Below are 121,896 nucleotides of genomic sequence, written 5' to 3'. Positions count from 1 at the left end.
ATGAGCCCAAACATTTGACGTTTTGAATACAGATAAATAAGTCAAATTTTTGGAGAGAAAATCTTATAGAATCTTTCTGTTTGTACTGCCCAGTGTGTTACTGATTATTTCCCCTATTGACCAATTGTACTTTGCTGTCCAAGATTCACAGAAGTGAATCTTGCAGTGTTAAAATGCAAAGAGAACAATAAACAGTATACAGAAGCAGTTAAATATTTCTTATAAAACTTATCCTAGAGAAAATTTGCCAAAGTAAAAGCAATTACACTTTAGAAGATCCCACTTGATGGTGAATGTGTCAAACACCTAAAATTTTGTACAGTTATTAGGAGAAGGCTGAAAATGTGTCCTTGCAGCTTTACTTACCACTCAGCTTCCTTTACCTGCCCTCCCTGAGGATCCCGACCGGAAGGGATCTGTTTCTCTTTGTCTGAAAGTGCCTTGCATTATAGTCAACTGTAGGCGTAGTTCCTTCACTAGACCACAAGTTCCTTTAGGATATGAGTGATGTCTTATACATACTTGCCTCCTCCAAAGTACCGAACATGGCAGTGCTGGGGCTCAGGACAGGCTGCCTCAAGATACGCCACGGTGGCACAGTGATTATTTTGAATTAAAGTTACTTGAGAAACAGCTGGTGGAAACAAAAGCCATTAAAAAAACACTCTGACTTACCCCTTCCCCATGAAAGCGAGAAATAAATCTCCCAGGTGAAGGTATCCTCCCTATACCAGGAGGCTACAAAGCGTCCTTATCACCCGAGTTAGGGAACTCAAGGCTTAAAAAGCTGTACTATAAACAAATGTTGTTACTTCTTCATCAGTTTGCTCCCTAGCATAAGTTAAATCTTCACAAATCTTTCTTTGTCTAAAAATGATATATGAACAGCTTGCTTTGGTCACTTCGGGGGTCCCATTTCTATGAGAATTCTACACATGCAAATTAAGTTGTTTTGTTTTGCTTCTTTCTCCCGTTAATATGTCTTGGGTCAATTTAATTATTAGACCAGCCAAAAAGAACTCAAGAGGGATGGGGGGAAATTTCCCCCTCCCTGATAGTAGTTATTCAATTATTTATGGAAATGAGTAAGTCAAAATACAGATTAAAAAAATTCTCCTAATGAACTCCAAGTAGAAACCAAAAACTCTTCTGCCTCTACATTTAGTGGCTGTATTGTATTTGCAAAATATATTTAGTGTAAATGAAGTGACTATTTCCCTCTAACACAGTCCCTTTTTGTGGATAAGTTTATTCTTTATTCCAATACATTTTTTGGGTGTGATGATGAAACTGATTTTGGGGTCATCCATAGGTGTCAAATGTCAAAGCATATTTCTTTGTCCTTTCTGGCAATAGTATTAGCATACCACATATTCATCCAGAGCCTTTCCAAGGAAGAGCTCTCTAAACAAGCTATTTTAAACTTTATAACGTCCTCAGTTATGCGTTAAATAAGCTAAATTCAAAGAAACTAAGATTAACCACATCAGAGCAAAAAGTGAAAGAAATTTAATTAGAAAATTCAAAGAGATGACAGCAGAGAAAGTCTAAAATTAATTGTAATATGATCAGAATGAGATCTCATCTCATCATTCTAATTTGTGAGCCAGGACACATGTACACAAAGAGTTTTCCGACCAAGCTAATTAATAGGCCAAAGGAGCTGGTTTTGTGAAGAAAAACCTAAGGAGGCAAAGTCATTCAGCATTCAGCATAAGTCTAACATAGGATTTTGGAAATTCTAAATCAGCAAGTCTCTTAAAGAAAACAAAAAGCAAATATCACGTTGCTTTTTAGTTTAATCAATAATGCATTCATTTTCATATTCACTTTGATTATTAAATGTGCAAAAATATACCAAATCACTTTTCTATGTGTTAAAACATTCAAGTATATCATTGAAAAAAGGCAATGCAACTTTGTCTCTGAAGTTTTTAAAGACAAGGGAGGCAACTAGAGATAAACAAGGATTAAGCCTGGAAGATCTCTCAAGGTCTGGCTTTTGATTCCTATGTCTCTAACTGAACAAAACTCTCAAATCATAAAGATGCAGAGGCACAGAGACACATTTTCTCCACGCCTTATATTCCTGTTCTAAGAGAGGTTAACACAGGGATCCAGACACGTAATGCAGAATTTTCTAATTACCTAACTTCTACCAGCAGTTTCTGCTAACAACAACAACAAAAAACTTCAGAGAGACTGTCTCCCTCAATAAACGTAACTAAGTTCAAGTACATATTAAGGTTTGTAGAGATGAAATGACATAACTTGAAGATTGACTTTAAAATGTTTCAGTGGAAGAGAAAAAAAGGGGGATAGGTGAGCAATGCGGCAAAGTCTTATAATTACTAAATGTAGGGGATGGGTATGGGGGGATTTATCATATTATTTTTTTCTACTTTTGTGTATGCTTGAGAATTTTCATAATGAGACTTTTTAAAAAAGAGCTTTAGACAGTATAGTTCATCAGTATAGGTATGGGTCTATGGACTAGATAGAAAGCTCTGCTAAAAGGAAGAACGGCTGGTCTTGAATCTGGGGCTCTTTACCAGGTTTAAAAAACCATTTCACCTGTCTTTCTCAAAGGAAGGAAAATAACACAAATCTACACATTATCTTGGGATGTGTATTAACACAATACACTGTTTAATGGTATCATAAAATTAGAGAAATCTAACTTTTCCAGCTGAACATGGAGGCTATATTACATGAAAGACATGGATTTAGATTTTGGTTTAGTTTTTAGTTTGAAAGAAAAAGAGGAGAGTGCCAATCAAAGAATTCAGATTCCCTAATCCTTTTCTCAGATCCAAGTAGTTTTTCTTTTGGGGATTTAACCTCTACCCTGACAGTTACAGAAGTAAGTTGAGGGGGTCTCCTTCTGGAGGTCATACTTTGAACAAAAGTAATCCTTTCCTGTGTTGAAGAAATCACTTTCACCCCCAGCAGAGAATACACTTTTAAGGAGGCCTCACTCTTTCTGGCCCCTCTCTATTCCCTTAACGCCTCATATATCCCTCTCTTCCATGCTTCCTATATTCTTCCTCACTGGTCCTGACATCACATCCTATGCAATCCTCAGGGGTCCAAAAAGCCAAAGAGCCCCCTGGGTCTATGAGGACAATCATACTTGTTCCTATGCAAAATGTGGCTTGGGGAACTGGAACTGGATTAGAAACAAAAGAGGAGTCAGATAGCAACAAACTCTCTCCTAGTTCCTTTATTTTACATAAGTTTCATGACCATGGGGCCTGTGCTGACATTGCTTTTTTTTTTTTCCCTTCTTTCTTTTTTAAAACAGAGATTAAGGGCTCACGTAAGAATTCACTCTACTAACACTGATGTCATGGACACTTCTTTTTTAAAATGAGGTATTTGGTTTACTGTCCAAAACAGTAAAGGTTTGGGCAAACTGCAGAAATGATATAGCAAGTAATTAAATAAAAGTGAATCACTGAAACATAAAACAGAAATGGGATCTGGCAATATAGTTGCTCTGACACTCTGAGAATCATTATTGTAGCCAGAATAAACCCACCCACCCTACATCTCTAAAAGCAAAACCCAGCATGATTTTTCCTAGGGGCATACATTTCTACTCAGAAAAGACAGTGAGAATGAAGAGATGAGTGAATACGAAAAAGGTAAAGAGATTAAGACCACTCTTACTGCCCTTTTCCCCATTCTAACAAGAATTACTTATTAATGGACCACTATTTCCCTTGGTTTCAAATTACCTTAGGAAAACATTAATAATTACGGCAACAACAGCATTTACAAGTGAGTTTATGTGGGACTGTTGTCAGAGTTCAGAACACCATGAAAGATCTGGAGAAGACAGTTGACTATTTCACATAAAAAACTGAACAATTAGGTTAGCCAGGCCCAAAATAATGATGAAAATGTGAAAGATTAACTTAGGCCATGTTAGACGCTCTTCTTGGTACAGGGAAATTATATAGATGAGAGATGGATATATGAATACAAAGGCCAGGCCACATGCTGCTCCTGAATATCTGCAAAATAAAAGCTTTTGGGTTAATATTCATCCTGCGTTTTTCTGATTTACAATTATGGTAAATATAGTACAATTTAAATCCTCCTCAGTCTGATATTACAATAAAATTGTTTTTGATTCATTTGTTGTTGACATAAAGCATTTGAGTTTAAAACTTATTTTACTTGCTAAGTTAATATAAAATATTATTTCCTGTTCATCTTTATAGCATCTGCTTGACAAAGAGTTTTTTATTCATCTCTCAAATCTCCCTAGTTCCTCTGTATCTCAGTGATTATGGCTACTTCCTCAGAAACATCTGGAGATAGGCTTCCTACCTTTGATCTTTTATAAACTAATTATAAATTCTGAGTTGTTGAAGGACTGCTAGCATCTGCTTAAGACTGAGAGTGCCTCCTTGGCATTCAGCATAATTATCAAAGATAGTAACAAAAATACCTAAACACATGACAGAGGAACCCATACTTTCTTCTCTCCTTCCCTATACTTAGTTTTCTTGAAAACAGGTTAATGGGAACTTGTAAATCCATTATATTCAATAAGCATCAGGCTAAAAGTCTCCCCTTTTGTTTCTTGCTACTTTCTTAGGTAAGGGTCTTCCAAAAAGTGACTCAGTCCTGCTCTCTACAGGTCAAGGAAATCAGATTATTCTAAATTTCAGTTTTCCATGAGAATCTGAGGTCACAAATATATTCCCAATCTACTCAACCTATCACAATGTATTTGGAGAAAGGATATTAAGGAAAGAGCCATCTGGGATCTAAACTCTTACTTTATGACTACAATTGACACTGAAATATGTTCTTGAGTAGAAAGGGATTAAGAAAGTTAGGACATAGCCTTGACATATTAGAGACATTTGAGGTACCCCAAGAAGTTATATATTATATATTAAAAACAACTTTATTTTGGATAAAGAAAAAGGAATACAGTGGAAAATTATGAGAAAAAGAAAAAGAGAAGGGGAGAGGTACATAAGGCTAAGGGATAATGGGACTTCTAGAGTCAGGAATAAGCAGAAATGGAAGATAACGAGCACCTTAACTGATACCAGGGAACTACATTTGGATGTTACCGGTTTTAAATACTCACAGGAATTTTATACAATTATATCAAAACAACAACTACAACAACAACAGGAAAAGCATAAAAATAAAGACCAATATATGAAGGGGCAAAGTTCCCTTACAGGCAGTACCTTATGATTCCTCCTATGTTTGGGTAGAAACAGGCCATGAGCACGCCAGCTCCCACAATAACTAGATTAAGAATCAACACGTGGAAAATGCTAAAAGTTGAGAAGAGAGTTTGGAGGAAGAAAAAATATAAAAACAGGCAAATTATAACAATTAATATGAGAATAAAATTCATTATTATCATCTTTAAAATGAGAATGTCTTAAACTTGACAGTAAAATTACAGCATAAATAGAAGGCAACAATAGTACTCAATACTAGTGATGGGACAGTGATACTGGCCCTTTTGTGCAATTATATAAATAGGTTAAATTTTGTAGGAGCAAACTGGTAGTGTGTATCAGGGTTCGCATTCTTTGACACATAATTCCATTTGGGTGGAAAATCATAAGAAAATAATTGAAAAAGCTATTAACATAAAGATATTTGTGAAAAGACAGAAGCATCCTAGATATATGGCAGGGTAACAATTTACTTGATGGAATATATTAAAAAACATTAAAAATAAGTAATCACTGTTACCTAGATGGTAAAAATCCATCTAGGCAACTTGAGGAAAAGTTAGTTAGATTTTTACTACACAAGAAAGTCTGAAAACACTTGAAAAAATATCAGAAGGAAATACACTGAAACGGGTGTAGTGACTGTGTTATAATTTGGGATTTGGGGTAATTTTTCTTTGTTTCTATATTTAACAAATTTTATGTTTTACAATATTTCTTTGTAAAGTGTTTACTTTTATAATTAGAAAAATAAATTTTATTAAGGGGTAAGGCAAAATGGGCAGGTTTTTATTTTTCAGATTTAGTCATTTAAAGCTATTCAGTATTTACCATGAACAGAATATCTGCTAAATAACTTGAACTAGATGTTAACAATTCAAGGTTTGGGAATCACTTCTGGACACAAATAAACATAATGTGGATGGAATATGATGCTCAAGAAATAACTCCATTTCCCCCAAAAATGATCCTTAAAAGCCAAATTTACACATCAAAGCAACATTTTGAGCCCAAGTTATCAGAGGTTAATTAATCCTAGGTATAGATTACAGAAAGAATTAAAAATAAGGAAAATTATTTACACAAATAAGTGGTTAGTCATCCATCTTGATGAATTACAAAGATATTCAGGCTTCCAGATCTTACTATTTATCCAGAAACTCCAACCTTAAAATTGTTTCAGAGCTTTGAGAGAGACATTGGTTGGACCTTTGTTATTTCTATATTGTAAAAGGAATCAACTTTGTGTATTTTCCAAAGTAGTGGTTCTCAAAGTGTAACCACGAACCCCAGGGAAGTTCCTAATTCCCTTTCAGGAAGCCCTGAGGTAAAAATTATTTTCCAATCAGACAAAACATTACTTGCTTTGCAAAAGCATTGGTGGGTAAACTGCTGCCCCCTTAGCATGGATAGAGGCAGCTGCACCTGTCTGTATTCTATACTGTATTCTTTACTGCCAAACACTCTCAAAAAAAAAAAAAAAAGTTTTATTAAAAATTGTCCTTGATAAAGGAGTAAAAATTATGTTTTATTAAATCTCATGCTTCGAACATACATCTTTTTAGTATTCTGTATGATCAAATAGGAAGTATATAATAAAGCACATCTGCTGCATACTGAAGTAAAAAGGTTGTCTTGAGGAAAAGTACTTGTGCAACTGAGCTGGGGGACAACCCCGCCGTTTTATCCGAAGACCGCTATTTTTACTTGAAAGGCAGACAAACTATGGTTCTTCAGACTTGGGTATTTGACAGACATTTTCTTGAAAATGAATGATATGATCTTGTCATTTCAAGGAAAGCAACTGGTAGTTTGTGTTGCCAATGATAACATTTGAGCTTTCGAGTAAAAACTAGAATTTTGGAGAGCTTGTATTTGCCACCATGAGAGCTCGACAGTTTTCCAATAAATATCTAAAGACTTTTGATATTAATGAATGTGGGTTTTGAAGTGTGCATAATGAAGTGTGTCAACATTTGGAAGATCTACAGAACTCACTGAACCAATATTTTCCAAAGGACTAACCCTGATGTTATAAAATCATGCATGGGTAAAAGATCCAAAGCGTAAGATAGACCAATGGATTTTAATGTAACTGAGTTTCAGATTCAACTAACTTTTAAAAAACTACCACTTGTCAAGGTATGGCATAATATCAAAGAAGAATATCCATAATGATCTGAAAAGGCTATTAAAAGTACTCCTTCTTGTTCCAACTATGTGTCTATGGGAGGGTGTATTTTCTTCATATATTTAAACAAAAATTACACATTACAACAGAATGAATGCAGAAGAAGCTAGGAGAATCCAATAATCTACTAGCAAATCAGACAGTAAATCAGTTTTAATGTCATTAATCAGTTTTGAAATGTAAAAGAAAAGTTTTTTGAAAATCATTATTTTTCAAAAATGATATTTATGTTAACAAGTAATGGTTTTATTATTGCTTTTTAAATAAATTAATAAACATTTTAAAAATTCTGTTCTAATTTTTCATATGTTAAATATTGATGGATATAACCCACATAAGCTAAAGTTCCTGGGGGTCCTCAAACCTTAAAGGTGTAAAGGGGTCCTGAAATCAAAAAGTATGCTCCAAAGTATGCAGTCTGTAGAGTACTTGTAACTGTAGGATAAATGATAATATGTTCTTGGTGGCAGGGGAAGAAAAGTAATGTGAACACAAAAGGGAATTCCAGACTTTTTCCAAGAAGAAAAAACATTCTAACAGCCAACATTACGCAAAATAATGGCAGAAAACAGGAATAAGGCATTTACCTAGAATGTTTTTCATCTATTACTTCTTCGTATTTATTTTATTTTGGTGAATGTAAATATAGCAGGATGTATAAACACAATAGGAATAATATTTACTGAAATCCAATGTGAAAACTGTAGCTGCTGCTATTGTCAATGCTAGAAGCCTGGTAACTCTTGATTTCTGCTTTTAAAAGCTTTTGTGTTTTTAAACCTACATATTTATAACTAATTATTTATTAAATGAGGGGAAAGACTGCATTAGTTCACTTCAAATAAACTGGTTAAGACCACTTGTTTAGCTGGTTACCGTAAATGTAATTTTGTTCAAATTTTATCCAAAAGTTTTCTTCATTTAAGATCATTTATTCCCAATAAAATAGGTCAGGGTTAGGTACTTTTTACTAGAATGAATCTATAATAAAACTTAATTAAGAGTAGGAGTTAACCAGGGGTCCACAAGGAAGTTTCAGGGAAACCTGAAGCAGCATATAGAAACTTCTCTTGGATGAGGGTGACTAGCTTTGAACAGATTTTCAAAAGGACTCACAACTCCTCCATTACCAATAAGAGATTAAAAATTACAGCAGTAGTTACAGAAGCAAATAAGAAATTAAACTTGTTATGTATCTCACCTTCAATCCTAAACAATGATCATTTATGTAAAAATGCATGAATGTAAAATATACAAGTAAATATCAATAACCAATAATTAAAAGAGTTGCTTCTCATTAGCCATACAGGTCCTACATACTATTAACTTCTTGGCAAAGAGTAGATTAATAGCGACTAAATCATAAGATAAATATAACTGGTATCAGAGCTAACATAAATACACTGGAAGGAATTAACTTTAAATCATTCTGGACAAGGGAGAGGCTTCTATTTTTAAAGCTCTTCTGGGACAAGAACACCAATGATCTATCCTTGGTGTTAGGCAAATTTTTCACTGTTCATTAGGCAAATTTTTATAGCAAAAGGATCAGTCACATTTTAAACTGACCTGTTTGCACAGTCATTTGTTGCTTGGCACATCTTGCTGGTCAAGAGAAGAGCCCTTACCTAGGATAAACGTCACCGAAGATATGGCCCAACAGCTGGACACGAGCCAAGTAGCCTAGGAGTGGATATACAGTCATCATCTGGAACAGCAGGAATATCCTTGCAATGAAGGACAGGATGTCACTGCTAGGGAAGTTGTCTAAAAAATTCTAATCCAAGAAAGATAATAATGTTACAAATCAAATTCAGTATATACAAATTTATAAAATGGAATTTTTTCGCTTCGTTTGAACATGGGTGCCACTCAAATTGTGGTTTGTGGACGGGCGTCCATCCACAAACTGTTTGTTAACTATTATTCTTCAATGAGCTAAGTACAGAAATTGAAAGTAAGTGTTTGGAAACTTAAAGACATTTGACATTAGAATAAAAATGTGGCATTTTACAAAAGTATCAGTCTGCAAATGATTTGATATTGAAACAACAACAACAAAGAAGACCTTGTCCACCACTGATAGTCTGAGAAGTACTGCTCTATAAGGTTCAAGCATAAATTTGTTTGAATAAATTTAAATAGCTAATTCAATGCTACTTCATCCTTAATAGTTCTCTTGCTTTTCCTCCTCTGAAACACTGTAGCACTTTCAAAGTAAGATTACAGAATAAGGTGAGAGTGTATCTATCACCTACTATCATTATTATGTACAGTCTATCAATAAATAGAAAAGAATTTATTTCTCCTTCCTTTCATGATTCTTTTCTCCATTTTCGTTAGGCATCTAAGAAAAAAAAAAGCTAACCACTCAGATTTTTTTTTCCTTGCAAATACAAATACCACAGATATTCTCATTCCCAAGGGAGTGGGCTTTATATGGGATTGTTCACATCAGGGGAATTTTCAGCAAACATTTGGCTGCCAAGCCAAAGAACTTCTGGAATCAAGGAAATCAAGAGAACATTTCAAGCTATCAAAACAGCAATAACTCAAACCTATTTATCTTATAAAGATGAGAACATTATTACCACTATTATGCTGAAATAATCTTTATAATTCATCTGTAATAAATCATATTATATACTCCACTACACTCTATTAGAGGAATTTCTTCTGCCTAAAAAGAAAATCACCTGTGCATGCTATTTCTTGTGAGAAATTCTTCAGTTACATAAAACTAGAGATTACACTAATCCCAGGTTTATGACAGGCCAAAGCAAAGAAAATATTATTTATGGCAACCTTTTAGCAAAAGAATGTTTCTTTTATTCTTTCTGTCTCTCCCTCTGTCTTTTTAACAGTCAAATAGTCTTTCTTTGCTTTGATACTTGACACATAGTACCAAAATGGGTGTCAGACCTATTATTATGGACTGATGAACTAAGACACCAGTTTATTCAAGACATTTCCAGATCTGGACTTTGGAAAATAAGGGAATTGAATATAGTCTCTGTGGAGGGTTTATAAATTCAAGACTACTACTAGTACAATTCCCCCCACACACAAAAATACTATGCATATAATAGGAATCATTTATTTGAGTACCACAAGGTGCCAGCATGCAGTAGGTCTTCTCAGAGAGTCCATCTAAAAATCTATGGAGTATCTATTATAATATTTAATGGAAGAGGAAACCGAAGCTCACAAAGGAGGGGGAAGGTGCTTAAATTCCCACATGCACGGTAAATAGTAGAGATTGTATTCAAACTCAGGCCTGTCTGGTATTATATTTTGCTACTGTATCACACTGCTTGCTCTGCAGATATGAAGGTGTAAACAATCACACAGAGAGGGTACACAGTGCCTTACCTGCTCTATACAATCTTTGGATAATGGTGGTGAAGGAAATGAAACAAAAACCAGGACTCCAATATAGAGATAAGTTAATGTCACCAGCATATAAGCAATGGACAAGTCCCTCACCTGTAAAGAGAGAATAAAATTTCCACAACGTTGAATAAATTTTTAGTAAGTAAGTATACCTGAATAGGCTAAATAATAAGACTGACAAATAAACATAAGATTTATCTTTTTGCTCTGTGTGTCTGTGTATACCTCCTGGGTATCCAGTTTGTTCAGAGAAAGTAGTTAAAACAAGATTCATGTACTTTACAATTAGTCTGACAACTTTTTAAAAACTATTCTGGAGTATGTAGAATAAGCTACCTGTTGGCAGACTTAGAAAGTTAACATAAATGGTGATTTAACATGACTGAAATTCTGACTTAATTTCAAAATGTAATTCATTTGCCAAAATATAAAATATTTAACTAAAATAATAAAGCTAAGGGACAACAAGAATAGGCTACTTTCTGTATGACTTATGGAATTAAAATTTTTTTTTCTTTTAGTGAATTAACTTGTTAAATCATCAAAGCATGCCTAGACCAAAAGAGACTGGTATATATTAAAATATATTTAATAAAGAAGGAAAGCTAAAGCAGACAATAAGCAGGTATTAAAGACACGCTTAATAAACCTAAACAGTAAACAAAAGGAAATCAAAAGGCAGCTGTTCAAACAGCTGCACAATGTTATGATTGGAACCAGTAAACAAATGCAGAACATTAAATAAAGTGGATTGCTTTCTTCGACTGCTGTTCCCACCCTCCCAACCATCCCCATGCAAAGTAAAAAGCTCCAAGATATTTAATGAAGCCAGCTGTCAGATCCAAACAGAACAGATCCCACAGCTTATAAATCTGGTCTCCATCACCACTAAAGTTATGGCCAAATAATTCAGCACAACTAAATTATGGCTATAAGCCTATTCACTTTTCATTTTAAACACACATTACTTTGAAAGCTAAAAAAACAGGTAAGAAAAAAAATTATATACAATTTTGCTTTAGTTTGATACCACAGTAAGAAAACTGGACATTTGGTATTAGAGAACATTTCTGATTTTTGGGAAAACGTTCCTCCTTAAATGGGCTAAAGCAACAGTAGAGAGTTATAAACTTAAATGTTGATAAATTCACTTAAAAAGCAAGTAACTAACTATGAGAAATCCAAAGTTAGGTCTAAGATGACAATCAGCTTGAAAACAAAACAGGGATTTCAAACCCTAAATTAGACAGTGGATAGGCTATGGAACTACAGGAACCTGGATTATGGAGATTGCTTCCAGCCTTTTCAGAGTTTCTAATTGTGTAGGGTTGAAGAAGGAGAGGCTGACCAAACCTCCAGGGAAGTTCCAAAGTCTTTCCTCTAGTTCTTGAAGCTCTAGGGCCCATCTCAGGCTAGACTTCAGCCACCCCTTGGGTTGCCTGTTGGTCTTGTGTAGTATAAACAGAAATGAACCAGGCAACTCTTATTTTCATATCAAAGGGTAGTAGTCTCCCATTATGACGTTTGAAAGTCATTCTACCCTCAACCTACTCAACGTCACTCAAGAACAAAGAAGTTTTGCAAAACGCAAAATCTTGGAAGGCCAAGAAGGCTGTGTCAGAGAGAGCTATATATAAAAAAGGACAGCTACCATTTCATGGAGTCTTTAGCCAGTACACCACGTGATCAACACATTATTTGGGGCAGGTTTCCTGCAAAGATGTGTACCTTAGCAAACTTTGGGGAAAATCTGATGAAGATAAAAAGGCAAAGATGCAAGGGCTTCCTGATAAGATAGTTTCCCCCTTCTGCTTCCCTGTTCTTATAGCACTGCACACATATCTGAAATATAGCATCTACTACCCTATACTGTAATTGTCATTAATTTTTATTATAAAAGAATCTATATATATGATATGAGGATATCAACTGGAAAGAAAATGTTCTCTGACACCCAAAAAGTAGTCAAGGTTAATAGTTCTTCTATCATGCTGGTATTTTAATTTTTCCACATCTAAGTTGGTCCATACTACTAGACTATGAGACCCCTGAGGACAAGGACTGTGTCTTCTTCATCTTTGTATCCCCAGTCCCCAGGACAATACCTGGTACATAGTAGGAACTCAGTAAATGTAGGTAAAAATAATCATGCTGTCTACAATTATTAAGTGCTTCTAGGTACTAGGCTCTGTGCAAAGCACAGTACATATATTATCTCACTTAATGTAGGTACAATCCTTTTCTTCATTTTATAGATAAGTAAATTAGTGCAGCTAGGTTACAACACTTTTCTTCTTTTTTTTTTGGTGGCGTTGGGTATTCGTTGCCGCACGCGGGCTTTCTCTAGTTGAGGTGAGCGGGGGCTACTCTTCACTGCAGTGCGTGGGCTTCTCACTGCGGTGGCTTCTCTTGTTGTGGAGCACGGGCTCCAGTAGTTGTGGTGCACACGTGGGATCCTCTCGGACCAGGGCTTGAGCCCATGTCCCCTGCATTGGCAGGCGGATTCTTAACCACTGCGCCACCAGGGAAGTCCCTACAACATTTTTCATGGTTACACAGTGAACAGTTGGTGAAGTCAATATTCAAACCAAAGACTTTCTGGCTCCAAATTGCATGCCCTTAGCTACTACAATGGAGAGCTAACCAGTTTCTAATACATTTGTGTCATAGTTAATAAACAATAGTAAAGAAAAAGGTGAAAGAGAGGTAACAAGTTTTGAGTAACAAATGATACAATAAAGCACACATATAGATGCAAGAGAAATACTATAATCAGAAAAGTTCTATTTCACAGTAGTATAAATGTACATTCAGTAGAACTAGGTCAAGAGTTACACATCTGGGGACTTACCTGGTGGCGCAGTGGTTAAGAATCCGCCTGCCAATGCAGGGGACACGGGTTCGAGCCCTGGTCTGGGAAGGTCCCACATGCCACGGAGCAACTAAGCCCGTGTGCCACAACTACTGAGCCTGCGCTCTAGAGCCGGTGCTCCACAAGAGAAGCCACCACAAGGAGAAGCCCGTGCACCACAATGAAGAGTATCTCCTGCTCATCACAACTAGAGAAAGCCCACGCATAGCAATGAAGACCAACGCAGTCAAAAATAAACAAATAAATAAATTTATATATTAAAAAAAGAGTTACATATCCGTTTTCATCTGAAAATACTCTAAGGAACAGAAATGATATTTTAATATAAAAAGCAGCTGAGGTTTAGCACAATTCTGGGAAACATGCCACCTATGAAGAGCATGCACACATGTGGGCTTTGCTATTCTCTGGCTTGAACGCAAGCCATTACTATTCTAGGCCTCTTAAAAGCCTGTTTAATGGAAAATGGTGGAAAAAAACCATCTTTTAGAAAATGAGGCTCAAAGTAAAAAAATATTTAAAAACAGGCACAAGTGACCATATGAACTGGTAATGTGTCAAGAATCCTACACATTAATAAGGTAACTTATTCTGCCTCACAAATAAGCAGTGGCTAGCAGGGCTGGCAGTAGAGAACTAATGACAGGAAGAATGACAACTGGGACACAAGTGGGTCTGGGAGCACATTCTGTTTCTCAAATACGTTTTATAATCTATCTGTTCCACGTACTGTTCATAGTGAAAATACTATCCAGTGGAGCATTTACTAAGAAAATGACAGACCTACCCCAAACATTTACATAAAAACTTCTGCTGATGTATATAGTTAAGTAAACTACACAGATTCATAAGAAGCAAGAAGTGAATAATAAATTAAGATATAAGGCATCTCAAATAGTTTTTAAAGAAGTAAGCAGGGCATAAAACTAAACAAAGATAGGCAAAACAAAACAAAAAAAGCACGATATAGGTTCTGATTCAAACATGATGAGGAAATTCCAACAAGATGAGGAAATACCATATCCAGGATGGTTATAAAGAATATATATTCTGATGATAAGAAATGAGTTGGATGATCTTCAACTCTACAACTTTTTTTTGGTAAGGTATGCCTTGCTAAAAATAGAAATTATATCTCATTTAGTTATACATATAAAAAATTATGTTTGGTGGAAAAAAACCCATGAAATTAAGTCAAATTTGGAAAACCTGGAAGATCTGAGCACTACACCTGTTTAGGCGCCTCACTGTTCTCCTTCACAAATGTCTTTAGATCCACGTCCAACTATAGTCTATATAGAAGAGAATGAGGCCTTTTTTATTCTTATATCTTCTTTTCTATTTTCAAGCTTTTTTTTTTTTACTGATCTGTGAATGACTAACTCAACATCAACATTAAGAATTCAGAGTTCCTGACAAACTTCATATTTTCTGACTTAAATCTCAAGAAAATATTGTATCATGATATTAACAAAACATCTGTGAGTCAAATTACTTACTGAAACCTGATTAAAAGTACAATCATTAAATAAATCAAATGACAAAGTTTTTCTCAGAATACAGTACCCATTTAGCTTAATTTATGCAATATATAAGTATAGTCAAAAGGAGAGTGTTTATATTTACAAGTATTTAAAATGTTTAGAATTTTGCTGGCACACAGTGCTTCATAAATATTAGCTTTATCACTAGTAATTATTAATATTTTAAGAAGTTAACATGAAGTATAACTGATTTTTTGAAAGCTGGGCCACATTTCATATACTAGTTTCAATCAATTAAGACAGTAAGAAGACATCATCCATTTCAACTTTTATTTTTAAGCCTTTAAAAAAATATTTTCCACAAGTGACCAAAGTTGAGTTACATTTCATTAGCTGAACCTCACATACTAGTTCTACAAAATGCTAGTCCCAAAACTCAACAGAAACAAGAACTCATTTTATGGTATTTACATATGGAATACGGATTTCAAGGCCCATTGAGTGTTTCTGTAGGAAAGGCAGGCAGGACTCTTCCTATGTCCTTCGGGGACTATGAACAGGAACATTCATCTCTCTACCCAGTCCGGAGCTTCTCACACTGAGGAACGCACACCTTCAGGTAAACTGGTGTAAATTTCCAGCAAAGCTCTTCCTCTTAAGAATTTCCAGAAGCAAAGCTAAGTATGGACAGTCCTCTCTTTTCATGGTACTATGAGACTGTGAAGGCGCCTGGACACCTTTTTTGAGGAAGATGCCTTCGCAGCTGCAGCACAGCTGGGGTCGGTCTGCTCCTGCTCCTGCCTCACCGCTGTTTGCTCTCACCCAGGAACAGGTCAGTCAGGAAGCTGCGCTGCAGCAAAGGCTTGCAGATACTGGGAAGACTCCTTTAACACCTCACCAAGGGAGAATTACTCCATCCAGCCACAACATAAAACCTCTGGAGAAGGGATGTGCTGACTCGATCAGAGGCACAAAGGAAAAAAATCTAAAAGCGAAAGGACCAGTTCAGACGCCAACCAAGACTCTGGGAGTCACTACAAGAAAAAGTCTTAGAGATGAAGGTTCTAAGACTCTAAGATTTTTCAAAGTTGGTTCCAGATGAAGATCCGTAAGTGATTCATTGACTTGTACAGTCTTTCAGAGATTGTTAAGCAGATTACTTCCACCAGTATTGAGCAGTTGAAGTCACCACTGCAGATGCTTATATCAACTATTTTAATAGATTAATGGTTGTTAAAAAAAATGACCATGCAGTGCGATCATAATAATCAATGGGAAAAATTATGATTGTTCCATGATGCTTCCTCTTTCTCACGGTATAATTGTAAGAGCAAACTTCTTTTCTATGCTTTGGTGAACTGTCATATTCCTTTCTTCTAAGTTTTCGTCAGCTTCCAACATTTCATTTTTTGTGCTTTCAATGTTGTGAAGTATTGCTAAGAATTCTTTCAATGTGAAGTTTTTTGATAGTGTCACTTCCTCTGGGACATCTTCATCCTTTTCATCACAACCACTTTCCTCATTCATGTTGATAAGTTCACTTTCCCTAAGTTCCTCTGGCTGCATACCTAGAGCCTCTCGAATGGCAGCAGTGTCAACATTTCCACAGTCAAATATGTTTGATTCAAATTTCATTTCCAGCATTATTACTTTTTGTTTCATTTCTGCACTTTTGTGTTTGTTTGCCAATTTCCTCGATTCTCCATTTTTGTAAAATATAATGTGGGTTTACCACCTGGTGACAAGGAGGCAACTGAACTATCTGCTTTGTCCTCTGGGTGTAACGTGAGTAATAGATGGGCAGTGACCAACCTCTGACAGATTTTGAAAGAAGTGGTGTGACTGATAACTAATCATGTTGTGCATCTGTAATTTATGGAGTGATTTATGAACTGAAGGGCTAGCAGTTACTACTTTATGCAAGTACTCATAGTTCAAATCCTGTGGCAACCTAAATTTGAACCATGTGGTTAGGGGGTACTGACATAATTTAACTAAGTCATAGTAACTGAAATTCATGCATATGGGAGCTGTGCAAAGTGAAGTCTGCCTGTAATTTAACTCATTATTTTCAGACTGTTTTCTAGTAAGACAAACTAATTATGAGCACAATAAAAATATGCATGAGTGTTTAAGATAAAACATGAGAGTTCACTGAAATTGTGTTCTTCACCCCTAGATACCCAGGGTATACAAGGTGTTCTTCTCTGTCATTAAGGGGACTTTGGTGGTAAAGTTTGAGAAACACAGCCTTATGGATAGAATGACCCAATATACATGAGAATCCAACTTCACAAAATGTGTTTCTGTGGTACTTGGTCTAAGCTGGCATAGTTGATAAGGATAGATAGGTGACTTGGCTGACACCAAGGTATACACTGTTAATGACATACACTATTTCCTGTAAAGATAAAATAGATATTTTCCATGTATCTCTAAACTTCCTAAACTTGTGGTAGGCAGCTTAGTTCAAGTGGCAATGAGTCAGGAAATTTGTGAAGGAGAGGAATTTAAGAGTAAAGGCCATAAAGTATATCCTCAATTTTCCCTCTACACCCCAAAGTTCCAAATGATTATTTAGGATAAGTAACATTTTCTTCCTATTCCCTCAAAAGATTTAAAACTGTTTATGACAAAAATACAATAAGACTAAACATTTCCAAAATAAAAACCCTATCTAAAGTGTGAGGGATACAGGGAAAGATAAAAGCTCTAAAAATACATTTGCCTAAGAAACGTTATAGAAAAGGATAAGAGGACTTAATACTTTAAGTTTTCTAAAAGTCAAAGCAAAAATAGAAACAAGAATAGTTATATGACCCTTATTGTCAAACAATGAGTTTATTAAGAGAAACTTTTTCCTAGCCTTGAACACAGAAAATTTTCTCTCCACAGTCTTTGTATAAAGGATGTTGAGCAATTTAACAAAGACTATCCCAATTACAGTTCTTAATAAACAGTGAAGCAACATTCTGCATATGGCTTTCTTGTATTACCCTGAAACCTTGGTAAAAAGCCACTTTTAACATTAAAATCTAGTGCAGTGATGAGAGAAGAGAGAAAGAAATAACTGATGTGGTTCAGTTATATATTTTTCTGAGACTCTAACATTAATATCATAGGAAGAAATCTTGGAGAAGACTTAATATGTTCTCATTGCAAAACAAATTTAAAGGCACTAGAAAAAATCTGCGGGATACTCTCTCCTGTTAACAGAAAGATCCACAGTTTGTAAACGTCAGGAAAGCAAGGGTAAGAGAGGTAGAAAAGCTAAAAACTTCTAGCCCCTACTAAACACCAGGTCATGTTAAACGCTTTTCCTATTTTATAATATTTGATTATGATTAAAAACTTGAGAGGTAGGTATCAAATTAGGCTACTTTTATATACAAAGAAAATGAAATTTGAAGATCACCAAGTTAGGAAGTTGGGAAAGATCAAGATTTACTCAATTCCAACACCACTCACAGGTAATATGTCAGTTGTATGTAACCAGGTAACAATAAAGATGAAAATGGAAGAGCTTGACTTATATTCTTGCCCTAATTTGAGACCTAACTTCCTTCTACTTAGAAAGGCCCTCATAATGACTCTGCCAAAGATTACTTGAAGCCTTCTCAGAATCCCCAGGCACAGTGAACTCTTCTTTCATTTGTATTTCAGTAACAATTGTATAGACTCGTATTAGAACTTCATCATTTTTGTTTACATGGTTAGAAGCTATCAAATTGAATTCAAATTGTACAAATAAGGCCACAGGTAACTGGTTAAATTTTGCTTCCTTTGGGTTTAGTTTGCTCTTCTTTTTTCCAGTGTCTTAACATAGAAGGTTAGGTTATTGATTTGAGATATTCTTTTCTAATGTAGGTGCTTACAGCTATAAATTTCCCTCTAAACATTGTTTTAGCTACATCCCATATATTTCAGTATGTTGTGTCTTCATTTTCAGTAATCTCAAAGTACTTTTCTAATTTTTCTTGTGATTTCTTTCTTGACTCATTAGTTATTTAGGAGTATGTTGTTTAATTTCCACATATTTGTCAATTTCCCAAATTTCTTTCTGTTATTGATTTCTAACTTCACTGTGGTCAAAGAACATACTTGGTATGATTGCAGTCCTTTCAAATTTATTGACTTGTTCAGTGACTCAGCCTATGGTCTATCTTGGTAAATGTTTCATGTGCATTTGAAAAGAATGTGCATTCTGCTGTTGTTTGAGAGAAGACTTTTATAAATGTCAATTAGATCAAGTAGGTTGATAATGTTTTTCATGTTTTCTATATCCTTATTTATTTTCTATTTGTTCTATCAATTATTAAGGGAGGGGTGATGAAATCTCTAATTATAATTGTGGATTTGTTTACTTCTTGCAGTTTTGACAGTTGCTGTTTCATTTACTTGGAAACTCAGTCACTTGGTGCATACATGTTTAGGATTATTATGTCTTCTTGATGAATTGATCCTTAAAGATCATCATATAATGTTCCTCGTTATCTCTGGCAGTACTCCTTGTTCTGAAGTCTACTTTGATATTAAAACAGCCTCTCTTGGGGCTTCCCTCATGGCACAGTGGTTAAGAATCCGCCTGCCAATGCAGGGGACATGGGTTTGATCCCTGGTCGGGGAAGACCCCACATGCTGTGGAGCAATTAAGCTGGTGCGCCACACTACTGAGCCTGTGCTCTAGAGCCCACGAGCCACAACTACTGAAGCCTGTGCGCCTAGAGCCTGTGCTCTGCAACAAGAGAAGCCGCTGCAATGAGAAGCCCACGCACCACAACAAAGAGTAGCCCCCGCTCGCCACAACTAGAGAAAGCCAGTGCGCAGCAATGAAGACCCAACACAGCCAAAAATAAACAAATACAAAACAAACAAACAAACAAAAAAACCCCCAGCCTCTCCACCTTTCTTATGTTTAGTGTCTGCATGGTATATCTTTAAAGTAAATTTCTTGTAGACAGCACATAATTACGTTTTGTTTTTTAATCAGACTGACAATCTCTGTCTTTTAGTTGTAGTCTTTAGACCATTTTTAATGTAATTATCTATACTACTCGGTTTGAATCTATTATCTTTCTGTTTGTTATCTATTTGTCCCATATATTCTCGTTTCCTTTTTCCTGTCTTCTTTTAGATTACTTGGGTATTTTTAAAGATCTTATCACCACTATTTGCTATTATCTATACATCTTTTTTTTTTTTTTAGTGACTGCTCTACAGTAAACTATGGCCCATGGGTAAAATCTAGACCACTGTCTGTTTTTGTAAATAAAATTTTCTTGCAACACAGTCACCGCCCACTTGTTTACATATTATCGTTACTTTCATGCTACAATAGCAGAGCTGGGTCATTGTAACCACATGGCCCTCAAGGCCTAAAATATTTACCACCTGAACCTTTACAGAAAAGTTTGCAGACCACTGTTTTGTAGTTTAAATTTAAAAATTAATATCTGGTAACAAAAGTCAATTCCTCAGGTAATTACTCACATTGTTTTCTTGGTTCTTGTTGTTCTTCAAGAGGGTGATAATACAATTATGAATAAAGAAAGCAAGGGTAAGCACCCCAGTCAGCTGTGGAAACTGAAATCTTATCTCTAGGAGAAAAAGAGGGGGAAAAAAAACACATTAAAACTGACAGTTGGAAAATGAATATTAGTAGCTGAAAGTTGATTACTAAAAATCAGTTGTCTCTGTTTTGTCCAGGGAATAAGAATATTAAAATGTCTTTACAAAGTTCCTCAAGGCTAACATTATACTAACAAATACTCGAAAAGGGAAAGAAAAGGAATCAAGAAATGACTACTCTGTGAAGGTACTTTATATCAGTTATTTCTGTTTGAGGTCATACAACTAGTATGTGGCAGAGCAAGATCAAATTCAGGGTCTGTCTGATTAAAAAATGGGCAGAACACTATGGAGAACAGTATGGAGGTCCCTTAAAAAACTAAAAATAGAACTACCATATGATCCAGCAATCCCACTACTGGGCATATACCCTGAGAAAACCATAATTCAAACAGAGTCATGTACCACAATGTTCATTGCAGCTCTATTTACAATAGCCAGGACATGGAAGCAACCTAAGTGTCCATCGACAGATGAATGGATAAAGAAGATGTGGCACATATATACAATGGAATATTACTCAGCCATAAAAAGAAACGAAATTGAGTTATTTGCAGGGAGGTGGATGGACCTAGAGTCTGTCATACAGAGTGAAGTAAGTCAGAAAGAGAAAAATAAATACCATATGCTAACACATATATATGGAATCCAAAAAAAAAAAAAAAGTGGTTCTGAAGAACCTAGGGGCAGGACAGGAATAAAGATGCAGACGTAGAGAATGGACTTGAGGACATGGGAGTGGGAAGGGTAAACTGGGATGAAGTGAGAGAGTGTCATGGACATATATACACTACCAAATGTAAAATAGACAGCTAGTGGGAAGCAGCCACATAGCACGGGGAGATCAGGTTGGTGCTTTGTGACCACCTAGAGGGGTGGGGTAGGGAGGGTGGGAGGGAGATGCAAGAGGGAGGAGATACGGGGATATATGTATATGTATAGCTGACTCACTTTGTTATACAGCAGAAACTAACAAACCATTGTAAAGCAATTATACTCTAATAAAGATGTTAAAAAAACTAAAAAAAAAATGGGCAGAAGACCTGAATACACATTTTTCCAAAGAAGATACAAAGATGGCCAACAGGCACATGAAAAAATAATCCACATTGCTAATCATCAGAAAAGTCCAAATCAAAACCACAATGAGATACCACCTCACATCTCACACAAAATGGCTATCATCAAAAAATCTATAAATAACAAATGTTGGCGAGGATGTGGAGAAAAGAGAACCCTAGTACACTGTTGGTGGGAATGTAAATTTGTGCAGTCAATGGAAAACTAAAAAATAGAACTACCATATGATGCAGCAATTCCACTGCTGGGTATTTATCTGTAGAAAATGAAAACACTAATTTGAAAAGGTAATGCACCCCAATGTTCATAGCAGCATTATTTACAATAGCTAAGATATGGAAACAATCTAAGTGTCCATCAACAGATGAATGGATAAAGACGATATGGTATATATATGTATAATGGAACATTACTCAGCCATAAAAAAAAGAATGAAATTCTGCCATTTGAAGCAACGTGGATGAACCTAGAGAGTATTATGCTTAGTGAAATAAGTCAGATAGGGAAAGACAAATAGTATATGTTATCACTTATACATGGACTCTAAAAGATAAAACGAATGAATAGAACAAAACAGAAACAGACTCACAGATATAAAGAACAAACTAGTGGTGAACCAGTGGGTAGAAGAAAGGGAGGAAGGGCTAGATAGGGGTATGGGATTGAGAGATACAAAGTACTATGTATAAAATAAATAAGCAATGAGGATATATTGTACAACACAGGGAAATATAATCATTATTTTGTAATGGAGTACAAATATATGGAATCACTACACTGTACACCTGAAACTAATATAATATTGTAAATCAACTATACCTCAATAAAAAAAAATTCAGGTGTCTGACTGAATTTGTCTGACTCTAAAGTCCTTCCTCTTCTATTACTTGAATTTGCCAGAAAAATACTCAGAAAAGTAATCAGGGAAGGGAGAATTTGTCATTTAACATTCTTCAATGGCTAATCTAAAATGCATTGCTTAAAAATACTGGAAATAATTTAAATGTCTACATAGAGGGGAATGGCTAAACTATGATGCAGTTGCTCAGTGGTATATATTATGCAAGAATCATGTTCCAGAGAAAGATTTTATGCTACAGCAAATGTTCATAAGTCAAATAGTATGTATAATACAATTTTACTTTTATTTTAAAAAGTGTGTGTATATGAAAAAAAAAAAAAAAAGACTGTAGAGATAGCCACAAAGTGTAAATAGTGGTTATCTCTGGTTAATGGAATTTATTGTAAAGTAATCACTTACCTATATTCTCTAAATTTTCTACAATAAACACAATAAACATAAAGTTACTTTGAAATAAGAATAATAAAATAACATTTTAAAAGCACTGCCGAGTCAGCTCTACCCACCACCAGAGCCTCCCATCAAGCCTCTTAGATAGCTTCAACCACCAGAGGGCAGACAGCAGAAGCAAGAAAAACTACAATCCTGCAGCCTGTGGACGAAAAACCACAGTTACAGAAAGATAGAGAAGATGAAAAGGCAGAGGGCTATGTACCAGATGAAGGAACAAGAAAAAACCCCAGAAAAACAACTAAATGAAGTGGAGATAGGCAACCTTCCAGAGAAAGAATTCAGAACAATGATAGTGAAGATGATCCAGGACCTCAGAATAAGAATGGAGGCAAAGATGGAGAAGATGCAAGAAATGATTAACAAAGACCTAGAAGAATTAAAGAACAAACAAACAGAGATGAACAATACAATAACTGAAATGAAAACTACACTAGAAGGAATCAATAGCAGAATAACTGAGGCAGAAGAACGGATAAGTGACATGGAAGACAGAATGGTGGAATTCACTGCTGCGGAACAGACTAAAGAAAAAAGAATGAAAAGAAATGAAGACAGCCTAAGAGACCTCTGGGACAACATTAAACGCAACAACATTCACATTATAGGGGTCCCAGAAGGAGAAGAGAGAGAGAAAGGACCAGAGAAAATATTTGAAGAGATTATAGTCGAAAACTTCCCTAACATGGGAAAGGAAATAGCCACCCAAGTCCAGGAAGCACAGAGAGTCCCATACAGGATAAACCCAAGGAGAAACACGCCGAGACACATAGTAATCAAAGTGGCAAAAATTAAAGACAAAGAAAAATTATTGAAAGCAGCAAGGGAAAAACGACAAATAACATACAAGGGAACTCCCATAAGGTTAACAGCTGATTTCTCAGCAGAAACTCTGCAAGCCAGAAGGGAGTGGCATGATATACTTAAAGTGATGAAAGGGAAGAACCTACAACCAAGATTACTCTACCCGGCAAGGATCTCATTTAGATTTGATGGAGAAATCAAAAGCTTTAGGGACAAGCAAAAGCTAAGAGAATTCAGCACCACCAAACCAGCTCTACAACAAATGCTAAAGGAACTTCTCTAAGTGGGAAACACAAGAGAAGAAAAGGACCTACAAAAACAAACCCAAAACAATTAAGAAAATGGTCACAGGAACATACATATCGATAATTACCTTAAACGTGAATGGATTAAATGACCCAACCAAAAGACATAGACTGGCTGAATGGATACAAAAACAAGACCCATATATATGCTGTCTACAAGAGACCCACTTCAGACCTAGGGACACATACAGACTGAAAGTGAGCCCGCGAGCCACAACTACTGAAGCCCGTGTGCCTAGAGCCCGTGCTCTGCAACAAGAGAAGCCACTGCAATGAGAAGCCCGCGCACCGCAATGAAGAGTAGCCCCCACTCACAGCAACTAGAGAAAGCCCGCACCCAGCAACAAAGACCCAACACAGCCAAAAATAAATTAATTAATTAAAAAAAAATCTCTGACCTAAATTAAGGAAAGTTCAATACAGACATCCAATCACCACATTTTTACTGAATTTGAGGCAGCATGGGGCAGGTTTCTCTCTTCTCCAATAGAATCATGGAAAGCAAGCCATTCCCATTTCCAAACAAGGAGGGCTTGTGCAAACAATACTGCAGGTGTCAGATTCTCTCCTGATCCCATGAAAAATGAAGTGTCATGACTCCATGATGTCAGAGACCTCCGCAGGGCCTCCCATAGCACAGAGGGAATAGTAAGAAATAAAGTGAGTGGGACAGACAGGAGCTTGAGGCCAGCGAGGTGCCCAGGGCACACAGCACAGCATTCAGTGCACATGCTCAACCCTGGGGGTGAACCCCACCCTGCTTGGTGACCATGTATCCAGCTGGGAGCCAGGTTTCCTGTCATCATATGAGGTTGCAAGTTGTCCAGGTTCTCCAATTGGGCAAGTGGGATGACTGAGAGGATTATTCTAGCACTTGAGTGACGAATGGACAAGAGAGAGTAAAGCCTGGAATGAGAAACTGTTAAGGAGAGTTTCTCTGATGCTGGTGAAAACTAAAGGGGGCTTAGACTAGGAGGAAAACAGGAAGGCAAAAGCAGCTCACAAGACATTTAAGATGCCACATAGCCAGTCAGGAAAGAGAGAAAGGAGATATATCTGGATAAATGAGCCAGAGAGGCAAAGGAAAATCTACTCTACTTTTGATGCTGTCTCCAAAGAGAGACATCCTGCAGACAATTAGGGAAGCCTGAGGTCCCAGGTGCCTGTCATATGACACCAGGTTCCATCCTCCCTCTTTAGGACTGGCAGACTTCTGTCCTGGGGAGGCCAATTTGTTGGTTTCAGGGGCTCATGTTCATGCCATGTCTCTGGCTGTACCTATGAGCTGGGGAGGGTTGGGCCGACAGCAAGGGAGGACTTCCAGGGTATGACTAGACAGGGAACTTCACAAGGGTGTCTCCAGGCAACTGCTAATGGCAACGAGCTGAGAAATACCTCAATTCCACTTTCAAGACAATTGTAGTCAATACCACTGCCCAATTAATATCTTCCTTTATCCCTCCTTCCTATATTCCAGCACCAACTACCTAAACTCCCCAGGACGCTGCCCTGTGACTTCAGGCCTCACCTGAGGTTCTGTCTGTGAAGAGCATCGAGCACGATGGCACTGATAGGGGGTAGGAAAATGTGGGACTTCTGCCCCAGACCCTCTCCAGGTTCTCAGTAAAGCCAGGTTTATACCCCACCCAAGTTCAACTCTTCCCAATTACACAGATAGACCCACACAGAAATGAACGAACAATGCAAGGTTACCCATTAGAAAAAGCATGGGCTTTGGGGGCAGAAAAAACTGGCACAATTTCTGTGACCCTCATTTACCTCATCTGTAACAATAACAACAATAAGCATAACACCAACAAATTGGACAACCTACAAGAAACTGATAAATTCCTGGAAACACACAACCTACCAAGACTAAATCATGAAGAAACAGAAAATCTGAACAAACTGATTACTAGTAAGGTTATTGACTCAGTAAACAAAAGCCACCCAACAAACAAAAGCCCAGGACCAGATGGCTGCACTGGTGAATTTTATTAAACATTGAAAGAATTAATACCAATTCTTCTGAAACTCTTCCAAAAAAATAGAAGAGAAGGGGATATTTCCAGACTCATTTTACAAGGCCAGTATTACCCTGATACAAAAATAAGACAAGGACACAAGAAAAGAATATTACAGGCCAATATCCCTGATAAACATAGATGCAAAAATCCTCAAAAAAATATTAGCAAACCAAATCCAATAACACATAAAAAGGATCATACACCATGATCAAGTTGGATTCATTCCAGAATGCAAAGACAGTTCAACATACATAAATCAATGTGATACACATGAACAAAATGAAGGATAAAAAATCATATGATTATTTCAATAGTGGTAGAAAAAGCATTTGACAAAATTCAACATCCATTTATGATTAAAAACTCTCAACAAAGTAGGTATAGAGGGAAGGTACCTCAACATAATAAATGCCATACATTGCCAGTCCACTGCTAACATTATATCCAACAGTGAAAAGCCGAAAGCTTTTTCTACAAGATCAGGGACAAGACAAGGATGCCCACTCTTGAAGCTTTTACTCAACATAGTATTGGAAGTATTAGCCAGAGCAATTAGTCAAGAAAAAGAAAAACAAGGCATCCAAGTTGGAAAAGAAGTAAAACTGTCACTATTTGCAGATGACATGATATTACATGGAGAAAGCCCTAAAGACTCCACACACAGAAAAACTCTTAGAACTAATCAACAAATTCTGTAAAGTTGCAGGATACAAAATCAATATACAAAAAATCAGATGTGTTTCTATGCAGTAATAACACTATCAGAAAGAGAAATTAAGAACACAATTGCATTTACAATTACATCAAAAAGAATAAAAAACCTAGAACATTGCTCCCCAGCTGCAGTGTCAGGGCAGCCTTTTGGCACTAGGAACTCTGGTCTGAAGGGCTAGTGCAAGGCCTCTGCATGCAGTCCCCTGTGAGCAACTGAAACTAGACAAAGCATGAAGGAAAAAAAGAAAAAGATGGGAAAAAAGAATATCAGAAGAGAATGAGCAGCCTGCCCAAGGTCACACAAAACTAATCAGAAAGAGAAAATTTCCAACCCAGATCTCCCCCCAATTTTTTAGAACATATATTAATGAAATAAAATAGAAGAGAGTTAAATTTGAATAAAAGTTCAAGGTAAAGAGAGGAGCAAGGACAAGAACCCAGACCTGGACCCTCCTAGGCAGCCTTAGCAGTAGTATATTAGTATAGTGTATAAAAATCAAAACAGTTAACATTTGCCCTCCTCTAACAAAAACACCAAAATCACAACTAACTGCTGAACAACCATCGACAAAAAGACTGGAACCTACCAAAAAAGATATTCCACATCCAAAGACAAAGAAGAAGTCACGATGAGATGGAAGGAGAGGAGCTATTACGATATAATCAAATCTCATACCCACCAGGTGGGCAACCCACAAACTGGAAAATAATTACATTGCAGAGGTTCTCCCACAGGAGTGAGAGTTCTGAGCCCCACATCAGACTCCCCAGCCTGAAGGTCTGCCATCAGAAGGAGGAGCCCCCAGAGCATTTGGCTTTGAAGGCCAATGGGGCTTGAGTGCAGGACTGGGGGAAACAGAGATTCCCCTCTTGGAGGACACACAACTTGTTCTGTGCACTGAGACCCAGAGCAAAGCAATGACTCTATAGAAGCCTGGACCAGACCTACCCGCAGATCTTGGAGGGTCTCCTGGGGAGGTGGTGGTCAGCTGTGGTTCACTGTGGGGACAAGGACAGTGGTGGCAGAGGCCCCAGGGAATAGTCATTGATGTGAGCTCTACCAGAGGTCGCCACTTTGGAACAGAGACCTGGCCCCACTCAACAGCCTGCAGGCTCCAGTGCAGGGACACTTCAGGCCAAACAATCAACAGGGTGGGAACACAGCCACGCCCATCAAAAGACAGGCTGCCTAAAGTCATCCTGAGCTCACAGACACCTCCAAACACACTAGAGGGACAAGACCCAGCTCCATCCACCAGTGGATGGGCACCAGTCCCTCCCACCAGGAAGCTGAACAAGCTCCAGGACCAACCTCACCCACCAGGGGGCAGACACCAGAAGCAAGAGGAACTATGATCCTGCAGCCTGCAGAATGGAGACCACAAACACAGAAAGTTAGACAAAATGAGACAGCAGAGAAATATGATCCAGATGAAGAAACAAGATAAAACCCCAGAAGAACAACTAAATGAAGGGGTGATATGCAATCTACCAGAAAGAAAATTCAGAGTAATGATAGTAAAGATGATCCAAGATCTCAGAAAAAGAATGGAGGCACAGACCATGAAGATACAAGAAATGTTTAAGAAAGAGCTACAAGATTTAAAGAACAAAGAGGGATGAATAATAAAATAACTGAAATGAAAAACACACTAGAATGTATCAGTAACAGAATTAATGAGGCAGAAGAATGAATAAGTGAGCTGGAAGGCAGACTGGTGGAAATCATTGCCAAGGAACAGAATAAAGAGAAAAGAATGAATAGAAATGAGGACAATCTCAGAGACCTCTGGGACAACATTAAATGCATCAACATTCACATTATAGGGGTGCCGAAGGAGACGAGAGAGAGAAAGAGATGGAAAAAATATTTGAAGAGATAATAGCAGAAAACTTCCCTAACACGGGAAAGGAATCACTCAAGTCCAGGAAACACAGAGAGTCCCATACAGGATAAACCCAAGGAGGAACACGCCTATACACATATTAATCAAACTGACAAAAATTAAAGACAAAGAGAAATATTAAAAGCAACAAGGAAAAAGCAACAAATAACATACAAGGAAACCCCCATAAGGTTATCAGCTGATTTTTCAGCAGAAACTCTGCTGGCCAGAAGGGAGTGGCACAATATATTTAAAGTGATGAAAGGGAAAAACCTACAACCAAGAATACTCTACCCACCAAGGCTCTCATTCAGACTCGACAGAGAAATCGAAAACTTTACATACAAGCAAAATGTAAAAGAATTCAGTGCCACCAAACCAGCTTTACAACAAATGCTAAAGGAACTTCTCTAGGCAGAAAAGGCCACAACAAGAAACAAGAAAATTACAAACGGGAAAGCTCACCGGTAAAAGCAAACATACAGTAAAGGTAGGAAATCATCCACACGCAAGTACGATATCAAAGCCAGCAATAGTGAGAAGAGGAGAGGACAAATGCAGGACATTGGAAATCCCTTTGAAATTAAGAGACCAGAAACTTTAAAACAATCTTGTACACATATAGACTGCTATATCAAAACCTCATGGTAACCACAAACCAAAAATCTACAATAGATACATACACAAAAAAGAAAAAGAAATCCAAAACAATGCTAACGATAGTCACCAAATCACAGGAGAAGAGAACAAAAGAGGAAGGAAGAAAAAAGACCTACAAAAACAAATCCAAAATAATTAACAAAATGGCAATATGAACATACACATCAATAATTACCTTAAATGTAAATGTATTAAATGCTGCAACCAAAAGACACAGACTGGCTGAATGGATACAAAAACAAGACCCGTATATATGCTGTCTACAAGAGACCCACTTCAGATCTAGGGACACATACAGGCTGAAAGTGAGGGGGTGGAAAAAGATATTCCATGCAAATGGAAATTAAAAGAAAGCTGGAGTAGCAATACTCATATCAGACAAAATAGACTTTAAAATAAAGACTGTTACAAGAGACAAAGAAGGACACTACATAATGATCAAGGGATCAATCCAAGTAGAAAATATAACAATTGCAAATATATATGCACCCAACATAGGAGCACCTCAATATATAAGGCAAATGCTAAGAATCATAAAAGGAGAAATCAACAGTAACACAGTCAGCTCTACCCACCACCAGAGCCTCCCATCAAGCCTCTTAGATAGCCTCAACCACCAGAGGGCAGACAGCAGAAGCAAGAAAAACTACAATCCTGCAGCCTGTGGACCAAAAACCACAGTTACAGAAAGATAGAGAAGATGAAAAGGCAGAGGGCTATGTACCAGATGAAGGAACAAGAAAAAACCCCAGAAAAACAACTAAATGAAGTGGAGATAGGCAACCTTCCAGAAAAAGAATTCAGAATAATGATAGTGAAGATGATCCAGGACCTCGGAATAAGAATGGAGGCAAAGATTGAGAAGATGCAAGAAATGATTAACAAAGACCTAGAAGAATTAAAGAACAAACAAACAGAGATGACCAATACAATAACTGAAATGAAAACTACACTAGAAGGAATCAATAGCAGAATAACTGAGGCAGAAGAACGGATAAGTGACCTGGAAGACAGAATGGTGGAATTCACTGCTGCGGAACAGACTAAAGAAAAAAGAATGAAAAGAAATGAAGACAGCCTAAGAGACCTCTGGGACAACATTAAACGCAACAACATTCGCATTATAGGGGTCCCAGAAGGAGAAGAGAGAGAGAAAGGACCTGAGAAAATATTTGAAGAGATTATAGTCGAAAACTTCCCTAACATGGGAAAGGAAATAGCCACCCAAGTCCAGGAAGCGCAGAGAGTCCCATACAGAATAAACCCAAGGAGAAACACGCCGAGACACATAGTAATCAAAGTGGCAAAAATTAAAGACAAAGAAAAATTATTGAAAGCAGCAAGGGAAAAACGACAAATAACATACAAGGGAACTCCCATAAGGTTAACAGCTGATTTCTCAGCAGAAACTCCGCAAGCCAGAAGGGAGTGGCATGATATACTTAAAGTGATGAAAGGGAAGAACCTACAACCAAGATTACTCTACCCGGCAAGGATCTCATTTAGATTTGATGGAGAAATCAAAAGCTTTACAGACAAGCAAAAGCTAAGAGAATTCAGCACCACCAAACCAGCTCTACAACAAATGCTAAAGGAACTTCTCTAATTGGGAAACACAAGAGAAGAAAAGGACCTACAAAAACAAACCCAAAACAATTAGGAAAATGGTCATAGGAACATACATATCGATAATTACCTTAAACGTGAATGGATTAAATGCCCCAACCAAAAGACATAGACTGGCTGAATGGATACAAAAACAAGACCCATCTATATGCTGTCTACAAGAGACCCACTTCAGACCTAGGGACACATACAGACTGAAAGTGAGGGGATGGAAAAAGATATTCCATGCAAATGGAAATCAAAAGAAAGCTGGAGTAGCTATACTCATATCAGATAAAATAGACTTTAAAATAAAGAATGTTACAAGAGACAAGGAAAGACACTACATAATGATCAAGGGATCAATCCAAGAAGAAGATATAACAATTATAAATATATATGCACCCAACATAGGAGCACCTCAATACATAAGGCAACTGCTAACAGCTATAAAAGAGGAAATTGACAGTAACACAATCATAGTGGGGGACTTTAACACCTCACTTACACCAATGGACAGATCATCCCAAATGAAAATAAATAAGGAAACAGAAGCTTTAAATGACACAACAGACCAGATAGATTTAATTGATATATATAGGACATTCCATCCAAAAACAGCAGATTACACGTTCTTCTCAAGTGCGCACGGAACATTCTCCAGGATAGATCACATCTTGAGTCACAAATCAAGCCTCAGTAAATTTAAGAAAATTGAAATCACATCAAGCATCTTTTCTGACCACAACGCTATGAGATTAGAAATGAATTACAGAGAAAAAAACGTAAAAAACACAAACACATGGAGGCTAAACAATACGTTACTAAATAACCAAGAGATCACTGAAGAAATCAAAGAGGAAATAAAAAAATACCTAGAGACAAATGACAATGAAAACACGACGACCCAAAACCTATGGGATGCAGTGAAAGCAGTTCTAAGAGGGAAGTTTATAGCTATACAAGCCTACCTAAAGAAATAAGAAAAATCTCAAGTAAACAATCTAACCTTACACCTAAAGAAACTAGAGAAAGAAGAACAAACAAAACCCAAAGTTAGCAGAAGGAAAGAAATCATAAAGATCAGAGCAGAAATAAATGAAATAGAAACAAAGAAAACAATAGCAAAGATCAATAAAACTAAAAGCTGGTTCTTTGAGAAGATAAACAAAATTGATAAGCCATTAGCCAGACTCATCAAGAAAAAGAGGGAGAGGACTCAAATCAATAAAATCAGAAATGAAAAAGGAGAAGTTACAACAGACACCGCAGAAATACAAAGCATCCTAAGAGACTACTACAAGCAACTTTATGCCAATAAAATGGACAACCTGGAAGAAATGGACAAATTTTTAGAAAGGTATAACCTTCCCAGACTGAACCAGGAAGAAACAGAAAATATGAACAGACCAATCACAAGTAATGAAATTGAAACTCTGATTAAAAATCTTCCAACAAAAAAAAAAAAAATCTTCCAACAAACAAAAGTCCAGGACCAGATGGCTTCACAGGTGAATTCTATCAAACATTTAGACAAGAGCTAACACCTATCCTTCTCAAACTCTTCCAAAAAATTTCAGAGGAAGGAACACTCCCAAACTCGTTCTATGAGGCCACCATCACCCTGATACCAAAACCAGACAAAGACACTACAAAGAAAGAAAATTACAGACCGATATCACTGATGAATATAGATGCAAAAATCCTCAACAAAATACTAGCAAACAGAATCCAACAACACATTAAAAGGATCATACACCACGATCAAGTGGGATTTATCCCAGGGATGCAAGGATTCTTCAATATACGCAAATCAATCAATGTGATACACCATATTAACAAATTGAAGAATAAAAACCATATGATCATCTCAATAGATGCAGAAAAAGCTTTTGACAAAATTCAACACCCATTTATGATAAAAACTCTCCAGAAAGTGGGCATAGAGGGAACCTACCTCAACATAATAAAGGCCATATATGACAAACCCACAGCAAACATCATTCTCAATGGTGAAAAACTGAAAGCATTTCCTCTAAGATCAGGAATGAGACAAGGATGTCCACTCTCAGCACTATTATTCAACATAGTTCTGGAAGTCCTAGCCACGGCAATCAGAGAAGAAAAAGAAATAAAAGGAATACAAATTGGAAAAGAAGAAGTAAAACTGTCACTGTTTGCGGATGACATGATACTATACATAGAGAATCCTAAAACTGCCACCAGAAAACTGCTAGAGCTAATTAATGAATATGGTAAAGTTGCAGGATACAAAATTAATGCACAGAAATCTCTTGCATTCCTATACACTAATGATGAAAAATCTGAAAGAGAAATTATGGAAACACTCCCATTTACCATTGCAACAAAAAGAATAAAATACCTAGGAATAAACCTACCTAGGGAGACAAAAGACCTGTATGCAGAAAACTGTAAGACACTGATGAAAGAAATTAAAGATGATACCAACAGATGGAGAGATATACCATGTTCTTGGATTGGAAGAATCAACATTGTGAAAATGAGTATACTACCCAAAGCAATCTACAGATTCAATGCAATCCCTATCAAATTACCAATGGCATTTTTTACTGAGCTAGAACAAATCATCTTAAAATTTGTATGGAGACACAAAAGACCCCAAATAGCCAAAGCAGTCTTGAGGCAAAAAAATGGAGCTGGAGGAATCAGACTTCCTGACTTCAGACTATACTACAAAGCTACAGTAATCAAGACAATATGGTACTGGCACAAAAACAGAAACATAGATCAATGGAACAAGATAGAAAGCCCAGAGATTAACCCACGCACCTATGGTCAACTAATCTATGACAAAGGAGGCAAAGATATACAATGGAGAAAAGACAGTCTCTTCAATAAGTGGTGCTGGGAAAACTGGACAGCTACATGTAAAAGAATGAAATTAGAATACTCCCTAACACCATACACAAAAATAAACTCAAAATGGATTAGAGACCTAAATAAAAAAAAAAAAAAAAAAAAAAGAGAAAATTTCTTTTATGTAGAAAAAGACCATGATTTACTCAAAAACAGTGCTGCATCTAGGCAAAAGAGGTGGCAAAGTGGAGGACAACCCATCACAAGTGATTCCTTAGTGGAAAAAGTAGGAATGAAATAAAAGCCCTCTGGCTTTTTACCATAATATTTTAGGAAAGGAAGTGAGAACAACTAAGAATCAAGCAGTAGCTCTAAAAGAAATCAGGAAGTAAGATAAAAAAATATTACATACTTTTGTTTTATATCAAGTTTTTTGTCTGCTAGCTTTCATCTGAATTTTTATCTGTGGAAGCAATTCAAAATGTATTTTTCTTAGGAAAAGTCTCTCCTTCTTCTGTCTATAATCTTTTAAAATTTTACATGTCAGCAACAAAGTAAAATGTAGGGGCAGTTCCCACTTCTGTTTTTTAAAAAACTCTTAAATTGGGAATAGAAGCATACTTTTTTTTTTTTTGACATTCTGCACAAAGTTAAAGGGTCTTTTTTTTATTATGTGTTACATAGGCAAAATTATTTAAATCAATAAATTTTTAAGGAATTTCACATGTTCTGATTCTTTCCACTGCCAATCACCTTAGTTCCTCCAAAGTCATAATCTTCAAGATAAGATAGCCCTTTCAAAAAGAAGTTTTACTCAATCCACAGTTATCATGTCAGTCAATCCACAATTCTTTCAGTTGGGCTTCTTTGATCCAGTGGAATATGGATACACTTCAAAATTCCCCACCTGTAATCTCTGGGATCCAATTTCCTCAAGCAATTTACTTTAGGACCATGTTTAGGGTCAGGAGATGGATCTGCCTGGTTCTGAATTTTAGACACCCTCTAAACATGCATTAAGTTCAAATCATATTCACTCCTAAGCTATCACACCCTAGAACAGTACAGATCGTTGGGATATGCCAATACCTAAGATAAGAAAGAGTTTGACTGTTAGGTTTTTCAGTTTATTTAGCAGCTCTGTCTTGTAGTTCTTTCCCACGGATCTAACACATAGTTCTATGAGTAAAGGAAACCACATAGTTACTCTATGAAGTGCTTCCAATGATATAGGTTTATAGAAAAAGCCCCATAGGGATAGACCTCAACAGAAGGATACTTTCTCAACAAGAAAAAGAATGATCATTTCAGATCAACAGTTAGCACTATATTTATATAATTATATAGAGCCCCAAATTTTGGGGAAGATGATAAAATTATTATTTATACATGACAGGCCTAACTCAAGAAATAAGAAAAATCTCAAATAAATGGTCTAACTTTACACTTAAAGAAACTAGAAAAAGAAGAACAAATGAATCCCAAAGTTAATAGAAGGAAGAGAAATAAAGATCAGAGTGGAAATAAATGAAATAGAGACTAAAAAGACAATAGAAAAGATCAATGAAACTAAGAGCTGGCTTTTTTGAAAGATAAAACAGACAAACCTTTAGTTAGATTAAAAGAAAAAAAGAGAGGACTAAAATAAATAAAACTATAAATGAAAGAGGAGACATCACAACTGATAAAACAGAAATATTACAAAGGATCATGAGGCTACTGTGAACAATTATATACCAACAAATTGGACAATCTAGAAGAGCTGGATAAATTCCTAGAAACATACAACCTACCAAGACTGAATCATGAAAAAACAGAAAATCTGAACAGACCAGAGATTGAATCAGTAATCAGAAACCTCCCAACAAACAAAAGCCCAGGACCAGATGGCTTCACTGTGAATTCCACCAAACATTCAAAGAAGAATTAATACCAATCCTTCTCAAACTCTTCCAAAAAATAAAAGAGAAATGAACACTTCCAAACTCATTTTACAAAGCCAGAATTACTCTGATACCAAAGCCAAAGACACACAAGAAAAGAAAATTATAGGCCAATGTCCCTGATGAACACAGATACAAAAATCCTCAACAAAGTATCAGCAACCCAAATTAAACAATACATTAGGACTTCCCTGGTGGCACAGTGGTTAAGAATCCACCTGCCAAAGCAGGGGACACAGGTCCAAGCCCTGGTCCGGGAAGATCCCACATTCCACGGAGCAACAAAGCCCATGCACCACCACTACTGAGCCTGCACTCTACAGCCTGCCAGCCACAACTACTGAAGCCCATGTGCCTAGAGCCCATGCTCTGCAACAAGAGAAGCCACCGCAATGAGAAGCCCACACACCACAACGAAGAGTAGCTCCTGCTCACCACAACTAGAGAAAGCCTGTGTGCAGCAACAAAGACCCAATGCAGCCAAAAATAAATAAATAAAATAAATAAATTAAAAAAATACATTAAAAGGATTACATACCATTATCAAGTGAGATTTATTGCAGGGATGCAAGTATGGTTCAACGTGTACAAATCAATCAATGTGATACACCACATTAACAAAATGAAGACTAAAAATCATATGATCATCTCAATGATGCAGAAAAAGCATTTTACAATATTCAACATCAATTTATAATAAAAACTCTCAACAAACTGGGTATGGAGGGAATGTATCTCAACATAATAAAGGCCATATATGACAAACCCAGAGCTAACATCATATTCAATGGTGAAAAGCTGAAAACTTTTCCTCCAAGATCAGGAACAAGACAAGGATGCCCACTCCTGCCATTTTTATTCAACACAGTATTGTAAGTCCTAGCCAGAGCAATTAGGCAAGAAAAGAAATAAAAGCCATCCAAATTTGAAAGGAAGAAATAAAACTGCCTCTATCCATGGAGGATATAATACTATATATGGAAAACCCTAAGGATGCCACCAAAAAACTGTTAGAACTAATAGTCAAATTCAGAAAACTTGTGGGGTACAATTTCAACATACAAAAATCTGTTGTGTTTCTATACACTAATAACAAGCTATGAGAAAGAGAAATTAAGAAAACAATCCCATTACAGTTGCATCAAAAAGAATAAAATACCTAGAAATAAATTTAACCAAGGAGTTGAAAGACCTATAAACTAAAATCTATAAGACAATGATGAAAGAAAGTCACAAATGTAAAGTTATTCCATGCTCATGAACTGGAAGAATCAATATTGTTAAAATGTCCATACTATGCAAAGCAATCTATAGGTTCAATGCAATCCGTTATCAAAATTCCAATGGCATTTTTCACAGAAATAGAACAAACATTCCTAAAATGTGTATTGAAACATAAAAGACCCCAAACAGCCAAAGCAATCTTGGGAAAGAAGTACAAAGCTGGAGGCATCACACTTCCTGATTTTAAATTATAATACAAGATAGAGTAATCAAAACAGTATGGTACTGGCAAAGAACAGACATATAGATCAATGGAACAGAGTGCCCAGAAATAAACCCACACATATACAGTCAATTAATTTATGACAAAGGAGTCAAGAATACACAATGGGGAAAGGACAGTTTCTTCAATAAATGGTGTTGGAAAAATTGGGAGACATGCAAAAGAATGAAACTGGACAAGTCTGGAGCTAAAAAAAAAAAAAAAAAGAATGAAACTGGGCCCCTATATTAAACCATATACAAAAATCAACTCTAAATGGATTAAAGACTTGAATGTAAGACCTGAAACCATAAAACTCCTAGAAGGAAACATGGGGGGGAGGGTAAGCTCCTTGACATTGGTCTTGGCAGCGATTTTTTGATTTGACACCAAAAGCAAAGGCAACAAAAGCAAAAATAAACAAATGGGACTACATCAAACTAAAAGGCTTCTGCACAGTAAAGGAAACCATTAATGAAATGAACAGGCAACCTACAAAATGGGAGAAAATGTTTGCAAATCATATATTGGATAAGGAGTTAATAACCAAAATATATAAACAACTCATATAACTCAACAGCAAGAAAACAAACAATTCAATTAAAAATTGGGCAGAGGACTAAATACAGGCATACCCTGGAGATATTTTGCATTTGGTTACAGACCACTGCAATAAAGTGAATATTACAATAAAGGAAGTCACACGAATTTTTTGGTTTCCCAGTGCATATAAAAGTTACGTTTACAATATATTTAGTATATTAAGTGTGTAATAGCATTATGTCTAAAAAAATGCATACCTTAATTAAAAATACTTTATTGCTAAAAAATGTCAAAAATCATAGATCACCATAACAAATATAATAATAATGAAAAAGTTTGAAAATTGTGAGAACTTCTAAAATGTGACACAGAGATAGGAAGTGAGCAAATGCTATTGGAAAAATGGTGCTGAAAGACTTGCTCAATGCAGGGTTGCCAGAAACCTTCAATTTGCAAGAAAACGCAATATCTGCGAAGTGCAATAAATCGAAGTGCAATAAAATGAGGTATGCCTATAGGCTGTTATCCAAAGAAGACATACAAATGGCCAACAGGTACATGTAGAGGTGATCAATATCACTAATTATCAGGGGAGCACAAATCAAAACAAATGATAGTGCTTGCTCTGACAGCACATATACTAAAATTGGAACAATACAGGGGCTTCCCCAGTGGTGCAGTGGTTAAGAATCCACCTGCCAATGCAGGGGACAGGGGTTCGATCCCTAGTCCGGGAAGATCCCACATGCCGCAGAGCAACTAAGCCCGTGTGCCACAACTACTGAGCCTGCGTTCTAGAGCCCGTGAGCCACAACTACTGAGCCTGCGTGCTGCAACTACTGAAGCCCGCATGCCTAGAGCCTGTGCTCCACAACAAGAGAAGCCACTGCAACGAGAAGGCTGCACACCGCAACGAAGAGTCACCCCCGCTCGCCGCAACTAGAGAAAGCCCATGCGCAGCAACGAAGACCCAACACAGCCAAAAAAAAAAAGAAAAAGAAAATTGGAACAATACAGAAAATATTAGCATGGCCCCTGCACAAGAATGACACACAATTCGTGAAGCATTCCATATTTTTTCAGCATCCTGTAATAAGCCATAATGGAAAAGAATATGAAAAAGAATAAATGTGTGTGTGTGTATAACTGAATCACTTTACTATACACCAGAAACTAACACAGCACTGTAAATCAACTATACTACAATAAAAAATTAAAAACAAAAACAAAACACAATGATATATCACACCTGTTAGAATGGCTATCATCAAAAAGATAAGAGATAACAAGTGTTCTTAAGGATGTGGAGAAAAGGGAACCCTGGTGTATTGTTGGTGGGAACGGAAATTGGTGCAGCCACTATGGAGAATGGGATGGTGGTTGCTCAAAAATTTTTAAATAGAACTACCATATGACCCAGCAATCCCACTTCTGGGTATATATCCAAAGGACTATCTTGAAGAGACATCTGCACTATGTTCACAGCAGCATTGCTTACAATAGCCAGGATATAGAAACAACCTATAAGTCCATCAACAGATGAAGGAATTAAGATGTGGTAAACATATACAATGAAATATTATTCAGCCATGAGAAAGAAGGAAATCTTGCCATTTGTGACATGGATGCACCTTGAGGGCATTATGCTAAGTGAAATAAGACAGAAAAAGACAAATAGTGTATGATATCATTTATATGTGGAATCTAAAAAAGCTAAATTCATAGAAACAGAAACCAGAATCCTGGTTATCAGAGGCTGGGGAGGTGGGGGAAATGGGGAGATGTTGGTCAAAGAGTACCAACTTCCAGTTATAAAATGAATAAGTTCTGGGGATCCAATGTATAGCATCATGATTATAGTTAATAATACTGCATTACTTGAAAGTTGCTAAGAAAGTAAATCTTAAATGTTCTCACCACAAGAAAGAAATGGAAATTATGTGATGGACATGTTATCTAGTGCTATGGTGGTAATCGTTTTGCAATATATAAGTGCATCAAATAAACATGTTGTACACCTTAAACTTACACAGTGTTATATGTTAATTATATCTCAATAAAGCTGGGGGAAAAAAGAGTTCAAAGTAAGGGAGCTAGAAAGAAAATATTATATAAATAAATAAATATATATATGAAATCAACATCTTTCTTATATACCTATAATTGCTTAGAAGACATAAAGAGAAATTAAAGCATTCCATTCATAATAATAAAATAAGCATACATATTGTTAAATATTGTTAAAGGTATTCCTAGGCCATAACTAGGAATAACATTAATATTAACATGACAAATTTATATTAAAATATTATAAAACTTCACTGTGGCAGCCATGTAAATGTACTACTCCGATATCCAAGTGAGAACCTGATGCAAGGTATGCAGTGAGCTGATAAACTCCAGCTGCAGCCTCTTTGGGCTGTGCTGACCTAATCAAGAAGTCACACTTTCCCTGGGCAGCTCCTAGCCAACGACTGAGCAAAGCAGAGTACTCGGGCCTGACCACTTTTGCCCAACCCTCGACTCCTCTGCAGGCAGTCTTTGACAGAGCTTCACATTGGGTTGGCTAAGACTTTCTTAATCTATTCCTACCCAATCCTCCTCCCTTCCTTTTCTCCTTTTGCAGACCTGAGCTACAATGTGGTCTGATGTAGCTACCTACTCCTGCTCGCCCTCCTCTATTTCATAAATGCTCCCCCGCAAAATTTCTTGTACTTCTAACTCCATTTTGATGGCTGCTTACTGATATTGGAAGTTGTCTAAGAAAGCAGACAGTGAGATGGGATTTGGGCATGGGATCAGTCATCACCCATCTCTGAACTACCATGTCAGCAATGCTTTAGTGATATCCCAAGGTTCTAACAGTGTTTTTCACTATCATTGCTTTTCTACAGATTCTGTTGATTCAAAGAGGCTACAGCACCTCTGACCTCAACTTACCTTTTATGAGGGTGGTATTTGACTGTAGCAGCTCCATTATGAATCCTATTTTTAGGCAGGGATTATAGGACTACTCTTCCTCTACCTTATTGACCTAGGGACACAGAAGCCTAACTCTTAGTTCAGCCAATCCCAAATAAGGGAGAAGGAGGGTCTCATAGCCAACCAGAGAGTTATTTTTAGCTTAAAATAGAAGACTCTTCATGATCTGGCCTTTGCGTCTTTATCCGTGTCTCCTATTACTTCACCAATAAGTATTCTTTCACTTCAGCCATCCAAATTCTTGTAATTTCCTAAATGGGTCATGGTATCTCAGGCCTTAACCGTTTCTTAAACATATTGATCCCTTGACCTAGCATAAACCCATTCCTCCAATTCTTCATTTAAAGAACTCCTTTTGGCCTTAAAATACTCTTATTAAGAACACTTCTCTGATTCTTAATTCTTATTTACATGCAATTCCTCTATACTACTATGTCTCTTGTGTATCTTCATACTGTGATCATTAATTCGCAAAGCAGTCTTACAGCTCAACTGCAAGCTCCCGGACGGCAGTGGGCCATGTCTTTTTGGACAATGCATGACACATAATCAAAGGCATTCATTTATTTTCATAATAAAGGACTCTTGGCCACGAAAGTGGTCAACATTCTACTTTAATCTGTTCTTCAGAATGATTTTGCTTTTTGCTAAGATTTACTAGTTTTCGATAAGCTCTTTTCAATTTAGCTGATCTTTCCTGTCTTTTGGAGCACTCAACGTCTATTACTTCTAAGATGCCTCCTGAAGCAACTTGTTAGTTGATTCTTCTCTAATTAAGCCAGGTGATACCACTGTTGTTTCTAACCTGTCAAATTAGAGTGAGTGAATATCCAGCTTTTTCCAATTAACCAACAAAAACTCTGAGTAAATTTCTTGAAAACCTAAGATTATCTTTAACAGCTCTATTGAGATATAATTTACATACCTTTCACCCGTTTAAAGTGTACAGTTAAAAGTTTTTAGAATATTCCCAGAGTTGTACAAGCATCACCACAATACCTTACTCCTTTCTATTGCCAAATAATATTCCATTGTATGGATATACCACATTTATTTATCTATTCATCAGTGATAGATATTTGGATTGTTTCCACCTTTTGACTACTCTGAATATTGCTGCTATGAACATTCATGTACAAGTTTTTGTATGAAAAATATGTCTTTTAAAGAACCCAGACATTTATACCATGATCAATGTGTAGTAAATTAAAGAAGACAGATTCCTTCACAAAGTGGTTTTAAAGAAGCCCCAAACCTCCAATCATTCTCAAACTGCCTACTTTATTCCTCTGAGAAGTCATATTAAGAAAGGAAGTAAGCAGAGGGGGAGAAGATAATTGAATACATAAGACAGGTACTTAGAAAGTAAAAAGAACTCCTATAAATCAATATGAAAAAAATAGAAAATGGGCAAAAGACTTGAAAAGGCACTAGACAAAAGAGGAAATCCAAATTGGCAATGAACATATAAAAAGGTGTTAACTTCATTAGCCATCAGGGAAATGCAAATTAAAAGCACAATACCACTACACACCCAACAGCAAGGCTAGATGAAAAAGAAAACAGAAGTGCTGATGAAGACGTGGAACAACTAGAACACTCAAACACTGCTGGTATGGACGTAAATTGGTACAACCATTTTGGAAAGCTGACTGGCAATATCTGCGAAAGTAGAATATATGCATACCCTTTGACCTACCAATTCCACTCCTAGGTTTATGCTCAAGAGAAAGCAGGCATTTATGTTCACCAAAAGATATGTAAGAGAATGAAGAGTGCTACAATAAACATAATGGTCGAAAATTGGAGACTACTCAAACGTCCCTTAATAGGAAAAAGATAAATTGTGGTATAGTTATAAAATGAAATACTAATGAGAATGAATAAACTACAAATACACACACAATATGGCTCAATATCACAATATAATGTTGACTGGAAGAAGCCAGACACAAAAGAATACATACTGTATATTCCAATTATAGTCAGTCAAAAAACAGACAAAATTAATCTTTGGGGTTAGAAGTTAGAACAGGTGGTTATCTCTGCAGGGAGACAGCAATTGGTCGGGAGAATGAGAGGGACTTCTGGGGTGCTAGTAATTTCTGGTTTTGATCTGGGTGCTGGTTATCTGGTTTGTTCAGTTTGTGAAAATTTTGTGAGACTTTACTTTCTGAAAATACCTTTATTGTACTCTAACAGTTGAATGAGAGTATGGTGGGATTTAGAATTTTAAGTTAAAATAATTTATTCTGAGACCTTTGATGACACTTCCATTGCCGTCTAACTTTCAGAGTTGTTGTTAAAACGTCTGATACTATTCTGATTCCAGACCTTTTGTACAGACTTGTTCTTTGTCCCTGAAAGCCCTTCTCTTTATCCCTGGTGTTGTAAAATTTCATAATGATGAGCTTTGGTGTGGGTCTTATTCACAATGCTCGGTATTTTGGGCCCTTACATCTAGAAACACATGCTCTTCAGTTCTGGGGAAATTTCTTAAATTATTTCTTTGATAATTTCCTCACCTTCATTTCCTTTCTTCTCTATGAAACTATTTTTAGCTGGATATTGGGCCACCTGAATTAATTATCTATTTTCTCATCTTTTCTGTCCTATTCATTTTTTTCCTTCCTCCCTCCCTCTCTTCCTCCTTCCCCCCCCTCACTTCCTCCCTCCCTCCCTCCCTCTTTCTCTCCCTCCCTTCCTTCCTTCTTTCTAACCATCCATCCATCTGTCCATCCATCCACCCATCCATAATTTCTAATCTTTTGGGGAAGTTAGCTTTATCTTCCAAATTTTCTTTGAATTCTTAATTTCTATTACGTATTTTATTTCCAAGATCAACTCCCCATTTTTCCTTCCTTCCTTGGCATCCAAATATTGTTTCATGGATATCACTGTCTTTTGTTACTTTGAGGATGTAATTTTTTGGAATTTTGCTTTTGTTCCTTCCTATTATTTTTCCCTTTAAACTCCTTTTTTATCTTTCTTTTTTTAAAAAATATTTATTTATTTATTTGGTTGTGCCAGGTCTTAGTTGCAGCAGGCAGGCTCCTTAGTTGTGGCATGTGAACTCTAGGTTGCGGCATGCATGTGGGATCTAGTTTCCTGACCAGGGATAGAACCCGGAACCCCTGCATTGGGAGCATGGAGTCTTAACCACTGCACCACCAGGGAGGTCCCCTTTTTTATCTTTCTTGTTTTATTTTTATGTAAGAGGTTTTCCACAAATATCTAGTGCTCTTTGTATGTTTGTTTATATTTAAAAGTGAAGCACTAAAAAAATGCATACTTAGTGGACATCTAAATGGTCTGATACAAGCAAGGTACCTGCCATTTCTTTGGTAGAACCCGAATATCTGAGACTCTAGGTCTTTCCTCTTGGGCTTATCAGTTTCTCCTGAGAAGAATCCTCTATTATCCTATGCTATCAGCATTCTGGGAACCAAGGAATAAAGAAAAGAGAATTGGAGGGGTAGATGGTGGGGTATGGCCTCATCATTCAGCATATATGCTTTCACTTAACCTGTTTTAAGACTAGAGGCTTATTCCTACCCTTTTGCTGTATTTGGCAAACCCGAGTCCAGAGAGTGTCTGATTTAGTTTCTTCCATCTCTTGCTAGGTTGAAGAGGGAAGGGGAATGGATTATAGCTAATTATTCCTGATATAAACCTTCAAGGAATTCTCCCATTTTAAGCCCTTCTCCTTACCCTTGCTTTCAGAGTTAACGAATTTTCTCCAAACACTCAGGCTTTCAAGAATTGTGTAGTTCAAACTGGCCTCCTCTCTACAGGTACTTACATTTCAGCTTTCTCTGCTTTGCTGTCAGTTACCAACCATGTATCAGTTTTTGAGCTTCTAAAAATCTGTTGCTCTCTCTCATTTGCTATTGTCTCTTCTATAGAGTCTCTTTGTGTTTGTTTTTTACATTTATTTTTTTAATGTAAATGTTTTAATGGGATTTAAAAAGGAGTGGATATAAACACATTTACTCTTAATAATTATTTATTGAGCACTCATTATATGCCAGAAGTATTATAGGCCTTGGGGACACAACAGTAATAGAGAAGTATAAAAAACAAACAAAAAAAACATTTCTTTTCTCAGAGAGCTAACATTCTAGTTAAGGGAGACAGATACACAGGTAAAAAAAATAATACAGGTATATCTTACCATCTGAAATTTCACTACTCGAATTCAAGAACCAAACAGATTCGGAAACAGTTCTAGGTAAGTCTCTTGTTATCTTAACGTCTGCTACTATTTATCTGAAACTCAGGAGCTAAGTTGATTAGAATAACAGATATGCCTCAATATTCCAACTAGTCAGAATCAAGAACTTAATAGATTTAGATGACCAGGGATACCTGCATATAAGATTTGGTAGTGATGAGGGCTCTAAAGAAAATAAGGATCAAGAAGGAGGTGTGAGAATGGGCAGGAAGTCAGGGAAGACCTCTCTAACAATACCAACTATGTAGATACCTGAGAAAAAGACAACAACATTTCATGTACAGGGAATCCTAAGTGCAAAGATTCTGAGCTAGGAGTGTGCTTGGCATTTTTGTGGAACAGCAAGGAAGACAGTGTGGCTGGAGTGGACTGAATGAGTGGGAAAGTAATAGGGGATGAAATAAAAGAGGAAGCCAGGAGTCAGCTCATATAGGGCCTACGGACTGTGACAAAGACTTGCCTTTATTCTGAATGAGTTGGGAAACCATTAGAGGCTTTTGAAGGTTGTGTTTCAAAAACACCACTCCATCTGCTAGGTGTAGAACAGATCACGGAGAAGGAGACAAAGTGGAAACAGTGAGACTAGTTATGAGGCTACTGCAATAATCTGGCTGAGAGATTAGAAGCTTAACATAATTCTTTTTGGTGGAAATGGTAAGAAGTAGTCAGATTCTCAATTTATTTTACAAGTAGAAAATAGATTGTGCAGATATGGGGGGTGGAAAGGAAGAACAGTCAAGTATGACTCCAAAGAGTTTGGCCTGATCTAGTGGTAAATTGGAGCTACCATTTTCTGAGAATGAGAAGCCTGGGAGAAGAGCAGGTTAAGCAGGCTGTTGGGAGGGGGTGGATGAGGAAGAAAACAAGTATTTGATTTGTGTAAATTAAATATACAAAATGGACATCCAAGTGGAGATGTAGAAGGGGCAGGTAGATATATGAGTACGGATTTCAGTGGAGAGATCTGGGCCAGAGATAAAAAAAATTGGGACTAGTCACCATATAGCGTGGTGGCTAGATGACATTATTTAGGGAATAAAGGTAGAGAGAAGAGGGGTTTGTGTACTAAACCCTGGATGACTCTATCATTTAGAGGTCAGAGATATGAGAAGGAACAGTTATGTAGAAGAATCAAGAGAGAATAGGGTTTTAGAAGTTAAATAAAGAAAGTATTTTAAGATGGAAGGAGTGAACAAATGTGCCCCATGCTGCTGACAGGTTGAGTAAGAAGAGGTGTGAGATTTGGTCATTGAGTTTGGAAGGATGCAGTCATTGGTCATCAGTCAGTGGAGTGATTGGAGCAAAAGTCTAACAGAAGTGAGTTCAAGGCAAAATGGAAGGAGAAGTGGAGACAGTGAGCACAGACAACTCTTACAAAGGTTTTTCTTTAAAGGGAAACAATAGCTAGAGGGGAATGCGGGGTCATATGAGTTTTTGTTTTTAGATTGGGACATAGGTTTGTATACTGGAAGAAATAGTTCAGTAGGAAAAATCTGATGATACATGATTAAAAAAGAAAGAATAACTGCAAAAGTGAAGTCCCTGAGGAGGCAGGAAAGGATAGGATGAAATACATGAGTAGGTTTTTCTCATTATTTTTCCAGTTACCTGGGAAGAAGGGTGATGGGATTTACCGAACTGAAAAATAACTTTTTAGAAACAAGAGTACATAAAGATTCAATTAGAACTAGAAGTTTATGAGAATTCTTCATCAGGACGGTAAAGATTCACACCCTCCAATTCTCTGATTTTTAATTAGCCTTTACTGAAAAGGATTTATGATATATTTTCTTTCTTAAGAAATTCTTCAATCACAATAAAGTAATTTCAGGACCACAGGTATTTACATGAACCTCTTTTAGTCCTCATGATTCTCCCCTCATATCATTTAGAAATGAAGTAAAGTGAAATAAATGGCTTGATATCTATTTAGGTATATTCCCTTTTCCATCTTTTAAATAACTATTTATACTCTCCGTTTCTCCCATATTTATCTCTAATGTCTTATCATTAGCAGAAATGTTCATCACTAAGCCTCAATATAAATCAATATGGATCTACTTTTAGAAAATAATATCCTAGACTATTTTTATTAACCAATGGAAGAACTAGTTTAAAGTTGCTATTTTCATCACTGTCCAATTTTAAATACAATCTGTGAGAGAAGATGCTTTGCAAGCCCCAGTACTTCCTTTATCCTGAATTTACACTGACTTTTTAGTCTTTGTGGGCTTCTAATAGATATTAAAAAAATCAAAGCTGATGCAGCCAGATGATCTGAAAACAAGTAACCATGGTAACATAAATAATACCTTCCAATGACCACCAACTCAGCACACCTGGAAAGCTCAGGAATGTTGTAACAAAAGAAACAAAAGGGGTGGTAGACAACTATATTTGCAGGCTTTAGAGACTAACACCAGAAACTGAATAGAGATTTGAATTCTAGACTGCCAGAATCAACAGTTGAAGATTGGAAAGAAAGCAGTCTTTCTAAACCAACAACAGAATTTTGTACTACGTTCCCCTTATTATTAGTTTTTAAGATACGAGCGTAATAGTTACTTCCATTTTTTAGTCTGTCTCCTCATTTAGCATTATCCATTCATTGCTTCATGGTGCTTCTATCATGTCCAAAATCCTCTAAATTTGGGTGAAACTTAAGAAATTGCCAAGTTATAGCCATGGGGGAAAAAAAAAAGGTGGGAAAGAATACTTAATAATCACCACCCTAATTAGCCTGAAAAACAGCAATATTAAAAGAAAAAAACCCATAAGGGGAACAATGATGTTAATTACCAGTATTATTCACATATATTTATCACTGACTGTGTTCTAAGTCTCTGAAATTCTAGGGGTATGTTTCCTCAGAGAAAGTCTAGAGAATGAGTTCTTGATTTTTCATTTGCATTGTGACTTTAACTCCCAAGCAGAAATGACAAAGGGTACTGGTTAGCCCTAACTGCAAGAAAACCACAGTAATTTCAACTGTACTCCTGTTTTTAGCTTAACAGCATTAATAAAAGTGTTCATCATAAAATCTACCAATACTTGTTTTATAGTAACAATAGTTAACTGAAGATCACATTATTGTAATTTATTAATTCTTTACTTGGGACAAATAGCTCACCTGGGACAAAAAATTCTGTTGGCATAAACCAATGAAACTCCAAATGAAATCCCAAGCGAATAGCCTTCAAGGTGACAAGAAAAATCAAGTAGAGAACGGACACTGTGCCTGTAAGGAAAAATTCAGAAACCATTTATCAAGTTTGTTTTACAGACTATTTCAAAATCAAGTTTTGTTTCTACATTCTCAGCATAGTTTGGAAAATTATTACCTTTGTTGTTTATGCCCACTAAAACCCAGGTAAGATCTAAAGAACAGAAACAAGCTATGTGAGATATCAAAAAACAAAGCAAAAAACTACGTAGTAGGCCTAAGAACTTAGGAGCTGAGTTTAGTGGAAGATACATGCAGAGAGTCCATTATAAACTTGTAAGGTTACATAGGAGAGAAAAAACAACCTGAAACTGACTCTTATTCTTTGTATTGAAAGTATTAGAGGGGAATTCCCTGGCGGTCCAGTGGTTAGGACTTCTCGCTTTCACTGCTGAGAGCCAGGTTCAATTGCTGGTCGGGGAACTTCAAGATCCTGCAAGCTGTGTGGCATGGCCAAAAAATAAAGAAATAAATAAAAAATTTAAAAATGAAAAGGAACGGGTAAAATTAACTTTAAAAAAAAGTATTAGAGACAGTCAATAAGTTGGAAAAGTCTGTCAAAATATTTAGTGTAAGAAAGAAAGTAAAGAAAGAAAAGTAGTAAATGTGAATCATAAACTTATTTGAGAAAGGCAATAAGCCACATAATCCATGAACAATCTGATCTACTATCTAGATGAAGTTTTGATTGAGCAGTACTACTTGCTAGATGGAAAGATTCCAGATTCCATTCACTGTGTAAAGTAAATGCCCGCTTTATGCAGGGTAAAGTGGCATTCAGAATTTCAGGATTTTTTAGTAGTCTAGATGTTAGAGGATTTAAGGAATTAAGTCCAGTCATTATGGAGTAGAGTCAAGAAATCCAGAAAGATTTCTAGAGGAATTAGATTCTAATTTCTCTAAAGAAGCTATATGTAGTTTTAAAAGGGAAAGTACCAAGGAAAAGGGCAAAAGAAAAATATCCTTAAGGAGGTAGAGAATAACTAACCTGGTTAGAAGCCTAGTGATTGTTTTGCCCAACTGAGCAAATCCTTCTATAAGTTTACATGCTAACTTTTAAAGATCTGTTCCATGGGAAAGTAGGCAAGCAAATCAGGAAACCACAAATGAGCTATATAAGCTCTTACTGTGGGTTTGGAGGTTAGCTGATTCAGAAAGGATGAATACAAGAGGCTAAAGCTTATATAACCACAATTCTTCATTTTCTGTGTGTGTCTGTGGTAGTCAGTCTTACAGTGAATCCTGTTGTGAGGCAGAGGTACAGAGAAATATCCTTACCTCCTCCTTTGGTCTTCTGAAAACCCAAAGCCACCTCCTTGATGTGATGAGTAATCTAATTATTTCATACTCCAGGCCGCCTACCAAGAGGTCAGAACTATAGGGAGGAGGTGAAATCCTATTATCTATTTAGGTTATCAATTCTTTATGAATGATATCCTTGTCTTTAGTTAACCAGATCTGAGCTTTCATAGGGGTTCCTTTTCTAAAACAGGTCTCACAAAAAGAAGTCTGTCTCTTTAAGGAGGCAATAGTGCTCTAAGAAAGAAAAAGCACAGAGGAAGAGAGCAGAAGCAGAATAAACCTTAGGAGCTTCAGCTAGAGAACAATATCCCAGGCTGAAAGTCAAGTGATAATTTTGTGCGATACTCTTAAATAGATACTGTAGGAAAAAAATATTCCATAACCTCCCTTAGTAAGTTATAATATTTCCAACCCTTAGACTTGAGAATTCCTAAAATATCCACTTTGGATCTCTCCTGCTGAAATCGTAGTCTACTTCCTCTAGCTGTTCTCTTAGAGGAAATGAGGGATAGTTGTTCAGTAAGGATAGAATGGAAACCCCAGCAACTCATCCTTTTTTTTCTTTATTTTAATTTGGTTGAACCGGGTCTTAGCTGTGGGAGTTGGGCTCCTTAGCTGTGCCTTGAGGGCACCTTAGTTGCAGCAGGCGGGATACTTAGTTGTGGCATGCAAACTCTCAGTTGCAGCATGCATGTGGGATCTAGTTCCCTGACCAGGGATCAAACCCAGGCCCCCTGCATTGGCAGCGCGGAGTCTTATCCACTGTGCCACCAGGTAAGTCCTTTTTTTTTTTTTTAATGCACCCAGCAACTCATCTTAAAAAGGGACTTGGACTTGAAATGATCATCTATATTTTTCTTTTTTTTTAAAAAGATTTTTTTTGATGTGGACCATTTTTAAAGTCTTTATTGAATTTGTTACAATACTGCTTCTGTTTTATGTTTTGGTTTTTTGGCTGCGAGGCATGTGGGATCTTAGCTCCCCCACCAGGGGTTGAACCTGCTCCCCCTGCACAGGAAGGTGAATTCTTAACCACTGGACTGCCAGGAAAGAGCCCATCTATATTTTTCTCTCTTCCAAACTCCATTAAGAAAACCAAAAAGCAGGGTAACATATGCATGAACAAATTAAACATAGATGAACAGGCCTGGAAGGTAACTATTGATATTTCCCCAGTCAGACCATATTTCCACAGAATCCAGCATGTATTCTACTACACAGAGGCTCTATAACACAGTGCCTTGGCTTACCTAGGATATTAAATTTTGAAAAAAATGAAGGAGATTTGAAATTAAGCAGTGGCAGGAGGAGCCCTATGAGGTAAAAGGGCACTGTCTTGGACTTATTCCACCACTTTTCAAACTGCTGGAGTCCCGAGTCATTGGTGTAGAAAATCATAGAGCCATTGTCAGGATGGTCACCACTCCTGGCACTTGGACAAATCACTGCAATAGGGAAGCAACAGATTAGAGAAGGCAACAAAGAACAGAAAATGACTACCCCCAAGACTGACACTTGTTCTGCCAACCTCAATTTTTACCATGAATGCTAAGTTTCTTTTTTCTGGAAAAAAATAGAGGGTTATATTTAGGTATATCATGAATCTTTTTTATTTATTTTTATTACTTATTTTAATTGAAGTATAGTTGATTTACAGTGTTGTGTTAGTTTCAGGTATACAACAATGTGATTCAGTTATTTATATATTTATATATTCTTTTTCAGATTCTTTTCCACAATAGGTTATTACAAGATACTGAATACAGTTCCCTGTGCTATACAGTATGTCCTTGTTATCTATTTTATATATAGTTATATTAGAAACCTTTTACCTATAAATAATTAAAGGTAGGAGAATGTTAGAAAACTTTGAGGTATAGCCTTAATTTCTACTGGAAATTATAAAATTATCCTACCAGATATCCTTTGGTCCCATTGCTAGAGAGAAAATACTGGGTTGGATGATATTTGATCCTATTTATATAATAATATAAGAAATATCATACAGGTAATTGTTCACTGTGTTAATAACCCACACAAAGGCCAAAGAACAGGTTTCTTCTAACAATAAACAAAATCTCTGGGTTTGGAATAAAAAGTGGACACCATCAAAACATCTGCCACGGTATTGCCAAAATCTAATTATTGCTTATAGCTTAAGAATCTTGAATTCCAGCAATCCAGAGTAATTGTCCTGGATGTTTATCACACCTTATAGCAGCTTAAGAGCCCAGATGATATCCAGAGAACTGGGAAGCGAGTAAAACGTATTTTTCCTAACACTGATCTTCTGTTAGCAGAGAGAATACAAATCATTCTCACTGTGTTTCTAGTTTCATAATAGTACTTTTTCTAATAATCAGCTCTTTGTAAAGAATGTTTAATGCTAGTGAAAAATGCTGACAAACAATTTTATTCTCTATCCGTTATTTTGCATACCACAAAGCCAAAAATTTTCTTTCACCTTCTTTCTTAGCACTTTAACATGCACATTTTTCTTCTATGCTCTGGAAAGAAGTAAATTAACTTGAATTTTTCTTGTGCTAATAATTACAGTGGTAAAGGGCACAGGCTGTGGAAGTATATTGACTGAATAAAGAATCTCGACCCTGTCACTTAATAGTTATGTAACCTTGGGCAAATCACTAACTTCTCTGTACCTTGGTTTCTGCACAGAAAATGAGAGAAAAGATCTACCTTATGGAGTTGCTGTAAAATATTTAGAACAATGCCTGCACACAGTAAGTATCCAATAAATGTCAGCTGTAATTTTTAATATTAACTGAGATGGATTGTTTCATACTCTATTTAATACACTGTTCAAAATAAACCAAAGAATCAAGAAGTGCTACTATCAACATATCACTATGCAAAGTAAACTGACTTTGCTGATGGTGCTCTCCAAATTATCACTGTAATTGTGATATTTATGGACTCAACAATGAACTCTCTAGTGAAGAAATCCTATTAGATATTAATGAACTAGTTTTATCAATTGATATCAGAATAGCTATAGTAAAATGAATTTCTCTTTTAAGACAAGTATGTTACTTGGTCTTCTGAAAATTCTGAGGTAAGGAACAGGGTGCAAGAGATATATGTTTAAATTATAAAATACTTCAGTAAAATACTTCAGTATAATTATTGAAAAGTGTGTATGTGTGTGTTCACAGAAATAAAAGCTGATACTTCACTCATTTTCTAGTGTTAACAGATGACAGGTTAATCAGTTTAATCAAGGGGTAAAATAAGACACTGAATAGAAAACATGGGAATGTACACTTTATGAGAGGAGAAACTCTTGTCTGTCCATTATATCCCAGAGCCTAGAACAGTTCCTCACAGGCAACAAGCTTAATAAATATGCATTGAATGAATTGTCCTCTTAGTGATCAATGTGTACCTCCATCAAAATGCTATGAATTCAGTATCTTTGAAACTTAAACACATAAAAGCTTTAGGTGATGTTAGTTACACTGTTAACCAGGTTATGTTAGCTTTTCTATTCACTTTTCCTATGATTGCCATATTGGATAAACCCATAGGCCACAAACGTTTATTTTTAATAAATTAATTAAAAGAAATTTTCTAAGAAATTAAGGGGTTTTTTTTGACAAATCTTTAATTTATTTTTCTGTATTTACTAACCTTGGTTCATTATTAGGAAATTTAGGGCACAGATTTGTATATCTTAAATATTACTAACTAAAACAATAAATGTCTAAAACTAAGTTAACAAACTGAGAACTATGGTTCTAGACTTCCAAAACAATTAGCAGTGATATACGTTCTTCAAAATATGTATTGATCATAGGCAAATATGGATACTATAGATGTGAGCTGTAACTGTGAATTGAATAATATGAACTAAATGTTGTTTAGCTCACATTAACACAAAATTTTGTGGAGTTTTTCTTTTCTTTTTTTTTTCAACATACTGACTGCCAACAATTTAATAGTGGCTTACTTAACATAATGATTTTATGCTGGTCATTTACCTAAAATAAAGTTATAGGTTAAATCATTTTTGAAGCGAGGTGACGAATAAAGAAACAAGCCAAACTTTCAATTCCAAACTACTTACCAGGGTTGCTATCGTTGGTACTCAGTATAGCATCTGTGTCATTAATGTGATGAATAAAGTCTAAAAATTAAGGGGAAAATATAGTTTAATACTGAATGAAAGATGCTAAATCAATCACCCTCTAAAGTCTTTTACCTATAAAAATCTTTTAAGATCTACTGTGTGGTAATATTACCTAGTACACCGAACAAAGGCTACTTCACTGTTAACATAGCTTTACCTTCTTCAGCTTTCTCTACTTATGGGAAAAATGTCATTGGTGTCACAGTCCCACTGTGTTTTACATGATTGAAGATTTTTTTTAAAAACTACCCACAAGGCTGAATTTAGTTAAAAGCCCTGGAATAAAGACAGTGTGCACAATTTTTTTTACATATACGGACACTAATTTATATAAGTATAGTTACATCTTATATAATAAAGTTCTAAAGTCTGCAAAAGGGGTAAAGCCAGTACTCATAACAGCTGAGCTTATCTGGAAAATCACTTAAAGTTTTTACAAAGTATAGGACGTGCTATTATAAACTGAAGGCTATATAGTAATTATTGCTCACAAGCACCATTAAGTAATACTAAAAGAAGTAGCAAAACAAAAAGCTAATGCAGATACCTGAGCATTCATGTCATTCTACAGTGAATGAGAGAATGGGTGAAGAATATGTTTTTACTTGCCTGAGGGAATTTACTTTATTCTGTTTGATGTTAACCTTTTATAACCTTAGTAAGCATTAATAAAAGTAATGTAAAACTTAAAAATAGGATGGTAAAAAATGTTGGATTAAATTTTAAGGTCATAAAGTAAGTTAAATATGTGAATTATTCATCTCCATTGTACGCCTCTCAAGACAGAATGAAAGAAGTAGTCTAGTGCTCTAGGTTTTTACAGTTATCTCCAGGGCTTACTACCGATTAAAGATCGGAAGTTATGACTCTTTAAGGAATTCCTGGTGCCAAAGACTTACATAACACTAGTAAAACCTTGATACCAAGTATACTGGGTTGAATAGTATTCTCCCCAAATCCATATCCACCAGGAAACTTAGAATGTGACCATATTTGGAAACAGACTCTATGTAGAGATAATCAAGTTAACATTAGGTTATACTGGATTAGGATAGGCCCTAAATTAAGTGACTGGTGTCTTTAATAAGAACAGGAAATTTTGGACACAGAGACACTGAGGGGAGATGGCCATGTGAAGGCAGAAGCCGAAATTGGAGTGATACAGCTACAACTCAAGGAATACCAAGGACTGCCAGCAGTCGATCATCAGAAACTAGAAAGAGGCAAGGAAGGCTTCTTCCCTAAAGGCTTCAGAGGGAGCAGAGAGCCCTACAGATACTTTGATTTTGGACTTCTAGTCTCCAGGACTGTGGGAGAGAACAAATTTCTCTTGTTTTAAGCCAGTTTATGGTAATTTGTTACAGCAGCCCTAATACATCAAGGCTCAATGAGGACAGTGTGAGAAAGAAAAACTCTAGGCCACTATCTCTTATGAAGAGACACAAAAGTTCTAAATAAAATATTACTCCCACTCCTCCCAAAAGTAAACTGAATCCAGTAAGAAAATTTTAAATATACATCATGACTTACAAACTAATTTAAGTTATCCCAGAATATAAGTATGATTTAAATATTATAAAATGTATTCCTTTAATTATCCATATTAACAATTTAAAGGAGAAAAGCTTTACAATCATTTCAAGAGATGTAGATTAAGTATTTAATAAAATCCAGCACACATTAATAAAAATGCATAAGAAAACAATAGGCTGGAACATCTCTGAATTACTAAAGGGTACAACCCTTTGATCCTACAACTAATGCAATATGTAATGGTGAAACATTAGAAAGATTTCCTCAGGAACAATATAAGGATGTCTACCAGCACTGCATCCATACAAATTTACAGTTTAAAAAAAGATAAATATACCTATATGTGTATATATGTAAACATATATACATGTGTGCATGTGCCTGTGTGTATATATGTATGTATGTACATATTAAATATAAATGAATGCATACAGATATGAATCATTCAAAAAATAATAACTAGAGGAAGAACTTTTCACTATTCATAGATGACATAACTACCTAAATAGAAAATCGAAAGTGAATCTACAAAATTATAAGCAATAAGAGTTCAACACATTTACTAGATTCAAGATAAATATTAAAAAATTAATTAGGTTATTTTATTATAACAGCAACAAATAATCTTAATTTTTTATAATTAAAAACTATATCACAAGAAGCAAGAAAAACTACAATTCTGCAGCCTGTGGAAGGAAAACCACATTCACAGAAAGACAGACGAACGAAAAGGCAGAGGACTATGTACCAGATGAAGGAACAAGAAAAACCCTCAGAAAAACAACTAAGTGAAGTGGAGCTAGGCAACCTTCCAGAAAAAGAATTCAGAATAATGATAGTGAAGATGATCCAGGAGCTTGGAAAAAGAATGGAGGCATAGATCGAGAAGATGCAAGAAATGTTTAACAAAGACCTAGAAGAACTGAAGAACAAACACCTAGAAGAATTAAAGAACAAACAGAGATGAACAATACAATAACTGAAATGAAAAATACACTAGAAGGAATCAATAGCAGAATAACTGAGGCAGAAGAATGGATAAGTGGCCTGGAAGACAGAATGGTGGAATTCACTGCCGTGGAAGAGAATAAAGAAAAAAGAATGAAAAGAAATGAAGACAGCCTAAGAAACCTCTGGGACAACATTAAACGCAACAACATTCACATTATAGGGGTCCCAGAAGAAGAAGAAAGAGAGAAAGGACCCAAGAAAATATTCGAAGAGATTACAGTCGAAAACTTCCCTAACATGGGAAAGGAAATAGCCCCCAAGTCCAGGAAGTGCAGAGAGTCCCAGACAGGATAACCCCAAGGAGAAAGACGCCAAGACACATAGTAATCAAATTGACAAAAATTAAAGACAAAGAAAAATTATTAAAAGCAACTAGGGAAAAACGACAAATAACATACAAGGGAACTCCCATAACGTTAACAGCTGATTTCTCAGTAGAAACTCTACCAGCTAGAATGGAGTGGCACATTGTATTTAAAGTGATGAAAGGGAAGAACCTACAACCAAGATTACTCTACCCAGCAAGGATCTCATTCAGATTGACAGAGAAATCAAAAGCTTTACAGAAAAGCAGAAGCTGAGATAATTCAGCACCACAAAATCAACTCTCCAACAAATGCTAAAGGAACTTCTCTAAGTGGGAAACATAAGACAAGACAGGGACCTACAAAAACAAACCCAAAACAATCGAGAAAATGGTAATAGGAACATACATATTTGATAATTACTATAAATGTGAATGGATTAAATGCTCCAACCGAAAACACAGGCTCGCTGAATGGATACAAAAACAAGACCCATATATACGGTATCTACAAGAGACCCACTTCAGACCTAGGGACACATACAGACTGAAGGTGACGGGATGCAAAAAGATATTCCATGCAAATGGAAATCAAAAGAAAGCTGGAGTAGCAATACTCATATTAGATAAAATAGACTTTAAAATAAAGAATGTTACAAGAGACAAGGAAGGACACTACATAATGATCAAGGGATCAATCCAAGAAGAAGATATAACAATTATAAATATATATGCACCCAACAGAGGAGGACCTCAATACATAAGGCAAATGCTAACCGCTATAAAAGATGAAATCGACAGCAACACAATCATAGTGGGGGACTTTAACACCTCACTTACACCAATGGACAGATCATCCAGACAGAAAATTAATAAGGAAACACAAGCTTTAAATGACACAATAGGCCAGACAGATTTAATTGACATTTATAGGACATTCCATCCGAAACCAGCAGATTACACTTTCTTCTCAAGTGCACACGGAACATTCTCCTGGATAGATCACATCTTGGGTCAGAGATCAAGCCTCAGTAAATTTAAGAAAATTGAAATTATATCAAGCATCTTTTCCGACCACAACGCTGTGAGATTAGAAATAAATTACAGGGAAAAAAATGTAAAAAACACAAACAGGACTTCCCTGGTGGTACAGTGGTTAACAATCCATCTGGCAATGCAGGAGACATGGGTTCGAGCCCTGGTCGGGGAAGATCCCATATGCCGTGGAGCAACTAACCCGTGAGCCACAACTACTGAGCCTGCGCTCTAGAGCCCATGAGCCACAACTACTGAGCCTGTGTGCCACAACTACTGAGTCTGCGCTCTAGAGCACATGCTATGCAACAAGAGAAGCCACTGCAATAAGAAGCCCACACACCACAACGAAGAGTAGTCCCTGCTCTCCGCAACTAGAGAAAGCCTGCACACAGCAACGAAGACCCAATGCTGCCAAAAATAAATAAAATAAATAAATTAAAAAGAAAAAACACAAACACATGGAGGCTAAACAATACGTTACTAAAAAAACAAGAGATCACTGAAGAAACCAAAGAGAAAATCAAAAAATACCTAGAGACAAATGACAATGAAAACACGATGGCCCAAAACCTATGGGATATAGCAAAAGCAGTTCTAAGAGGGAAGTTTATAGCACTACAATCCTACCTCAAGAAACAAGAAAAATCTCAAGTAAACAATCTAACCTTACACCTAAAAGAACTAGAGAAAGAAGAACAAACAAAATCCAAAATCAGTAGAAGAAAAGAAATCATAAAAATCAGAGCAGAAATAAATGAAATAGAAACAAAGAAAACAATAGCAAAGATAAATAAAACTAAAAGCTGATTCTTTGAGAAGATAAACAAAATTGAAAAACCTTTAGCCAGACTCATCAAGAAAAAGAGGGAGAGGACTCAAATCAATAAAATTAGAAATGAAAAGGGAGAAGTTACAAGGGACACCACAGAAATACAAAGCATCATAAGAGACTACTACAAACAAATCTATGCCAATAAAATGGACAACCTGGAAGAAATGGACAAATTCTTAGAAAAGTATAACCTTCCAAGACTGAACCAGGAAGAAATAGAAATATGACAGACCAAGCACAAGTAATGAAATTGAAACTGTGATTAAAAATCTTGCAACAAACAAACAAAACTCCAGGCTTCACAGATGAATTCTATGAAACATTTAGAGAAGAGCTAACACCCATCCTTCTCAAACTCTTCCAAAAAACTGCAGAGGAAGAACACTCCCAAACTCATTCTACGAAGCCACCATCACTCTGAGACCAAATCCAGAGAGAGATACTACAAAAAAGGAAAAGTACAGACCCATATCACTGATGAATATAGATGCAAAAATCCTCAACAAATTACTAGCAAACAGAATCCAACAACACATTAAAAGGATCATACACCATGATCAAGTGGGATTTATCCCAGGGATGCAAGGATTCTTCAGTATACGCAAATCAATCAATGTGATACACCATATTAACAAATTGAAGAATAAAAACCATATGATCATCTCAACAGATGCAGAAAAAGCTTTTGACAAAATTCAACACCCATTTATGATAAAAACTCTGCAGAAAGTGGGCATAGAGGGAACCTACCTCAACATAATAAAGGCCATATACGACAAACCCACAGCAAACATCATTCTCAATGGTGAAAAACTGAAAGCATTTCCTCTAAGATCAGGAACAAGACAAGGATGTCCACTCTCGCCACTATTATTCAACATAGTTTTGGATGTCCTAGCCATGACAATCAGAGAAGAAAAAGAAATAAAAGGAATACAAATTGGAAAAGAAGAAGTAAAACTGTCACTGTTTGCAGATGACATGATACTATACATAGAGAATCCTAAAGATGCCACCAGAAAACCACTAGAGCTAATCAATGAATTTGGTAAAGTTGCAGGATACAAAATTAATGCACAGAAATCTCTTGCATTCCTATACACTAATGATGAAAAATCTGAAAGAGAAATTAAGGAAACACTCCCATTTACCACTGCAACAAAAAGAACAAAATACCTAGGAATAAACCTACCTAAGGAGACAAAAGACCTGTATGCAGAAAACTAAAAGACATTGATGAAAGAAATGAAAGATGATACAAACAGATGGAGAGATATACCATGTTCTTGGATTGGAAGAATCAACATTGTGAAAATGACTATCCTACCCAAAGAAATCTACAGATTCAATGCAATCCCTATCAAACTACCAATGGCATTTTTCACAGAACTACAACAAAAAATTTCACAATTTGGGGGCTTCCCTGGTGGTGCAGTGGTTGAGAATCTTCCTGCTAATGCAGGGGACACGGGTTCGAGCCTTGGTCTGGGAGGATCCCACATGCCGCGGAGAGGCTGGGCCCGTGAGCCACAATTACTGAGCTTGCGCGTCTGGAGCCTGTGCTCCGCAACAAGAGAGGCCGTGGTAGTGAGAGGCCCGCGCACCGCGATGAAGAGTGGCCCCCGCTTGCCACAGCTAGAGAAAGCCCTCGCACAGAAACGAAGACCCAACACAACCAAAAAAAAAAAATAATAATAAATTAATTTAAAAAAGAAAAGAATAGCTCTTTAAAAAAAAAAAAATTTCACAATTTGTATGGAAACACAAAAGACCCCGAATAGCCAAAGCAATCTTGAGAATGAAAAACGGAGCTGGAGGAATCAGGTTCCCTGGCTTCAGACTATACTACAAAGCTACAGTAATCAAGATAGTATGGTACTGGCACAAAAACAGAAATACAGATCAATGGAACAGGATAGAAAGCCCAGAGATAAACCCACGCACATATGGTCACCTTATCTTTGATAAAGGAGGCAACAGTATACAATGGAGAAAAGACAGCCTCTTCAATAAGTGGTGCTGGGAAAACTGGACAGCTACATGTAAAAGAATGAAATTAGAACACTCTCTAACACTATACACAAAAATAAACTCAAAATGGAATAAAGACCTAAATGTAAGGCCAGACACTATAAAACTCTTAGAGGAAAACATAGGAAGAACACTCTTTGACATAAATCACAGCAAGATCCTTTTGACCCACCTCCTAGAGAAATGGAAATAAAAACAAAAATAAACAAATTGGACCTAATGAAACTTAAAAGCTTTTGCACAGCAAAGGAAACCATAAACAAGACGAAGAGACAACCCTCAGAATGGGAGAAAATATTTGCAAATGAAGCAAGTGACAAACGATTAATCTCCAAAATTTACAAGCAGCTCATGCAGCTCAATATCAAAAAAACAAACAACCCAATCCAAAAATGGGCAGAAGACCTAAATAGACATTTCTCCAGAGAAGATATGCAGATTGCCAACAAACACATGAAAGCATGCTGAACATCACTAATCATTAGAGAACTGCAAATCAAAACTACAATGAGATATCACCTCACACCAGTCAGAATGGCCATCATCAAAAAATCTACAAACAATTAATGCTGGAGAGGGTGTGGAGAAAGGGGAACCTTCTTGCACTGTTGGTGGGAATGTAAATTGATACAGCCACTATGGAGAACAGTTGGAGGTTCCTTAAAAAACTAAAAATAGAACTATCATATGACCCAGAATCCCACTACTGGGTATATACCCTGAGAAAACCATAATTCAAAACGAGTCATGTACCACAATGTTCACTGCAGCTCTATTTACAATAGCCAGGATATGGAAGCAACCTAAGTGTCCATCGACAGATGAATGGATAAAGAAGATGTGGCACATATATACAATGGAATATTACTCAGCCATAAAAAGAAACGAAATTGAGTTATTTGTAGTGAGGTGGATGGATCTAGAGTCTGTCATATGAGTGAAGTAAGTCAGAAAGAGAAAAACAAATACTGTATGCTAACACATATTCATGGAATCTAAAAAAAAAAAAAAAAAAGGTTATGTAGAAGCTAGGGGCAGGACAGGAATAAAGACGCAGATGTAGAGAATGGACTTGAGGACATAGGGAGGGGGAAGTGTAAGCTGGGACAAAGTGAGAGACCGGCATGGACTTATATATATTACTAAATGTAAAATAGATAGCTAGTGGGAAGCAGACACATAGCTAAGGGAGATCAGCTTGGTGCTTTGTGACCACCTAGAGGGCTGGGATACGGAGGGTGGGAGGGAGACACAAGAGGGAGGAGATATGGGGATATATGTATATGTATAGCTGATTCACTTTGATATACAGCAGAAACTAACACACCATTGTTAAGCAATTATACTCCAATAAAAATGTTAAAAAAAAAGACCCAATGCAGCCATAAACAAACAAACAAACAATTTTTTTTTAAGAAGGAAAGAAAACAGGTGAGGGGAACATGAAGGTTCCTTATGTTGTTCCATTTAATTTGTACATGTTTGAAATGTTCTATAATAAAAAGTATGTGTATTTGAATATTAAACTAAAACTGCTTTACCAAAGAAAAAATATTTTAGGGTCCTGAGAATAAAATAAGTCTAAAAATAAGATATGTAAGACCTTTATCAATAAAAATTTAAAAGATATTTAAAAAGACCTAAATAAATGGAGAACTATTCCATGCCATGATCATGGACAGTAAGACTCAGTATCCTAATGATATTATTCTCTCCACATTTATAAATTCAATGCAATGCCAATCAAATTCTAAACTCAGTACCCTAATGACATCAATTATGGTAGTGGTTGATACATTAAGTTACACTGACTGATAAATTCAATACAATTTCAATCAAATTCTGATAGGAATTTTTTGTGGAATTTGACAAAATGATTCTAAAATGTATGTGGAAGAGTTGTGGACCATAATGAAAAAGACTGAGTAATTTGAAAGTAAAAGAAAAACTTCTGAATCAGAGAGCCACCATAGACAAAGTGAAGATAAGTCACTAACTGGAAGATATTTGCAAACATTAATGAATAAATATTAGTATCCAAACTTTACAAAGAGTTCATATAAATAAATAAGAAAAAGACCAACAATCCAAAAGAAAAATTGGCAAAGGATATAACAAGCTATATAATGTCCAATTAAGAAAAGATGTCTCGGATCATTCCTTATGAGGAGAAATGCAAATTAAACAATATCCCGACTGGCAAAATTTAAGTCTGATAATATCAAGTGTGGATGAGGATGTGGAACAAGGGGAAGTTTCATAAACTGTTGGCAGGAGTATAACTGGTATAAGAATGATAAAGAAGAATTCCGTAATTTCTAGTGAAGTTGAAAATGTGAATATTCTAAGTTCCAGCAATTTGTCTTATAGGTACATAGTTTGAAGAAACTCTCCCACATATACACAAGGAGACAAACAATGATGTTTAACAAAATTTTGTAACAGGAAAGTACATAACTGAAAACAAATTAAATAGCAAGAGAATGGATAAAGAAGTCATGGTACATTCATATTACGGAATAAAGCAGTTAAATTGAACTAGAACAATGTATTATTGAAGATGATTACAGAAAAAAGCAAGTTGCAAAAGCATTTATACAGATTGAAAACATGCAAAATAATATGGTATGTTGCTTATATATTTATATAGTAATATAACAAAAACATGTAGGTACCATTATTTTGTACCAAAATTAGGGAAGAAGGAAAATGAGATTGAGAAGGAGTACACCTGGGGCTACATTTACAGGTCTGTAAGAATAGAGAACTAATGTAAATATGGCAAAATGTTAAGACATGAAAACTCATTTAGTGGGTACAGTGGTATTTCTATTACCCTCGGCATTTCCTTGGTAGTTTGAAACATTTCATAATTTCTCATACAATAAAAATGATTGTTAATAAAAAAAACTTAATTAAAATGCTAATTTTATGGTTTAAAATAAAAATAGAATTTATCTCCCTCACTCACCTGCCTCTCAAAAGCTCTTAGGAAAATTAGCTGTTGTAGTTATGTTAGAACTTATTTTGAAATTTGATTTTCATGTAAATCTAGATTTTAAATACATAGGGCTTATTTAATAATATATTTCCCACATAAATTCCACTATTCTATTGTTTCCTAATTTTAGATCCTAATATTTTGAAAATATGTGACTGACATTTGTTTCTTCAAGACTCTACACATTGAATTTTTTAGCAACAAACACCAAGGAACTTCGTAAGTTTTCCTGTTACACTAAAATTTTGTGGTAAAAATTGAACAATGCTTAAAACATCTGTTGGAACTTAGAAATATTTTATGTTAATTAGAGAATTTGAAGGAGTATTATTTATTCAAAAATTAATTGTTGGAAATTAACATACACATTATATTTGAGATCATAACCATAGAAAACAAACTGAATCAAGTATATCTTCTAGAATTACAAATATTACTTTTTACTTTATTAATCCCAAGTCCAGAATTTAAGGTTGAAACGAAAACATTATAGTAGTTATTGTATCTGAAAGTAACTGTGTTAAAGCATATGATATGGATACTTACTAAAAATAAACTTTCCAGTATTAAAAAGAAAATTAGACATAAGCACCCAATACACTATCATTGCTCCAATGAGAGACACCAAGGAGAAAAGGAGACTCGACCACTGCCCAAAGGAGCCAAAATAATATCTGCAGACATCTGGATATTCCCACGTAGTGGTATCTACTGATGCTAGATAAAATATAAAAGGGAAAGAATAAAATTAGATGTTAATCATATATTCCATATTCATAATTTGTGTTCTCCAAATTAAATCATTTAGCAAAAGATTATGGGTATTCCACCACCAGGTATTAGCCCATATTATGAAATAACAGTAACTAAAACATTATATACAGCAGACATTAACACAACATTGTAAATCAACTATACTTCAATTAAAAAAACAAAAACAAAACAAAAAATTATAGAACAAATACATAAAAAGAAATGTAGGTGAATGAAATAGTACAGGTAATCTGAGAAGTAGATTATAGTATCATAAAATTTTATAATTAATAAAAGCAAGTGATAAACCAAGGCTAGAAAAAATCATCAATAAGGGACAGAAGACATTATCCAATATTGGCATACTTAATAATAACATAGAGGAAAGTTTTCTTGAGTCATACTTCACACCACATGCCAATTTAAATTTCAGATAGTGAGGGAAGTGGGGAAGGGCAATAGAGTAGTAGAGGAATAAGAGGTACAAACTATGTATTATGTATAAAATAAGCTACAAGGATATATTGTGTAACATGAGGAATATGGCCAATATTTTATAATAACTATAAATGGAATATAAATTTTAAAAACTGTGAATCACTATATTGTACACCTGTAACTTATATAATATTGTACATCAACTATACTTCAATTTAAAAAAATTTCAGACAATTGAGTTAATTTAAAAATTAAATAACAGAAAATTTAGATGACAATGTAAAAATAGCACCTGAAAGGTTATCCTTTTCTATCAACTGAAGAAATAGAAATTACAGTGAAAAAGATAGGCAGATATAAACAAACTAGTACGATACAAAAGCCATTCAAATATTGAATAGGAAAGAAATTAACAAAAAATAACAGGTAAAGGGCTAACTGCCTACCTCATATAAAGAATTTAGCATATCTATAAGAGCACCAAGGGACTTGTGGATAAATGGGAAAGGGATACGACTAAATAATACAATTAAGAGAAAATATACCACTGCTTAGTAGAGATGGAATAAAACTGGAGGCAAAGCCTGGTCTGTTGATTCGTACTTGCTAAGATTCAATGAAATAATGTATGTCTATTTAGGTCCTAAACTAAAACAACCTAAAAAGGTATTTCCCTGATCTAAATTATAGAAATGAGTGGAGGTAACACGATGGTACAACTTTGAGAATTCATTACAAAGGACACGTTGCTCACATTTTCATACTTAAAATTTCTACTTTTAGGAGATTCCAACATTTAGATCTTTTGGTAGGGATAGGTCAAAACAAGTCACCATAAACTGATAAGAATCATAGAATTTTCAATTTAGTTCTAGCAAAGACCTTATTTTTAAAATACAACTTTTTAAATGATTCTTATGAGGAAATTAGCACCAAAGTAAATGCACTCTGCAAAGAACTAGACTCTCAGAATTTCAAAGGCAGCCACTAAATTCATTAACATATCAGTTCAGCCAAATGCTATGAATTAGAGAAGTAAATCTTTAGACAGAAAATAGTTAACACATTTGTGAAATGTACACATTAGTGATCTACCTCAACATAAATTCTTAATACCCATATCACTCATCTGTTTTTACAGTGGCAAGTTCTTACATATCATAGCTCGTGATTTCACAACTCTGTAGCAGCAATAAAGTGTTAAAAGGCCCATCAGCATGATGACACACATTCCAGTAGTAAACCCAGCCTGTTTAAAAAAATAAAAATACAGAACAACATATATCATCATTTTAGAATAAATTCATATATAATCATATTGTTACCCTAAACAATTATGATTAAAAACCGGACAACTAATGTAAAATTAAATATAATCATCTAGGGACCTCCCTGGTGGCGCAGTGGTTAGGAATCTGCCTGCCAATGCAGGGGACACGGGTTCGATCCCTGGTCCAGGAAGATCCCACATGCTGCGGAGCAACTAAGCCCGTGCACCACAGCTACTAAGCCTGCGCTCTAGAGCCCATGAGCCACAACTACTGAGCTCACGTGCCACAACTACTGAAGCCTGCGTGCTGCCACTACTGAAGTCTGCGCGCCTAGAGCCCGTGCTCCACAAGAGAAGCCACCGCAAATGAGAAGTCCGCGCACCGCAACGAAGAGCAGCCTCCACTCGCCGCAACTAAAGAAAGCCCACGTGCAGCAACGAAGACCCAACTCAGCCAAAAAATAAATAAATAAAATTAAAATAAATAAATGTAATCATCTATTTTCTTTAATAAATTTTATGTAGATTTATTAAAACCTCTATTGTAAAACTTAAAATACAAAGAGAAAAAAATTCTGGCAAAAAGTGTGCTGAAAATTATATTACCTGTTTTATGCCCCAAGGAATACTTAGTATAGATGTTCCCATCATGGTATTCCAAATCATAAAACTGAAAAGCAGAGTAATAGCAGTAAAAATATGACGTTTGACTCTTCAAACATTTTAATTACAACAAAAAGTTAAAATAATCAATAATTTCTGTTTACAAAAAGTTTGTTATGCTCCAAAAAGTAGTTTTGCTCACATGGTTACTAAACTGGTGTTTTTACCGTATCCTTCAGTGTAACTTTGAAGTTTATAAGCAGAACCTAATGGACTATACACATAGCACTCTTCTGGATCTGGAACTACATGATCTGGGGCAACCTGGTTAAAAAAAAAAAGTACAGAAATGTTAGAACCAGTAAATGTGCAACAGAGGATATTTTCTATGCAACAGAGTACCTGACTCTAGACACATTTCCAAATATCATGAACAATTAAATAGTGTGTATATCTGATTAATAAATATAAAAATTATTTTTCAAATATAGTAGAAGATCTAAAGGAGCAAGAGTTTAAATACTATAAACAATAAACTGTTCATCTCAAATGAGAATGAATTCCTAGAGTATGCAATTGCCAAAATATTCTTCTCTTCATTTTCATGAGATAGGAGGAAGAAGAGTCAGCAAGAGCTAGATTAAGTAATTCTAGATGGATGAGACTTGGGTCTTAAGTGAGGGAAATTTTAAGAATGAAGTGGTCACCAAACTCCTATGTGAAGGTGGTTTTAGCAAAGAGGCAGGTAGGGAACTCAAACTATAAAGAATTGAGGAGTCAACAGAAGGGAAAGAAAGGAATAATAAATATAGACTATTCTTCTAAATGCTTTGGTACCAGAAGAAAAAGGTGAGCTAAAGTGGCTTAAGGAAAAGGCAAGGCAAGGGTTCTTAAAGACAGAAGATGTAAGCAAAAGGGAAGGAGCCAACAGAGAGAGGTTGAAGACGTACACAGACAGAACAACTGAACAGATATACATTTTTATACACATAGCTCCCACCTTACCCTGACACATTTCTTTCTAATTCTACCTCCCTATTTTGGAGGGAAAAAAAATATGGTTTCCTGATGGAATTCTGACCATCTCCCTGAGAATTGTCCTTTGCGAATATGTAGTCCTTACACATAATATTAAAGACGTAGGAGCTGACTGGTATAAATCAACAATCTTTTTATATCAGTACTTACCACGTAAATCTACAACTCTGTGCTAGGTTTAGCATTCAAGTAAAAATAATATACAACCCCTAACTTCAAGAAGTTTAAATTCCAGTTGGAACATGTGTGAAACAATTAGAAAACGCTATAAGAATAAAAATTAAGCGTTCAACTCGAACACAGGAATGACAATAATAATGATAACAACAACAATGGGGACTAGAATAGTTGGGAAACGCCTCAAGAAAGTGATGGACTTTCCATCCATGTGATGAAAGTGATGGATTAGGATTCAGCAGGGAGACAGGATACGAACTGGTGCAAAAAGAAAAAATACCAAATCCTTCTCTCTTTATGCATATGATTGGTGGTGTCTTGTGGGCAAAGAATGTCTTGAATGCCATGCCTGGTGTGGCTTTGGAAACAACTATTTCCTATAGATACAAAAGCATATATGGAAATAGGTCTGCTGCCTTCTCTTTACCCTCAGTCCTCTTGGGTCTGAGTTCTGCTGTCTTCTACTATGGAGTAAAAAGAAAAAAGGGGCAGGACCATGTCTGTATCAGGCAGCAGATAAACCATGATATCTAGCAGAGCAAGTTCAGAAAAAGTGAAAATCAAAAGTTATCAGGGATAGGATTAGAAGCTAGAGGATAAGAAATTATTAGGAGAGACAGAAAAATTGGAAGATTGGATCCCACACTCTTGTCAGTGGTCTAGGACAGTGCTTTTCAAACTTGAATGTTCTTGTGATTCACACAGAGAATTTGTTAAAATACAGATTTTGATTCAGTAGATCTGGAGCAAGGACTGAGATTCTGCCCTTTTAACAAGTTCTCAGTGATGCTGATATTGCTGGCCTGTGCAGGCCACACTTTTCTTAGCAAGCATCTAGGAGATGTCAGCAGCCAAATAATTTACTACTCTTCCCCAATTTAGAGTAAAAATATTAACGTAAGTGGGGAAATTTTCAGAAATAAAAAGGTGTAACTGTGTAAAGACCTGACACCTGTGGTTTCATATTACTCTTCCCTAAAAGGTCTTTTAGGAAAAATAATTTTGGGATTCTCAGAAAATTAGCATGGATGTATACACACAATCATTAAAAATGGTCATAACATATTATTAATTTTAGATCACTGTTTATATACTTTGATTAACTAGACTCATCTCACTGTCAGTTAACAAAAGGGATTCAGTTTGGTGTACAATGCTGACTTAATTTCCAGGCAAACAACATACACTCAGACCTAGACTGGCCCAGCTGGTATCTCTGAAGTTTGCTTCCGCAAGTACAGTCTCCAGGAGGTCTGAACTAGACCCAGAGATATTAGATTACTTCTACTCCCCAGAAGGCTTAGATAATTCTGATATGGAACTAAGACTTTATCACAACTATTGATGTAAAGACCTAGGGGAAGAAAACGTGAAAAAATTGGGGAAAAAAATTATCCCATCCAGAATATTTTGGAAGTCCCTACTATGATTACACAGAAGGAGATCTTAATAATTCACAAGGCTTAAAATGAGATATCTGTGTTCAAGTGACTAGCCCAGTCCTTGCCCCTCAGTAAACATCTAGAGTGTTGAATTCCCTTCTCCCTTTTCATTATTACCTATAAAAAAATCATTATTTTTTTCTCAGAATGCTTCATTTTTCTTTCAACTTTCAAATTTCTGAATATCGGTAATTCTTATAAGAAATGAAATTACTTATATATTTTTGATCCTAAGATAATAACACAGATTTTATAAGATCAAGAGTCAACAAACCATAGCCCATGGGCCAAATCTAGCCTTCAACCTTATTTTAACAGCCCCTTTGGTAAGGGGCTGTTTAAATGATTATAAAACAGAAGTAGAGAAGAATATGCAACAGTAGGTGGCCCACAAAGCTTAAAATGTTTAGTATCTGCTCTTTGACCCTGGTTTTTGATCTATAAAAGGACATTACCAAATACGAAAAAATATATATATATGTATGTATATATTTCAGTTTCTCACTCCTGTAGAAAATTTCTAAAAACATTTTTCCCTTGTAGCTTCAAACTTAAAAATTGAATAGACTAACCAGAACTTATTATTTATGTTATTAATCAATGACCTAAACTACTTCAACAGCTTATCCTCCTCAAAGCTCTTAGGATTGTGGATTAGCAGAATTTAATCCAACAAATCTCTAGGCTGTTGTCAACCTAGAGAGATTGTTTCAAATCCGTCTATGCCAGGCTAATAAGAATGAACTAGCCTGAGATGGAAGACACATTAATTAATATCTTTGACTTTCCATGATGCTATCCTTGGAATATGGCCAGCAAAAAGTTCAACCACTGGGAGCTGCCGTGACTTACGTTGTTCAGTTCATTTCAACTTAACCTTAGACAATTAGCAATGCTTTGCCCCTTACCAGTGCCTTGTCTGCAGGAGCAGTGAGCCGGCTGTAGTAATGAATCCTCTTGTTCATTGCAGAGGCATGGTCACTAACCCTCTGAATGACATCATTCACACTGACGATGTTTGTGGGCTCTATATAGAAAGGCCTAGAGAAGGGAATATACACTTGACAAAGAACATTCAGGCAGAAATTCTGGAAGTCAGCCATTGAAGAAAATAACTTCTTGTCCTCCATTAGAAATGGGATGTACCAAGGCAAGGCATTCACTTCTCACTTTCGGTGGGAAAAGAAAATGTCACAAGAGAAGTATTATCCAATCCACAGAATAAAGCTTTTGTTTCATAATGCTATTACTTTAAACACACTTTTTTAAACTTAAGGAATTTTGCAATAGAGGAGACATAACAGAAAGACCTTCAATCAGTTATTAAAAAGAAATATAGCAGCTGGCAGTTTTCAACAATGAAACTCAGACAGACACGGCTTTGAATGTTCTCTCAAAAAGCATTTGGCACTGAATCAGAGAAATTACAAAAATGTTCCTCTAGTTAAGAGTCTCTACTCCTTCTTTACGGGCCAAAGTTACTTCTTATGATAAACACAATTCCTATTTGTTGGTTCATGTACTAAGGATTAGTGATCTCAACCATCTCCCTTATGAAACTTATCCAAAATACTATCAAATAGAACATCAAGATACTAGAGATATTTTGTCTCATTCTACTTTTCTTAGATTTCAGTAACATACCATTATGTTACTATTTATACGTATGCTTTCTCCTCATAACTATGTCCCAATCAACTGCAGATTCTGGTTTTCAATCATCATTTTCAGTCATTAACCCATTGAGTTCCTTACTGAAACTCCCTCCATTTGCTTTCTTTCCATTAATAAACTACCCAAAATGGAAAGATCTGGCACAAGCTCATGAAATGACTGCACTCCTCAGATCCCCTTAAGTCACAAATGACACTGTCTCCCAAATTGTATACAATTTGCTATTTCAGATTATACACAGATCCAAATAAGAAAGGGAAAAAAAGCCAGGGGGTTTATCACTGGTTCCACATAAGTCTTCTATATTTACAGTTCTGAAATAAGCTTAAAAGTTATTAAAGTATGGTAACCATTTTTGGAGACACTGTTAATCTAATCTTGTGGGAAGCACTTGAAAAACCAAGTGACTGGAATTTTAGTTTATGCTATTTTTCCAAATAACTCTGTGATATTAGAGAAATTAAATTTAGCCGTCTCTCTAGTTAGCATACAGAATCTTTGAATCTTTCTTTTATTATTTACTCTCCATCACAGCATCTAAATTTGGTGGGTACTTTCTAGTTCAATCCAACAAATATCTAAGAGCATTTACTAGAGCAAGTATGTGGATATAGAGATCAACATGACATACTACCTATAGTAAGCAATAACTGCTAAATGAATTCATTGGTATCAATAAATCTCAAGGGGATACAATGAAAACGAAAGGGTCGGAGGCCAAATAAACTATCCCTACTTATAAATTTGGTAGGCTGAGATAACTACCTCTCCTTCCAAAGCATTAAGGTGTTCTAAATAATTTACATCTCTACTGTGACACTCAGTAGTACTAAAAAGCAATGTAAAAATATTTATGTCTGGGAGACAGTGTGGGGTCACACTCTACAGGGCATTCTCTTCTTGTTTTGTAAGTATGATATCCGACAAAATTAAAGCTACAGCTTTAAGGCCAACATAAAGCAGAGATTTAAGCTAATCAAGGATTACTAGTACAGACTAATAAGTATGATATTGATAGAAAGAGTTGTAGATGTTCTACTTGTAGCTTATTATCTGAAAATTCAATGGTATTAATATCAAGCACTAAGTTGGCTTGAAGGCCTGTTGAAAAGCAGTCCAGGAAGAGCTACACTTCTTGGCTCCTGGCCTCTTACAGAAGTGTTAACTGTACCAGTTTAGTTGGCTTGGGTACTCAGAGAGCAGAATGACTCTGAAAGATTTTCTTTTCCAACAGTTTTCATCAAGATGCTGAGCGCCTGTTCAAACAAATATTTTGGAATCTTTTCAATGCAGATTCTCTTTAAAAATATACAACCCAGCATATTTTAACTGAATTATTAGAAACATATGCTTAAAGCTTCATCTGAGAAAGCAAAAAATATAAATTATATTTCTAAATTGAACTTTAGTTGGATCTGAAAACACTTTTAAAATTAAAACTATGCAGAGGATAATATTCAGAATAAAACATATTTTGAAACTTGGGCTTTTTCTTTTGAACACAGTTTCACATGAGTGCTCTCTATCAATGTTACTTCCCATTTGAAATGTAGCTCAACTGTGCCACACTGAAAATAAATCATAATATTTTATGTAGAAGTTATATCTGTCTCACCTTAAAAATATTTACGGTCATGCTACAGAAAAAAAATGCTTTTAACATTCAGCAAAATTTAAAAAATATTTTAAAATGTGACTCAAAACCCTTTATTTTCATTTAATACACCTATAAACAAAGAAACCTTATTTCTACCTAACACCTTTTCTAGGTTCCACTCCTTAAATTCCTTAAAAATTTTTGGCTTTTAAATCTGTCTCCACCCGTCTACTGACGAGTTATGCTTCTCTGAAGTTTAATAACAATTCCATGAATCTTAAGAAAGTTCATACTCAATGTGAAGACCCTTCATTTAAAACTATTCCTTTAGGGCTTCCCTGGTGGCGCAGTGGTTAAGAATCCGCCTGCCAATGCAGGGGACACGGGTTCGAGCCCTGGTCCGCGAAGATCCCACATGCGGCGGAGCAACTAAGCCCATGTGCCACAACTACTGAGCCTGCGCTCTAGAGCCTTTGAGCCACAACTGCTGAGCCCATGTGCCACAACTACTGAAGCCCACGCACCTAGAGCCCATGCTCCGCAACAAGAGAAGCCATCTTAATGAGGCCTGGGCACCACAACGAAGAGTAGCCCCTGCTCGCCGCAACTAAAAAGAAAGCCTGCACACGGCAACGAAGACCCAACACAGCCAAAAATAAATTATTTAATTAATAAATTAAAAAAGAAACAAACTATTGCTTTATTCACATCTCTATGGAAGCTGCAACTCTCAAACACCTGCCAGATTGGAGTAGTTTGTTAGAAAATGAAAAAGGAATCAAGTGTTCAAAAAATCTTATGCAAATAAACATTCAAAATAATGAACCCACTGTACTTGTTTCTACCTGCTTGGTAAAACACTATGTCTGCCAGGCAGCTTTTCAATAAAGAAGACCGAAAAGAAGTTAATCAAGCCATTGTACCTAGATATTTACTGCTACAAAAAAATATTGGTAACTTGTGGCTTGCTGACATGTTTCTTGCTTCCTCTGATGCCTAAATAACACCCTCTTTCACAAAAACCCTGCTTTACACTCCAACTTCACTCACTGTCTCCAAAGGCTGAGCCTGTATAAGCTCTTCTCTTTCTATTATGGCTAATTAATTTATTGGTTCTCTAGTTTATTAAATATTGTTTAAGTGCCAACCAAGTATTCAGCACTGTGCTAAATGTTAAATGATGAATAGGACATAGAACCTCAAGGATCATAATCTACTGGAGGAGATACATAAGTAAGCAATTCCAATCCAGAGAGAAAAATAGAAAAAGAGAGAAAATGCTTATGAGCAATAATGGGAGTAAGAAGATTGTGTGATGCTGGGTATGTATAGAGTACATAGAAGGGGAAACTAAACCACGTCTGGCAGACCACTGAGGAAGCTATTGTTGAGGTGAATTCTAAAAGATATAAAGGAGTTAATCAGGGACAGGGAACAGGAGGAAAGAAAGAGTGCTTCAAAGAATGGAAAAGCATGTAGAAAGAACCCAGAAAAAGAGCACAATATATTTTTTAAAACTATAAGTAGTGAGAAGAGAAGTAGTAAGAGATGAGGTAAACCTGGGTTAGTACATGGAGGACTTCACATGCCAACAAAGACATAATCCTAAAGGGAAGAACTCTCAGCCTCCTTTGCCGATTCCTTCTCAAACCCCCAACCCTTAAACGTCAGAGTAACCCAGAGTTTATGAATCCAGACATTTTTTCTTCTCTATCTACACTCAATCTCTCGGTGAATTCATCTAGTTACATAACTTTAAATATCATGTGTACGCTGATGGCACTCAAACTATTATCTTCAGCCTGAACTCCTGATTCATCTATCAAACTGCTCTCTGTTACCTCTCCCCCACCCCACCTCTAGGACTTCATTGTCTACCACACAAACCACAGTAGTTTCCTCACCATTCCCGACACACTGCAAGCATGTACCTACTTTAGGACCTTAGTTAATAATTCCAGGTATAAACAAAGGCTCTGAAGGCCTTTTCCCTAAATATGTTCATGGCTTGCTTTTTTACTTCTTTCAAGCCCTTCCTCAAGGTCCCCTTTCTCAATGAGGCATTTGGCTATCCTTGTCACCATACCTAAAATTTCAAACCCTCTTCTCTATCCTTGTCATTTCCTATACACCATCTCTGCTTTTCTGCCTTACATTTTCTCTTTAGCATTTATACTACCTAACATAATACATACTTTTTATTTATTATTCATTACCTCCAGTAAGTATAAGTTTCATGAGGGCAGGGATTTTTGTCAATTTGGCCACTACTATATTCCCAGGGCCTAGAATAGTACCCGGCATATCGTAGGAGCTCAATAAAATGTGGTGAAGAAATGTATTTTGAAATAATTTTAGACTCACATAGAAGTTGGAAAAATAGTACAAAGAGCTCCCATATATACTTCATGCAGGTTCCCCCCAATGATGACATCTTATATAACCATAGTATGATCATCAAAACTTGTACTGCTTTTATAATCAGAAAAAAAGTTAATAAAAAATTATAAGTGTAATGCTTTTAACTTTTCTTTAGTTTAAAAACTTTTTAAATAAATATCTGGGGGAGAAATGATGGAGGCAATAATCAAAAGTATCAAATGCTATAAAAAATGAGAAGTAGCAACCTATAAGAAAATCAATTTATTGTGGTATCCTCAAGCAAATTAAAGACTTTTTCAGGGTTAGAGAATGACTGCATCAAGTGCTACTGCTAAGTCAAATGAGATGAGGACTAGTTGATGAAATGACCACTGGTAACCTGCATGTGAGCAGTTTCAGTGGAGTGGGTAGAACAAAAGCTTGTCTGAACTGGGTTCAAGAGAAAAATGTGGTATGGTGAGCACAAATAATCCTTGCAAGGAGTTTTCCGTAAAGAGGAAAGAGAGCAATGAAATGGTAGCTGAAGAGGTAAGTGTAAATACTATAGGAAATATTTTAAAAGCATAAAAAATATAAAAATCACCTATAATCCCACAACCAGTAATCATTAGTAACATTTTACCAACCTCAATCTCTTGGAAAAAAAATAGAATGAGATACCACTATATGTTCATCAGAATGGTGAAAACTTAACAATCTCGCAATATCAAGCACGAGTAAGAGGTAGAGCAATGGAAACTCTAGTGGGAATGTAAGTTGGTATAATCCCTATGGAGAACAGTCTGGCACTATCCAGTGAAGTTGATTATACACATACACTACCACCAAGCAAATCCACTCCCAGGTATATATCACAGAGTTCTTGCATATGTATACCAGGAGACACATATATTAATGTCTACAGAAGCATTCTTTGTAAAAGCCCCACACTGGAAACATCCTATATGTTCTAAAGTAGAATGGATAAATAAACTGCAGATACTTACAGAATAAAATGCTAGAAACCACTGGCAATGAAAGTAGAGTCATATACAACTTGGATGAAAATTATAATGCTAAACAAAAGTCACAAAAGAATACATACAGTGTGATCTCATTTACATGAGATGCAAAAACAGGTAAAGCTGAATTCAGTATTTAGGGATACACAGACAAAAAATTATAAAGAAAAGTAGGAAAATGATCACACAAATGTCATGAGAGTGATTACCTGTAGGGAGAAAGAGGGATGTGCTTGGTGAAGGACACATGGGGAACTTCTGGGGTGCAGCTAATTTCTAGAACTTGTTGTTGTTTGGATGGGTGTTGGCTTTATTATTTTTTTAAATTGAACGTATGTATCATGCACTCTTCTGTGTATATGATATATCATGTGGTAAAAAGAACTTTAAAAACAAATCTTAAAGTAACATATTCTTTCAAAATTTAGTAATGAGACCAAGAGGGACTGAAAAAATCTTGTGTACCATACAGAAATTTGCTGGTTATCTTGTGGCAAAATATCTTTAAAATTTGTCAAACTTAAGTATGAATTATCTACTTTTCTTCTATAAAAAGACAACTGTTCCGAATTGGTTGACCTCTTCTGTGATGACTTGTGGCTATCGACAGTATGCTATATAAGTACACAGCAGGTATCAAAAACCAAAATAGCCGCCCACATATCTAATCTATCTCCCTTCAAGGTAAAGATATTTTAACAATGACTGAGAAAGCAGTTGCTCTTAAAAAAACTCACAATATACAGAGAATATTCTGATAATAGATGTTTAAAAATGTTTCCATTGTTACATGATTTTATTGTTGAAAATAATGTCTGTCACCAATAAAAACTCAAAACTGCAGTTTTATAGACATGGAATAATTGGTCGAGAAAAACAAGGACATTCCTGAAGTACTGTATTTAGCTCCCCTCCAATGGAGCTTTCAGACCAGCTAGGCAGCTCCTGCATTCTGGCCAGAAGCCACTGGGTTGTAACAGTTTTGATTTTAATCCCAGTTAACCTGGGAAGGATGATTCTATTAATTTCTCCCCTTCCCTGAGCAAAGAGGTCAGCTGCTTTCTGGAGGCTCTCTCTAAATCAATGCCTTTTTTTTTTTGAAGCAGAGGAGAGGTCGGAGGATAGACTGGAGAGAGAACCAAGAAAGGTGAACAAAGCTACTGGTTGTTTGCAAATTAACAGTATTAAGCCAGTAAAAATAGGAGTATTTTGAACTTTAAAAATAACATGGGATACCAGAATACACAAACTAGCACAGCAATCACTAAATGTAAGAACTGAGTCATATCAAGGAGGATAAATTTAACCAGGCAAATTTCAACAAAAACTTCCACATAATTGTAGGATGAGCAGAAATGAATTTCAAATCAGCTTGAATTACTATTGTGGCAAGGTGTTATAAGAGTTTCAAAATAATAAAGCATATTCTATTGTTACCGTTAATATCATAAAGTGAAAACAAAAGTTTTAATGTACTGTTAATAGATAAAATTTAAAGTTAATTTTATCAAGATCATTACATCTTATAATTAAAAATTTTCTATTTTTATGTTTTATAATATACATAATTTATAAGTACAGAAGTACATGTATATAATTTGCAAACGAACACACATACACACACATAAATAGACACAGTCCCAAAGTTTTAGGTTGTTATTATTTTTTTAACTGATGAGGATGATATGAAAAAAGTAAATGTTAATAAACACCTGGTTGAAGGTTATGGGTTCTTTATTTTAGAATTCTAAGCTTTTACTAAGCCATGAGTAGACATCTTCATTAATGACATATGGACAAAGAACTTGACCTGAATATTAATTCTCAGGGCTAATTAAACTATATGTTTAATTAAATGCAGATTCGGCTAAGAATGAATTTAAAAATTCTTTCAATGCAATTCATGCTTTCAAATTTTGGTTTTTAAAAACACATAAATTGTTTTAATTCTACTGTCCTGAAAACAAACAATCTCTTCTTTCATGGTTACAAAATGATCAGTAACAGAAATGCAAAGGTTTTTTTGTTTGTTTTGCTTTTAGTATCAGCACTGGAATGAGGCTAAAAGAATTATATAAACATCAGGAACTTTCAACAAAGTTAAGATGCTAAAGCACCTGTAAGTAAATACAAACGTATCAGTTCTTTAGTTTTTCACTAGGTTGATATAAAACAGTAACAACACCACCATCACCACATCCTATCTTCTATCTAGAAAAAGCAGTTCCAGTGGAACATACTGACTGACATTCCACAAAGGAAGATTAACAATACTTAATTATAAATTATAATTAAGATATACTTAATTATATACTTAGTTATAAATAATTATTTATATTAATTATAAACAAATAAATTACAGAGACACTGTAGGCTTCAACCTGTAATGTCATGCCAATTATTACTCTTCTTCTTACACAAATCTACCAAAAGAATTTCTGGAAAAGAAATGAAATTTCTAGTTTCAAAACCTAGTTATTCCCCATTAAAAAGAAAAAAAAAAAAGCAGGGAAGAAGAAAATTGCCAGGCCAGCATTTTAACTAAAATTTCCTCAAAAACTTGAAATGTAATGAAAGAAGGTAAATATTTCAGTAAGTATATATATTGAGATAAATCTTATTTTTAATATATACATGTGATTCTTCGGATGAACACTAAAATTGCTTTCTTCATTATCCTAATTCTGTTATCTAGAAATTGAAAACACAGAAAACAAAATTTATCTACTCTTTAAACAGACTACCAAAGAAAAAGAGCCTCTTTCTTATTCTTCTTCCATAACTTAAGAAAGGGATACTACTTATCACGCGTTAGAAGTCTTTATCGTGGCTCCCAAGAAAGGTAAATGGGCTAAGAGAACTTCTGCTTTGCCACTGGAAAGACAGCAACAAATCGTCTACACAAACTGGCCTTTCAGGTGACCATGGCTGTATTTTCAACCCAGATGGCAAATACTGTAGTAGTCTGACCAGAATCCATTGTTGGTTGTATGACATGTTACTCCGCAAACCAATCCCAAAATAAGAGAATAGACTGATAAAGGCCAAGAGTCCAACGTGAAACCTGTTGCCAACTGGCTCTTACCAACTTTTACATATAGGAAAGTTTTATAAACAAAATATAAGATGTTTTAGTAAAAAAGAAAATAAACAGTGCTAGAAAGGGGATTTTGAAACAGGAACTTTCACATATTGCTGGTAGGAGTATAAAGTGGCACAACCTTTCTAGAAAACAATTTGGCTATATATATCAAGAACCTTAATTGTGCTTTACATCCTTTTATTCTAATAATTATACTTTTGACACTCTATCAGAAGAAATCAAAATATGGTTTAAATACGATATGTAGAAAGAAAGCTGCTAATCAAAGCATCATTTAAAATAATTAAAATTGTAAACAGCTTAATAGTTAAACATTGTTAAATTATGATATATTTAAATAATACATATTTATTTAAAATGATATTCAGAAAGAATATGGAAAATTGCTTACAGTTTTTTGGGACATTTCAGTGATTCTTAAGAATAATTTTTATTGTAAAACTTTTTACTATTCCTTGAAACCTGGTACTTTCCCCTTATTTATCACTCTTAGCTTCAGTCACTATCTCTAGAGTTTATGGCAGTTAAACTCCTTGGATGACCTTGCCAAAGAACTCTAGGCTTGCTGCAGGGGCATGAGGTTCAGGGGGAGGCTAGAGATTGTTTTGTTGTCCAAAAGGCTATTTTGATTACAACAACTTCATTAAAAGCAACTGTGAGGGTGGAGTGAAATTAAGGTGAGTGGGCCTCACTTTTTTAACTTCTCTAAAAGCAAGGCAAGAGGTATCCCTAGGGGTCACAGCAGTAGGAAGTACCAGTCCCTATGGTTACTTACACCTGAGTCCAGAGTCTCTCCTTGCAGACTAGAGGTTGGTAGTCATGGACAGATAGGACAAATCTGGTCCGTGGCCTGTTTTCATAAATAAAGTTTTATTGGAACACAGCAAGGCCTGTGCGATTACGTGTTATCTATGGCTGCTTTCGCTCCACAATGGCAAAATTGAGTCCATATGCCCACAAAGCCTAAAATATTTACTATCTGGCTCTTTACAGAAAAAAAAGTTTGCTGACTCCTGCCCTAGACCACTGAATGTTCTTACACAGAGCAATGCCTGCACCGAAACCCCCAAAACACCTAGCCATCAGTACCACAAATGACCTCATTCTACTCCTGGCTGGGCTTGGCCAGACCCTACAGCATAGTTACTCGCTGGGATATGATCCCATGGGTTCTTTGTAATGCTGGATCAGGATGGGTTAAATCAGTATTTTTTTCCTAATGAAAATTGAGTACTGACTTAAAAAGAAAAAAAAATATGTGTGTGCGTTTGTATATATAAATAAAAAGTCAAATATTTATAACCCTTCATCATAGTGATTCCCTCCCCCCCCCTTTTTTTCTGCTGAGTGTCCATCTCCTTCCCCAAAGTGTCTGGCACCAAAAAGAGCTTAGTGAATGTTTACTGACAAAAGGAAGGAATAGAAGAACGAAAGGAAGGGAGGAAGGAAGTAGAGAGGGAAGGACAGAAGCAGAGAACGAGAGAAACAGGTAGGCAGGCAGGCCGGCAACTAGGGAATAGCTTACAGAAGTAACAACAGCACGCAACAGAAATTTAAACTGAAAAAGTAGCACGTTGAATTGTATATAGTATATGAGCTCATAAAATATCATAGAAAAGGATAGAAAAAAATATACTAAAATGTTTTAACAACACTTGCCTCTATGTGATGGGAATATATTTCCTTATGCTTTTTTTTCCAGAACATTCTCTATACAAGAACAAAACAAAATAACAAAACAAAACATCCCCTAAGTAGAGAAAAAAGATAATTTGTATCATCCTATAGAAGCACAGGTGATTTAAACTTTATTTTTAATAAAATGGGTTTTTCATTTTGTATATACTATTTTTATCCTAAATTATAGGAATGCTTTATTTTCTGAATAACTTTTTTTCTCATTATAAAAGTAGTACATTGTTTATGTTGAGGATAATATAGAAGTTATAGAAGAAAATAAAAACCACCCACTAGAAATAATCAGTTAGGGCTTCCCTGGTGGCGCGGTGGTTGAGAATCTGCCTGCCAATGCAGGGGACACGGGTTCGAGCCCTGGTCTGGGAAGATCCCACATGCCGCGGAGCAACTAGGCCCGTGAGCCACAACTACTAAGCCTGCATGTCTGGAGCCTGTGCTCCTCAACAAGAGAGGCCGCGACAGTGACAGGCCTGCGCACTGCAATGAAGAGTGGCCCCCGCTTGCCGCAACTAGAGAAAGCCCTCACACAGAAACGAAGACCCAACACAGCCAAAAATTAATTAATTAATTAATTTAAAAAAAAAAAAGGACTTCCCTGGTGGCACAGTGGTTAAGAATCTGCCTGCGAATGCAGGGGCCACAGGTTCGAGCCCTGGTCCAGGAAGATCCCACATGCCGTGGAGCAACTAAGCCCATGCGCCACAACTACTGAGCCTGCGCTCTAGAGCCCGCAAGCCACGACCACTGAGCCCACATGCCACAACTACTGAAGCCCGCGCACCTAGAGCCCATGTTCCTCAACAAGAGAAGCCACCGCAATGAGAAACCCACGCACCGCAACAAAGAGTAGCCCCCCCTCACCACAACTAGGGAAAGCCCGTGCACAGCAACCAAAACCCAACACAGCCATAAATAAATAAATAAATAAATTTATAAAAAAGGAAATAATCAGTTAACATTCTAGTATATTTTCAAATGAGTGTAGACCCACATACGTTCATACAGGTGCACACACACACAAAATTAGTTTTACTTGTTTTTGAACTTTACATAAAGTGGAATCACACAATATGTATTTTTCTGTCTAGCTTCCTTTGCCAACATTATCTTTCTGAGATTCATCCATATTCTTGCATGCAGCTGTAGACTGTTAATTTTCATAGCTGTGTAATATTCCATTACATGAAAATACAATTTATTCAACCATTCCTAGTTGGTGGGTATCTGGGTTGTTTCCAGTTTGGCACTCCTATGAATAACTCATAATCTATATTTTTGTACATGGCTCTTGGTGAAATGTGCACACATTTCTATTGATTATAAACAGCGTATACTCAATGTTAGCAGATAATTACAAACCCTTTTCTAAACTGATTATGCTAATTTACACTTACTCTAGTACTGCATAATCATTCCCATTGTTCTACATCCTTGCCTTGATTTGTTTTCATCATTGATTGATTTACCTTAGGTTACTGTTTTTTTGTTTTTGTTTTTTTTATATATTTATTTATTTATTAGTTTTGGCTGTGTTGGGTCTTCGTTGCTGTGTGTGGGCTTTCTCTAGTTGCAGCGAGCGGGGGCTACTCTTCATTGCGGTGCGCGGGCTTCTCACTGTGGTGGCTTCTCTTGTTGCAGAGCACGGGCTCTAGAGCACACGGGCTCTAGAGTGCACGGGCTTCAGTAGATGCGGCGCGTGGGCTCAGTAGTTGTGGCTCGCGGGCTCTAGAGTGCAGGCTCAGTAGTTGTGGTGCACAGGCTTAGTTGCTCCGCAGCATGTGGGATCTTCCTGGACCAGGGCTTGAACCCGTGTCTCCTGCATTGGTAGGTGGATTCTTAACCACTGCGCCACCAGGGAAGCCCAGGTTACTGTTTTTTGATTTTTAGTTTTTAGTTTCAGATTTTCCATTTGGTTATTTTTTTATTCAATAAATATTTTCCATGAATTTGGTTCTTTTTTACATTTCTAGCCAGTGCCAAAATTCTCAACCTTATTTCAATTTCCCTGAACATACTAAACATAGTCTTTAAAAAGTCTGTTTCTCAATAAATGCTGGAGAGGGTGTGTAGAAAAGGGAACACTCTTGCACTGTTGGTGGGAATGTAAATTGATACAGCCACTATGGAGAACAGTATGGAGGTTACTTAAAAAACTAAAAATAGAACGACCATATGACCCAGCAATCCCACTACTGGGCATATACCCTGAGAAAACCATAATTCAAAAAGAGTCATGTACCAAAATGTTCATTGCAGCTCTATTTACAATAGCCAGGGGCTTCCCTGGTGGCGCAGTGGTTGAGAATCTGCCTGCCAATGCAGGCGACACGGGTTTCGAGCCCTGGTCTGGGAAGATCCCACATGCCGCGGAGCAACTAGGCCCGTGAGCCACAACTACTGAGCCTGCGCATCTGGAGCCTGTGCTCCGCAACGAGAGAGGCCGCGATAGTGAGAGGCCCGCGCACCACGATGAAGAGTGGCCCCCGCTTGCCGCAACTAGAGAAAGCCCTCGCACAGAAACGAAGACCCAACACAGCCAAAAATAAATAAATTAATTAAATTAAATTAAAAAAAAAAAAAGCCTTTATTACAATAGCCAGGACATGGAAGCAACCTAAATGTCCATCATTGGATGAATGGATAAAGAAGATGTGGCACATATATACAATGGAATATTACTCAGCCATAAAAAGAAATGAAATTGAGTTATTTGTAGTGAGGTGGATGGAGTTAGAGTCTGTCATACAGAGTGAAGTAAGTCAGAAAGAGAAGAACAAATACAGTATGCTAACATATATATATGGAATCTAAGGAAAAAAAAAAAAAGTAATGAAGAACCTAGTGGTAAGACGGGAATAAAGACACAGACCTACTAGAGAATGGACTTGAGGATATGGGGAGGGGGATGGGTAAGCTGTGACAAAGTGAGAGAGTGGCATGGACATATATACACTACCAAACGTAAAACAGATAGCTAGTGGGAGGCAGCCGCGTAGTGCAGGGAGATCAGCTCAGTGCTTTGTGACCACTTGGAGGAGTGGGATAGGGAGGGAGATGCAAGAGGGAAGAGATATGGGAACATATGTATATGTATAACTGATTAACTTTGTTATAAAGCAGAAACTAACACACCATTGTTAAGCAATTATACTTCAGTAAAGATGTTTAAAAAAAAAAAAAGTCTGTTTCTGATAACTCCATTATCTGGATCATCTGTCAGTCTTCATTGTGTATCAAGTCTCTTAATTTCTAATCACGTCATCTCATCCTCTCTTATGCCTAGCTATTTTTGATTACGTACCTGGCATAATACTTAATAGAATTCTAGTATACAGAAAACAGTATAAATAAGTTGAAGCCTAGAATGATATTATTTTCTTTAGAAAGGGTTTACATTTGCTTTTGGGAGCCAATTTGAGACATTTAGCAGTCCTAGATTACCTTAATCCAGTTTTAGGGATTGAGATGAGTTAAAGTTGAGCTACAGTCCCTGAAAGAAGGCCATTCTATTTCCAGTTCACTCATATTTCTAGGCTTATAGACCTTAGGGCTTCCAACCTAAAGTTTGCATGGGGCCTACCCACTATTAGTGAACCCTGGATTCCGGTTTTTCTCCCTCTAGCCTTGTAAAGCTGTTGAAAGCTCTGTCAATTTAATAGCCACCCAGCTAATAAACTGGAATTGGCAGATACCCTTGAGGAAATGCTGGACTCCCCTTTCTTGGTTTCCTCCTTCTTCTTGATCTAGACCCCATTATTCTTCATTGTTTTATCAGTTCTCCCATGTCTTTAGGCAAATTAAAAACATTTTTTTTGGTCAGTTTTTCTAGTTATTCTCAGCAAGATGGTTGGTCCAAATTCCTTAATCTGCGCTTGTCATAAGCAGAAATCCCCCATGCCCTCTTTAATTAAAAAAAAATTAAGATATTAATTCACATACCATAAAATTTACCCATTTAAAACGTACAATTCAATAGTTTTTAGAACATTTATGGAGTTGTGCCTCCATCACCATAATCAATTTTTGTTTTTTGTTTTTTTTTTTTAACTCTGCCATGAGGCATACAGGATCTTAGTTCCCTGACCAGGGATCGAACCCATGCCCCGTGCATTGGAAGCAGGGAGTCTTAACCATTGGACTGTCAGGGAAGTCCCACCATAACCAATTTTAGAACATTTTCATCAACCCCAAAAGAAATCCTGGACTCCATTATCCCCTCTCTTCAGCCCCTGGCAGCCATTAATCTGCTTTCGGTCTCTATGACTTTATCTAATTTAGATAGTTCGTATAGATTGAATCAGACAATATGTGTCTTTTGTTGTGTGGTCTCTTTCACATAGAATGGTTTCAAGGTTCATACATGTTGTAGCATATATTGATATTTTAATTCTTTTTTACAGTCAAATAATATTCTGTTGTATGGATATATCACATTTGGTTTATACATATATCAACTGAAGGACATTTGGATTGTTTCCACTTTTGGCTATTATAAATGTTATGGACATTTCTTTATATTTGTGTGGACATGTTTTCAATTCTCTTGGGTATATACCTAGGGGTGGAATTGTTAGGTCAAATGATAATTCTATATTTAACATTTTTAAGAATTATCAAACTGTTTTTCAAAAGTGGCTACACCAAAAGAAAAAAAAAAGTGGCTATACCAGTTGCAAAAGGAGTCACGGGTATGAAATGAATAGTATGGGGAATATAGTCAGTGTAATAGCTTTGTATGGTGACAGATGGTAACTAAACTTATCGTGGTGATCATTTTAAAATGTACAGAAATACCAAATCACTATGTTGTGTAACAGGAACTAACATAGTGCTGTATGTCAATTATACTTCAAAAACAAACAAATTCATAGAAAAAGAGACCGGATTTGTGGTTACCAGAGGCAGAATGAGGGTGGGGAATGCATGAAGGCAGTGAAAAGCTACAAACTTTCAGTTACAAGATAAATAACTACTAGTGATGTAATGTACAACATGATAAATATAGTTAACAATTCTGTGTGTTACAGATGAAAGTTAAGAGAGTAAATCCTAAGAGTTCTCATCATAAGGAAAAATATTTTTTTCTATTTTTTAAAGTTTGTATCTATATGAGATGGTGGATGTACACTAAACTTATTGTGATAATCATTTCATAATGTATGTAACTCAAATCATTATGGTGTATACCTTAAACTTATACAGTGCTGGATGTCAATTATATCTCAAAAAAACTGTAAGGAAAAGAGAGTGGCCATACCATGTTTCAATCCCACTAGCAACGTTTAAGGACCATGCCCTCTTTTTAAGCAATTATTTTTAACACCCAAATTTACTAGCCTTAATAAAATAGACCAATTATTCCTCAATAAAGCTGAAATAAATAAAATAGAAAATATTTATAAAAACAGGGACTTCCCTGGTGGCCCAGTGCTTAAGAATCTGCCTGCCAATGCAGGGGACACAGGTTCGAGCCCTGGTCCGGGAAGATCCCACATGCCGTGGAGCAACTAAGCCCGTGTGCCACAACTACTGAGCCTGCGCGTCTGGAGCCTGTGCTCCGCAACAAGAGAGGCCGCGACAGTGAGAGGCCCGCGCACCGTGATAAAGCATGGCCCCCGCTCACCGCAACTAGAGAAAGCCCTCGCGCAGAGACGAAGACCCGACACAGCCAAAAATAAATAAATAAATAAATAAATAATAGTAAATATATATTAATATTAAAAAAAAAAAAGATCTTGGAAACCATACCTTGTGACAAAGGAATATAGAACAGATTGCAAGAAGAAATCTTAAAAAAAGAAGCCATAGAAAAAATATGTAATAGACTTTTGGAGACAATTTCAGACTAAGACTGAAAAATAATAGGCAAGCCAAAGATACATAATCTCAGTATGTTATTTTTACATCAGTTCCTTATCTTTGGGTTACAGTCATCCATTAGGCTTTTAACAAGATCCATAAATTTCATGTGCTTCCATAACTTTAAAATATTTGATTTTAAGTCTGTTTGTTAAAAGGAGTTTCAATTTTCTTATTGTACACTTGCAATTGGTTTCATTGCTTTTGCAGTAATAGTATAATTACTTGTGAAAGGAAAATCCAAATGGAGTTGGTATTGCTGACAGCTCTCGAAAATGGAGCTGGGAAGCCATTAAGGAATTGTGACTTATGCATGTCTCAGCCTGGATGGAGTGTGACCTTTTGACCTTACAAGCAAGTCATCCAGAACATCTGCCAGAAACTCAAGATACTTATTGGATCCTTACCCTAAAATAACTAGTGACAGTCTATCTACCTGTAGGACCCCTATCCTAAAACAACTTGTGATTCCTTAAGGATAAATCACAATTCTTCCCAGGCAATTAACAACCTTGTGGCTTTTTGTCTTTATAAGCCCCTGACTCTTTCTCTTCCTCAGAACACTTTCAGGATTACCCAAATCTGTGTCTCCCGAATTGTAATTTTAAGACTCCCCCCAATAAACTCTTTTCTTATTTGCAGCCCCCTGCATTACTTTTTGGCTTACACACTAAAAGCCTTTTCAACTATATACTTGGAGATGTTATAATACTGAGTAGACAGAGAAAGATGCTAGCCCAACTCTTCATACCCTTTCCTCCCAACAAAACACACTTGATTGGCACTAATGAGCACCAAACTCATTAGGCTCCCTCTTTCTTCAGGCTTGTCCAAATAATGTCAATGAGGGAGGAAGAAAGGGAAGAAAATAAAGCATTAGTTTAGAGGCAAGGAAGGAAACAGCAAAATCAGACAGACCAGAGAGAATAAGGAAAGAAATGGAAGCAACTCAGGTAAGCAGATATGTATACAAAAGGATAGTTAAGCAAACAAAGACATCTGGAAAGAGAGACAAAAGTAAAAGAACCTGTGAACTTGAGAATAAAAAGGTCCTGATGGGACTAGAAATAAGATCCCATTCTAACAAAGTCCATAGTTAGATTTATTTATTTATTTATTTAAATTAATTAATTTATTCTTGGCTGCATAGGGTCTTTGTTGCTGTGCGCAGGCTTTCTCTAGTTGTGGCGAGAGGGGGCTACTCTTCGTTGCGGTGCGCTGGCTTCTCATTGCGGTGGCCTCTCCCGCTGCAGAGCATGGGCTCTAGGTGCATGGGCTTCAGTAGTTGTGGCATGCAGGCTCTAAAGTGCAGGCTCAGTAGCTGTGGTGCACGGGCTTAGTTGCTCCACGGCATGTGGGATCTTCCTGGACCAGGGCTCGAACCCGTGTCCCCTGCATTGGCAGGTGGATTCTTAACCACTGCACCACCAGGGAAGTCCCTTTAGTTAGATTTAAAGCATCTCTGAATCCATGGCCAGGGTTGCCCTCTTCAAGCATTTAGCAAAAAGAGTTCCACTGGAGAAAAATAATGGTGGAGAGTGGGGAGAAGGGAGGTTAGAGAAGTGGACTAAAAAGGGAGAGAAAACAGGAGAGGGAGGAGAGTAGGGAGAAAAGGAGGAAGGAGAGGGAAGGGTACAGAAGTTGTAATACAATCAGCAAGTTGGTATCAGCTCCATGGCACTGATAAATGGTTAAGGGCCCTGGTCCTGTCTATTTAACACGGATGGCAAGTTCCTCAAAATGCAATTTATGCAGCTCTGGAAACCAACCCTCTTGGGAAAACTACTTTTCTAGATCTGTATAAATCCCCAACTATGAAACTACCAAGCCTCAATAATCACTCCCAATCACTGTTATTGGTCCAGGGCACATTAATAGATAAACTCTTCACTTTGTTATGTGCCCCCCGACCCAGGACCACAAATACCAAAAAGAATCAATTCAGGCTGCTATTCAGTGATAGTATTATCGACAGATGAAAGTGAGAGAGGCCAGTTTACAGATGTGTAGACAAGTAGACACTGTAAAAAAAAAAAAAATAGGGGCCATAAGCATGCTTAGTATGTTTGAAGGGCACCCGGAACTGCCTATTTTCAATGTCTACCTCTACCCCACTGGCTTACCAGAGTACTTGAAATGTTATCAATTAGAAAAATCTAACCTTTAGGTTAGGTTTTTAATTAATTAATTAATTAATTTCTTTATATAAATTTATTTATTTTACTTATTTATTTTTGGCTGTGTTGGGTCTTCGTTGCTGCACGTGGGCTTTCTCTAGTTGCGGTGAGAGGGGGCTACTCTTCATTGTGGTGCGTGGGCTTCTCATTGCCGTGGCTTCTACTGTTGCAGAGCACGGGCTCTAGGTACGTGGGCTTCAGTACTTGTGGTGCGTGGGCTCAGTAGTTGTGGCTCGCGGTCTCTAGAGCACAGGCTCAGTAGTCGTGGTGCATGGGCTTAGTTGCTCTGCAGCGTGTGGGATCTTCCTGGACCAGGGCTCGAACCCATGTCCTCTTCACTGGCAGGCGGATTCTTAACCACTGTGCCACCAGGGAAGGCCTAGGTTAGGCTTTTATATTCTAGGATTCTCCTTATTAAAATGTAAACAGCCATGGAAAAGTAATAGACTAGGTCTTTGACACATCAGATTGTTTGCCATCATAACACCGAAACAGACAAAAGAGCCCTGCACGAATAGGACAGATAAGCACTAGTGAATAAGGGGAGGAAGAAAAAGTATATAATTTACAAAGCACAGTCTAGAGGAAATTTTTGAGTGAATTCCCTGAGAAAAACTGGGCACATAGAGAGGAGCAAGAAAGCCCTAAGTCCTGGGAAAAAAGGAAGAGGAAACAGAGTTTGAGAAAATGGAAAAAGGGAAGTTCAAAGCCAAATTAACCACTTCACAGTTTGGTTTCAGGCTGGCTGGGGTAGTCAACTCCCAAAGGTCATAATCCCAGAGCAGCAGCAAAGCATGAAGCAATCCTGAATACCAGGTCTAATATTTGGTTACCAGAAAGTCTGGGAAAAGCAGGAAAACAATCTCTAAGACCAGTGATTGCCAATGGAATATTATCAAATACAGTATAGCAGATTTCTAAACCTTCCTGCCCTGCCACCCACATTCCTCACTCCACCCCAAACCAGGTAAAAAAACTAATAGGGGAGGGGAGGGGAGGAGAGGGGAGCGGAGGCATGCAGAGGGAAAAGTGGATTTGTGTAGTTTGCAAAAGTTCCCCAAATAATCCAAATAATTGTGACATGTATCATTCCTCTACAGTGACAAGCTCCTTCTTCCACCTAAGTCTAATTAGACCCCAGGTCCAACAAAATGATAAGCAGGTCCAGCACGTTATCTTTTAGCCCAAAGCAGTTCTTAAAATTCTTATATTTGAACCGAAACATGACTTTGACTGCCACCTAGTGGAAGAGATAAAGTCAACCACGAACTAAATTGAGGATAAGCAATCTAAAAGTATCAAATGTTGTTCTTTATATTCTAACAGCCTAAGACAGTTTCCAAAAGTGTGGTTATATGTAAGATGATTTTAGGTAGCACAAGGATAAACGCTATTTTAACTACTTGGCATTTACTGCAATGCATAGTAGAAAAAAGTATAAACAATATTTCATCATTTCACAAATACATGATGAGGCTAAATTAACCCTAATTTTTCAAAGTTAATAAAATAAAAAATATTAAATTATAATATTACACAGGTGGTACTGGGATATCACCAAAGTCATAAGGTGACTCTAAAATGACTGAAGTTTTGGAAATAGTTGTCTAAGTTGGTTCTTCTAATTGAAGACACTTTTCCCTCACTGTGTCTGATATTTATGTATATAAAGTGAAATAACCCATATTTTAGTAGAAATAACGATGTTTTAAGGTACTCCAGTTTTTTCCTCATCAAATAAGTTTCTGAAATTATTTCACAAGCAAATTAGCATTCAATACTGCTAAACCCCTATAAATATTTGCCTTCCTTAAAACATGCTTACCTAGATAGTTATCCTATGATTGAAAACAGTTGATTCCCTCTCATTTTGACAAGTTTCATTATAGAAAATATATTTCCATTTAATCTACACGGTTAAACAAATTCTCAGAGAACTGTCTGAACTCCTGCCAACCTATTGCAGTGGAATACACTTTAATGACCTATGTTCTATTGTCACAGTGGTCAATTATTTATCATAGAATTTAGAGGTTTCAAGAAAATCCTGAGCATTTAATCAGCATTCATTAGTCCCTGTATTCACTGATACTGGAACATATAAGTGAAAATTACAAGATTCATTTCATTATCTTCTCTGATGGCCACCTTAAATGACAAAGATAAATTTCTCATGTGATAAATTTCACACTGCTCTAGCTGCAAAAAAGACTAAAAAATTAAGTATCTGGAAAATGGAAATGGGATTATCAAGACTAGCTTAAACCAATCCTCCTTCATCTCCTGGATCTGAAACTACTTAGACCCTTAACACTGCTGGCAAAGAAGAGGTGGGGTTGTTGAATAGCTGGGTATTTACCGAACAGTAATCTGCCACAGGTCCCACCTCAAGCACTCAGTTTCCTTCTGAGGAGGCAACCATCTTACAGTTTCCTATTTATTCCCCCAGAGTCATTTATACATATTTGCATAATATATAACTTGTTGATGTTGTTTTTACCCAAATGGTAGTATACTATATACACTGCTCTGCACTTCACTTTTTTCATTTAACAAAATAAGTTGAAGACTTGTTCCATTTTGATATGTAATAAAGCCACTTCCTTCTTTTCAATGGGTGAAAAATATTCCATTGTATCAATGTGCCATAATTTATTTATCCAGTCCTGTAAGAAAAGACATTTTAGTTGTTTTCAATCTTTTGCTATTATAAAAAATAGTGCATTAAACAACCTTGTACATATATTATTTGACATTGCAAATTAATGCTTAGAAATGAAATTGTTGGGCCATGTAAACTTTGGAATTCGTTGCTGGCATGTTTTTTGGTGAGGGGCAGATCACATTAATTTTATGGATTAAAATTTAAGAGCATGACATTTTATTTTAGAGTCTTCCCTACTGAGAGCAGTATATGCCTTTTTGTTACATGTCTTATCTTATTAATTCTAATATGCACATTTAATCATTTCTAAAATATGGCTGCATCTCATAATCCAGGTAACTGTCACCTGTGATCGCTTCAGCCATCAAACCATTTAGGGACCATTTAAGGAAGAAATGTGAGCCACAGTGTCTAGAAAGCTTTCTGTGACACTTTCTGGTAAGATCAGGAAAGTGCAAGCATCAAAACTAAAAAGTGTCAGTGACTAGGAAGAAAATTCTTTCAAGAAATGTTACACTATCAGTGTTCTTAGTGATACTAAGAACAATTTTGTGTGGGCAGGAAAAAAACACTGATTTTGATGACTGCAAGTCAAAAAGTGATTCAGAAGAATCGGACTCTATATGCGAAGAATCAGATTTGTAATATCTTAACCGATATATTTTGTTTATATTTTTACTTTTATAATTAGAAGAGTTCTTCTAGTAAACATCAAAATAAAATTCTAAGTCCAAAGAAATTGTTGCACCAGAGGTATGGGTAGCAGTTTATGTTAGTATTATATTAAAAACAACAACAACAGGGACTTCCCTGGTGGCGCAGTGGTTAAGACTCTGCGCTCCCAAGGCAGGGGGCCCGGGTTCGATCCCTGGTCAGGGAACTAGATCCCGCATGCATGCCACAACTAAGAGTTTGCATGCCACAACTAAGGAGCCCACCTGCCACAACTAAGACGTGGCGAAACCAAATAAATAATAAATAAATAAATATTAAAAAAAAAAAAGCAGCACAATTTATAATCAGCATCTCAGATTTGAAGAAATACTCTACATATTATTTTAGGTCTCTCAGTAGTATTTTAAAGTTTCTCTCATATAGATTTTGCACATCCTTAAGGCTATTCCTATGTATTTTGTCTTTTTCTCCATTATATTTTCTCATCAGAATGCTATTTATTTTTGCCTGTTTTGTAAACAACCACGTTACTGAATTGTCTTACTATTTATAATAATTTTTCTTTTGGGTTTTCCAGGTATGCAATGAAATAAATTTTAAACTCTAATTATCTTAAACTATCCGCTGGAATTTAAGCTCAATGAAGGTAAGGATTACGTATTACTTTTACTCTTCTATCCCCAGCACCTCGCATGTTACCTTGCACAAATCAGATAATCAATATATATTTGTTAAATGAGTTATATGCATCTTACTTCATAAAACTTACCCCAACCACCCCTGACAGACAAGTGGAGTTTAGTCTAAAAAGTCAGATATAAGTGAGAAAAGAGTATTTATATTTATTCTCTACCACATACAAACATACAGATTCTGTAAGAAACTGGATATTTTATAATCAAAGTTATATATATTTGGTTATAATTAGTTCTATATTAGTAATTAAAAACCTTAATTATAAAATAAATATTTTATTTTAAACACTTACCTTTTGGATCTTATATCTGATGAATCAAACTGGATATTCATAGGTCCAGGATTTATTTCATTATCTACCTCAGGGATGAGAAGATGGCTAGAATCACTATCCATATTTGCCATTTTTCTCAGACTCTAAGCACTGAAGAAGTCAGTCCTATAATAAATCAGAAAAGATAAATAATTTAAAGTTTAATTTAAACAATATTTTACTATTAATAGGTAATACATTTGCATGCATAAGAAAGTGAAAAAACACAGGAATTTGCTGAAGATATCTTAATGAGCTACATGCCTAAAATATTTATATTATCAGAAACTTGTTAAGTTGAAATGGAGTTACTGCTTATTTTTCAGCATAGTAAAAAAGAAGCAGGGCAATCCATTTCCAGTAATAAAATAGATTAGGCTACTTGGACTCATTTCCCTGCAGAAAACAACTAAAAATACTGGATAAAATATATATATATATTTTAATCGGAGATCTCATAGCTTCATTTTATTTATTTATTTTTTTGGTCTGTGAAATATATTAAAACTTTGCTGATGACAGCTGGAAATCAAAACATTAAAACTTTTAACATAATAAAATAGCTGTGTTTGTGAAGATTTTTTTAAAGTTTCCTAAACCAATAAGAGAGAAAAATTAAAAAGTAGTGAATATAATACAAATTAAACATCAATTGAAAATAGGAGTCAGTGTGTTAAAAAAAAATTAAGAAGTTGGTCAGGTATAAAGGAGGTCATCTTAAATTTCTAATACTGTTACAGTATGTACAGCACAGCTGAGGTAGGGTGATGGACAATATGACCTCTTGAAGCCCTTTACAATCTTTTTGTTGTTATTTTTTTTTAATTTAATTTTATTTAGTTTTTTATACAGCAGGTTAGATACAATATTTTTTAAAAGTTTTTGAAAAGCACCTTTTAGTAAGGAAAAGCAGGCCATTTGTAGGTGAATTTAAGGAACCTAGAAAGTAAGTAGCTCAAAGAAGTTGCTTCTGATCTGAGGGTATTTTCTGTGCCAGGAGAAACTGGGCTGAGGTTTTCAAGACCTTGTGAAGTATTAAGAAAATAGAAGACAAAACCCAAGATTCACCCAAAGTAAGGAACGATTGTAGTAAGAAATCATCTCCTCTCCCTACTTCCCATACAGCTGGGACTACAAAGAACTTTACCATCAGATTAGGAGTTAACAAGAAGTAAAAGTGCCTCACTGCCTCACAAAGGAGTAACAAACAAGTTTTCTTGACACTGAGTACAGCCTGTATGTGTATGTGTGTGTGTGTGTGTGTGTGTGCGTGCGCTTGAGGGAAATATTATATACCACAAACTGCACCTCATGTGGATTTGCAAGGTGATCAAAGAACACTTAAAGCTGTGAATATACTTTCAGGTTACTTGCTTGGTAGAGCTTATAGGTAACCTGCCGAAGCAAATGTAAATCTTTTCTATGAGGATACAGAAAAGATTGATCCTAGGCCTCAAAAAAGACTTGTTAACAGTCTTTCAAGAACAATGAACAGTACATAGCCAAAAATAACCTAGCATATAAAGAAACAAAGTACTGGGCTTCCCTGGTGGCGCAGTGGTTGAGAGTCTGCCTGCCAATGCAGGGGACACGGGTTCAAGCCCTGGTCTGGGAGGATCCCACGTGCCGTGAAGCAGCTGGGCCCGTGAGCCACAACTACTGAGCCTGCGCATCTGGAGCCTGTGCTCTGCAACAAGAGAGGCCGCGATAGTGAGGCCCGTGCACCGCGATGAAGAGTGGTCCCCGCTTGCCACCACTAGAGAAAGCCCTGGCACAGAAACGAGGACCCAACACAGCCATAAATAAATAAAAATAAAAATGTAAAAAAAAAAAAAAAAAAGAAACAAAGTACTATTAGTGAGAACCAGAAGAAACAGCAGAAACAGATCCACGAAGGCTTCAACTACAGGGATATCAGAATAAGATTATAAAATAATTATGCTTCCTATGTTTAAACAAATAAAGGAAAAAGTGGACATTTTCAAAAAGTAACAGCATGTTTGAAAAGGACCATAATGAATGTTTAGGCCTAAATAAATAATAAAAAAGAAAAAAAATAATAACACAAAATGTAATAGCCAAAATTTAAAACACAGTGGATGCATTTTAAAGTTGAAGAGAGGGCGTTGGCAACATGGTAGAATAAGAAGCTACCTTTATCTTTCCCCTTCAACCAGTAAACCAGTAAAACATCCACAACGCAACAAAGGTGCCTCTGCCCAACATACTAGGATGCTGGAGAATCCCACACATCTGTACATCTACGAGTGAGTGGACTGGAACACACAGAGGAGGGGGAACTGAGGGAGGGAGAAACCAAGGGAAGAGCAAAGGCAGTGCCTGTAATCCTACCCCTCTGGCTGCAGCAGCTGAGACTGCAGCCCCAGAGTACCGGGTAGCAGCAGGGGAGGCGGGGTACATGACTCCTGCCTCAACAGCCCTCATGGCCACAGAGGCAGAGATTGAGAACCTTACAACACTGAAAACAGCAAAGGTGCCCATGCAATCCTGGCTCTTCTTCCCTTTCGTCTCCCTCCCCCTGCAGTGTCAGAGTCTGCGACTCAGAAGATCCTGGATGCGAAGGAAGAGTCCACCATCCTGGCTGGTGATGCCAGTGACAGTAGCAGAAGCAAGGCACCAACAACCCTGGAGGCACAAGAAGCAATAATGAGGGCCCAGAGTAATGCCACTAACAGAGGTGATGGAGGATGGAGAGTAAGGGCTCAAATATAACCAGAGTTGGCTCAGGTGAGAAAAACCAAAAGATTGTGCTATAGCACCACCTACTGGAAAGCAAAAGAAAGGCCTCAATTTCTAATCTGTTTAACCCGTTATAATCAAGCAAAAATGTAAAAAAAAATAAAATGTGGCTGCGGAGAAACAGCTCATCAGGCACCATGAACCACAGTAACAGTGCACTACAAAAAGAAAATGACATTTTGTGACTTTCTGTCTGAATTATAAAAAAAAAAAAATCCCACAAGGACTCAGAGGCAAAGAATATACAAATCAATTTTCACTGCAAAGTAAAGGAGCTGTTACAGTGGAGGATTACTGGACTGAATGTCAATATTGTGACATAGTATGAGTGTGTTTCATGTTTGGTAATTGCAATCATTGTTGCTTTTGTTGTGGTCATCCATGTACAATGCTTGGTGTCAGTCTATTTATCTCTTGTAAAAATAAAATACAGTGTGTGTGTGTGAAAAAAAAAAAAAAAAGAAAATGACAGTTCTCCAGAAACCAATCATAAAGTCATGAAATATTGTGATCTAATTGATAGAGAATTCAAAATAGCTGTTATGAAGACACTCGACAAGCTACAAGTTTTTTTGTAGAAAGGCAGTTTCAATGAGCTCAGGAATAAAATTAATGAACAGAGGCAATACTTTAACAAAGAGATTGAAACTAAAAAAAGACCTAAACGGAAATTCTAGAGCTGAAGAATTCAATAAATGAGATGAAGAATGAATTAGAAAGCACTGGAAATAGAGCAGACCAAATGGAAGAGAGAATTTGCAAGCTTGAAGACAGAAATCTAGAAATGATACAAGAGGAAAGAGAAATAAGATTTTTTTTTTAAATGAGGAAATTCTACAACAGCTATCTGATTCTTTTAGGAAGGGCAACATTAGGGTTAGTGGGTATCCCAGAAGAGAAGGGAACAGAGTTTATTTAAAGAAATAATAGCTGAGAACTTCTCAAACCTGGGGAAGGAATTGGATATACAAATCCATGAAGCTAAGAGAACACCTAATTGCCTCAATGCAAAAAGACCTTCTCCAAGACACATTATATGAAAATCATCAAAAGTCAGTGACAAAGAAAAAATTTTAAGGGCAGCCAGGGGAAAAAGGATGATAACCTACAAAGGAACCCCCATTTTACTATCAGCAGATTTCTCACCAGAAACTCTACAGGCCAGGAGGGAGTGGGATGATATTCTCAAAATACCATGAAAGATAAAAACTTTCACCCAAGAATACCCTATCCAGCAAAGTTATCATTCAGATATGAAGGAGAAATAAAGACTTCCCCAGACAAACAAAAGCTGAGGGAGTTCATCAACACTAGACCTGCCTTATAAGAAATGTTGAAAGGAGCTCTTCTACCAGACACTAAAAGGCAAAAGTACACAGAATTTTGAGTAAGGTGATAAATAGACGAAATCAGAAAATTGCAACTCTTTATTAGAATAGGTTTGTAAACACTTTATTATAGTGTAAAGGTTAAAGGGCGGGAGTAGAAAAAAATTTCAATTTGGTAACAAACTCACAATATAAAAAGGGATAGTTTGAGACAACAAAAACACAAAAGGGGAAGAGGAAAAGAACAGAATCCATATAGGTAAATGCAGCTAAGATGCTATCAGCAGGGACTTCCCTGGTGGCGCATTGGTTAAGAATCCGCCTGCCAATGCAGGGGACATGGGTTCAATCCCTGGTCTGGGAAGATCCCACATGCCTCAGAACAACTAAGCCCATGTGCCACAACTACTGAGCCTGCGCTCTAGAGCCCGTGAGCCACAACTACTGAAGCCCATGTGCCTAGAGCCCATGCTCCACAACAAGAGAAGCCACCACAATGAGAAGCCCATGCACCGCAACGAAGAGTAGCCCCCGCTTGCTGCAACTAGAGAAAGGCTGCGCCCAGCAACAAAGACCCAGTGCAGCCAAAAATAAATAAATAGATAAATAAATGAAATTTTTAAAAAAGATGCTATCAGCAGAAAAAGGACTATTTTATGTATGACAATTTTATACAAACCCAATGGAAACCACAGAGCACAAATCCAGAGCAAAGACATGACACATAAAAAAAGAGGAAACTGAGAAAAACATCATAGAAAAACACCAAACCAAAATGGTAGATGGAAACAGAAGAAAAAAGAAATAATGGAGATGTAGAGTAACCAGAAAACAAAAGATAAAATGGCGATACTGTCTTCATCTATCAATAATCACCTAATTGTAAATGGACTGAATTCACCAATTCAAAGACACAAAGTGGCTGGATGGGATAATTCATCAAGAAGATATTACAGCAAAGTGATTCAGTTATACATATGTGTGTGTGTATGTGTCTGTGTGTGTGTTTACACACACACACAAACATATATTCTTTTTCAGATTCTGTTCCCTTATAGGTTATTACAAAATATTGAGTATAGTTGCCTGTGCTATACTTCAATAAAAAATTAAATTAAATTTAAAAAAAAGACATCACAGTTACTAATATACATGCACCTAACATAGGAACACCAAAACATATAAAACAATTATTAACAGACCTAAAGGGAGAAATTGAGAGCAACACAATAATAGTAGGGGACTTTTAACACCTCACTTACATCAAAGGATAGATCATTCAGACAGGAAGTCAACTGAGAAACAGTGGCCTTAAATGAAATGTTAAACCGGGTGGATTTGATAGATTTGTACAGAACATTCCATCCAAATGCAGAATACATATTCTTCTCAAGTGCACATGAAACTTTCTCAAATGATAGACCATATGTTGGGGCACAAAATAAGTCTCAATAAATTTAAGAAGACTGAAATTATATCAAGCATATTTTCCAGTCACCATGGTATGAAACTAGAAATCAACTACAAAGAGAAAGCTGGAAAATATATGGAGACTAAACAACATGCTACAGAACAACTATTGGGTCAAAGAAGAAGTCAAAGGAGAAATCAAAAATTACCTGAAAATAAATGAAAATGAAAATACATCAAACCAAAATCTTTGGGATGCAACAAAACTGGTACTAAGAGGGAAGTTTACAGCGATATAGAACTACCTTAAGAAACAAGAAAAATCTGAAATAAATGCTTTATCTTTCACCTAAAAAAACTAGAAAAAAGAGAACAAACAAAACCCAAAGTCAGTAGAAGGAAGAAAATAATATTGATCAGAGTGGAAATAAGTGAAACAGACTAAAAAGGCAATAAAAAAGATCAATGAAACTAAGAGCTGGTTCTTTGAAAAGATAAAATAAACAAACCTTTAACTAGACATACTAAGGAAAAAATGCTGATAAATAAAACTACAAATGAAAGAGGAGAAATAACAACAGATACCATAGAAACAAAGAATTATAAGAGATTATGAACAGTCATACACCAACAAATTGGACAACCTAGAAGAAAGGGACCAATTCTCAGAATCATACAATCTTCCAAGACTGAATCACAAAGAAATAGAAAATCTGAATAAACCAATCACTAGTACAGAGATTGAAATAGTACTCAAAAAAGCTTCCAAAAAACAATAGTCTGGGGCTTCCCTGGTGGCGCAGTGGTTGAGAATCTGCCTGCCAATGCAGGGGACACGGGTTCGAGCCCTGGTCTGGGAAGATCCCACATGCCGTGGAGCAACTAGGCCCGTGAGCCACAATTACTGAGCCTGCGCCATCTGGAGCCTGTGCTCCGAAACAAGAGAGGCCGCGATAATGAGGCCCGCGTACCGCGATGAAGAGTGGCCCCCACTTGCCGCAACTAGAGAAAGCCCTCGCACAGAAAAGAAGACCCAACACAGCCATAAATAAATAAATAAATAAATACCCCCCCTCCACAAAAAAAAGTCTAAAAAAAAAACAAAACAAAACAATAGTCTGGGACCAGACAGCTTCACAGGTGAACTCCATCAAACATTCAAAGATTTAATACCTATCCTTCTCAAACCCTTCCAAAATACCAAAGAGGAGGAAATGCTTCCCAACTCATTTTACGAGGCTAACATCACCCTGACACCAAAATCAGACAGAGACAACATAAAAAAAGAAAAATTATAGCCCAATATCTCTGATGATCATAGATGCAAAAATCCTCAACAAAATATTAGCAAACCAAATACAACAATACAGTAAAAAGATTATATGCCATGATCAGGTGGGATTTATTCCAGGCATGCAAGGATGGTTCATTATCTGCAAATCAATCAATGTGATATACCACATTAACAAAATAAAGAACAAAAACCATATGACCTTATCAATGGATGCAGAAAAAGTATCCGACAAGATTCAACACCCATTTATGATAAAAACTCTCAATAAAGTGGGTATAGAAAGAAGGTACCTCAACATAGTAAAGGTCATATGTGACAAACCCAGCAGCTACACATACTCCATGGTGAAAAACTGAAAGCTATCCTCCTAAATCAGGAACAAGACAAGAATGCCCCCTCTCACCACTCTTATTCAACATAGTATTAAAAGATGGCATCCATCCATCTCCTTCTTCCTACCTCTCTGGATGCTCCCCCCACCCCTGCAGGCAGCATCCTCAGTCCATCCTCACCGCCCCTGTCCACATGATGGGAACAGTGGTGGGTCTTGCAAGCATGTCCCCGAACTGGCCTGCATCGGTCGGTCGGGGGAGGTGCCTGTTCCACCTAGGCCAGGGGTCTCAGGTCGAAAGGCAACATTCCGCCAGAGGAAGTGGCAAGAGGGAAGGCGGGGGCGCCCCTTGTAGCACTTCCCGCCTTGGTGCACCACGTCTCTTCCACACCCTGCCATGGGCCCAGCGCACAGGCTGGGATGGGGAAAGGGGAAAGGCAAGTGCGGATGGTGGGGGCATTGGAGGGCGGTCCCACGGATCCCTTTCCTGGGGGGAACTCTGGGCTGGAGGGCAGGAGCAGCATGTGTGTGCTGCTGAACACGTCTGTACCCGGGTCCTCTGCCACCCCTGGCATGGGGAGTGGGCCAGGGGGTCTGGTTGGTTGCGGCCTTTGTGCTTTCCCCCTCCTCTAAAAAAAAAAAAAAAAAAGTCCTAGACAGAGCAATTAGGCAAGAAAAAGAAATAAAAGGAATAAAAGAAATAAAAGAAATAAAAGGAATCCAAATTGGAAAGGAAGAAGTAAAATTTAATAGTCTGCAGATGATATGATACTACGCATAGAAAATCCTAAGGACACCACCAAAAAACTACTAGAACTCATCAATAAATTTGGTAAAGCTGCAGATACAAAATTAATACACAGAAGTCTGTTGTGATTCCATACACTAACAATGAACTATCAGAAAGAGAAATTAAGAAAATAACTGGGGGCTTCCCTGGTGGCACAGTAGTTAAGGATCCACCTGCCAATGCAGCGGACACAGGTTTGAGCCCTGGTCCGGGAAGATCCCACATGCCGCGGAGCAACTAAGCCTGTGCACCACAACTACTGAGCCTGTGCTCTAGAGCCCACGAGCCACAACTACTGAAGCCCAAGCACCTACAGCCCATGCTCCACAACAAGAGAAGCCACCACAATGAGAAGTCTGCGCACCACAACAAAGAGTAGCCCCCACTCGCCGCAACTAGAGAAAGCCCATGTGGAGCAACAAAGATCCAACCCAGCCAAAAATAAATAAATAAATAAATTTATTTATTAAAAAAAAAAAAGAAAATAATTGCCTTTACAATTGCAACAGAAAGAATAAAATACCTAGAAATAAATTTAACGAAGAAGTTGAAAGACCTGAACAATAAAAACTATAAGACATCATTAAAAGAAATTAAAGACACAAATAACTGGAAAGATATTCTCATAATGTGCTCATAAATTCAAAGAATTAACATTATTAAAATGTTCATAATACCTAAAGCAATCTACAGATTCAATGCCATCCCTATCAAAATCCCAAGCACAATTTTCATAGAAATATAATAGCAAAAAAAAAAATCTAAAAAATATATAGAACCACAAAAGACTCCCAATAGCCAAAGCAACCCTAAGAAAAAAGAACAAAGCTGGAGCTATCACACTCCCTGATTTCAAACTATATTACAAAGTTACAGTAATCAAAACAGATGGTTTTGGCAGAAAAAGATATAGATCAATGGAACAGAATTGAGAGCCTGGAAATAAACCCACACTTATATGGACAATATATGACAAAGAAGCAAAGAATATACGATGGAGAAAGGATAGTCTCTTCAATAAATGGTGTTGGGAAACTGGACAACCATTAAAAAAAAAATGAAACTATGCCACTATTTCACACCACACACAAAAATCAAGTCAAAACTGATTAGACTTGAATGTAAGACCTGAAACCATAAAAATTCTAGAAGAAAACACAGGCAGTAGGCTCTTTGACATCAGTCTTAGCAATATCTTACTAGATATGTCCCCTTAGGCAAGGGAAACAAATGGGACTACATCAAACTAAAAAGCTTCTGCACAGCAAAAGAAACCAATAACAAAATGAAAAGACAACCTACCAAGTTGGAGAAGATATTTGCAAACCCTATATCCAATAAGGAGTTAACATCCAAAATATATAAAGAAGTCTTACAACTCAACAACAAAAAAACCAAACAACCCGATTTTTAAAATGGGCAGAGGAGATAAATAGACATTTTCCAAAGAAGACATACGGGTGGCCAACAGGCACATGAAGAGATGTTCAGCATCATCAATTATTAGGGATTATTAGGGATCAAAAACCACAATAAGATATCACCTCACACCCATTAGAATGGTTATTATCAAAAAGGCAAGAAATAACACGTGTTGGTGAGGATGTAGATATAAAGGAACACTTACACACTGTAGGTGGGAATGTAAACTGGTGCAGCCACTATGGAAAACAGTATGGAGATTCCTCAAGAAATTAAGAATGGAAGTACCATATGATCCAGCTATCCCACTTTTTGGTGTTTACACAAAGAAACACTAATTCAAAAAGATATATGCACTCTTACGTTCATCGCGGCACTATTTTCAATAGTGCAAGAAATATTTCCAAAGTACAGAAACAACCTAAGTGTCCAACAGTGAATGAATGGATAAAGAAGGTGTGGCATATACATACAATGAAACACTACTCAGCCATAAAAAAAGATGAAACCTTGCCATTTATGACAACATGGATGAACCTTGAGGATATTATGTTAAGTGAAATAAGTCAGAGAAATAAATACTGTGTGATTTCACTTATATGTGGAATATAAAAAACAAAACAAATTAAATAAATAAATGAACAAACTAAACAAAAATAAACACATGGATACCAAGAATACTGAGTAGTGGTTATCAGAGGGAAAGGGGCAGAGAGAAGGGTAAAGGGGATCAACTGTATGGTGATGGATGGAAAGTAAATTTTTGGTGGTGAGCACACTGTAGGGTATACAGAAGTAGAAATATAATGAACAATTTTATAAGCCAACGGTACCTTAATAACAAATAAATCTATAAATAATACTGAATAAATAAAATTAGCAACCTTTATTAAAGAAATTGAAGAGAAAATTAATGTACTAGAAGATAAATCAGAAGAAGTTATCCAGAACACAGCAAAGAGAGAGAAAAAAAAAAAAGGCAGAAAATGTGGAAGAGAGGTTAGAAGACAAGAGATAGAATGAGAAGGTCTAACATGCATGTAATTGGTGAACCGGAAAGAGAGGAGATAGCAGAGGTAATACTGAAGAGATAATGGCTTAGGATTTTCGAGAATTCATAAAAAATAACGATCTGCAGATTCAAGAAGTTTAATGAATTCAAGCAGAATCAATAAACAATATGTTACAGAGTTGGAAAAAAAAATTAAAATTCCAGACCAAAGGGGGAAAAGATCAAGTGAAGTTCTTGGAATTAAAGTGTACTAAAGCCCTTGTATTGTCCAGATCAACATTACACTTTGATGTGATGTATGGTGTAATTTTAAAGGTAACTACTCACATAATAGAAAACAATATATAACTTATAACCTAGGAGAGGGAGAAAGGAGAATGTTAAAAAATAAATGACCTAAAGAAAGGTAAGAAAGGAGAAAAAAATGTAAAAGAGGTAGGACAAATAGAAAGCATAAAATAGATAAGATCCTCCCATTCTTTCTTAAACCCATGCTAATCAGGCTATCTTCCCCATCACTACACAAAACCTGCTCTTATTAGATCACCAATGTCCTCCATATTGGTAAACTCAATTTCTCAGTCTTTAACTTGCTTGCCCTATCAGAAATATTTGCCACAAGGAATCACTCTTTTCTTTAATAAACTGATTCAACAGGGCTTCAGGTTTTTCTGTATCTCTCTGGTCCCTCCTCCTTTTCTGTCTCCTTTGCTCACTGTTTGCTCCTTGTCTCCAGACTTCTTCAAATTTAGAGTCTCGGGCTTTCCTGGTGGCACAGTGGTTAAGGAATCCGCCCGCCAATGCAGGGGACATGGGTTCGATCCCTGGCCTGGGAGGATCCCACATTCCATGGAGCGGCTGAGCCTGCGAGCCACAACTGCTGAGCCCGTGTGCCACAACTGCTGAAGCCTGCATGCCTAGAGTCCATGCTCTGCAGTGGGAGAGGCCACTGCAATGAGAAGCCCGTGCACTGCAGCGAGGGGTGGCCCCTGCTCGCCACAACTAGACAGGGCCTGCGTGCAGCAGTGGAGGCCCAACGCAGCCAAAAATAAATATATTTATTAAAAAAAAAAAATTGTAGTCTCAAGGGTCAGTCTTTGCACTCTTCTCTATTTACCTCAATTTTTAGGTAATGTTATCCAATCTCATGGTTTTAATATCGTCACTTGTGTTATACAATTCAGTAGCCACTAGTCACAAGTGATTACTCAAATTTATATTAATTAAAATTAAATTTTAAAAAATTCAGTACCTGAGTCACTCTAGCCACATGTGGCTAGTGGCTACCATATTGCACAGTGTAGGTATAAAACATCATTGTAGAAAGTTCTATTGATCTAGATAATGACAAATTTCACATTATATTTCTAGCCAAAACTTCTCTCCTAAATTTCAGACTTGCATATCCAACTACCGACTTAACATCTTTTTAAAAATTGAGATATAATTGACATATAACATTATACTAATTTTAGATGCACAACATAATGATTTGGTATATGTATATATCCAACTTAACGTCTTTACTTGGATATAATACACAAGTGGAACCTGTCTAAAACTGAACTTTTGACTTTATCCTGAAAAGCTACCCCATACATTGTTTTCCTGATTTCAGTTCATGGTATTTCTATCCTTCTAGTTGCTCAAGCTAAAATTCTTGGAATCTCTCATAACTTCTTTTTCTCAGTCTACATTCAATCCATTAGGAAATCTTGTTGGCTTTCCTTCAAATATATCCAGACTCTGACTACCATCATTTGTTACCAAGATTTCTACAGTGGAGCTCTCTGTTTGTACCCTTACAGTTTACTCACCACACAAGCAGGTAGAGAGTTGTAGAGTGGTATAGTAAGGAATTTGGCCTCACCCAGTTGGTTGTTACAACTGAGGGAAGTGCTATTAGCACCCAGTGGGTAGAGACTAGGGATGTTGCTAAAGATCCTACAGTGCACAGGCTAGCTTCCTACAACAAAGAATTACCTAGCCAAAAATGTCCTGAGACTGAGAAATCTGCCCTAAGGGGGAAAATAGGAGGTTGTGTTAGGGAAAGATAGGAAGGGACCTTATATGGTAATGGCAGTATTCTATTTCTTTAACTTGATTGTGGTTACATGGCCATTTGGTTATAATTATTCAATATATTCATGTTCGATGCACTTTTTTGTAGGATGTTGTATTTCACAATTATTAAAAAAAAGGGAACTCCATAAAATGAAGTAAACAGGTTTTAACACAAAACCAAGTGCTTTATACCTTTTATTCTCAACCTATAAGTTACTATTATTACCTTCACTTTATAGAAAAGGATACAAAGCAAGGAGAAGGTAAGTAATTGATTACAAAGTTAGTAAGTGGCAGAGTTCGAATTCAAGCCTACACAGTTTAAGTCCAGAGCCTGTATTCTTTGCCACTATGCTGTGCTGTTTTTCCTGTTCTTTGGCCTTTCCTCCTCTCTTTTATCTTTCACCTTTACTTCTCTTTCTTGTTACAGTCCAAACTACTCAACAAGTATAGTTTTATTATTGCTGTATTTGTTTAATGGAGTTTAATGTCCACTGATCTTATTTTTCTAATTGTAGCATTTACGGCAAAGTAGAAAGAAAATGGGGTTTCTGAGGGAGAGTCCTATATTTGCCACTCACTACCTGTGTAATTTAAGACTAACCATTTAACCTCCACGAGACTATTTTCCCATTTGCAAAATGGAAATAATAACATCCTCTTCACTGGGGTGTTTGAGAATTAAATGACATGATGCATATTATACTTAGTACTTTGTAATGGGAAAATAAATGTTCAAATGTATTATTATTCCTTTCAAAAACCAAATAAAAATACTTCTTTTTTTTAAAACATATGCAGCCTCTTGAGTTTTTTCCTGTTTTTTTTAAATGAAAAATTCTTCTTAGTAACAAAGAGCTAAGCAAATATTGCCAACATGCCACTATTATGTGATAGAGATGTTGGTAACATGTTTTATTCCCCAGCATGTGTTTTCTTTTCTGTTTCTTTCCTTTCCATTTCCCTATTCTGCTCTTCTGTGTTTCTGTTCAACAATTAAGCCAAAGCTCTCATTAACTTAGTTCTACTGAAGATAAATAATGTTAAATAAAAATGTTAAAGTATTACCTTATAAAGTAATAATAGTAATTTTAACAGTAACTTTTCAAAAAAGGCAAAACCAAATACAGTTGATCCTTCAACAATGAGGGAGTTAACTGTGCCTCTGCAATTGAAAATTGGTGTATAACTTGACAGTCAAGTATCTGCAATTCTGCATCTGTAGATTCAACCAATCATGGATGGTGTAGTACTGTAGTACATAATATTGAAAAAAACCCACATATAAGTGGACCTGAGCAGTTCAAACCTGTGTTGTTCAAGATCTACTGTATTACCATTTCCAATCAAGAAGGGCCTTATTTCTGTATCTTATAAAGAGTATGAACATAAAAATGATGATCTATTTTAAGATGAGACAACTAAAATACTGAGTAATGGTAAACTCTGAACAATATATTCATCCAACAAGTTCTCAATGAGCCTCTACAAGGTACTGAGGTACTGAGAAAAATAGAAAGAAAAAAAAAACTCATGGTCCCTATCCTCAACAAACTTAAAAAATATAATTTATGAAGTCAAGAAGTCAGGTAACTTGTCCTAAATCACTTAAATAATAAAACCTAGCAGGATGCTAATAACCAATTATGATTTTCTGTTCTTCATTTCACTTTTAGCTCATATCTACACCACTTGCTAGTCATGACTCCCAAATTAGCTTTGTAATAGATCAGTGCAAGATTTATTCTTTTAAGGTAAAAAGTTTAGTTGACTGTTTGAAACATAGAGCCATATAACGTATATACTCAAATGTGGAGCATCAGAAATGATCTTGAATATAAAGTGTACACTGTTCAATAGCAATTGTTACTAAAATCTCACTAAGATAAAAGGAACTGTGAATAAGCTAAGTAGTTTCATCAGAACAGTTAGCTGATATGCAAAAACAGAAGCTTGATTTTTCAGTTCCTTTTTTAATGTAATAAAACTGATTAATAATTCAGTTGACTTCTTTGGTCTTAAGTATTAAAACTAAAGGCAGAATTGAGATTACTTTGACCCACTAATTTACAAAACTAGGATTGACAGTCCTATTAAATATCCTTAGTCTAAAACTGTCAATTTCACTAAATAACTTGAAAAAAGTATCCCCTGGATGTAAGGAGTAAAAACATTCTATATAAAATATTAATGAAAACTATATTTTAAATTAAGGTGGATATCTAAGATCAGCAACAACTCAAGGATGCCCACTCTTGCCAATTTTATTCAACATAATATTGGAAGTCCTAGCCACAGCAATCAGGCAAGAAAAAGAAATAAAAGGATTCCAAATTGGAAAGGAAGTAAAAAGGTTAACACTTTGCAGATGACATGACACTACACAAAGAAAATCCTACGATGCCACCAGAAAAGTACTAGAGCTCAACAATGAATTCAGTAAAGTTGCAGGATACAAAATTAATATAGAGAAATCTGTTGCACTTCTATACACTAGAAATGAATTACCAGAAAGGGAAATTAAGAAAACAATCCCATTTACCATTGCATCAAAAAGAATAAAATACATAGGAATAAACCTATCTCAGGAGGCAAAACACCTATACTTGGAAAATTATAAGACACTGATGAAAAAAATTGAAGACAACATAAACAGATGGAAAGGTATACTGTGCTCATGGATTGGAATTAATATTGTTAAAATGACCATACTACCCAAGGCAATCTACAGATTATTGCAATCCCTATAAAAATACCAAGGGCATTTTTCACAGAACTAGAACAAAATATTTCACAATTTGTATGGAAACACAAAAGACCCCGAATAGCCAAAATAATCTTGAGAAAGAAGAACAGAGCTGGAGGAACAATGTTTCTTGACTTCAGACTATACTACAAAGCTACAATACTCAAAACACTATGGTACTGGCACAAAAACAGACAAATAGATCAATGGAACAGGATGAGAAAGCCCAGAAATAAACCCATGCACTTACGGTCAATTAATCTGTGACAAAGGAGGCAAGAATATACAATGGAGAAGACAGTCTCTTCAATAAGTGGTGCTGGGAAAACTGGACAGCCACATGTAAAAGAATGAGATTAGAACATTTTCTCACACCATATACAGAAATAAACTCAAAATGGATTAAAGACCTAAATGTAAGACCGGAAACCATAAAACTCCTAGAGGAAAACATAGGCAGAACACCCTTTGCCATAAGCCACAGCAACATATATATATTTTTTTGATCTGTATGCTAAAGCAGAGGAAATAAAAGCAAAATAAGACCTAATCAGACTTAAAAGCTTTTGTGCAGCACAAAGGAAACCACCGGCAAAACAAAGAGACAACCTACTGAATGGGAGAAAATATTTGCTAATGATATGACTGATAAGGGGTCAATACCCAGAATATATAAACAGCTCATACAACTCAACAAAAAAACAAACAACTCAATTTAAAAATGGGCAGAAGATCTGAATAGACATTTTATAAAGAAGACATACAGATGGCCAACGTCAGTAATCATCAGGGAAATTCAAAACCACAATAAGATATCACCTCACATCCATTAGAATGGTTATCATCAAAAAAGTAAGAAATATCAAGTCTTGGTGAGGATGTAGATATAAGGGAACCCTTATACACTGTTGGTGGGAATGTAAATTGGTGCAACCACTGTGGAAAACAGTATGGCAATTTCTCAAAAAACTAAAAATAGAACTACCATATGACCCAGCAATTCCACTCCTGAGTACATATCTGAGAAAAAATGAAAACACTAATTCAAAAAGATACAGGTACCCCAATGTTCATTGCAGCATTATTTACAACTGCCAAGATATGGAAGTAACCTAAGTGTCCATCAACAGATGAATGGATAAAGAAGATGTGGTATATGTATAATGGAACACTACTCAGCCATAAAAAAGAATGAAATTTTGACATTTGCAACAACATGGATGAACGTGGAAGGTGCTAAGTGAAACGTCAGACAAAGACAAATACTGCATTATATCACTTATATGTGGAATCTAAAAAATAATACAAACTAGTGAATATAACAAAAAGGAAACAGACTTACAGATACAGAGAACAAACTAGTGGTTACCAGTGGAGAGAGGGAAGCAGGGAGGGGCAAGATACGGGTAGGGGATTAAGAGTTATAAACTATTATGTATAAAATAAATAAGCTAGAAAGATATATTGTACAACACAGGGAATACAGCCAATTTTTTTTGTTTTTTACTTTTATGCTCGTATCTCTTAAAAAAATACTATAAATCATTATTTTAATTTGTAATTCAGGTATACCCATCCTCCTATGCTGTTTACCCTTTATTGTAACTATTTAGGGTATTATAAAAATCACAATAAACAGCATTATTTTTATGTATGTAACTGAGATATGTAGCATTTAAGATTGAGAGAGGAAATCTAAGGCTAAATGTTTTCAGAGCTCTAGTGGGCATACAGTGGGAAAGGAAAGGTGAACTTTATTTTCTTCGAGGCAAAGAAACTATAGGTGACATCTTAGCTTGCTACCAACCTTTATTCTAAATATGAAGTTTGTAGTTGTTTGTGAGGCAAGGAGATTTTTGTTCAAGATAAAACAAGGGTTTCTTTGACCTACTGCAAAGTGTAAAGCCTTTCCCTTTAGGGGCTGCCTGTTACCCTGCATATGACAAGCAGTAAGAAGATAAAAGGAGGGGAAACAGGTTCTAGAGTTTGCTAATCTACTGATCTCAGCAATAGATTACGGTATGGCTTGAGAGTCATGAAAATTAGGTTTTAGTCAAGCTGGCCATTAACCGGTTGTCTGGTGGTGAGCGAGCCAGTTTCTTCAACTCGGTGGACTTAAGTTTCCTCATCTGGAAAATGAGAGAATGCGCTTGACTAGCTGCTCTCAAAGGCCCGTTCCAGCTCTATTATTCCAAGACAGGAATATGTCAAGCCACCTACTATGGGCACTGTCTCTCACAATCGAGCCGGGGAAAAGCGTGACGAGGACTTACCTGTCTCAGCCCTCACCCCATCTGCGGTCCTAGCTCAAGGCACCAAAGGAGCTTCCTCCCCACCTCCCCTCTCTAGCTCTCTCCTACTCGGGATAGAGAAGGGCGCTCCCATTCCCGCAATTCCCCCAATTCTCCTCCTCCCTCCTCCTCTCACTCGGGTGTTCACCCACGGTAACCCTGCCTTTTCCCGAAGGTCCGGCAGACACCGACTCCCAAAGCCCCTCGAGTTCTTTCTCAGCCTCCGACGGAGGCCCTAACTTGCTCTCACCCGAGCCCTGTAGGAACGCGCGCCGCCTCTCCGGACCGGTCTCCGCGGGCCCCGGCTTTGGCCTCACCGCTCCCGCAAGAAGCCACTGTTCCGAGGCGTCTCCCTAAAGAACTTCCCCGGGTAACAGCCGACTCCGTCGCAAGCTCAGCCTTAGCAGCCGCGTCCCTCCTTTCCCTCCGCTCCCTGCCGGGAAATGAGTTTGCAAGACCCGGTACGTGCTCTACCTGAGCAGGCCAAGCCCTTAATCTCAGAGAGCTCGGCGGGAAGGAGGACCCCCCTCCCCCAAACTTCTCAACTTGCTGCAGCAAGGCTTCTCGTCCCCTGAACAGGAACAGGCAGCGGCCTAGGCCGCGGGGGCCAGCGGGGGATGGAGTTCTGAGAGCGCTAAGCCGGCTGCCGCAGTCAAACCTCCCGCCGCCGCGGACTACAACTCCCAGAGGGCTCTGCGACAGCCAACACGCCTCCCGCCGCAGAGCCCAGCCCTCCGGCTTCGGAAGGAAGGGCGGCGCAGGTGGGCTAATCGCGTTTTATCTGCAGCCAGACCTTTGCGCCAGAGTCGGTTGCCTGCCTGCCCTTAAGACATCGAAGAGGAGGGACGCGATCTCCTGCAGTCCTGACCACCCCGGAGGCCACCTGAGAAAGGGCTGATGTGACATTTCCATCTAGGGCTGACCTCCCATTATCTGTCTGTCATCTCAGGCTGTTCTGGCTGGTGCTCTGTACTCTCATCACGTGCTTGCACCCTGTGGACACCAAGGGAAGCTGGTTTGAAAAAAAAAATTGTTAGATTTGGCACTTTCTCTCCCTTGTCTAGACATTTAGGTTTGTTTTTTGTTTTTTACGTGTTGGCAGTTTAGTCACTAGGCTAAAAGAAGGGCTTTGGTAGGATTTTACGCACCCTCTCCCCATCCCTAACAATTTCTCCGACAGCCACCCCAAATAAACATACAGTCTAAGGAAAACTGGTGTGCTTGTTATAAAAAGTCAGCTTAAGGTAAGTCTCCTGAAAAGCATATGGCAATACCTAAGCTCTTCTTACGTAGGAAGCCAGTGGATTTTTTTTTTTTTTTTTAAGCAAAACAACCAGGAAAAATCCAACAATGTAGTGTAATGTGTTAATCCCAAATGAAAGAAACCAAATTTAGCAAATAGTTAAAACTGAGTGCCAAGCATTTTACATAAAATACGTCATTAAGTCTTTACCATGATTCTAGAAGTGTATATTATCCCTATTTTACAAATAAGGAAACAGTCCTAGAGAATTTTAAGAGTTACCCAAGGCCAAACAACTATCAAGTGGCAGAAGATCTGGAATTCAAACTGAGGTCTTCTTCCAAAGCCTATGCTCTCGAACTCTGCCTCTATTATTGAGGGTTTGACAAATGCAAGGCAGGTAATGTGATGAATATTGCCTTTAAGGCAGATAAAAGTTATTTTGCTAATGGTGTCCTTATTAAAAAACTTTTGCAACTGCTTTTTAGCCTGCCTTCAAATTAACAGTACATTCTTTTGATAGCTCCAATGGTGGCAAAATTTTCTTCTTTCTCTGCTTTTCAGGCTGAGAAAATATTTTTAGGCAAGGCTGAGAAGCACGAAAGTAGATGGTATGGAATGACGTCAGCAAAAATGGCTGAATAGGGAACTTGAAAACTCTCCCTCCACAAAAGCAACGAATAACCTGGTGAAACTGTCAGAATCAGCTTTTTTTTGGAACTCTGGAATCTAATAAAAAACTCACAACAACCAGGGGAACACTTAAGAAAAGACTGCTGAATTTTGGCAAGAAAGCTCTGTGATTATCTCCAGCTTGCCAGTGGCCTTGAGGACAGCAGCCCACATTCCTGGTGTAGGTTGCTGGTACCAGAGAGAGTAATATGGACCTTATTCTAAAGGAGTTGTAATTTTGTGTTTTGACCTATCTGGTGGTGTCCTGAAGGTGTGGCTCAAGGGCTTACCTTTGTTTCCCCAGCCTTGGAGCCTCCCAGGGCTGAGGCAGGATTGTCAAAAGGATTTAAAGCAAATGTATTAGCCACTGCCACCAGGGTAAGGTGTAACAGTTGGGACAAACAATAAACAGGCCAAAAAGCCTAGGAAGGAAGAGGCTGGGGAAGCAGATACTTGGGGAGTAAGGGGTTTTTGTTTTCTATTTTTTAAATATTTATTTATTTGGTCGTGCCGTATCTTAGTTGCAGCAGGCGGGCTCCTTAGTTGAGGCATGCATGTGGGATCTAGTTTCCTGACCAGGGATGGACCCAGGCCCCCTGCACTGGGAGCACGGAGTCTTATCCACCGTGCCACCAGGGAAGTCCTGGAATAAGGGTTTTCTTGAAAAGCTTCCTCCTCTTCTGGGGAATCCAGAAGGCCACATGCATGCCTTGATCTGGACCCATGCTCAGAAAAGACCTGAGAAGACCCTAAGCTCTCACTTCTGGCTGACCTTCAGACTCTGTACAAGCAGGAAGTGAAGGCTAATGCAGAAATGTAAAGTATCCTGCTAAGCATTGAAGGAGTGCCCCAACACAGCTAGCTGACAAAGACTGGGAGAGTTTTTTTGCATTTTGGCTGGTTTTTTCTTTTTATTTTTTGCTTATAGGCATTTAATAAAGATATCTCTGCTAAATCACTAGCTGACCACTAAGCTAATGGAACAGAATGGTCACACAACAAAGAATACAGACTTTATAGAATTAGCTGACTGGTAGTTAAGTCTAGAATCTTGATCATACTTAAACTTGATTTTTAAAATCAAGCCTTTATAGTTGGTGTTATAGACTTCCCATCACATCAGGAAGCACATTTCTGGAAGTCTTTCATTTGTGATATTAAGACTACTCAGTGGGCTCAAATATTGTCTCTCACAAAGTTCGCCTTTAGGTTTTCACCAGTCATTGATGATCATCTTCTAGATCAGAGGTTTGTGTCACCCTTAGTGTCTGAGTAAATTTTTCTCAGTGTCCTTAGTTTCTGTTTACTAAGTGGTTAGGTCCAAACAAATTAATATGTGTTTATTTAAATATATATGGAAATTAAAAGAAAAAGATTGTATTTCATTCTTTAATAACCACAATTGCTTACTAATTGGGTGTATACACCTATTGGGCACTGCATAACTTCTCAGACCTTGAAATCAATGGGACATCACTGTCTTCATTTCCTCTTCCACATTGGATTTTGCACAACACTTGCTTGAGATCGTAGGAACTGCTGAAAACTCAATTTTGAAAAGATACGTTAGCCAAAAGAATTGACTTGATCTAATGTTGAAACTGTGAAGTACCGCAAGCGTTCACATGGTGTCTGACAGATGTTGCTGTGTTTTCCTCAAAAATTTAAAATACTCTGTGAAGTCCTTGTGAGTTCCCTGTGGTAACCTCATAGCTTAGGAACTGCAGGTCACTAGCAATTATATTCCTGGCCTAAAGCAAGAATTGACAAACATTTTATGTAAAGGGCCTAGTAGTAAGTATTTTAGGTTTTATAGCCATATGGTCTCTGTTAACAACTACCCAATTCTGCCTTTATGGCGTGAATGCAGCCAACATAGGCAATATATAAACCAATGAGGTGGCTATATTCTAATTTATTTATAGAAATGGTTTTTAACTGGATTTGTTCCCAGAACTGTAGCTTTCTGACCCTCTGGCCTAGAGAACACAGAGTGGAAATTTTCCTTTATTAGCTGGATTCTTCAAAGGAGAGGACTTTCCCCTTTTCTCCTGGATCTGAGCTCACACCCTTTTTGCATTTGAAGCTCTCCAGCTTTATTTGGGATTTATTTAAAGGTTTCATCTTTCTTGGTAAGGCCTTGTTTTGAGTACTCGTTTGGCACTTTGGTCTGATCCTGAGATCAGAATGTTTCAACTGAAGTTAACTGAAAATGACTTTGGCCCAATTTCTTTGGGAAGGGGCTGCTTCAAATGAAACTGCTGGTTTAGCCTTCAGCCCATTCCTTTGGAAGGGCTGTTTTCTGGAGAATGGCAAAAGAAAGGAGGGAGAGAGGGAGGAAGGAAGGAAGGAGGGAGGGAGGGAAGGAAGGGAGGGAGGAAGGGCCTTTGTCCTGGCTTCTCAGGGACCAAGCTGTCTTCTTAAGACTGTCTGGGATGAGCTTGCAAGCTGTTTGAATTGAACCTATTGTGCTGTAAGCTGTTTAAACTGTTTGAAAATTGTTCTTTACTCTAGAGGAAAAACATCTAGAAAATGAGATCCCAGTTATCTAAGTATTTTGAGGGCACACCCTCTACAGGGACTTTAGCCAATTTTATGTTTAAAACCAAGGTCCTACGGGGAGGGGGAAGGGTAAGCTGGGACGAAGTGAGAGAGTGGCATGGACATATATACACTACCAAATGTCAAATAGATAGCTAGTGGGAAGCAGCCGCATAGCACAGGGAGATCAGCTTTGTGTCCACCTAGAGGGGTGGGAAAGGGAGGGTGAGGGAGGAGTGGGGATATATGTATATGTATAGCTGATTCACTTTGCTATAAGGCAGAAACTAACACACCATTGTAAAGCAATAAAGATGTTAAAAAAAAAAAACCAAGGTCCTTCCCCTTGTGCACTTCTAATTAAGTGGACTGACCTGACCAAAGGCAATTGAGAATATCAATGGTCATTATGGGGAACTTTTGAAATCCCCAAACTTAATTTTCTTAAAACAGAATTGGACTACAATAGCTCAAAAATTTCCAGAATTGAGTGGAATGCTTATTTCTATGGGTATTTTGAGGCTTTCTGAAATTATCAGGAGTCTAAAATTGCCTCTGCAAAATAAGACTTTAAGATTAACTGAGGCAAACAAATGATTAAAGAAAGGTAAAATGGCTCCTGAAGGCTCAGGCTGTTCTTCCTTGGCTTCTTTGTCTCAGGCTCTGCCTCTGGCCCCATCTTGTCTCCCACAGCACCCTCTTCCTCTTTTTTACCACCACCCCCAAACTAATTCTCTCACCAAACTTCCCCCTTTCTCTGAAACTCTCCCTACTCCCTTTTTCTCTGCACTTGTCAGTACCTGTTGCTTTAAAATTTAGCATTCTGAGGATCGAGGCTAAAAGCTTAATTTCTTGATATTCTCTGGACTGAAGCTGAACTGCGAGCCATAGCCAAAGATTTTTCCAAAGTAACTGAAGGTCTTCACAGATTCACTGAGGAATTTAATATAGCCATTCAAGTGTATCAGTCTGGCTTCTCTGATTAATATCAGCTAGTTGGTATATGCTTGTTGGTAAAGGCCAGGCCCAGCATTGGATGAAAACTGCTAATTGGGAAAGTCCTGAAAGAGCTCTAGAATTACAACTGAGAAACCAGCCCGCTAACTTATTTTATGATTAGGCTCAGGCAATTGCTAGATGACTTCATCGAGCAATTCCTAGGGCTTTTCCAAAATGGGAAATTTGATTGGAACAAAATTCAGACTTGCACACAAATACCTGATGAACCTGCTCATGAATATTACAATTGACTTCAGAATGTTTTTAAATAAAATTCTGGTCTTCCTTCAAACGTTGATTCCACCTGAGTAGTTTCTTAATTTTTTTACTCCTAATTTATCCCTCATGCACCCCCTTTCTGCTTTGATAACCATAAGTTTGTTTTCCATGTCTGTGAGTCTATTTCTGTTTCATAAGTTCATTTGTATCATTTTTTAGGTTCCACATGTAAGTGATATCATATGATATTTGTCTTTCTTTTTCTGACTTGCTTCACTTAGTATGATAACCTCTAGGTCTATTCATGTTGCTGCAAATGGCATTATTTCATTCTTTTTTATGGCTGAGTAGTATTCCTTTGTATGTATATACCATATCTGCTTTATCCATTCACCTGTCGATGGACATTTCGGTTGCTTCCACATCTTGGCTATTATAAATAGTGCTGCTATGAACATTGGGGTGCATGTATCTTTTCAAATTAGAATTTTTGTCTTTTCCAGATATATGCCCAAGAGTGGGATTGCTGGATAATATGGTAACTCTATTTTTAGTTTTTTAAGGAACTTTCATGCTGTTTTCCATAGTGGCTGTACCAATTTACATTCCCACCAACAGTGCAGGAGGATCCCCTTTACTCCACACCCTCTCCAGCATTTATTATTTGTAGACTTTTTGAAGATAGCCATTCTGACCCATGTGAGGTGATGGCTCATGGTAGTTTTGATTTGCATTTCTCTGATAATTAGCAATGTTGAGCATCTTTTCATGTGCCTATTGGCCATCTGTATGTCTCCTTTGGAGAAATGTCTATTTAGGTCTTCTGCCCATTTTTTCATTGGGTTGTTTGTTTTTGTTATTGAGTTGCATGAGCTGTTTATATGTTTTGGAAGTCAAGCCCTTATTGGTTGCATCGTTTGCAAATATTTTCTCCCACTGCATGGGTTGTCTTTTCGTTTTGTTTATAGTTTCCTTTGCTATGCAAAAGCTTACAAGTTTGATTAGGTCCCATTTGTTTATTTTCCCTTTATTTCTATTGCCTTGGGAGACTGACCTAAGAAAACACTGGTACAATTTACTTCAGAGAAATGTTTTTTGGCTTTTTAAAAAGATTTATTTATTATTTATTTATCTATTTTATTTTTATTTTGGGCTGCATCGGGTCTTAGTTGCGGCACATGGGGGATCTTCGTTGAGGCATGCAGGCTCTTCGTTGTGGTGTGCAGACTTCTCTCTAGTTGCAGCATGTGGGTTTTCTCTCTCTAGTTGTGGTGCCCAGGCTCCAGGGCACATGGCCTCTGCAGTTGTGGTGCACAGGTTCCAGAGCGTGTAGTTTGCAGCATGCAGGCTCTAGTTGAGGCGTGCAAACTCAGCAGTTGTGGCACACGGGCTTAGTTGCCCCGCAGCATGTGGGATCTTAGTTCCCTGACCAGGGATCAGACCTGCGTCCCCTGCATTGTAAGGTGGATTCTTTACCACTGGACCACCAGGGAAGTCCCCATTTCAGAGAATGTTTTGCCTATGTTCTCTTCCAGGAGTTTTATGATGTCATGTCTTATATTTAAGTCTTTATGTCATTTTGAGTTTATTTTTGTGTATGGTGTGAGGGAGTGTTCTAACTTCATTGATTTACATGCGGCTGTCCGGTTTTCCCAACAGCACTTGCTGCAGAGACTGTCTTTTCTCAGTTGCCTCCTTTGTCAAAGATTGACTGTAGGTGTGTAGGTTTATTTCTGGGCTCTTTATTCTGATCCATTGATCCATATGTCTGGTTTTGTGCCAATAACATGCTGTTTTGATTATTGTAGCTTTGTAGTATTGTCTGAAGTCTGGGAGGGTTATGCCTTCAGCTTTGTTCTTTTTCCTCAGGATTGCTTTAGCAATTCTGGGTCTTTTATGGTTCCATCCATCCATATGGTTTTTAACTCTTATGTTTATTAATGGGTGGAACTGGGACCTTTTCCTTCTAGTAAAAATGACCAGGTTGGAATGGAAAACTTTGTTCACTCCAGATTTAGTAAATCTGGCAAAACAGCTCCCTCATTCTCTAGATGTTACCTTAAAGGAACACAGTCAAAATTCTTAATCTCTAACTCCAGCAAATGAAGGATCCTAAATATAATCAAAACCTGCCTAGTTTCTAGATTGTTACAAAATTAAGCACTTGTCTTCCAACATCCTCCCAATTCTCAGTGACAGGGCTCCAAGGAACTATAGGTGGTTTTCCCAATCCTCCTTCTTAATTGGCTTGAAGGAACATTTCTCCAGATTGGGGGAAAATCTCTTCTAGTCCTAACTGACAAGGGAGCTACACTCATTGCTCAATTCCGCTACTATAAAACAGCCCTGCCTCAAAGTACTAAAACAGTTCAAATAGTGCAGATCTTTAATGAGCCTCAAGAGGTTCTTGTCTCTGAACCTATTCCCTTTTGTTTAGGACTTTTGAGAGATACTCACCCTTTTCTCCTTGGCTCCTCTGCCCGTATCCACTTATTAGGCTAAGACTTCTTAGAGAATTATCATGCCAGTATTCTTTCTCCCCGAAGATATGGAAAATATAGAAATTGACAGTAGTCATCAAAGCAATCCACCAAGTGAATTAAATGACCCTTTGATATCTTTTATTCCATCTCTGACCGTACTAGAGCAGATTCTGGAAACACTGATCATTTGTCCCTATTGAATCAGCTACCACTTTCCTTATGAGCAAAATCTCCAAATGATGTTGGCAAAATTCATAGCACATTTCCCATTAAAATTCAGAGAGATCCCTCAAAATCTCTTCCCAGAATTAATCGATACCCTAAGAGTAAGGTAGCCATTCAAGGTGAAAAGCCCATAATAGAAGATTACAAGGCTCAAGTCCTCATTATCCCTTGTACTAGGCAGACACTCCCATTTTACTGGTGAGAAAATCTAAGGGCCAAGGGTGGAGGTTTGTCCAGGACCTCCCAGCAACAAACAACATTGTTATCTCTGTTGTTCCTAGCCCTCATATTTATTAGGTAGTAAATTCTTTACTGTAACTGATCTATGTAATGCATTCTTTAGTATTTCAGTTGGTGAAGCTAGCCAATACCTTTTTGCCCTCACTTGGGAAGAAAGCCAATTCACCTGGACTGTAATGCCTCAGGGTTATACTGAGTCCTTATTTCTTGGGCAAATCCTGAAGGTTGATCCCTAGAGATACTACTTTGTTGCAACAAGTGGATGATTCACTTCTTTTCTCTCCTTCTCAAGCCTCCTTACAGGAAGGCAGCATCCACTTGCTAAATTTTAGCCTTAAAGGGACATAATATCACCAAAGAAAAATGGCAGTTTGCTCCAAACCAGGTTTGATATTTAGGGCATCAGATATCAGAACAAGGGATACACTTAGATCCAGATAGACTTCATGGTGTCTTAGTTTCCCAAAACCCAAAACTAAGTGCCAACTGTGAGATTTTCTTGGTCTAGTTTGGTCTAGTTTGTAATTGCTGAAATTGTGTCAGGTTTCCTTGGGCTAGACCTTAATGGCTAAAATTGGATTCCAATTTTTCTCTCTTATGGCCAAACTTCTGTATGTTTTACTCAACAATAACAACACAACCTAATTATGGGAAGAATTGGATGACACAGCCTCAAGGTCTTAGAGAAGAGTTTGCTGAACCCACCTGCCCTTGATCTTACCAATTATCAAATTCTGTTTTTCCTTGTTGTATATGAAAAGGAAGGGAATGCCCTTGGGGTACTCACCCCAAAACATGGATCTACCATTGGGTAGATACCCATTGGGTCAATACCCATTGACCCATAGGGTATTATAGCCAGCAACTGGACCCTGTAGCATGAGGTTAACTCCCTTGTCTTGCTGTGATCCCTCTAAACCTCACATCCACCCCTTTTGGAATTCATAAGCTTTCATCCTTTGAGCTAGTCACAGAGTACACCCAATGAACTTGGCTCCTGCTTCTTTAACCTACAACTGATAAAAGGAGAGATACTCCAATATTGCAAGGGCCTAATTGCTTCTATTAAAAATAACCATGTTTTGGTGGATCAGTCTTTTCACAGTGCACCCTCGGGGGACAAAGACCTTAAGCAACATAACTTGCAACCTGGAGATTTCATCTATCGGAAAAGATACATCCAGAAGAACTCTCTTCAACCTTGCTGGAAAGTACTCTATCAAGTACTCCAAACAACCCTTGTGCTTCCAGACTCCAAGGAATAGACTCTTGGATTCATGAGACACACCTAAAGAAAGCATTGAACCTTAACTGAAACTGCACATCATCTGGTGACCTGAAAGTAAAGATTCTCTAGAATTGAAGCAGATGACATCTGATAAGACAGCTTTCCCAAGATATCTGGACCAGGCCTGTTGGAAGTTTGTCACCAAGCCTTTGATGATGGCATAATGCCTCAGGAGATCTCTGATGTCTATGATTTTGATAACAGGACTTTAGATAAAAAGTGCCTGAGAGTCCTCCTTCCTCCTCTTTTTTACTCAAATGTGACCTTAATAGGTTTCCAATCTGTGCACTTTCCCTCTGATGTGAGACTCTATACCCAGGAATGGTCCTTCTTGACACTGAGGGACAAAAAGCCATTGAAACTAGAAACCCTGACTCTTCATAGCAATGCTTTCAGAGAAAAATCCTGATCAAAAGGGGAAAATGTAAAAAATTAATAAACAGAAACCTCAATTAAATAGAGTTGGGAGACCAGAAGGGGGAGCTCTCACACACTCCGGTGATAGAACCTAACAGGAAGAAGAAAGACCCCTTTCCCGGCAGGGACTCAGCCAATGAAAAGCCATGAGCTCTTTGTTTTATTTATGGTCCGTGTGTTTTCACACTGGACTGAAGCCTTTCCTTGAAGGCAGACTGCCTCCTCTGTGGCTAAAGTCTTTTTAGAAAAGGTTATCCCTACCTGGGGAACTCCTCTAGAACTGTGAGGAACCCATCTTACTGTCCAGGTGCTTTGACAAGTCCTTTTCCTCTCTATAAAAGGGTTCCTTAAAAAACTACAAATAGAACTACCATACGACCCCGCAATCCCAATACTGGGCATACACCCTGAGAAAACCATAGGTCAAAAAGAGTCATGTACCAAAATGTTCATTGCAGCTCTATTTACAATAGCCAGGACATGGAAGCAACCTAAATGGCCATCGACAGATGAATGGATAAAGAAGATGTGGCACATATATACAATGGAATATTACTCAGCCATAAAAAGAAATGAAATGGAGGTATTTGTAATGAGGTGGATGGAGTTAGAGTCTGTCATACAGAGTGAAGTAAGTCAGAAAGAGAAAAACAAATACAGTATGCTAACACATATATATGGAATCTAAGGGGAAAAAAAAAAAAAAAAGGCCATGAAGAACCTAGTGGCAAGACGGGAATAAAGACACAGACCTACTAGAGAATGGACTTGAGGATATGGGGAGGGGGTGGGGTGAGATGTGACAGGGTAAGAGAGTGTCATGGACATATATACACTACCAAATGTAAAAAAGATAACTAGTGGGAAGCAGCCGCATAGCACAGGGAGATCAGCTCTGTGCTTTGTGACCACCTAGAGGGGTGGGATGGGGA

The 121,896-nt window shown here is 36.8% G+C and overlaps 1 protein-coding gene across 9 annotated transcripts; it reads right to left on the bottom strand.

The window, feature by feature from the left end:
* Positions 1-1,494: 1,494 nt before the first annotated feature.
* SLC38A9 (solute carrier family 38 member 9) lies at positions 1,495-113,779 on the bottom strand. Of its 9 annotated transcripts, none has more exons than XM_082457598.1 (15): positions 110,888-113,779; positions 93,169-93,315; positions 70,258-70,518; positions 66,895-67,016; positions 66,696-66,759; positions 65,975-66,068; positions 64,175-64,345; positions 53,816-53,875; positions 50,982-51,176; positions 48,337-48,444; positions 20,650-20,756; positions 10,783-10,896; positions 9,039-9,187; positions 5,220-5,309; positions 1,495-4,019 (listed from the first exon to the last, which is right to left on the bottom strand). In XM_082457598.1, the coding sequence occupies exons 3-15, from the start codon at positions 70,477-70,479 to the stop codon at positions 3,854-3,856; spliced, it is 1,662 nt and encodes a 553-aa protein (XP_082313724.1). In that variant the 5' UTR covers positions 70,480-70,518; positions 93,169-93,315; positions 110,888-113,779; the 3' UTR covers positions 1,495-3,853. The 9 variants fall into 9 exon arrangements, 8 of the variants coding, with proteins under 8 accessions (XP_082313724.1, XP_082313723.1, XP_082313725.1 ...); XM_082457597.1 differs by having other exon boundaries at positions 70,258-70,390; XM_082457599.1 differs by lacking the exon at positions 110,888-113,779 and adding an exon at positions 90,666-91,506 and having other exon boundaries at positions 93,169-93,301.
* Positions 113,780-121,896: the final 8,117 nt, after the last annotated feature.

This window comes from Balaenoptera physalus (genome assembly GCF_965194825.1).
Source record: "Balaenoptera physalus genome assembly, chromosome: 3".
Classification (NCBI taxonomy): Eukaryota; Metazoa; Chordata; class Mammalia; order Artiodactyla; family Balaenopteridae; genus Balaenoptera; species Balaenoptera physalus.
The sequence above is the reverse complement of the archived record's forward strand: the minus strand, read 5'-3'. Positions and strand labels throughout refer to the sequence as shown.

Coding starts and splice junctions, on each gene's coding strand:
- SLC38A9 (XM_082457597.1), bottom strand. CDS start 93,281: ATGGCAAATATGGATAGTGATTCTAGCCATCTTCTCATCCCTGAGGTA. Junction 64,346..65,974: donor GAAATCACGAGCTATGATAT/GTAAGAACTTGC, acceptor TATTTTATCTAG/CATCAGTAGATACCACTACG. Junction 48,445..50,981: donor TTCAAAATTTAATATCCTAG/GTAAGCCAAGGC, acceptor TTTTCCTTACAG/GCACAGTGTCCGTTCTCTAC.